The 129,175-nt window shown below is 36.1% G+C and overlaps 1 protein-coding gene across 4 annotated transcripts; it reads right to left on the reverse strand.

Annotated features, from left to right (window-relative positions):
• Positions 1–42,496: 42,496 nt before the first annotated feature.
• On the reverse strand, positions 42,497–112,880 carry CENPC (centromere protein C). 4 transcript variants are annotated; one of them, XM_043973122.1, is made up of 18 exons: positions 112,571–112,880; positions 105,751–105,797; positions 98,505–98,575; positions 97,677–97,774; positions 94,739–94,853; positions 93,642–93,798; positions 93,000–93,203; positions 85,249–86,078; positions 79,400–79,600; positions 75,729–76,032; positions 71,665–71,766; positions 67,484–67,563; positions 55,224–55,328; positions 54,822–54,929; positions 52,329–52,424; positions 49,200–49,354; positions 43,974–44,064; positions 42,497–42,711 (listed from the first exon to the last, which is right to left on the reverse strand). In XM_043973122.1, the coding sequence occupies exons 1-18, from the start codon at positions 112,613–112,615 to the stop codon at positions 42,626–42,628; spliced, it is 2,895 nt and encodes a 964-aa protein (XP_043829057.1). In that variant the 5' UTR covers positions 112,616–112,880; the 3' UTR covers positions 42,497–42,625. The 4 variants fall into 4 exon arrangements, with proteins under 4 accessions (XP_043829057.1, XP_043829055.1, XP_043829056.1 ...); XM_043973120.1 differs by having other exon boundaries at positions 93,642–93,906; XM_043973121.1 differs by lacking the exon at positions 55,224–55,328 and having other exon boundaries at positions 93,642–93,906.
• Between the last annotated feature and the right edge of the window lie 16,295 nt (positions 112,881–129,175).

The following is a 129,175-nucleotide window of genomic DNA, read 5'->3' on the forward strand; positions in this document are numbered from 1 at the left end:
ATTTTTAATAACTATATTTTCAAGAATACTGAAAAGACTTGTATCATTTTACTTATTCTTGGAAATCTTTAATATCTGACAATACAACACAGGAGGATTCTTAAATCTATGTTTGCATTTATTCTGTTGTTTTGGTCCATGTACATAAAGAAAATATGGCCCTTTATAGATATGTAGTTGGAAGAGAGGAATATTTTAATAGGGAAATACTATTTTAGTTTATTATCAATAATTTATTGAGTGATTGATTGAAAATAGTGTTTAATTTCTGGACCCACTGAGTGGATTTCATAGATCCCCAGAATTCCTTAGAACACTCTTTAAAAATGACTGGGATAGAGGGATTTGATCTTCATGCAAAAAGTCAAGTCACCAAGCATTTAGAATGTATTATTGTAATCATTGCATTTGTACCTTGGAACTTGATAAAAATACTCAGTTGATGTAATTGACTATAAATAAGTAGCCATGTTGAAAAGAATATAAAGATACAGGGGATAATTAAAGGGGGAAAGCCCCTGAAGAAATGGGAAGAATTTAGATAAAAAGCATAGATAAAAGGCTCGGTCTAGGAAATGAAAAGGAACAATTCTTCCTCTGATGCAGGAAGTAGAGGAAAGATTGAAGGAAGATTTTTAGCAGATTTGAAATTTAGAGGTAGGAAGAAGAAAAAGTTCCCAAAAGATAGCCTCAATTTTCCTCAGTAAAGCATATGGTAATATCCTCTTCTATGAAGTGGTTGAAGGTGGCTTAAGAAGAGGAGAAAAGGTTGAAAAAGATGTACACAATGTAATAGGAAGCCATTTGGGGAGAGAAAAAAGAATGGTGTGAGCAAGGAGGTCCCAGGTGATATTAAATATCATAAATATGTAGTGGATACAATAAGAACAATTTTATGATTTCCTTCACAATTGTTCAGCAACTGATGAGTAGAGATGGATAAGGCAGATGAGAGAGAATCCAGGGTTGAACATGTAGAAAGGGATGAGCAATGACAGGAAAATGAGCCAAGGGATTCAAGGGATGAAGAATAAGAAGAGTTGACCTGATTGATGATAACATAAACATTTTGAAAGGAGGAAAGTGAGACAGAGTGGGGGTGGCTGACTGGGAAACTAGAGTTGGGGTGAGGTGAGTAGAGATGTTGATTGAGAGCTGAAACATAGGGAAATATGAAAGGACAGTGTAAGGTTGCTATCTGTATGGGGCTAAAATTCTAGCTAGACTATCTAAAAATCTAATGAGTGGTTGCCATAAATTATAAGCTTTAGCAAGTGTTTAGACTTTTAAGTATTTATTAAGGAGCATAAGAATTTGGTGAGGAGAGAGAAAGAAGCCAAGATGCCTTCATCTATCTATCTAAGGGAGCCAGCATCTCTGCTCCACTCCACACAAGGTCACGGAGAAAAAGAGCCCTCCCTCCTTCCTCCTCCCAGAAGTCTCTTGTCCCACAGGACAAGACACAGCTCCAAGCTAATTGGCTGGTAGCTCTGATCGACAAGTCCCACACGTGGTTCTATAGATGTAACTTCCGGATGCTAAAGTCACATGGTCTCTAAATCACATGCTTTCTCCTCATGGCAGAGCTTCCCTACAGTATCTCTCCAGCAGGGGTGTCATTCCAATTCTCACAACAGGAAGTTATAATTAGATAGGGAAATTTCAGAGTTTCACATCATGGAAGTTGAACATTTGGGTGCAATGATGAGAAATGAGGCTAAAGCCATCCTTGTAGATGGCTAAAGTAGAAGTGAAGATGCAAAGCATGAGAGTTATGGAGGTTGAATTGAGAGACCAAAATGTTTCTTAGGAAATGTCAGCATGTATATTTGTAGCTCCTAATTGTAAAACCTGGGATTGGGCAGGAGAGACAATCTATGAGCCAGGTACTGAACTCTTTGAGAAAGAGAGGACAATGACCTAGGAGTCAATAGATAACTGCTATAGGTCCTGAATCAATTGATAAATTTAGAGAGTGAACCTCTAAGGAGGAGAGATTGAGGAACAGGCAGTTCATGGGAGAGGGTCTAGAAGGAGCATAGAGGAGCAATTGGAGGTTTACTCCTCCTAGCTCAGTGTACCTGAGGACACCAAGTAAAGAAAGCCAACCCAAGAAGGGATGACCTCTCAAGAAGGCAGGTTCTTCTGAGGAAATCTAATTTCCATGACAGCAAGGAAATGGAAAGAATTTAAGAGAGAGAAGTCTAATACGAAGAAACATTTGTTAATGCTAGAACTGGGCTCCAGAGGGTAAAATGAGAATGGAAAGCAGAGCAGGATAAGGAGATGGAAAGCATAGGATGGAGGTGAATAGGGTTAAGACAATAAGCAAAGAGAATTTAAGGTAGTTTTTTACTCCAAATCACACGTATTCAGAGAGGAAAGAATTAGCTAGCCATAGGGAAGTAGATAGTTATACCCCAGTAAGCTGCTCTGTTAGCTCACTTTTATAGTATATGTACAAAGCTACTTCCCCTAATGTCAGCCAGCCAATCAGCAGCAATTTTTTTATTCCTATTGGGGAAGCACCAATGGACTTGCCTAACCATAGGGAAATGCCCCCTCAGATGTCTTCAAACAAAGGCCCACAACACATATCATCAATTTGATTGGAGAACTGATAAAAATAGAGATTCACCTGAACAATTCTTCTTACAAATACTATGTAAATAATTGCACATGTGTAACCTATATTGGTTTGCTTACCACCTCAGGGAGAGGGGAAGGGAGTGAGGGAAGGAGGAATAGAATTTAGAACTCAAAACTTCAAATAAAAAATGTTTTATTATTGTTATTGTTATTATTATTTTTAAATAAAAAATAAATATTAGGTAAATTTGAATCATTGTCCAAAAATGAGCCAGCTAATCTATTTCAGCCAATCAGCAAGCATTTTATAATAATTTATTATTTTTTATTTTTCAAGTAACTTTTTTTAAAGCTATCCTTCCCTCTACCCTTCACGGGGCATTTTTTTTTAAAAAGTAAAACCTGAAAAGCAAATCCTTTAATACATATCTACAAAGTCCTGCAAAACAATTTCCATTTTATCCAGTTCTGAAAAGGAATGTCTCTTACTGTATTCTTTCTACATTTTAAGTTTATTATCTTTCTGTCAAGGATTAGCATGTTTCATCCTCATGATTTTGGATTTGTGGTTTTTCATTACATTATCAGAGTTCTAAAGTTTTTCAAAGGTGTTTTTGTCTATAATGTTATTATTCAAGAAACTATCCTAATTCTGCTCACTTCATTCTGCTTCATTTTATAAAGATACCCCCAATTTCCTCTGAACCTGACCATTTCATCTTTTCTTGTGTTACAATAATATTCCATTACAGTTATATGCTGTAATTTGTTTAGCCATTCCCTAATAGGACGACCCTAAGTTTCTATTTTTGTCTACTACAGAAGAGTTGCAATAAATACTTTTGTACATATAGATTTATTTGATTTCTTTGTGATAAAGTCCTAGTAGAAGATAGCTAGGTCAAAGAGTATGTACAATTTGGTAAGATCCTGGTAATATTGGAGCCAATTCACTGCTTCACACATTTACCTATTTTGTCATCTTTGCCAGTCTGATAGGTGGGAGATAGAATCTTAAAGTTGCTTTAGCTTTAGCTTAATTTAATCTAATTATTAGTGATTTAGACATTTTTCATATGATTGTTAATAGCTTGTATTTCTTCCCTTGAAAGCTGCCTGTTCATATCCTTTGACCATTTATTTATGGGGGAATGGCTTTTAGTCTTATAAATTTTAATTAGTGCCTTACAGATCATGAGAATACATGGACATGAGTCACATAGATTGTATTGTAGCTACATGCCAATCCATGCAATTGGATGATATAGCCGTCTCAATAACACAGGTCACTGAAATATGAGAGTGTAAGTGGAAGCTAGAAAGTGAAAGTTTTTTTTTAAAATGCTTGCAAACTATGTTGGTCCATGAGAACAATAATGTCAAAAATTGAGTCAATGATATCATGTCTTCATTAGAATGAAGACAAAATAGTCAGAAATGTAGAATACAGATAATATTAGTATCCAGCTACACTGGTCTACCTACTTGTTTTTCTTCAAACACAGCTCTTCCATCTGTGCCTTGGAATTGGCTGTGCCCCATGCCTAGACTGCTCTCCCTCCCCAATTAGCCACATAGCTTCCCTGGTTTCCTTCTGTCAAGGTGGAGTAGTTCTTGGATATTCTCAATTAAAGAATTAAACTGGCACACACACTCCAATCAGAGATAGCATAAGGTTTTATTTGTGGCCAGGAAGAGAAGCCTAAGACCTCTTCCTCCCTGAGCCAGAGGAAAGACAATGCCTTTATAGAGGTAGATAGGGGAGACATGAAAATGTAAAATTACAGTTTGAGGGGAGCTGGGGATACTTAAAACAGTTGTGTTTACATTCCTGAGCTCCTGTGTCATTGATACCTCCTAGTTCTGATCACACAATATACATACCTAGCCTCCTGTTATTGATTGATATTGTCTACTTTCCTTGTACCCTTGAGTACCCTTGAGGCAAAGTTAGCAAGTCTTTGATTTGTTCTTTTTTTTTTTTTTGGGTGAGGCAGTTGGGGTTAAGTGACAAGTGACTTGCCTAGGGTCACATAGCTAGTAAGTGTTAAGTGTCTGAGGCCAGATTTGAACCCAGGACCTCCTGACTCCAGGGCCAGGGCTCTATCCACTGCACCATCTAGCTGCCCCTTCTTTGGTTTGTTCTTCATAGAAAGAATATGTCAGCAAGTTGCCCATTTTGTTCTTCACAGTAAGAAGCTTCTGACTGACCCTAGGCATACTACACTTCAAGACCCAGCTCAAATCCCACCTGCCCCCACCCTTTCCCTCTGAGTTTATCTTCCATTTTGCTGTATATATCTCATATTTAAATAATTATTTATGGGCTGTCTCTCACATTAGAATGGGAGCCCCTTGAGCACAGAGACAATGTTTTTACTCTTCTTTGTATCCCTAATGCTTAGCACAGTGCCTGGCACATTATAAGCATTAAATAAATGTTTGTTGACTGACTGCATTGTCAGAGAGGAACAACATGAAGGAAGTGGACTAAAAGACAGAACACCTAGGTTCTAAACGCAACTTTTCCCCTAGTGACAGGAACTTAGACCAGCCAATTTACCTCTGTGAGCTTCAGTTTGTTCATCTTTAAAATGAGGATACAATCCCTGGCCAGTTTACTTCACAGATTATTTTGACAGTCAGATAAAATAATTAGTGTGCCACCACTTTGTACCTCAAAGTTTTGCGCAATTTTAAGATTACAATTGTTTTGAAGTTAAAAGACATTTATCCTTTCTGATGCTTGAGATTATGTGATTAGGATGAGAGGATGGATGAGAAACTGTGGGGACCAATTTTTAATTGCAGAGTGCTAGCTAAGTGGCTCGCCGCAATATTGGGGCAAGGAAGGAGACTGGCAGCCTCCCTCAAAACAGAACAAGATTTATTTTAACAAGAACGAACTTAAAAAAAAAAAAACACAAACAGGATCAGTAGGATCAAGGGAAAGGAAATAAAATGGGGAAAGGGAAATTATAATACCTGAAAAAATACCACTGCCCAGGAATCAGCTGAAAATACACAGCAGAATGCCTGCCGCTTTCCAGTTTCTACCTAGAATGCCCAATTCTCCTCCTCCAAACCTAGTAATACCCCACACAGCCCCAGCCAATGGGATGGCCACTCTGACAGTCACATATTGCCCTCACTAGGCTTCTAATCATTATAATTTTGCCAGGCCCATGTAGGCGTGGGCGAGTGGTGATGACGTGAGATGCCAGAGCCCTGGCAATGGCTACAACCAGTGGGTGGAGCACCGTGCGGTTTGCGGAGCCCCAGGCCATTGTGCTCAGAGGCATAAAAACCTCAAATAACAATTAATTCTTTACAATATTAAGAGAGAGAGGCAGCACCTTACACATTTATACTGAATAGACCCAAAGAAATGACCTGGCTAGGGACCTATAGAAGTCTATACTGGTCAGAGAAAAACTGATTAGTATCTAACAATACTCTGGGAGGCTCTAGGAGGGACAGGTGGTTAAAAATCCAGGATTGCCTTGTGTAATGGAAATCGTGGTCATAGAATATCAGAGCTGGAAGAGATCACACTCACATGGTCAACTTTCTCGAATATTAATGTCTATATGTTGTTATACATGTACATTATGTGTAGTACATATCCACATTTATATTATGGCCTGCGTGAAGAAAGTGAAGCTTATTTTCTTTGTTTTTCCATTACCCCCATCAATTCCTAGTCTCTTCCATTTTGCAGTCTCTCCTGTCAGGTACATCTTTCTGCCCTTGATTACTCTCTGCCTCCACACTTAAGTGGTTCTGCCTTACTCAACACAATATAAGCTCCCTGACCCCATTCCTCACCAAAATGTATTGGTCTTTTTTCTCTCTCTACCCCGCCCACCCTCCCTGATAAATGAATTCTCAATGAAGTGCTTAATGTGCAAACCCTCCCAGATAATTTATTTGCATATTTCTGGGTATATGCCTTAACCCAAAGGCATATACCTTGGCAATTGATTTGAATTTTAATGGATATATGCCTCAACTCAAATTCTGGGAAGTTGAAAGCACCCTAACCTGGGAGTCAGACGACTTAGGGTTCCAGTTAATCCTGGACACAGGATTTGTGACACAAATCACAAATCTGTGAGTGTCATTTTCTTCAACTACAAAAGAAGGGATTTGGGTTCGTTAATCCCTAAGGCTGATTACATCCCTTAAAATCCATGAATTTTAGGCAACACAGTGGGCCTGTAAAGAACATATGTTTTGACAGCACAGGCCTTTCAAGCCCTGGGATCATACCATGTCATAGATGTTCACTATAATACAGAAAGCTAACCTCTGCTGCTTCTTTTTGCTCATCCTAAATTAAAGACTTCAGATTTTCAGAGCTTCAGAAAATACCAAGATTTAATTTAAAGTGAATTAGAATCAATTTTGTGTTGAAAATTTATCTCCCTTGAAATCACTAGGAGCACCATGAGATGCCCCTAAACCATGGGATGCGAATGACTATGTTAACAGCCAGTCCTTTCCCTCTCATTGCTGCTGGAAGAAAGTCGAAAAGCCAGGAAGACCCCAAATCCTTCCTCCCAAGGTCATTTCTACTGATCAGATCACTCAGTTTCTCTTGCATCTGATTCACTCATGACAACTGAGTTATAATTCTTAAGTGAACAATAAGCTAGATGTCGTTTTGTGCCTTTATCTTTTAAAAAGTTAAGATTCTCCTTCAGTTACATTTCCTTTTGGTGTTTAAATAATTGAAGGACTCAGAGCTCCACCTACTGGTTGAAGTATGTGAGTGTTCAACAAGTTCTCAGAAAACCATTGAGAGGGTGTGCACAACCAAAATAAAATATACCCCTTGAAGGGGGCACACTCAAGATAATTGAGAGAAAAACAGCAAATAACAAATAAAAGGCTGGTGCTTTTTCCTAGGTAAAATTCCTAGTTGATACTTCTAGGAAGATCTCAAAGCTTTCTTTGCTTAAAGGTGAGGAAATCAGACACAGTTAGAAAGAGGAATATTGTATGAGAATAAGAATAACTTACTTTTCTCTGTGACTTTAAGGTTTCCAAAATAATTTCCTTATAATGACTTCCTGTGAGGTAGGTAATGATAATGATATTGATTCCATTTTACAGATTAAGAAACCGTTTCAGCAAGGCTAAGTAATTTGTCCAACAAAAGTGAGTGGAAAAAAATTTTTTTAATTTTTTTAAAAAAGTAAGTGAGTTGTCTTTTTTTTAATGTCTATTACTATTTCTACTGTGGCCTTGTACCACGCTGCTCACCATGAAATAAATGCAAGATAAAGTCAGATAACATAATCCATTCAATGATAACAATATATGAACATACATATTATATCTCCCAGATTCAAATAAAGTTGTGTGGATTTTTAATATCAACTAATATCCCAACCTTGTTCTCTGCCATGACAAAGAGATACTAAGAGGAAGTTTAGCACAGTGGACAAAGCATGGGACATGGAGTCAAGAGACCTGAGTTTGAATCCTGCCTCACCCGTGTTACTTTGAGCAAGTCACCAACATATCTGGGTTTCAGTTTCCTAATTTATAAAATGGGAGGGTTGGCCTTAATGATCTTTGTGATCCCTTGCAGTTCTAAATCAATGATCCTATGACCTTAGTTTCAGGACCAGCAAGAACCTATACAAGAGAGTTGTATGGCATAGCAAGTGTCTTCACCACTCTAAACTTTGGTTTTCCCATCAGCAACATGGTAATACCATTAGTTCCCCTGCCTTCCTTACAGGATTATTTTTTAAATGGTATAATATGTATTTTTGATAATATTTAAAGTTCTTTGTATAACAGTGAAAAGGTTGGTTTGTTTGTTTTTAAGACATGCAACTGCAGAGAAATGCAACTATTTTTACTCAAAGTATAAAAAGCAGGAGCAGCTAGGTGGCACAGTGGATAGAGCACCAACCCTGGATTTGGGAGGACCTGAGTTCAAATCTGACCTCAGACATTTGACACTTACCAGCTGTGTGACCCTGGGCAAGTCACTTAACCCCAATTGCCTCACCAAAAAAAAAAGTATAAAAAGCAGAAGTTATCCCAACTAGCCATAGGAAGATATTCTATTGCCTTCTGTATTAAGATCTTTCCTCTACTTTTCTACCTTGAAATCATGAAATTTTATCATAACTTGATTTTTCAATATATTTTCCTACCACTAAAAGGAAGGGAAGGGAAGGGGAAGGGAGGGGAGGGGAGGGAAGTGAAGAGGATGGATTTGAGAGAATCAAGAAAACAAAAACTAATTGGGTATGGGGTGGGGCTAAGGGAGAATGAAGAGTCAAAAATCGCTGATATGGTGAATGTAGAAGACTGTAAAGATGAAGGAACCATCAAAAGAAATAAAGAAGGGAGAAAAAAGAATAGGTTGAGGGGGGGGGAAATATAATGCTTATTTTGGATATGTTGAACTTGACTGTGGAACATTCAGGTGGAACTGTCCAGCAAGGCAGTTGGTGATTGAGCTCATAATTTCTAAGTAAATTATCTAGAGATACTTTTTCTCCTGTCACCAGGACAATTGTAATTAGTCTCTCTGCCTCTGTCTCCAGTCTACTGTCCACACAGTGATTTTCCTGGAGCACAAGTCTGAGCACCTTATTCCCCTCCTCCAATTTCAGCAGCCCCATATTATCTCTAGGTTCTGTTTGACATTTAAAACCCCATACAGGGGGTGGCTAGGTGGCACAGTGGATTAAGCACTGGCCCTGGATTCAGGAGTACCTGAGTTCAAATCCGGCCTCAGACACTTGACACTTACTAGCTGTGTGACCCTGGGCAAGTCATTTAACCCCCATTGCCCTGCAAAAACAAACAAACAAACCTATACAACTTGACCTCAGCCTCCCTTTCTCATTTTATTTCACAATACTCACTCCACAAACTCTGTGGTCCAGTTAAATTGCCCTTCTATACATTCTTCACTTTCCATCAATATTCCATCTCTCATCTCCATGCCTTTGCAATGGTTGCCCAATATCCCTGGAATGTTTTCCTTCCTCATTCCTGTATATTAGAATCCCTTTGATCAAATTCCTTTTTCTACATGAAGACTTTCCTGATCTCTTCCCCTTGCTACTAGTATTTATTTTCCAAAAATCATCTTGTATTTATTTTTCAGAGGTAGGTAGGTAGGTAGGTAGGTAGGTGGATGGGTGGGTGGGTGGATGGATGTCTAGCTAGATAGATAGATAGATAGATAGATAGATAGATAGATAGATAGATAGATAGATAGATAGATAGATAGATAGATAGATGTGACTATTCTCCTCCCTCCCCCTGTCCCCATCATAGGATGTAAGTTAGTTTTGGGAAAGGACTATTTCACTTATCTTTAGCACCTAGCACTGTGCCTAGCCCATAGTAGGCCCTTAATAAATATTTGCTGCTTGATTTAGTTTAGTTTCTTTTTTGAAAGTATTCATTTATTTTCATTTTCTTATCTTACTGGTAGGATTTCTTGGACTATATTGAATAGTGATGGTGAATATGGGCTTTCTTTATCCTTGTCCTTAGTTTCAGATAAATGCCTTTTATCATGACAATAAAAATCCTTCTATACTTATGTGCTAGAGTATTTTTACATAAGAGTGAAAGGTTTATTTTATATATTAGTATAATCACATAGTTATGATTGATAAGATGTTATTCTAATGATTTTCCTAATATTGAGCCTTGTATCAATATTAATTTATCATAATGAGATATATCTATCCATCTAGATAAAGTATGCTTTTTTTTGGAGATAGAAACTAGTCCTGTGATTTCAGTAGCATAGGGTTAACCCAGAAAAAGAAACTCCCTCCAACAATACAGGTTGATATCTTTTCACAATTTAGAGTCATTAGAGTTGCCTAGAACACTGAGGGGTTGTGACTTATCCTGAGGTGCATACCCAGTCTGACAAAAGTAGACTTTGTACTCAGGTCTTCCTGGGTCCATGGCAAGCTCTCTCTCCACTATTTAATATTTTATTAATATATTTTATTTTATATTTTGCCCAAATATCCATTAGTGATCCTAATCTAAAATTCTTTGTCTCTCTCCTGTTTTTCCCAGGATTTTGCAATAGGACCATATTTGATGCCTAGAAAGAGTTGTAGAATCACAGAATCTTAATTACCAGACTAGCCCAACTTATACCTAAAAAGAAACATCCAACAGATTCCATTTAGGGTAGCTTTGTTTTTACCTGAAATCAAGCCTAAAAATTCTTCTTTGCACATAATTCTGCACTCTGGGGCCAAGAAGAACAGATATCATCGCTCTTCCATACAAAAACCTATGTAGCAAATACTTGAGCATAGCTATGATGCCCCACTAAATCACCTCTTCTCCAGACTAAACAGTTATTTCAACATATCTCCTATACTTCATGATCTCAAAGCCTTTCACCATACTGGTTGCTTTTCTCTGTATGGTACCCAGTTTATCATTACCTAGGTAGTTTTCCTAATGTCGAATCACCCTTGTATCCCTGGTATAAAGCCAATTTGGTCATAATTAGTCAACATGTATTTATAAAGTGCGCCACTGTGTGCCAGGTACTGTGCTGAATGCTGAATACTAGAAGTTTTTTTGGATACATTACTATAATTTTATTGTTGTTGTTGTCATTTGGCTAGGATTTTGTTTAACGTTTTTGCATCAGTATTTGTTTAGTGAACTATTGATCTATAGTTAATTGTATTGGTTTTGTCCTTTCCTTATTTGATAAGGACTACATTTATTTCATAAAAGTAATTAGGATTTCTTTATTGGTTTTGGAGATAACACCTCCTTTTGTCCAGTATGATAATGAGGAAGACTTTCTCCTTGCCAATCATTCTATGTGTGCCTTCCATTCCAGCCCTTACAACTTTCTTCAGGATCTTACAAATTGAGTTATTCCTGTCATCATTACCATCTTCTTATCTACTGCCTTCAAATATACCAAAGTTTCCTCCATCATTAAAAAGAAAAAAAACTTCACAAGACTATTTTCCCTTCAAGCCAGCATCCTAGATATCCTCTGTTTCTCAGTCAACTTCCCTTTAAAAAACATCTACACCCAGGGAGCAGCTAGGAGGTGCAGTGGATAAAGCACCGGCCCTGGATTCAGGAAGACCTGAGTTCAAATCCAGCCTCAGACACTTAACATGTGTCACCCTAGTCAAGTCACTTAACCCCCATTTCCCTGCAAAAAAAAAAATGTCTACACCCATTCCCTTCACTTTCCTTTAATTTCTTCTTCAACCCTTTGCAATTCAGCTTCTGACCTCATTCAACTAAAACAGTTTTCTACAAAGTTGTTACCAGTGATCTCTTAATTGTCAACTCTGATGGTCTTTTTGCAGTCTTAATCCTTCTTAACCTATCTACTGCATTTGATAATTAATAGCTTTCTCTTCTTAGATAACTTCTCCTCTCCAGGTCTTTATCACACTACTTTCTCCTGGTTTTCCTATCTGACTTGCCATTCACCAATCTCCTTTTTCTCCTAATCTTCCATGTTATTCCCCCTAAATGGGGATGTCTCCCAAGACTATGTCTTGGGTCCTTTCTACTCTCTATATTTTCTTTCTTGGTGACCTCATTGGCTTCCACAAATTTATTGTCTCTGTGCCAATGACTCACAGATCTAAATGTCCAATTCCAGGCTCTCCAATGAACTTCATTTAAGTATCACCAACTACTAACCGAACATTTCAAATAGGATGTCCAGGAGATATCTCAAATTCAATATATCCAAAACAAAACTAGTTGTCACTTACCAAAAACCAGTCTTCTTTCAAATTTCCCTATTTCTTTTGAAGGTACCACCATTATTATAGTCTTCCATGGTCATAATCTCAATGTTCTTAACTTCTTAATCTCCTTGGCCCCCTATAAACAATCACTTGCCAAATCTTGCTGTTTTTTTCCTCTGCAACATCTCACTGTTGACCCTTCTTCTCTCCTCAAATAGCTCAGGCCCTCATGACCTCAGTTATATTATTTCAATAGCCCCCTAATTGCTCTCTTTACCCTAATCCACCCTCCACAATGCTTCCCAAGAGATTTTGCTTCAGCACATATCTGACCATGTTACTCCCCTACACAACAAACTCCATTGCTTCTAGAACCAAATATAAAACCATCTTTTTAACTTTTGAAGCCTTTCATAATCTGACCACAACCTACTTTCCCAACATTATCATACAAGACTTCTCCCACCTTCTGCAACCCAGCTAAATTGGCTTTTTAACAAAATACATTCCATCTCTCATCATCATGTTTTTAATATTGCTTGATGTTTCCCCCATTCTAGAATCCACTCTGTTTTTGCCTTAGCCTCAAGGAATCCCAATGCTCCTTCAAGATCAATTCAATTACCACATAATACATAAAACCTTTCCTGATCCCCCTTAACTACTAGTACCCTCCCTTCTAAGCTACTTTGTATTTAACTTTTGTATTTATATCCTGTATATCTCTTTCTCCATATATGTATGTATGCACATATATGTATATATACATTCATACATTCATAAATACATACACATATACATATATGACAAGGAGATTAAAAAGTATGTGTATGCATATGTATATACATATTTGTTATCTCCTTATGAAAATGTAAATTCCTCATAAATGGCAATTGTTTCATTCATGGTCATTGACCCAGTACTTTAAATAGTGCCCCCCCTTAATTAATGTTTGTTGATTAAGTAATTTTTAAATGTTTTTGTAGAATTGAACTTTAAATATGTCTTGATCAGCATTTTTCCTCCCTTTGGTGGAACAAGCTGTTCGGGCTTATTCAACTTCATTTTCTGAGATTCAATTAAGATCTCTATTTCCTGTTTTAATTTGAGTATTTTATATTGCTCTAAGTAATCCCCATTTAAGTTCTCAGTTTTGCTAGCATGTAATTATGTGTAATAGATTCTGATCATTCTTTTTATTTCTCCTCTGATGTGTTTTCATTGTTCTTTTTTTTTGTAATTTCATTTTCTTACCTCTGTGAGATTAAAATTGGATATTAGATCATAAATCTCCCCTACTTAACATTTCCCTTAATTTATCTCCCAGACTAGTAAATGGAAGAAGCTTCTGGTTTTCTAGATAGAGCCTTTATTGTATGGTAGTCACAAGGTGATGTTGATTAGAAGGATAAGAAAGTAGAAATACAATACAAATTGTCTTAAGTCTAGGCTTAGTCTATATTCTGTATAAAACTCACCAAAACCCAAGGCCACTTTTGGGGAGAGAGACCGAGTCAAGCATGTGCTGTTAAACCGAGAGCCGGGCCGAGTCAAACTCCAGTCCGCGTCTGTCTGTGCAGCGCAGCCAGGAAACCAGCGGAGCAGGAAAAAGCTCCCACTTCCATTCTCTCCTTGCCTTTTAAGCTCGCACCCGGAAGTCAGAAGTCGAGTGCTCAGCAGGCAATGCTGTTGGTCTCCTCCCCAAAAGGGTGGTCCTAAAAAAACCCAACAACTGGCGTCTCTCCATTATCTAACCAACTGTTAAAACTTTTTACCACATTCCCCCCTTTTGTTCCTCAAGAAACAAAATATTTCCTTGACGGAACAGTAAAAAGAATATAATAACTATTGCTAACTAATAATATGTGAACAACAGTGTAGAAAAGGAAGAGAGGAAAGTTTTGTCCAGAGGGGCGATTTTTTTTTTCCTCATGAACTGACACTTTGACATTAGTCTTGCAAAGGGAGAGCCTCTGCAGAGAGTACATGTTACAGATAGTGTATATTATAACAGAAAGGAGATAGTAAAAAACTAACAAAACATATAAAGTCTCTGAGTTCTCTTGTCTTCTTGAAGTGGTAAGATGTCATCAGGAGGAAACTGGATTCTGGTCTGGAAAACTGGATTCTGGACTCTGCTCTGGATTCTGGTCTGGAAAAACTGGATTCTGGACTCCGGTCTGGAAAGCTGGATTCTCTTCTTTAACTGTTTGAATTGCTGTATTTTTACTAAACCTTAGCATAGCATTGTCAATGATCAAATTAATAAATTCCATTACATTCCCTCCTTTATATCCTTAGACTTCTAATAGAGGGTTGAGGTAGTTATGCAATCTGTAACACTTTTTACCACTATGTGTCTGGATCAAAGTCAAATTTAGTATGTGTTCATGACACCTGAAAATGTTATGGAAAGGTTATCATACCATTTTTCATTAGACTAGCTAAAGGATTTTGATTTTGTCTTTTCAAAGAACAAGCCTTTAGTTTTACCATTAATATAGTCTTTGTGTTCCATTTTATCTATTTCTCTCCTAATTTTTAAGACTTCATTTTTCTTTGCTTATTTATATTTAATGATTTGCTTTTTGTCTTAATTATACACTCCTCTTTTAAAAACCATGTGCTGATTTTTTTTTCTATTTTTTTTTATGTTTTCAGAGACATTTAATTTTTCCCCCTGAGATTTCCATTAGTTCTGGTCAATAAATTTTGGTATGTTTCTTCTTCATTGTCATATTCTTTCAACAATTCAAATGAAAAGAGGAAGGAAGGAAGGAAGGAAGGAAGGAAGGAAGGAAGGAAGGAAGGAAGGAAGGAAGGAAGGAAGGAAGGAAGGAAGGAAGGAAGGAAGGAAGGAAGGAAGGAAGGAAGGAAGGAAGGAAGGAAGGAAGGAAGGAAGGAAGGAAGGAAGGAAGGAAGAAACGTGAGGAAGATCACTCCTCCAATAACTTCTGGAACTCAGCGTTGGTGATGTGTCAAAGGTTCATTTATTGTCATCCTTGCAAAATGGGCCACCCAGTGTCCAACTGATGGGTGACCACAAAATGCAGGCTCACAGGCTTTTTTATCTTCTAGTACCTAACACGACCAGATCTTCCCCTTTTTCACCATTATTTCGATTACTCAAGGGTTACAATCTATGTGCAAAAACTAGCTAATCAGAATGCAGTATTTCTTAGCCAATGGGAGATGTGATACAGGGACAATTCTTCAATTCCTCCCTTATATGGACACAGCTCAGGAGCAGACCAGGGTTTCCCTGAATCATGTGATTTAGTTGGGGTGGGGGTGCAGAAAGAGAAGCAGACTTTTTTCTTCAAACAAGTCTGGATTGAGAGAAGACCAATCCCCATTTCCTCACAATCCCTCCTCTTTATTTTTGACTATTGGGCTCCTCTCATTCCATTTATTGAATATCTTCTCTGCCCCTTGGTCTAAATCTGTGAATATTATCATTTGAGGGTTTGCCTCTACTTTCCCAAATGGAGTAACCTTTGTGAGGGAAGTCTCTATTAGCCTCTGAATTAACCCTCAAAGGAGGGAATGATACAGCATAAAACCCCTGCCACTATAATGAGAATGGTGAGGATTAAGGCAGCGAAACCTTTCCATTTCCCAAACCAGGATTCTATCCATCTCATCCAGGTGGTGTCAACCCCTGAATTTTTGACATCTTATCAAGGGCCATCCTGTTTTCCCAAGCCATTTTGCTAGTTATAGCCAGTTGTTCAGAAATACTCTGTACAGCATCCCTTCAACACTGGTTTTGTTCCTTTGAAAATTCTATAACAACCCCCAGGTATAACACAAGGAACAATTCTCAATGACTACCAAGACTAGAACATCAATCATGGTTAACAGCATTAGCTAATATCAAGTCTCTTGGTAATTTCAGTAACATACTCCCAGTGTCCAGTCAGTTAGCAATTTAATCTTCAATCTCAGATGTCCCATATAACTCTCTGGTCTCTGGAACTACTTTTCTTGGGGCAGTATGGAAAATGTCTTTTCTACAGGGCACTTCTCCAGTAGATTTACTTCTCAGGTTTGCATGTAGAGACTCCTCAGATGTTCCTATTAAAGTCTCAATGCAATACAGATCTCAATACAAATTTGTAGTCTCTCAAATTCTACTCCCCCAGTAACTATTCCATTCAATAAAAACTACCTCAAACCTTATGGTTCTGATCTTGCTAACAATAAAAGGACTATCAAAATCAAGGTCCCATAGTTTACCTGAACCTTAAAGAATTTATAACATGAGTTCCCCTCCCCCATATTGTTTACAGCTTTATCCAAATCTATCTTTAACAAACATTATTAACAACTGGCCAATTATCTTGATACCTGCAGACTATAACTTAAATGTTTCAAAATACCACAGAAAGCAGATTTCTTAAATCTTTCCAAATTACATATATGTCAATTTGGCCTTATTTCTTCAAAAAATTCTTACTCAATTAAGATCTAACCTTCACATAAAACTTAGGTTACTGAATACCTTTATAAGAAAATGATCACAAATCAACTTACATAAGAGTTACCAAGTTAACTTCAATTATAAGAAAAGATGTAGGATGACACTTAAGCAATTAACTTCAAAATAGTTCATGTAAAATAACATGGTCTGAATGTGTGCTCTTCTATCAGGATTGTTATGGTAAATTAGGAAAACTTGGCATTAAGAGATCTACTAGTCAGTTTACTTTTCTGTAATAAAGTTTACCTCCCAGGGTTGTGAGGATCACATGATTGTAAAGTGCTTAGCATAGGACGAGTGTTATATAAATGATTTTCTGTGTAAAGTATAGAGCAAAATGTTATGGGAAAATTGGTATAGGGGTTCTTAGAAATTCCTCTTTGAAGAATTGCACTCAGAGCAGCTAGGTGGTGCAGTGGATAAAGCACTGGTCTTGGATTCAGGAGGACCTGAGTTCAAATCCAGCCTCAGACACCTGAAACCTAACTAGCTGTGTGACCCTGGGCAAGTCACTTAACCCTCATTGCCCTGCTCCCCCCCCCCAAAAAAAAAGAATTGCACTCTCTTGCACACAAATACAACTGGAGTGAAATAATGGTTTAGTTGGGGGAGGACCAACCCCCAAGGGTGGTGGCTGAGGGAGATTGGGTGAGGGGCAGCTCAGGATCTCTCTCTCCAGCCATTTCTTTCCCTGGCACCGTGGGGGCTGCAGACACACCTGGTTTTGTCTCCCCAAGGGGTGGATTAGAAATTGATGGGTTTTGTTTCAAGTTTTAAAAATTCCTAATGCTTTAAGGTATTATATTTCTACATTTTCTTATAGTGTATAAATTGGTAAAGTGGTATGTAAATGAACCTTTAACAAAAGAAACTATAGAAATTGCTCCTGAGTTAAGTATAGATGCTAATTAGCTCTAAATAGAAACTACTTAATGTAAGTGGACCCTTTTACATAATAACATAAAGTCAAGGGAGTAAAATGGGGAACCATTGGGAGGGGATAGTTTGCTTGGGGGGAGATGGGGGAGGTCCATAAGTCCATCAGGAGTTCGGAATTGACAAAGATTGGTTAGCCCCAGTCAATTCATTTGCCTGGGAAGGGGAAGTGGGTGGGAATTGGTCAGTTCTCAGTAAATTTGTAATTATCAAAGGTTTGGCGAATATTCCTTTTTAACATCAGGACAAATTTTAAGCTGTTTCTTAGAAAAAAATAAATATATGTGTGAGTGTATATATATGTGTATATATCTATCTATAGCTATATCTATATATAGATATGTGTTTGTGTTCAATTGTTCAATTAACACTTGTGTGATTTAAAAGGCTGCTATTTTATTTGTAAACTAATTTGTTGCAAAGACAATTTGATATTGATAACAATTATGTCCAAAACTACTGTAATTTGTGAGATTTTATTAATGGATGGAAAAAGCTTTTCTGAGACCCTAAATATCTGAATATTTGAGTTTCATTCTTAGATTTTGTGTGTCCTTGTAACTCTCATGGCATAAGAGTAGACAAAGTGGAAGTTTGTTATTGCAGTATTGAATCAATTGGTTATTAAATCAATACTAGAGTATTTAAATTACTGCACTAAGTCATGAAAAAGATTTTGCTGTTTTAAACTGAATTTACCGGTATTAAGCAATAGTTAAATTAGTGATTGAATTTGATATGTATAAGATATACTAGTGATCATTGGTAACTTATGAATTGTCTTATATCACCTTAATAGGAAATAGGAGTCTACCTATGATAATTATTCATATTTTTAGAGACTTTGGATGTATCAGATTTGACTTAAATTTCTAAGGTCAGATTTTTTTTCTGTTATTTGCTAATTTTCCCTCCTATTTCTTGAATTTTATCTCTGTGGTGAGGCTTTGCTTCCAGTTTGTAGGGTACACTTTCCCAAGCTTTGAGGTTTTTGTGAAGCTGGTTTTTTTGTTTTGTTTTGTTTTTTTGTTTTGATTTTTTTAGTGAGGCAATTGGGGTTAAGTGACTTGCCCAGGGTCACACATCTAGTAAGTGTTAAGTGTCTGAGGCCGGATTTGAACTCAGGTACTCCTGACTCCAGGGCCGGTGCTCTATCCACTGCACCACCTAGCCGCCCCTGAAGCTGTTTTTAGAGAGAATTCTAGGGACTTGTAAGTTTTTAGTTTTTCCAAATAATATGATCTAAGGAGAAGTGTGTTTACTATTCTCCTAACCTGTGCTCTGGTCTGTGAATGACCATAGACACTTTTCTACTCTGGAACTAAGACCAGCTCCTCTGCAGCTACAAGCTCTGGTGTTCCAGTGCTTCTCCTCTCCCTTTGACTGAGACCAAGGACTGTAACCTGGATCCTAGTATGGGCAATGCAAGTCCTTACTGGGACTCCTGTAATCCCCTTCTGAACAGTTGTTCAACTCTCTTACTGTCAGGGGGCTGAGAGCTCCTGAAGTTACTGCTGCCAATTCTGATTCAATTACTTCCAAGGCCTACTTCTGGTTTGCTGGTCTTAGTCTGCACTGGCAAGGCCTGCACTGAACTGTGCTCTACTCTCACCTCAGTGTGACAGACCTTCCTTGTCTGGGGCTGGAAAATTGTTTAACGCTGTCCTTTTGTCGGTTCTGCTGCTCCAGAATTTGTTTTGAGGTATTATTTAAAGGTATTTGGAAAAGAATTTAGAAGACCTCAGGTGAATCCCCTGCCTTTTCTGCTCCATCTTGCCATATACTTTTTTTTTGTTTTTATTTTGTTTTTTGTTGTTTGTTTGTTTGGGGGGCAATGAGGGTTAAGTGACTTGCCAAGGGTCACACAGTTAGTAAGTGTCAAGTGGCTGAGGCCAGATTTGAACTCAGGTCCTCCTGAATCCAGGGCTGGTACTTTATCCACTGTGCCACCTAGATGCCCCCACCATACACTTTCAAAATGTTTAATTGATGCTCTTTAGAACAAATTCACATAATTTTATTAACTCACCTTCCCCCAAGTACAATGACTTTGGCAAGAGTTGAGGTAGATTTCTTCTGGCTCAGTTTCTCCAAAGTGTCATATAGGTCCCACCTAGCTGACTTCTCTAACTTTGAGCCTGACTTAAGATACCTTGCTGTATGCAGAGCTTCTGCCTAGAATGAACATTGATTTTGGGAAAGTATTATTCCCTGAGAGCATTGCCTCCTCCCTTTTATGGCAAATTCCTATGATCATGTCACTTGATTAACATGAACACAATATTGTCTTTTCATCCCTAGGTTAATACTGTAATATCTGGGTGAGATGCAGGTATAAGATTCAAGCTATTTGGCTTAGAAACTCTAGTACCTTTCAGATTCTAAACAACTAGAATGTATAAACATTTAGCCTTGTCATCTGCCTGTTGTTAGTTATGCGTTTTAAAACTGAATCAGAAACATCTCAAGTTTGTTTCAAGAAAAGTGTACAGGGGGTGGAGCCAAGAAGGCAGAGGAGAGGCTGTGACTCCCACAAGCTCCAGATAAACCTATTCACTCATGCCCAAATAATGCGGTAAAAAAACAAAACCCAGAACAGCCTACTGCACATAAGAACAGAGTGAGACTATTTCGCTGCAAAAGAGGGCAATTCTGACCACCTACTGATCAGGCTGAACAGCAGAGCATGCAGTTCAGACCCAGCCAGGGACACTGCTTCCAGTACATGTCAGAGTCTTCAGCACCAGCAGCTTCTGAGGCTCCAATCACAGACTGGTGAGGGGGTTAGGTGGTAGGCCGGGGTGAAGTGGAGGCAGTATCTACTGGAGTTGGGACAAAGCGCCCTGGGTCTGAACCAGTGGGCTGAATCAAGTGGTGGTGGACCAGTGGGGGAGGGGCAAAAGCACACCAAGCTTCCGAACATAGAGAATCAGAGTTCAATCAGACTTCTGTTTCCGGGTCAAAGAGAAAGTGGCCGTGATTACTCACAGGCCAGGCAGGCTGAAAAGAAGCCCAATCACCCCTTGGGCTGCATTGTAACACAAACAATGTGTCCTGGAAGCAGCACTACATTTTAAGAAGGAGCTAAAGCCAAGAGATAATAAGCCAGGATGAGTAGGCAGAGAAAGCAGAAGACCATTGAAAACTTCTTTGGGGGAAAGATAGACCACAATACAATCTGAGAAGAAGATAATAACAGGGTCAAAGCTCCAACATCCAAAGCTTCCAAGAAAAATATGAACTGGTGTCAGGCCATGGAAGCTTTCAAAAGGGACTTTGAAGTGAAAGTGGGACAGATAGAATGAAGATATAGAGAAAGAGACGAAGGAATGGAAAGAGAAATGAGAGCAATGCAGGAGAGCCATGAGAAAAAAGTCAACAGTTTGATATGCCAAATGGAAAAGGAGATTAAAAAACTGTCTGCTGAAAATAATTGCCTAAGAATTAGGATTGAACAAATGGAAGCTAGTGACCTTATGAGAAATCAAGACACAGTAAAGCAAATCCAATTGAATGAAAAAATAAAGGGCAATGTGAAATATCTTCTTGGAAAAACAGCTGACCTGGAAAATAAATCTAGGAGAGATCATTTGAAAATCATTGGACTACCTGAAAACCATGACCAAAACAAGATCTTAGACACAATCCTCCAAGAGATTATGAGGGGAAATTGCCCTGATATTCTAGAAGCAGAAGCTAAAATAGAAATTGAAAGAATCGACCAATCACCTCCTGAAAAAGAGATCCCAAAAGGAAAACTTCCAGGAATATTATAGCCAAATTCCAGAACTCCCAGGTCAAGCAGAAACTAATGCAACCAGCTAGGAAAAAGGAATTCAAATACTATGGAGCTCTAATAAGGATAAAGAAAGATCTAGCAGCTTCTACATTAAAGGACTGGAGGGTATGGAATATGATATTCCAGAGGGCAAAGGAACTGGGACTACAGCCAAAAATCACATACCCAGCAAAACTAAGCATAATCTTTCAGAGGCAAAAATGGAATTTCAATGAGAAAGAGGGCTTTCAGGCATTTGTGATGAAAAGACCTGAAATGAATAGAAAATTTGACTTTCCAATACAAGACCCTAGAGAAGCATAAAATGCTTGCATCCAGTAAATCAGTGTCATTTTTCCAACAGCATGTGTTCACATCATGTCTCTGTCACATTTTGATAATTCTTACAATATTTCTAACTTTTATTATTATTATATCTATTATGGTGATCTGTAATCAGTGATATTTGATGTGACTATTGTAATTATTTTGGGGTACCACAAACCTTGCCCATATAAGACAATGAACTTAATTCATAAATGTCATGTGTTCTGGTTGTTCTACTAACCTGCCATTCCCTATTTCTCTCCTTCTCATTGAGTCTCCCTATTCCCTGAGAAACAATAATATTGAAATTAGGCCAATTAATAACCCTGAAACAGCCTTTAAATGTTCAAGTGAAAGGAATCAATGGGTCAGACTTAATTCTTGTCCCATTTTAAGAAATTGCCACAGTCACCCCAACTTTCAGCAACCACTACCCTGATCAGTCAGTAGCCATCAGCATTGAGGCAAGACCCTCTACAGGAAAAAGATTTCAACTCACTGAAGGCTCAGGTGATGGTTAGCACTTTTTAAGCAACAAAATATTTTTAAATTATGTACAATTTTTAAAAACATAATACTATTGCAAAATTAATAGACTGTAGTATTGTCTAAACATCACTTTTATATGCACTGCAAAACCAAAAATTCTTGTGACTCACTTTATTGAGATATTTCCTTTATTGCAGTAGTATGGAACTGAGCCTTCTTCCCTCTCTTCCCTTCCCCTCCATATGCTTTTTTCTTGTTTCCTTCATATGAACAATCTCTTCCCAGTTCACCTCTTCCCTTCCCCCTCCCCCCTCCCCCAGTATCTCCAAGGTATGCCTGTATAAAAAGTAATGCTTTGCATTCTTATGTGTATTGTTTTTATGTATATATACACACATGCATATTATACACATACATACAGACACATATACATGGTTCCAGGCATTTTCTCTGGTTCTTTCCAGTGGCTAGACAGCTAACCCTTCTCTGCTCCAACTACTGCCTTTTCTGGCTTCCTTGGTTGTTCTGGTTGTTTGTCCTTCATTTTCTTTTTTTTCTCTTTTGTTTAGATTTTTATTTTCCAAAATATACGTAAAGACAAATTTTGACATTTTTAAAAATTTTTTTGTTCCAGCTTCTCTTCCTCCCTCCCTTCCCACCCCCCACCCCCAAGAACTCAGGTAATTCAATATAAGTTATAGATAAATAGTCATGGAAAACATCCCCATATTAGCTAGGTTGTGAGAGAAAACAGTTTTAAAAAACCCTTCAGATTAAGGAATTGTCAAAGAAGAAAAAAAATGTGTTTCAATCTGTTTTCAGATACCATCAGTTCTTTCTCGGTAGATGGATTGCAATTTTCATAAGTCCATCACAGTTATATTGGATCATAGCCTTGCTGAAAATGACCACATGCTTCCCAGCAGATCATCTTATACAATTGCTGTTATTTTGTATATAGTACATTTCACTCTGCTTCAGTTCATGTAGGTCTTTCCAGGATTTTCTGATAACATCCTGTTCATTATAATTTTTATATAGTACCTTAAATTTTACAAAGAATTTTCTTCACAATAGCCCAGCAAGGTAGGTACCATGCATTTTGCCATTACTATCAATCATCATGACTTTTTCCCTTCATTCTATTCCCTTCTCATGATATTTACTCTATTTTCTATCTTCTTTTACCCTATTCCTCCTCAAAAGTGTTTTACTTCTGACTGTCCCCTCTCCCACTCTGCCTTCCCTTCTTTCACCCTTCCTTCCTTATCCTCTTCCCCTCCTACTTTCCTGTAGGGTTAAATAGATTACTCCTCCCAACTGGGTGTGAATGTTATTCCCTCCATGAGCCCACTCTGATGAGATTAAGGTCTTTGAGTTAATACTGTGTTCTAAATTTTTCTTCCTCCTTCCCTCCTCAACCCTCCCTATGAAGTCAAACAATTCAATATGTCATACTTGTGCGGTAATGCAGAACATCTTCACCTTCCTCGAAAGTGTTTTACTTTTTACTGCTCTCTCCCAGAATCTGCCCTTCCCTCTTTCCCTTCTTCTCCCCCCTCCCCTTATCTCCCTACCCTCCCACTTGCCCTCAAGGCAAAAATATATTACTATACCCACTTGAGTATGTACGTTATTCCCTCTTTGAGGCAATTTTGATGATAGTAAGGTTCACTCAATCCCCCACTCCTTCCCTCTCTTCCCTTCCCCTCCATATGCTTTTTTCTTGTTTCCTTCATGTGAACAATCTCTTCCCAGTTCACCTCTTCCCTTCCCCCTCCCCCCTCCCCCAGTCTATTCCTCCTACCCTTCAACCCTATTTTAAAGATGTCATCATGGGTTAGCTAGGTGGCACAGTGGACAAAACACCAGCCCTGGACCCAGGAGGCCCCCAGCCCAAATCTTACCCCAAACATGACACCCCACCCTGTTTTCCCCACAAAAAACAAGGATAAACAAAAAATAAATGCTTTACATATATCCCTTCATATTCAGTTCAGACCTGTGTCCTCTGTGAATTCCTTACTGAGATAGTTCCTATGAGTTCTAAGTATTATCTTCCCATGTAGGAATGTAGACAGTTTAATCTTTTAATATCCCTCATGATTTCTTTTTCCTATTTACCTTTTTATGCTTCTCTAGGGTCTTGTATTTGAAAGTCAAATTTTCCCTTCAGTTCAGGTCTTTTCATCACAAATGCCTGAAAGTCCTCTTTCTCATTGAAATTCCATTTTTGCCTCTGAAAGATTACGATTAGTTTTGCTGTGAACATGATTCTTGGCTGTAGTCCCAGTTCCTTTGCCCTCTGGAATATTATATTCCATGCCCTCCAGTTATTTAATGTAGATTCTGCTAGATCTTGTTTTATCCTTATTGAAGCTCCACAGTATTTGAATTCCTTTTTCCTAGCTGCTTCCATTGGTTTCTGCTTGACCTGGGAGTTCTGGAATTTGGCTATAATATTCCTGGAGGTTTTCCTTTTGGGATCTCTTTCAGGAAGTAATTGGTGGATTCTTTCAATTTCTACTTTGCCTTCTGTTTCTAGAATATCAGGGCAATTTTCCCTGACAATCCCTTGGAAGATGATGTCTAAACTCTTATTTTGGTCATGGCTTTCAGGTAGACCAAAAATTTTCAAATGATCTCTCCTGGATCTATTTTCCAGGTCAGCTGTTTTTCCAAGGAGATATTTCACATTGCCCTCTATTTTTTCATTCAATTGGATTTGCTTTACTGTGTCTTGTTTTCTCATAAAGTTACTAGCTTCCATTTGTGCATAGAATTCATTTACTGCCCCTACATTTCACCTAGCTTTCTTCTTGTTGGGAATATGCTCAGGATCATATGGCTTCCCAGTGTTCCACATAGTCTACTCACTCTGACAGTGATTAGGGCTCTTTGAGTATTCAGAAAGATGAAATGACATTGAAGAAACACCCACTACACATATGTGTATTGAAAAAATTAGCAATCCAGCTACAGAAAATGTCAAAGAAAAATATAATTTGGTCTCAGGTTGAAAAAGAATTTCTGGGAGAGCTTAAAAATAATTTTAAAAAGCAAATTAGAGAAGAAAAATGGGGGAAAATGAGAGTAATCTAGGAGAATCATGAAAAAAGAGTGAAGCTCCACCATGGCAAAAGAAAAATAAAAATGTACCGAGGGGGAGCAGCTAGGTGGCACAGCGTATAGAGCACCAGCCCTGCAGTCAGGAGAACCCAAGTTCAAATCTGGCCTCAGACACTTAACAATTACTAGCTGTGTGACCTTGGGCAAGTCACTTAACCCCCAATTGCCTCACCAAAAAAAAAATGTACTGAGGAAAATAACTCCCTAAAAAAATAGAATTAATTAGCCAAATGGACAAGGAAGTACAAAAAGTCACTGAAGAAAATAATTCCTTAAAAATTAGAATTGAACAAGTGGAAACTAACAACTTTATGAGACATCAAGATATGATAAAACAAAATAAAAAATTAAATAATAATAAGAAAATGTGAAATTTCTCATTGAAAAAAAACTGATCTAGAAAATAGATCCAGGAGAGATAATATAAGAATTATTGGATGACCTGAAAGCCATTATTCAAAAAAAAAAAAAGCCTAGACAATATCATTCAAGAAATTATCAAAGAAAACAGCCCTGATACATTAGAACCAGCAGGCAAAATAGAAATGAAAAGAATCCACTGATCACCACCTGAAAGAGATCCCAAAATGAAAACTCCCAGGAACATCAAAGCCAAATTCCAGAGCTCACAAATCAAGGACAAAGTATAGCAAGCAGCCAAAAAGAAATAATTAAAATACTGTGGAGCTACAGTCAGGATTACACAGAATTTAGCAGTTTCCACATTAAAGGATCAGAGGGTTTGGAATACTATATACTAGAAGGCAAAGGAGTTAGCTTTACAACCAAGAATCACCTACCCAGCAAACCTGAATATAATCTTTCAGGGGGGAAATGGGCATTTAACAAAATAGAGGATTTTTAAGCATTTCTGATTAAAAGACAAGAGATGAATAAAATATTTGACCTCCAAATACAAAACTCAAGGGAAACATAAAAAGGTAAAAAAGAAACAAGAAAAAAATGTAAGAAATTAAATAAAATTAAACTGTTTATATTTTTATATGAAAAAATAGTATTTGTAACTCTTAACAACATTATTACTTATAATAAAGAGCAATTATGGCAATAAATACTTAAATAACTCAATCTTAGAAAAAGAAATTGAAGAAGCCATCAATGAACTTCCTAAGAAAAAAATCCTCAGGACCAGATGGATTTACAAGTGATTCTATCAAACATTTAAAGAACAATTCATTCTAATACTATATAAACTATTTTGGGAAATGGATGAAGGAGTCCTACCAAATTCCTTTTATGAGACAAATATGGAGCTGATACCTAAACCAGGAAGAGCCAAAACAGAAAGAAAACTATAGACCAATTTTTCTTTTTTTTTTTTTTTTTTTGTGAGGTAATTGGGATTAAGTGACTTGCCAAGGGTCACACAGCTAGTAAGTGTTAAGTGTCCGAGGCCGGATTTGAACTCAGGTACTCCTGACTTCAGGGCCGGTGCTCTATCCACTACGCCACCCAGCTGCCCCTAGACCAATTTTTCTAATGAATATTGATGCAAAACTTTTAAATAAAATACTAGCATAGAGATTATAGGACTACATGACAAGGATCATACACTATGATCAGGTGTATTTATACCAGGAATGCAGGGCTGATTCAATATTAGGAATACTATAAGTATAACTGACCATATCAGAACCAACAGAAATCATATGATTATCTCAATAGATGCAGAAAAAAGCCTTTGACAAAATACAGTAGCCATTTCTATTTAAAAACAAAACAAAACACCAGAGAGCATAGGAATAAATAGAGCTTACCATAAAATGATAAGTAACATTTATCTAAAGCTATCAGCAAGCATTATTTATATTGTGGATAAGTTAGAAGCCTTCCCGATATAATCAGATGTGAGGCAAGGATGTCCATTATCAGCTCTATTATTTTAAAATGTAATAGAAATGCTAGCTATAGCAATAAGAGGAGAAAAAGAAATTAAAGAAATTAGAATAGGCAATAGGAAACAAAACTATCACTTTTTGCAGACCATATAATATACTTGGACAATCCTAAAGAATTAACTAAAAAACTACTTGAAACAATTAACAAGGTTAGCAAAGTTGCAGGATACAAAATAAACCCATGTAAATCATCAGTATTTTTATATATTACCAACAAAGTTCAGCAACAACAGATAGAAAGAGAAATTCCATTTAAAACAACTGTAGATAGTATAAAATACTTGGGAGTCTACCTGCCAAGACAAGTCCAGGAACTATATGAACATAACTATAAAACACTTCTCACACAAATAAAGTCAATCTAAGCAATTAGAAAAATATTAATTGTTCATAGGTAGTCTGAGCCAATATACTAAAAATTATAATCCTACTTAAATTAATCTATTATTTTAATGCCACGCTAATCAAACTATCAAATATTATTTTATAGATCTAGAAAAATAGTAACAAAATTCATCTGGAGGAAAAGCTAAAGGATATCAAAGGAATCAATGATAAAAGTGAAAGAAGATGGTCTAGCTGTACCAGATCTTAAACTATATTATAAAGTAGTAATTACAAAACGATCTGGGGGCAGCTACGTGGCACGGTGGTTAGAGCATCGGCCCTGGATTCAGGAGGACCTGAGTTCAAATTCAGCCTCAGACACTTAAAACTTACTAGCTGTGTGACCTTGGGCAAGTCACTTAACCTCAATTGCTCCACCAAAAAAATTAAAAAATAAAAAAATAAATCTGGTACTGGCTAAGAAATGGAGTAGTATATCAGTGGAATAGAATAGTTATAGTAAGTAACTATAGTAATCTAATATATGAAAAACCCAAAGATCCAAGCTTTTGAAACAAAAACTCATTATTTGACAAAAACTGCTGGGAAAATGGGAAAACAGTATGGCAGAAACTAGGTATAGACCAACATCTCACACCATATACCAAAATAAGGTCAAAATAGGTACATGATTTACACATACCATAAGCAAATTAAGAAAGCATGGAATAGTTTGTCTTTCAGATTTATGGAGAGGGGAAGAATGTGGGACCAAATAAGATAGAGTATTATAAAATGTAAAATAGATATTTTTGATTATATAAAATTAAAAAGCTTTTACACAAATAAAACCAACAAAACAAAAATTATAAGGAAAGCAGAAATCTGGGAAACAATTTTTATAGCCAGTGTTTCTGATAAAGGCCTCATTTCTCAAAAAGAATCAAATTTATAATAATACAAGTAATTCCCCAATTGATAAATGGTCAAAATATATGAACAGGTAGTTTTCAGACAAAGAAATCAAAGCTATCTATAGTCATATGAAAAAATGCTCTAAATTATTACTGATCAGAAAAATGAAAATTAAAACAACTCTGAGGTACCACCTCACACCTATCAGAGTGTCTAACATGACAAAAAAGGAAAATGCTGGATGTTGATGGGGATGTGGGAAAACTGGGAACACTAATCCACTGTTGGTGGAGTTGTGAACAGATCCATCCATTTTGGAGGGCAATTTGGAACAATGCCCAAAGGGATATAAAACAGTGCATACCTTTTGTTCCAGCAATACCACTGCTAGGTTTATATCCCAAAGACATGCCCAAAAAAAGAGAAAAAAACATATTTGTACAAGAAATATTTATAATTGCAGCTCTTTTGTGGTGGCTAAGAATTGGACATCAAAGGGATTGCCATCAATTGGGGAATGGCTAAACAAGCTGTAGTATACAATTATGATGGAATATTATTGAGCTATAAGAAGCGACAAGCAGGATGATTTCAGAAAGGCCTAGAAAAACTTATATGAAATAATGTATAGTGAAGTGAGCAAAACCAGGAGAACATTGTACACAGTAACATCAATATTGCTAGATGAAGAATTGTGAATGACTTAACTATTCTCAGCAATACAATGAATGATCCAAGACAATCCCAAAGGACTAGTGATAAGCATACTATCCACCTCTAGAGAAAGAAATGATATTGATTGAATAGACTGAAGCATGCTATTTTTCACTTTCTTTTTTTAACTTTTGTTTGTCTTGTACAAAATGACTAATATGGAAATGTTACACAATTGCATATGTATAACCTATATCTGATTGCTAATTGCTTTAGGGAGTGGGAAGGGGAGGGAGTGATAGAATTTGGAACTAAAAACATAAAATAAGTGTTTATTTTTAAAAATAATTCCATTTTGCCTTTCTACTCCTTTGCATTGAGATATTAACCTCTTAAAAGGCACACACCATTCTTTTTTGTGTGTGTGTGAGGCAATTGGGGTTAAGTGACTTGCCCAGGGTCACACAGCTAATACGTGTTAAGTATCTGAGGCAGGATTCGAACTCAGGTATTCCTGACTCCAGGGCCAGTGCTTTATCCACTGCGCCACCTAGCTGCCCACACACCATTCTTTATCTGGGATTTGTAATATGTTGACTCAGATTTGTTTTCAGATTATCTAGTATAGAGAAGAGCCCTTGGGGCATGGAATATGAGGCTAAAAGATTTTAATGAGAATGCTCCTGGACCCTTTACGCTCAAGAGGAAAAATTGGATCACTGAACACCTGATGACCATAAGGGGAAGGGGAAAGTTAAAAAAACTAAAACTAAAACAAAAACACTCTTTGCCCTTAATAAGAGAAAGCACTAAACAATTTCCAATTTTTATCTTTAAATTATACATTTTTAAACTCTCCCATACCAGACATACACAAAAATTACCTCCTCCTTTAAACATTTTAATTTTCTCAATTGTGAATCTAGAATAGAAACTTTCAAATTGTCAAAAGTTACACATCTAACCAATAGTTTAAATTTGGCTGCTACTGATAAAACTCTGTTAATTCAAAATAATTCACCATCACAAGGATTTAGACTACTCACAATCTTTAATATCTAATTCTCAAGGTGACTTTTAGGAGATCAGTTTTCCTGAGAGGTAACAGAATGAGTTTTTTTCAGCAGGTGTCTCTATTTTATCAATCTTAAGATTCCTGCTCATCAACTCATATCCACAACCATTAACGGAGAAAGAGACCTTTCTGAGCAGATGCTGCCTACTCTGGCATAGGAACTTTCCTTTTTTTCAGCATTTGTTTCCTTACCTTTTGGTCAGATATATTCATGAAATTCATGATCCCACTGGAGGAGCCCATTATTATGCTCATTATTCAGAAAGGGAAGGCATTATTAGACAGTTATTTAGTACTTTGTAAGTTTCTTGGTTAGATAAAAAGAAAGAGAATATATTAGACCTTAGTCACCCTAGCCTCACGTCCTTTTACAGAAAGCATCCAAACACAATTGAATGTAGGTTAGCATTATAAGCCTTGCCCATGCAATGAAGTCTAGATTTTCTTACAACTTTAAGTCTTTGATCTTATGAGATCTGTTCAGCTGATGAAAAGACAGAATTGTTTCCCCTGGGAGTTATTCAATCAATAGTTGCTGTGTGAAATACACGATACTAAGCAATTCTCATAGTACCATTTCTAAGCTTATTGTAATGTGCTGTCATTAAGTACAGATGACAGAAACAAACAATATTTCAACAAAAATAATTTTCAAAGAATCTTATCTTATGTGCTAAATTGCCTCTTCCTGGCTACTAAATTCTTCAGTGTCTTGAAAAAGTCTTGTTCACATGGGTAAGCACTTGGTTTCTAGAAAGAATTTTCATCCTTTTGGCTCATCAGGCAATGTTAATATCAGGGCTGTATGAATAGTGGCAGAAAAACAAACATCTGAAAATAGTTTATCAAATTGTTTGCATTTTCCAACTCAGTTATATTCTCCTTCTGGCACAAATAAAAATTTTTTTAATTATGCTTTCTCTAATTACCTACAAGAGAATTAACTGAGTCTGTATAACCATGTTGTGAAAGCTGATCAAGCTGTGAGAAAGCTTATTTAAACTAACAATGCTTGTGTGCAAATCCAGGGAGGTCACCAAAGAAAAGAAACCCTCAAGGAATTAATAAACAAAAAAACTAGAAATCAATTATGTAAAGTGAATTCTTCATGTATTAGGAGGGATTCTGACAATGACTTCCAGGTTTGGTTTTTTTATCTTTATTCTCCCCAGCCAAAAGGTACCATATTTTCCCCTTATTTTAATGGAATCATTTTTTTGTGTGTTAGTTAATAAAGTATCTGTCATTCCTGAAAAACCTTTCCAGTTTTAGTTCTACAGTACAGAGTTTTTCCCTCCCTAGAAAACATGCTTGCTATTCAGGTAGCTGCCATCAAGTTAATGAAGGTGACCCAAACAGCTAGGCTTCCCAAGGTTTGGTTAACTGAGAAATAAAATGCTACTGCCCACTCAATTATACTTTCCTAATTTTCAAGTTATTAAAGACAATGAAAAAAATTTAGTAAGTACCTACCACGTACAAGGCACTGTTAGCTACTAGAAGACTTATAAAGAATTATGAGGCTTTTCAAAACCCTCCCTGAGTAGATTCCTGGACCTCAAGGGGCTTACAACCTAGTCAAGAAGACAACAAATACATGAGCATTAACAACTAAACATTAAGAGTACTATACTATATTTACATAATTTCAAAGCAAAATAGAAATTTAAGTGCCAAGGTTCTCTGCCTCTGTAGCATTATAACCCTGGAAAATCCCTCTACCTCCACACCCCTGTCATCTGGTTGTCGATCCTGCACATTCCTTCACTCTGCTTACCCCTTCACTGGAGCTGTGATACTTTCTCAACTTCTCCATGTCCATGGGCACCTCTATTCCTCACATACACACACACACACACACACACACACACACACTTGTTTGCTCCCTTTTATGTGTCTTCTTCAGTATAATCTAAGTTGCTTGAGAACAGAGGCTTTTATTTATATTTGTATTCCCACTCCTGAGTACAGTACCTAGCACATAGTGAACACTTAATGTTTGTTCATTTGACTTGAAAGAGTTGAAAAAATGGATAATTTCAATTATTTTATTTTTTATTTTTTGTGGGGCAAAGAGGGTTAAGTGACTTGCCCAGGGTCACACAGCTAGTAAGTGTCAAGTGTCTGAGGCTGAATTTGAACTCAGGTTCTCCTAAATCCAGGGCCAGTGCTTTATCCACCAGGCCACCTAGCTGCCCCTAATTTCAATTATTTTAAATGAAAATTTTCTTGTATAAATAAAACCAATGTAGCCAAGAATAGAAGGAATGCAGAAAATTGAGGGGAAACTTCAATAGACAATCTCTCAGAAAGGATGTGATTGTGTTGGAATATTGCTATGGTGTGGAAAATGATGAGCTGGTTTAGAACATGAAAAGACTTGGACCTAATGAAGGAAGATGTTATCCACCTTCAGAGAAAGAGATGACAAGTGGAAACATGCATACTATGGTCTTACACATGTGTATGTGTGTATATATTGTTTGTTCATTCTTGAAGAGGACCATGACAGATGTCACGACTTAGAATGAATTAAGTGAGGGAGGGCTGTGCAAAGTCACCAGCCTCACTCTCTCCTCCAGAGCAATCTGGGTTCAGTGGCAAGATATATTATCAGGACAAGTGGAAAGGGCCCCAGATGTTTAAGGCAACTGGGGTTACAAAACTAGTAAATATCTTAGGTCAGATTTGAGCTCAGGTCCTCCCAACTTTAGGGCCAGAGCTCTATCTGTACCACCTAGCCGTCTTTATGCGTCTATATGTATATATTTATAGATATGTAGATAGACAGATGATAGATATAGATAGATGATAGATAGATGGATAGATAGATACATAGATAGATATAGATAGATAGATAGATAGATAGATAGATAGATAGATAGATAGATAGATAGATAGATAGATAGATAGATATCCACGTTTAATTGTAGCCTTCTTTAAGGTTGTGGGACAGGGGGGAAAACAAAGTAAAACATGCACAACAGAGCACAAAAGAAAACCAACAAGCAAAGCTGGGTAGCTTTGAAAACAATGTGTAATATATATAGGTTTTCATGAAATGGAAATTGGTTTTTATTGAATCCTCTGCTATATTCTGCTATGTACATGGCAATGTTTTTTTTTTCTTTTCCTTTTTTTGCATTAAAGTTTAAAATGAATTTTTAAAAATAGATTTCAAAAAAAAGAGTCAAAAAACTGAGCAACCTGCCAATCTACAAAATAGTCTCAGAGAAACTGAAGTCTATTGACCATAGGACATACTCTTTGGTAAAAAGATAACTGAGTCAGCCAAATAGGCTCTAAAAATGAGCAATCACAAACATGAGATGGATTGTTAGAACTAGACAACAGCTTACATGAAGACTCACAGAATGATTTAGATGAATAAATTTCATTAGTTTTCTCCTAAGTCAAAGAAATCATAAAAGACCACACCAGCCCAGGGGAAATCTCTGCAAAAATAGGGTGAAGTGTCAGAAACCCTTTCCTGCACCTGTCCAGGGGAATCAAGAGAGATTCAGATTTGGGATTTAATGCTCAAGTTGGGATACAAGGTGTGCGGAGAGGAAAAAGAGGGGGGGGGAGTTGTTCACAAGTAACTTTGGAAAAAGTAATTATTGAAGCCACAGTTTCAGATCAAAGTAGCATATGTATATCGAATTGCTTTCTCAATGGGGAGGGTGGGTGAGAGGAGAAGGAAGAAAGGGAGAGCATTTGGAACTCAAAGTTTTAAAAATGAATGTTAAAAATTGTTTTTACATTTAATTGGGAAAAAATAAAATACTAAATAAATTCAGATCAAAATAGACCTAATAGTAAGCCTAACTTGGCACTGAATTATTGGCTTATGGCTCTGGTTGTCTAGGGAAAAGACTGGCTCTAAAGCCCAGGTTAATAGAAAGAGAAGAGCTCTCGAGGAGCAAAAAGGAAAAAAAAAAAAAGCAAAGTTTGGAAGGAGGTAGCTATGATTAGATCCCTACAGGAACTTTAAAAGAGCCTTGTCAATTAGTACAATGAAAATAAAAGATGAATAGGGCACCAGTCTCTGCCCTCAAGAAACTTTTGTAATAGATAAATTACTGCATAAAGGTCCTAGGGTACCAAAAAGGGGACATACCTTAGATATGAGAATGAGAAAATATAGAAAATATCACCAACTAAAACTGAAGGCAAATAGAAAAATAAATAGGAGAAATCAGTAATTCATTCATTGAACACACCTGTGTAAAGAAGGAAATCCATTTAAAAAATGACTGAGACATGGTGCTATAAAGTCTAAGGTGCTTCTTTCATTTAAGAAAAGGATCTAAAACACCTTTCCAAATAGCTATTTAAAAGTTTAAATGTAAGTAATTTAACTATAATCTTAAACTATAACCTCAGAATCATAGACTTAAAAGCTAGAAGGGACCTTAGAAGTCATCTGATCCAAGCCCTTCACTATAAAATTAGATCCCAGAGAGTAAGTTCACTTGCTCAGGGTTATACAGGTAAAAGTGACAGGGGCAGGATTTGATCCCAAGGTCCTGATTCAAATTCAGTGTTCTTTGCACTGCACTATTTCTTGAAGATTGTTAATATTTATTACATATCACTGTTGGTGGCTCATAAATAACATTTTAAAGAAGTGAAGAAGGGGGCATCTAGGTGGATAGAGCAACGGCCCTGGAGTCAGGAGTACCTGAGTTCAAATCTGACCTCAGACACTTAACACTTACTAGCTGTGTGACCCTGGGCAAGTCACTTAACCCCAACTGCCTCACTAAAAAAAAAAAAGTGAAGAATAAGAATTTTCTAAGTTTATCCAACTAAGAAAGAGACATCATCTGTATGAGTTGAAACTCTGAACTCTCTCAGGGGAAAAGATCACGTTTTATACTTTTTTAAAAACCTCAAACCTCCTTAATATTTATTAAAATTATACTTTTAAACTTCATATTTCTGTAATATTTATTAAAACATCCCAAAAAGAGAATAAGAGCTAAAGAGTAAAAGGAGTTACAAAAGCTCAGATTATAGAGCCTCAATCATAGTAATGAGGGCACTATCATTTGAGGAAAGTGAGGTGTGGGAAATTCAATAAAGTCAACATCAGTCATCAATCCATTTCAGTGCCCTTTCATACACATCTGACAGTACAGACAAAAATCTTTAGCTTATTTGTTCAACAGTTTCATGTTGGTTTTTCTATCCCTAAGGAGAGGCTGATAACTTGCTCATAAACTCGAGTCTCATTTTTAGTTATTGTTATTGATACCTGGGATTTTCCTAGTAATGGTTAAGACTGTTGGGTAACAATTTATTCCAGTTATCTGAAGTGCTGAGGGATCCCTCATAAATACTTCAGTCGAGCTCCAAAAAAGAACTGAATAGAAACAGCTGTGAGCTCCTGTATCCAGTGCACAGAGCAGTGCAAACTCAGAGCAGGAGACAGACTTGGACCACTGAGAAAGGCAGGACTACACCAACACTCAGCAACACTTAAGGAACCCTCCTGAGCCACACCAAGGGACGAGGTCAGGGAAGTACTTAGCCAGACACCCAAGGAAGCACCTCCCTAGATTCCAGTTCAGACAGGCCCAAAAAGTACTGTGTCCAGCAGCCTCACAAAAAAAGGCATAACCTCAGACATGGCCAAAGCATCACCCAAGAATAACATAACTGCCAAATCAAGTATAATCCTACAGGAGAAAAAATGGATCTTTAATGAAATAAAGGCATTTGAAAGCATTCCTGATATAATTTTTAAAAAGAAGAAAAAGGTCACAGTTGGGGCTAGGAACCTTGAAATTGTAACGATTGGAATAACGCCACCTGCTGGATACTTACTGTAGAGGAGTTCTGCCCATGAAGCGAAGGTCTTTGAGGGCAAGACCAGGCATCAGGAAGTGACGCGGACGAGTGGGAGGAGGAAGGAAGAGACTGGCGCTCGGTCTCACTCTCTTTCCTGAGGACGCTGGCGGAGAAGGGAGCTAGAAATGTGCTCTCCCTTTAATAGATAGGAATCTAGGCCTTTCTCTCTCTCTTTACCAAACTCTTATTCTCCTTAATAAATGCTTAAAAGTCTAACTCTTGCTAAAGCTTATAATTTATTGGCGACCACTCATTAGATATTTTAGACAGACTAGCTAGAATTTTACCCCTTAACAAAATGCAAATGCAGAAGTTGAGAGAAATATAGAATAACTAACATATTTGATCAATTGGAAAAGATTATAAGATGAGGACATATTTACATTCTAATGGGGGAGAAAAAAAACAAGTGTCACCCCCAAATCCTAATGGCTTCAAGAGTCAAAGTTGTGGAAATTTATTTTGATTTGGGGACCCTACCTTTAGGCTGAGATTAGAAAGCCTTAGGCCCTCAGGGTCTCTCCCCCTCCTCCTCAGCTTCAGCTGAGCAAAAAAGCCCCGTGGGCTATACAAGACGCCAGGTCAGACAGCTGGGGGAAAAAAAAGGCCCCCAGCTCCCTCCGACCTGAGCGGAGCTATCTGAAGGATCCCAGATGGCCTGTGCTGAGGCATGTGAAGGGGGAGAGCACACCCCCCCACACCAGCTGCAGTTCTGGCTGGCGGATTAGCTTGGTCTGTGGGAGCGCAGGAAGCCCCGAGATTTGAGTGGAGAGAAGAAAAGGTGTATATATAGACCTGGGAGTTAGACTAGAGGGGGACGGACTAGATAAAGGAAGAAGACTCGAGGACGGACTAGATAGAGGGACTAGAGGGGGGAATAGAGGGGGGACTAGAGGGGAGCGCGGACAAGGACGGAGCAGAAGACAGACTGACCGGGAGGCAGCGGAGAGCACAGAAGCAGGTCAGCACAGGGTACAGGTTGGAGAAAGTGAAGATTAAGAGGAGTTAGAAGAAAATAGCTGACCAGGGAAAGTGTATCGTGCCCTGAGGCCGGAGGCAGCTAAAGCCCTTATTGTATTCAAGAAGTTCAAAGCGCAGCAGGTGGGAAAGAGACCGCAGGAAAGCAGTCAGGTTGTACACTTTATTTCCCTGTATTCCTAATTTGAAATAGTATCTCATAAATAAACTCTGCTTTGATTATTTAGTTAAGAGCCTTCTTAATCTTTAGTCTTATCAGTTTGGTAGCAGTGTGGTGGAACTTTATAAACGGCCCACATTAAATTAACGAAGTCAGATAGCCAGTTAGTCAACAGTCCCCAGTTTAGTCCTCCAGTCAGCTTCAGCCCCCAAATCAGGCCCGATCAATTTAAAAATATTTACACAAAGTCAAAAAAGAAAGGCAGAGGGCATTGTCTTGTTTTGATGCTCTAAAAAAGAAATGAGGAAAACAGAAATATAATGGGAAGAAAAGGAAGAGGAGGGACTCACTATTTCAAAAAAGTAAGGGTAGCAATCATCTCACAAGGCAATAGTAAAAACAGACTTGATTAAAAGTAAACATAATAATGGGTTAGCTAGGTGGCACAATGGATAAAGCACCAGCCATGGATTCAGGAGAACCTGAGTTCAAATACAGCCTCAGACACTTGACACTTACTAGCTGTGTGACCCTGGGCAAGTCATTTAACCGTCATTGTCCCACCCAAAAAAATATATATTTTTTTAAATTTAAAAAATAAAAGTAGGGGCAGCTAGGTGGCACAGTGGATAGAGCACCGGCCCTGGAGTCAGGAGTACCTGAGTTCAAATCCGGCCTCAGACACTTAACACTTATTAGCTGTGTGACTCTGGGCAAGTCACTTAACCCCAATTGTCTCACTAAAAAAAAAAGTAAACATAATAAAATTTGGGGGGTACAAATTTTAGTCCTTAGGGAAAAATTTTCTAAATGCTCTCTTCAATAAGAGAGGGATAGGCATGAGATTTAAAAAACTGAAAAAGCACTTGATCAAAAAAGCCTAATCAGTCAACAACAAAATGGATATTCTGAAAATCAAGAGATTAACAAGTGAAAGCATAACTTTACAACTATAAAATGCTCTTTACAAGAAATAAAGACAATCCTAAATAATTGGAGAAATATGGATTTTTCATGGATAGGCCTTGACAATATAATAAATATGACAATAATAAATTCACCTAATTATTAAGTGTAATACCAAACTAACAAACCATTACTTCATTGAACCAGTAAAAAATAATGAAATTATGCCTCCAAGAAATGATGAAAAGGATGGTTTAAAGAAACTGGGGGGGGGGGGCAGCTAGGTAGCACAGTGGATAGAAAACCGGTCCTGAAGTCAGGAGTACCTGAGTTCAAATCCGGCCTCAGACACTTAACACTTACTAGCTGTGTGACCCTGGGCAAGTCACTTAACCCCAATTGCCTCACTAAAATTAAAAAAAAAAAAGGAACTGGGGAAGATTTATAAGAACCCATATAGAAATAATTGAGCATGTAAGAAATTGTTATTTGGGGTTTTCATAACCCTATCTTTTCTGTACTATGGTTAGACTAAAAAAGGTAAGCTTGGGTGTGTACTTTGGGAGATAATAGAACAAGAGGAACTCTGACCACAGGGAACATTTATTGAAACTAAGCTCCCACATGAGCCTGGCCAGATTATAATAGGGACAGCTCATGTGAGTGTGCTGTGCCAATAGGAGACTCAGTATGGCTAAGAACTGCCCCTCCTCTTCGGGGGGGGGGGGGGGGGGGTAGCAGTCAGTTAGATTCAGTTGGATACAGTTAAAGAGGCAGTTAAGAGAGGGTTCTGAGGGAAACAGGGAAGGAAGGAAGGCAATTAGAGGAGCTGCTGGTGTTTGATCTTCAGACAAAAACAGAAGAGGCTACACAGCTAATTCTCCTTAGAGCTACTAATTTTGGGTGTGATGAGTTTGTTGTTTTTTGAGGTACTAGCTGGGCTGAAGGCAGGTTCTGGTGCTTGGGGCCTTTTTACCCCAGAGATTTATACATTGTTTCTAGTTCTATTAATCTCACTTGTATATTAAACTTGCTACCATTAATAAACCTGAGTTTTGTGTTTTTGAAAGAGGCTGTTTCTTTTCTTACCCCAATATTAAGGCAAGCTGCCCAATTAACACTTCCCATACTAAATTTGGCCCTTACAAGTGGAAGCAGGAGAACAATTACCACAGCAACATTGTAAAGAAAAATAATTCTGAAATACTTAAAACTGATCAAAGCAATGACCAACTAGTTTCAGAGGACAGATAGGAAGAGAACTGATGGGTCTGATGTAAGGGCTAATATGACAATTTGTTTTGCTTGACTATACATTTTTACAAGGGATTTGTTTTTCCTATTCTTTTTCTCCATAATTGGGGGTGGGAGGAAGATAGACACTGAGCTTATCAGTAGCTTCCCCCCAAAAGGGAAAAAGGTTAATTTTTTTTTTAAGTGAGGCAATTGGGGTTAAGTGGCTTGCCTGGGGTCACACAGCCAGCAAGTGTCAAGTGTCTGAGGCCGGATCTGAACTCAGGCACCCCTGACTCCAAGGCCGGCGCTCCATCCACTGCACCACCCAGCTGCCCCGAAAAAGGTTAATTGAAGCATCCATAAATGCACAAAAAAGATTAAAAGGCCAAAATCACATGGCAAGCAAGACACTTTGAAAATGATATTTTTAATTTATGCTTGTATATGTATATATAAAACAAATTGTACAGAATAAATTTAGTTTCAGGTCCAATATTTTTTTTCTGTTTGATATATGGCAATGCTCATTTTATGTGATGTTTAGCTTAAAAAAAAATAAAAAGGTATATATTTTTTTCTACTTTCACAGACTTAGAATATATCTTCTCTACCATACATACAGCCACCATCCTATTTCAGTTCCCCTCCATCTCTTGCGTATATTATTGCTGTAGCCCCTATTTGGTCTCCCTACCTCCTCCTCCTACTCTAATCCATTCTCCATTCAATTGCCAAAGTAGTTTTCCTAAAGTATATGCTTGAAGTCATACTGAGTAAACTCCAGTGGCTCCCTATTACCTTGCAGATTGAATATAAACTCTTTTGTTTGGCATTTAAAGCTCCCTACCTTTCCATTTTCATTATACTTTACTCCTTTCCACACATTGGCTTTCCTTTCATATACCACTACCATCTTTTGCCTCCCTGCTTTCACATTACTTGTTTCACATACCTGTAATACTTTCCCTAGGCAGTTTAGGTGTCGAAGTAGAATAGAACACTGAATCTGGAGTAAGATCTAAGTTCAAATCCAGCCTCAGACACCTACTAGCTATGTGACCCTAAGTAAGTTACTTAATGTGTCTGACTCAGTTTCCCCAGCTTTAAAATTGGGTTAATAATAATGCTGCCAACTTCACAGGGTTGTTATATGGATCAAATATGGTATTTGTAAAGTGCTTAGCACAAGGTCAATACATAATAAGTACTTAATAAATACTTGTTTCCTCTCCCTTCTTTCCTCTCAACTTACTTTTAGAATCTTTGACTTTCTTTGAAATTCAATTCAAGCACCAGTTCCTCCAGAAATACTTTCCTAGCTCTCCCCACTAGTGCTATCCCCTGTAAATTAACTTTCACTAATCTCCTAAGTATTGACATATATGTATATATTTATATATGCATGTTTTCTCACCCATTACAATGTAAACTTCTTGAGGACAAAGACAATTTTTCTTTCTAACTCTAGCCCAGCAAATTCCTGACACATAGTACTTAATAAATGCTTAATGATTAATTATTCCTTATACATGACATTCCATGTCTTTCTTTCTTTGCACAAGCTGTCCTCCATGCCTGGAACGTACTCCCTCCTCATTTATTCCTCTTAGAATCTTATTTCATTCAAGACTTAGTTTAATCACCATCCTTTTCATAAAGTTTTTCCCTAAACATCCAAGTTGCTAGCACCTGCCCTTGCCAAAATACTTTGTATGATCAGTGTATACATATAGTTGAACAAATTGCCTCCCCAGACTTTAAGTAAGCTCTTTGAAGAGACTATTCAATTTTTGCTTTTGTTTCCCTAGGACCTGAAATATACTAGGCAATTAATAAATAGATGATCATAGATTTCTAGATTTATTCCATGCTACATCCCTTGTATCTGTACATTTCAATGATATTAGACTATGAAATAATTTTAAAATATGTACTCCTTCAGGGCAGGAACTGTTTTTAACCTTTCTTTACATTCCCAGAGCTTTGCAAAGTTTCTACTATGTAATAAGCATTTGATAAAAGCCTTCTCATCGATCGAATAAACAAGACTTTTTTTCATACTGGAATGTATTTGTTCAACTGTACCTCAAATAATGCTTGACTTCCTTCAATAGTCAGCTCACCTTGTTGAAGAAGACTTCTCTAATCTTCCCCTTCCAGTTATTAGGAATCTCTTCCTCCTCAATTTTATTCATTTGTGCATGTATTATATCTTCCCCAAGAGAATCTAAGTTCTGTTAAGAGAAGGGCTATTTCATCTTTATTTTTTATTACCATTGTCTAGCACAATGCTTTGCACATAATAACACTTAGTATTTATTGAATTTAAGTGGAACTAAATGGTCTTAACAAATTCTGAAACAAGCAAAAAAAAAAACCCTACCATTTCAATCTTCAATTAAAGAAAATTTTTTCATGATGTAGACTTGATAAAAAAAATCTAGCTAAAAACACCACTATTAGCTTTAGAATACTATTCAGATTAAAAACATAGCTCTTACATTTCAAAGTCATTGGCAAAAACATATCATCTTAAAAATGACACACATGACAGTTTGTGAGCAGCATTTTAAACCATATTCATTATTAATGATGCAAAGGCACTCTATAACTGAGAAGCTATTGAGACCATGATACCTAGCACAATCTTGTTAGGGGCTAAAATATAAGTTGGAACACAGACAACCAAGGCAAATGTAGCATTGCTTCAAATACTGGGGAGAGGATACAAAAATGAGTTGGATAGTTGCTTTGCCCCCTTTCCCAAAAAAGTTGTTTTTTCCAAAATAGTACACATTTCAATTGCCTATTATTAGATTATTTAACCAATAACAATTTAAAGGGGAAAAATGCATAATTAGATCAACTATTTTCCTTCTGACAAAAACAAATGTCCTTCATTTTACTAATAAAGTAACAATTTCATTGTCCTGTCCATGTTACTAAGACCATGCCATGTATATTATGAGAAAAAAACAAGACACATGAGAGAAGTTCGAAAATATTTATATATTATGTACATGAAATAGAATGTTTATAATTCCAAACACAAAACCAAAAATGGCTCTCAGGAAAATAGTCTCTTTATACAAGAATGGTATGTATACACATATATGTTTTTACTTTTCTGGTCTTTCACTTTTTATCTGAGTGAAAAGAAGGATGCTTCTCTCGTTCAGGAGATTTCTTATGTTGTAAAAATTACCTAGAAGTAAAATAAGGAAAAATATGGTAAAATTATGAAATTTCCTTCATATTAAATTGAATCAAGACATCTCACTTTGACCAACCTTATGTATTCTTAAAATATATATGCCAATAAGTAGCTTTAACCTGCTTAATTCCAATAAACAGGATCTCAATTTCTATTTTTTTTCTTAAAGTAGATCATAGGATCATTGATTTAGAAATGGAGGGGGACTTAGCAGCTTATTAGGTCAAAGCCTCTCATTTTTAGTAGAAACCTGGGGCAGACAGAAGTTAAGTGACCTGATAGAGCCACATAGCCAGTAAATATTTATTTGTTTATTGGATTGATTGATTGATTGCAGGCAATGGGGGTTAAGTGACTTGCCCAGGTTCACACAGCTAGTAAGTGTCAAGTGTCTGAGGCCGGATTTGAACTCAGGTACTCCTGAATCCAGGGCTGGTGCTTTAACCACTGCACCATCTAGCTGCCCCACTAGTAAATATCTGAAGCAAAATTTGAAACTATATCTTCCTGACTACAAGTCCAATGCCCTATCCATTGAACCACATTTACCTTTCAAAAGCAAAAACTCATAGCACCTAATATTCTATGATAGTCTTCCATACAAATAATAGGCCTGACCCTGATTAGATTCTAAGATCAGCCAAAATGGAGAGTACTCAGGTTGGTATGGCCTTACACAAGGAAAGCCCCTTTGAAATCAAAGTCTTAATCCAACAGTCCTAAAACAGCAAAGATCACATTGGACTGACAAATACTTTTTGGATTGTTCATACAAGTAGGTAATCCCAAATTAACTTGGATAATGGAAAATAACAGAAATCAGGTTCACACAGAGTGCATTATATGATAGCAGAGCAGGAGCTAAGAACTAGAATAGGGTAATTTACACATTAGGAAATAAAATATTTTTAATAGTATGCGTACTTATATAAAATTATACATATATATATATACATACATATAATATACCTTTGAAGTAGAGTAATAATAAGGTAAAAATGAAGCATAAAAAAACAAGTAAGCATGACCATATCAGTGCTTCATAAATTACTGAGGTATTATATTTTTCCTTCTATTTGAGGATTCCGTATTCTTTTACCATGCTCAATGTTCATTAACAACCATCATTTTTCTCCATGTAGCTTACCTATATACTATTCTGTATGGCTTTTAACTCCACTATGTTCTTATCTAAAGTCTAAAAGTGATGGCAAATGTTACAATTCCTTTGCAATCAATTCTTTAAATCTTACCTGAAGGAACATAGAAAATGTCTCCAGTAGTTAAGTTGTAAGATGTCTCATGTAAAGTACATATAAGATCACCACTGACAACAAAGAATACCTGTAAAACAGAAAATCAAGTCTTTTAATTAGATTTTTAAAATATTGTTCTTATAGTAAACAGTTTTCTTCATAAATTTGAGCTCTCAGTGATTTGCTCGTCAATTGTTCTTTTTCAGGACACCATTTTATCATAATGTTAATTTTATGCCCTTCTGTTCAGTCACAATAAGAACACTAATAACACAGAATTATTACATTTAAGAAAGTGCTAAGATCCTGACATTGCACCACCACCAAATGAATCAAAACATTATTCAAAACAGATTCTATATAAAGGCATACAGAACTCCACAAAAAAACCTAGAAAAATTTGGTGTTTGGCTAGCATTTTGTTAATTTGAAAAACAGGCCCTCTCTTACCTAGGGAACCGAAAGCTACAGAAAAACATCATCAAAATAGATAGGTTTAAAATCTTAAACTAAAGGCATCAAATGCGTTTATATACTAGAACAATTATATAAATGATTCTGAAAGCATCAGAATGTTGGCTAGGGTGTCTTTATTTTTTATATTTCATCTGAAAAGGAATTTGCCTCTACAGACTAAATGTTACACAGAATTCACTTAAGGAAAAAGCAGGTATTTTTATTGCCTTTCATGTTCGAAAAATGAGAAATCTAATACTTCTATATTTAAGTTTGTAGCCATTATCATGGTAGATTCAGGTAAGTTGAAATGTCATTTTTGGTTGCCCTACATAATTATTAGACTGAAATGCTGGGGCAGCTAGGTGGCACAGTGGATAGAGCACCGGCTCTGGATTCAGGAGGACCTGAGTTCAAATCTGGCCTCAAACACTTAACACTTACTAGCTGTGTGACCCTGGGCAAGTCACTTAACCCCAACTGCCTCACTAAAAAAAAAAAAACTGAAATGCTGCTAATTTTACAGAGAAAGTAGCTTTATAGTTAATAATGACACTGATATAGATTTAATACTTTTAAAAGACTGTTTTCAAATAATCCACACACAAACTTCAAAATTCCTTTGAAAATAAAAACAAATAATTACAATATTTCAAAGTTATAAGGAAACTCAGACTACCCTACTCTAACCCCGAGGAAAAATCAGGAGTCAGAGTCCCTTAGGCAGTTGGATGTTGGACATCACATCCCTCTGTCAACTCCGGCAGCACCAATGGCAAACTGTATTGGCTCTGCCTCTCCTTTAGATCCACCAATGTCGCGGAGAGGGAAAACCTGCTGCATGGGCAACAGCTTGTTTTCCAATTGATCCACCCTGGCCAGCACCCTGGAGAGAACACTCCAGCTACTCCTCATGGGGTAGATACAACATGGGATGTGGCAGTCATCGGTTATAAGTCACTCAGGAGCTGAGTCTCCTGTATCAGACTGCACAGCTACACTGTGGCCTGTGGCTCTTCAAGGCACTGATCCATGGTTGTCCACGACTGATGGAAGCCTACTACTACTACTACTACCACCCTACTCCAAATTCAATATTAATCCACTCTACAATCAGTCATCCTACCTTTGCTTAATGATATCTATTGAAAGGCTATCAAACTACCTCTCAATGCAGCCCATTACAATTTTGCAATATCTCTAATGGTCTGGAAGTTTTTCCTTAAAATTAAGCATAGGTCTGCATCTCTACAATTTCCATGTACCCATTACTCCTAGCTGTGCTCTTTAGGGCTAGTTAGAAAAACCCCATCAAATATTTGAGTACAACTGTTAATCCTTCTAAATCTTTTTTCCAAACTAAACCTCTCTAATTCTTTCAAGTAATCCTCCAATAAATGACATGATCTCTGGGCCTTTTATCATTTGACACTCACCAGTGGGTCAATGATTTTTCCAAAATGAGGTTCCCAGAACTGAACACAATACTAAACATGTGGTTTTGATAGTACAATAGAACTATCACTTCCCTACTTCCTATCCTCCCCTAAATTAGACTAGTCACATTAGCTTTTTTGACTGCTGTGTAATATTAGGTCTGCAGTATACTAGATGTTTTTCATACAGGTTGATGTGTAGCACAAGTTCTCCACCCCCTACTTGTGAAGTTAACTCCTTTAAACCCAGTATAGGGATTTATATTTATCACTATAAATGTCATATTCTTTAAAATGGCCCAAAGTAATAATCTTTCTGGATCCTCATTATCATACCTGCTAGTTTTAGATCTAATTTTGTGTTACACACAAATTTTATAAGGGTACCATCTTTGTCCATAGCCAAATAACTAATAATGTTAAACAGGCATAAGAATAAGTTTAGGCTTCTGAGGCACTCTACTAAAGATCTCACTACAAAACAATATTGAACTATTAATGATCACTCTCTGGGTCAACCAGTTCCAAATCCACTGAATTCTACTTTGTCCAGACCATATCACTCAAGAGAAGGCCATGAAGGACTTTGATTTTTTTTTCACTTTACCTCCATTTACAAATATATCCCATTTTACTACTCTCCTTCCCAGAGAGGTGCTCCTCTTATCAAAGAAAAAGAGAGGAAAGAAGCAGCTTAACAATACTAACCTAACCACATCTGCCAAATTTATGAAATAACAATATATTTAATGTACCACATCCATAATTCTCAAGTTCTGCAAAGAAAGGAGAAGCATTTTTTCATCTATCCTTTGGGCTAAGCTTGGTAACTGTAGTGAGCATCAAATGTCATTTGTGGGGGAGGTCTTTCAATTTGTATTATTGGAGTCATTGTATATATATCATTTTCCTAGTTCTGCTCACTTCACTGTCTTCCAATAATTCTCAATATTTTTTATATTCATCTTTTCTTATAGCCCAATGATATTCTAGTACATTCATGTACTACAGTTTGTTCAACCATTCCCCAATTGACCACTCTGTTTCTTGTTCTTTTCTACTACAAAAAAGTGCTACTATGCATATTTTGTTGCAAATCTTATATATATATATATATGACTTCTTTGGGGTATATACCTAGCAATGGGAATGCTGGGTCATAAACCATGACTTATTCCTGTTGAAGTCATACTGACTCAATATTACATTTTAGAATTTTGTAGGAACTGAAGGCAAACAGTGATTTATGGCTTGCAAATTTTATTCTCTATTTTCCCATCAAGATTCCAGACCTCCCTGAAATCTATAGCCATTTATCCCTTAGGGATTAACAAACACCAGGTTAAGAATTCCTGTTCTTGAGGAATTTGGGTAAGAACTAGACAAGAAGTCCATAGAATAAGACTGTGATTTAAAATGATGGAGGGAATACCTTATGTATAAGATAATATATTTGAAGAATCAGAAGCTAAAAACACCAAGGATATAAAGGATATAGAGGACAAATTTGGAGGGTTAATAAAGGAAAGGTACAAAATGAAAGCTTGAACTTTTTTTTTTTTTTTAGTGAGGCATTTGGGGTTGTGACTTGCCCAAGGTCACACGGCTAGTAAGTGTTAAGTGTCTGAGGCCAGATTTGAACTCAGGTACTCCTGACTCCAGGGCCAGCACTCTATCCACTGCACCACCTAGCTGCCCCCAAACATTTTTTTAACAAAAGATGAGAGGAATCATATCATGTCATTTGGAGGAAGTGGGGAAAGGTCAGCCAGCATATGGATAATGTAAATTAGCCTACCTAGATCAATTTATTAAGTTAAGCTAAAGAAATAGTATAGGATGTACAAAGTACAGCAGAGTTGAATGACAATTTATAAGTAGTCAAATGCCATAGACTTCCTTTTCTCTAATCTCACCTTTTCCCTAAGTTTTCTTAAATCTCCATGATTTTCAGAGTATAACTGAGCAATTCCCTTGTTTAATGAAAGAAATCTAAATTCCTCTTAATAGTTCACTTTCTTTACTCATTTATCTGAACTGTCCATTGTAGTCACACCAGTTTTCTGAACTATCATATTTATGTATTTATTGTCCAACTTTCATTTCTAAGAACTAGGATGATCTGTCTTATGTAGACATTATACCAACTTTCTTTAATTTTGACTCTCCCTCCTTTATTTCATAAGGCAACACTGTGCAAGTCTTCTACTATCCTCCCTTTGAAAACCAGGTTATATTCTAAACTGGTGTTGACACGTGGCTCCATTTAGAAAGATTAAGTGTCTCTAGGTAGCCTCTGGGCTCTTTAGGCCTTCCTCATGGTTGGGACTGCTATATACCTGTTTAACTTCTTAAGAAATGGTGATAGTCGATGTTGATGTCTTTATCTCCTATTTTCAGCATCCATAACTTTTTGTATGTCAGGTTACCCTTTTGTAATAGGATGCTACAGCTTTATGTTTTTATACTTCCTTCTAAATTAGTGTTGATTTTTACCTTTGTTCCAACAAGTCAATGATAAGACTAGCCACTAACAGATGATTAAGAAATGACTACTTTATCGGTCATAAGTGAATTCCTATTTGTTAAGAAATAATCAACTAAACATATTAAAAATATTTGTTGGGTGGTGGCTAAGAATTGGAAATTAAAGGAATGCCCATCAATTGGGGAATGGCTAAACAAGATGTGGTATAAGATGGTGATGGAATACCATTATACTATAAGAAATGACAAGCAATATGATTTCAGAAAGGCCTGGAAAGACTTCTATGAACTGATGTATAATAGTGAAGTGAGCAGGACTAAGAGAACATTGTGCACAGAGACAGCAATATTGTTTGATGAAGAACTGTGAATGATTTAACTATTCTCAACAATACAATGATCTAAGACCATCCCAAAGGATTACTGATGAGACATACTATACACATCCAAAGAAAGAACTGATATTGATTAAACACAGACTTAAGCATTCTATTTTTCACTTACTTTCTTTTATTCAAGTTTTCTTGTACAAAATGACTAACATGGTAGCGTTTTACATAATCATACATGTATAACCCATATCTGATTGCTTACTGCCTCAGGGAGGGGGGAAGGGGAAGGAGGGGAAAAATTGGAACTCAAAACTATAAATAAAAATGTTTATCATTTAAAAAAATATTTGTTGGTAGGGTGGATTGATTGTAAACACAAAACCTCAATACATTATAGTTGGTCTTCCATTTTATTAAGGTTTATAAATAGCTATTTAGGTATTTTATTAAGCTCATTAAAATTGGATTCAACCTATAATATAAAGAAATACAAGAAGAAACTGGATACTCACCACTGTATCTGAACAGACATATTGTTTTCCCTTTTCTTTAAAGGGCTCCAAGATCAATGTGCCAGTGGCAAACAATGAAGTATTCAAAATTTTAAACATTTTCAATGTGTCATCCTGAACACAAAATTCATGTGTACCTTTAAGCTTTACAAGGTCTAAGGGGAAAGAAAGATATAACACATGAATTACATAAAGTATACTAGAGAAGTAGGATGATGTAGTGGAAACAATATTCCATCTGAAGTCAAAGGATCTGGGTTCCAATCTCAGTTCCACTTACTAACTTCTTGTGCAACCTTACAAAAGACACTTCACTCCAAAGCTGTTTCCTCTTTTATAAAATGAAGAGGATGGTGATGACTTACTGGCCATGTGACACTTTGTAAAAGTCAACTCAGGGGCAGCTAGATGGCGCAGTGGATAGAGCACCGGCCCTGGATTCAGGGGAACCTGAGTTCAAATCCAACCTCAGACAGTTAACACTTACTAGCTGTGTGACCATGGGCAAGTCGCTTAACCCCAATTGCCTCACTAAAAAAAAAAAAAAAGTCAACTCAATAAAGTACTTATTTTCATTAACTGTCATCTCCCACTTTTTCCCTTCACGGTCACTCAAATTTCAGTTTCTAAATGTTGAAATATTTTTGAGGCTCAAGATATTGACCAAAAAATGTTCAAGTAGGTATAGAATTATTCTATCTCTTGATTTCATCTAAAGTTCCTAGGGTTCAGTGATTTCTCTTTTATCCATAGACACTTCTAGATACATAACTTAGATTAAGATGAATAAAACCATGGAGTAAACTTACTAAAGCCAGGTTCATGGTTTCATGAATATGCAGATTCTTTTCAGCAGGGCAGATGAAAACACATCTATGCCTTATTATGTCTCAAGCACATTTTCCCTTAAGTCCTCTATAGAGGACTTACTCAACATGTAGAGTCTTTGCTCTAAATTTTAGTATCTGAGGGACACAAGCAAAGCATTTATGTTGTCTGTTTTTCATTTATTCTTAATGATTACTTCACCTCTTTTCCAATCATGTATATGGGTCACTTTCTGCAGGATCACTGGTATTAAACCACACTCCATTCTTACACATCTTACACATCTCTTTATTATTCCCTTTTAAGTCATCCATAATTTTTATTCTTTAGAAATTGAGCAAGTGATGTTGAAAGATCTTATCTTACTCATGGGAGATGAATATTAGAAAAGAACTGTAATGCTTTACCAAAGCAAATGCATTTTTTCATAATCACCAATTAAAAGAATGAGGATTTGTATTCTCTACCTTTCATTAAATTTGTGACTGAGAAAATGGTCTTCTGTGAAGAAATGTCTAATAAAGTATACCCATTCCTTTTTTATTCTTTCAATCCCTTCAATCTTTTTTTTTTTTTTTTGGTGAGGCAATTGGGGTTAAGTGACTTGCCCAGGGTCACACAGCTAGTAAGTGTTAAGTGTCTGAGGCCAGATTTGAACTCAGGTCCTCCTGACTCCAGGGCTGGTGCTCTATCTATCCACTGCGCCACCCAGCTGCCCCCTGGTCTAGTATTTGAACGTCCCCCACTTCAATCTTTACTTGATCATCCTTGATCTACCTTTTAACTGTGGCTATAACCCATGGTATTGTCCTGTAGCCCCTTCTCTTCCCTTTTTCTCTGAATCATCTCATGGTATAGTAAAATATCACAGATCTAGATCTGAAGATTATATATTTGGAACTAAAAAGAACTCTAATGACTACTTAATCCAAAATCCTCATTTTACAGATGAAACACTAAAGCCAAAAAAGGTTAAGTGACTTGCTTATATTCTTTAGCCTCATTCTTTACATCTGAGCTCTAGACACCCATCATCAGCTGTCTATTGGCTATTTCCCCTTGTATAAGAGGTTAAAGCAGCATTACCCAAAAGAAAGAGAACTAGTTCTGTTTTAAGAGAACCTGGGTTCACACCCTAACTCTGCTACCTAATATATGTATATATTAATATATGTATGAGCTTATTTGAGTCTCAGGTATCTTATCTATAAAAGGGATGGACTAGAAGAACTCTAGGGTTCATTCAAAGTCTTAATCCATGATCCTCCACCTCTAGGGCATCTCGAATTCAATATGTCTAAAACATCTCATCATATTTCCTCCAAATGCAACTCTTTTATACTACCCTTCTTATTTTTATCAAGAGCACCATCCTTCTACTCATGCAAATTCACAACTAAGGGGTCATCTTCAACTTTTAAATCTCCCTCACTCCTCATATCTAATCAGGTATCAATTTCTGCTGATTCTACTTTTATGTCATCCCTATCTGTTGTCTCCTCTCCACTCACCACTCTAGTTAAAGATCTTTAACACCTTTCACATGGACTAATGCAATAGCTTCGTGTTTTGGTCTCCTTGCCTCAAATCTCTCTGTTCCCCAATCCATTCTCCACAGTTTCCAAAGTGATGTACCTAAAACACAGGTCTATGTCACTCACCTGTTAAAAAAGCTCCAGCAGCAAATACAAACTCCTCTGTCATTCAAAGTCCTTCACAATTTGATGCTGGCCAATATACTACTTATTATTTACTTTCATTCACTCTATTTTACAGCCAAATGGGTCTACTTACTGTTCTTCATACACAACATTCCATCTTCCATCTCCATGTGTGAAATGTAGTCCCCCGCTCATCTCTGCTACTCAAAATCCATACTTCCCTTCTAAGCTCTCCCACATGCCTGAGATGGTCTTTCTCCTTACCTCTACCTTTTAGCTTCCTTCAAGAATAAGCTCAAATCTGGGGGCAGCTAGGTGGCACAGTGGATAAAGCTCAATTCCTACCTTCTGCAAAAGGCTTTTTGCAATTACCCCTACTGCTTTACCTCTAAGATTACCTTCTATACATATTTACATGTAAATACTTATTTACATAGTATCTCATTAGAATATGAGTTTCTTGAGTGCAGGACCAGCATTTTTTGCCTTTCTTTGTACTCCCAGGAAATAGACAGTGCCTGACACATAGAATGTAATTAATAAATACTTGTTGGATGACTGATGAATGACTGAATAATGAAAAATGTCATACCAGTAAAATAAATCAGAAGTTAGTCTTGATGTCTATTCAACACCTTACCCCTGAAAATCATTTGTTCTTTTCCTGGGTCAAATACACAAGTTGGTTTTAAAGGATCTCCAAGAGATACATTCAGAGCAGCAATTGCTTTCTTTTCTGAAAAACATCACAAAAATATATAGAAAATACTTAAAACTGGCAAGTTAATGATGTAGTCACATATAATTTCAAATTGTACAAAATCTTTTTATGAAAGACTATACTAACTATAAGAAGACCTCAAAGCAAAAGTAACCTTCTCAAAGTGTACAGTCTGAAGAAAAATTGTTTACATCCTCTTCTCAAGTATAGTGCATTAGAAAGATTATTGGACTGAACTAGAACTCGGAGACTTTCTATCTGGCTAACTAAATGTTGGGTAATTCACTTAACTTCTCTAGGCCTTAATTTACTTAGCTGTAAAATGAAAGGATGGGATATAGTAGTCCCATAAATAACCTCTAGCTCTAAAATTCTATTTTTATTTATAATACCAAAAGTGAGAGTATTTTTGCTAAGAATCAGATAAAAAGAGTGAACTAAAATGAAGAGTAACACCATTTGAACTTCTGAAACTATCTTTAAATTTTTAAAAAATATTACAACTAGGGGCAGCTAGGTGGCACAGTGGATAAAGCACCGGCCCTGCAGTCAGGAGGACCTGAGTTCAAATATAATAATATAATAATTTATATATATATATGTGTGTGTGTGTGTGTGTATATGCATATACATACATATGTATATATATATATATATATATAACAACTAGATTATTTTAATTCTTTGCTAATAAGAATCAACAAATATAAGTGAAAATCAAAAAACAAAAATCGAACATAACTCACTTATCTGACAACATCAACTATTAGAAGAAAATTGATGAAAATGAGAGGCTAAGAAAAATAAACACTAAAAAGTAAAAATACATGTTACAAAGACCCTTGCACTGAAGCTCAACTTCATAGGAAAAACCCCTTAAGTCAACTTATATTTACTTTAGACACCATTCTAATAAGATTGTTTATCTGGCTTCCCAGCTCCTATTAGATGAGATGCTGTATATTAAAGAGGAAGGAAAGTGAAAGTGGGTTACTGCTGGAAGCAGGAATACTGGCAGGTACAAGAAGTATAATCTAACAAACTCATAATAAGAAAGAAAATAGGAAAAGTTCCAAACTAGAGCCATTTAGCGCCTTAATAGCTCCTATCAACACACACAGTATAAGGACTGAAGTTTATAATAATGAACCTGCACTGGGGCAGCTAGGTGGCACAGTGGATAAAGCACTGGCCCTGGATTCAGGAGTACCTGAGTTCAAATCCAGCCTCGGACACTTGACACTTACTAGCTGTGTGACCCTGGGCAAGTCACTTAACCCGCATCGCCCCCGCAAAAAAACAAACAAAAAAATAATGAACCTGCATTATAAAAAACTATTGAAATAATGTTTAATGTACCTCTTAAGGCAAGGACACATATAATATATTTTTGAAAGTTTTAACCAAAAGGTGCTAAAACAAAAATTTTTATACTTACAGGGTTTAAATTATGTAGAAATTAGTCTAAATGGAATAAGTTACTCCTTGGCAACAAATGACATAATAGGATTGGAGATGGAAGGGACTGTAGAAGTCTCCAGTACAAGCCCTTCATTTTACAGTTGAAGCCACCAAGGCTTGAAGAAAATTCAAAGTTGCAAAATTCTTTGGGTTCATAGGTTCATCAACTTAAGAGTTGAAATGTTTTGTCTATCTACCTACCTATCTAGTCCAGGTACTCTCAAATTTTGTGTCATTGACGCCTTCTGGCACTCTAGTGAAGCCTAATGGACCACTTCTCAAAATAATGGTTTTTTAAGTGTTTAAAAGATTCCAAAGAAAAACAACTATAACATATAATTATCAAAATAGTCTAAAAAACAAGTTCGTGACCTCCAGGTTACAAACCCCTGATCTCAAGCAATTTAAGGATAAAGAAACTAAGGCTGAAAGAAGTCAAGTGATTTGGTCAGGGTCAAGGTATTAAGTGGCAGTTTTAGGAAGCAAACCCATGTCCTCTGACTCCAAAGCCAGCATTCTTCATATTTTGTGATGCTTATTTCCTCCTCATTCATTCCCACCTGCTCTTTTTCAAGTTGAGAAAAGCCAAAAAAATAATAATGGCAGGAAGTGGCAGAGCTGAGATTCAAACCCAAATGTTCTGCCTCCAAACTTAGCAACCTTTCTATTGTACAAGTCTTTCAAGAAGGAAAAGGAAAAGAGGGAGAGGAGGGAAGGGAATAAGCATTTATATTTTGCCTACAAGGTGCCAGGCACTCTAAGAGTTTTAGGCACTATGCTAATTACTCCTACAAGGTTAAAGGGTACATTTCAAAATACTCAAAAGAATTTGTCAATATTTTAAATATTAAAACTCAAATATTAAATTAATTTTAATATCAAATTTATATTAGTATTAAATATTAACGTTAAACAAAAAGATACAAAAAATTCAAGTAATTAAGGTCATACTTTGTTCATCCTCACAAGAATCTGTATTAACATTTTCCCTTTTTCTGTTAGACTTCCCTCTGGGTGAAACACTGTCATTAGATATTGTCCCATTGACCACAGATCCACCTAAAATAAACAAAGAAGTTTAATCATTAGTTTCAACCTCAGTCCTCACTATATAAAATATATAAAATAGGACTAAATTATTTTCATTGATTGTCTAAAGTCACCAGAAGGTCAGAAGGAAAAGAGAAAAGGAGACACAAAGTGTTTTAATAACTTCCTTTTCTATTGTTAAAAATTTCTCATGTCTTCTTTTCTGAGGTTCAATAGAATATATAGAAATTAAAAAAACACAAAAGATCATAAGAATCCTCTCAAAATGGAATAAAATAAATTCCAATCAAAGTTAAGCATTACCTAATAACCTGCCTTCACAGTCTACTCGTTCTCCTCTCCAGTATTCCAAAGGTTTCATTTTAATTCTTGAAGTACGACGAACACATGGCATTTTGTCAAGAAGGCCTATTTATAAATGTTGAACAAATATAGGAGGAAGTTACATATTTTGGACGAGATGGAGCCAGTTATTCCACGTAGGTCTCCAAATTTCTCATTGGAAATTAATTTATTCATTGTTAAGATGATCAACTTTGAAAGATTTGAGAACTTTGATACAATGACCAACCATGATTCCAGAGAACTAATGATGAAACATGCTACTTACTACCTAACAAAGCATAATGGACTTAAGGTACAGAATGAGTGATATATGTTTAGGACATGGCCAATGAGAGAATTCGGTTTTCTTTATGCATATTTGTTATAAAGGTGTTTTTTCTTCTTTTTTTCTCCAATTTTTGGGAGGGAAAGGGATGGGGAGAAAAATTTATTTCTATTGATTGGAATAAATTTAATTTAAAAAAAAATATTTAAAATGCAAGGAAAAGAACAGAAGGGAAGCCAAGAACAATCACAACCAAGTAACTTTGAAAGCAACAAGTTCAATTTAACATATGCTTAAAAAGGAAAGTGTGCCCTCCATAATAGAGATCTGGAGTTTCCTGTATAATCCTCTTTTCCTGCTATGTATATGGAAATGCTCATTCTATTTTGTGTTTGAATATAAAAAAGAGAAAAAAAATTATTCTTATAGTTCTTTAGTTTTAGTAGGCAGCTTCCTAAATATTTTATACATTCTGTAGTTATCTTGCAAGAAATTTCTCTATTTCTTCTTGCTATTAGAGATATGACAATTAAAAGTATGAGAGACATGGTATCTGGATAATTTAATCATTTTATTAATATGGCTGGCGGGTTATTAATAAAACGTGGTCTATGGCTGTGTCTCTCAGACCAAAAACCCCTAATGGCAGTGGAGTCTCAGTTTATATACCTTTCCAACTGTGGGAGGTCCATTACACATCAATCAAATCTAATTGGTTAACATCATTTGGAGATGGGTTAAATTAAAATGAATTGGGGGGGGGCAGCTAGGTGGCGCAGTGGATAGAGCACAGGCCCTGGAGTCAGGAGTACCTGAGTTCAAATCCGGCCTCAGACACTTAACACTCACTAGCTGTGTGACCCTGGGCAAGTCACTTAACCCCAATTGCCTCACTAAAAAAAAAAAAAAACCAAATCTGACCTCAGACACTTGACACTTACTGGTGACCCTGGGCAAATCACTTAAACACAATTGCCTCACCAAAAAAAAAAATTAATTTGGGGGATGTGACTGAAATAAAGATGACATCAGAGAGGAATGTAGAGACCCAAGCTGACACAATGATTCCCACCTGGAACAGGTTCATGAAAGCCTAACACTCATCAGTAAAGTCCTTCAGCTAATCTAGACAAAACAATCTGTCTCCACCTAAGACTCCTTTTGTTAACCTGTTTGCAATGGGTTTGACCCAGATAAGATTTGACAAAATCTCTCCAGAAGGTCTTGTCTTTGGTTGGAATGAAGAGAGGACTAAAAAGGGGAAATCTCTGGGTTCCCCAAGATGTTGATTATTAATATTTTTCCTAGATGCAAGAGGAGTAATATATAGAAAGGCTAATAATTTATATAGATTTTACACCCTGCTATTTTCCTTTAATCAATTCTTTCTATTTTAGTGACTCTCAAGGGTTATATCTATTTCAGATCTGCAAAAATAAGAATCTTGTTTCCTCTTTGTGCTTATTCCCTCAATTTCTTTTTCTTGTTTTATTTTTCTAACTACCATTTGCAACACAATGTTAAATAAAAATATGGACATCCTTGCTTTACCCTTCAACTTACTGGAAAAGTCTTTAGTTTTATCTCCTTTCTATAAAATGCTAGTTCTTGAGATTCAATACTACTTACTATTTCTCAGAAATAGGTATTATATTTTGTTAGAAGCTATTCATGGGGGCAGCTAGGTGGCACAGTAGATAAAGCACTAGCCCTGGATTCAGGGCGACCTGAGTTCAAATCCAACCTCAGACATTTAACCCTCATTGCCCCCCCCCAAAAAAGCTATTCATTACATCTATAAAGATCATCATGTGATTGTGACTATTTTTGCTATTAATATCAAAGAAAAGAGGATGATCCTGACACTTTAAATAATGTACAGGAAAGAAGTTAGGAGGAAAGTACAAACAAGCAGAACAGCTTTGAAAATAACAGGTTGACTGGAGGGTCTTGCATGAGCTGATGATGAGTGAGATGAGCAGAACCAGATGAACACTATACACAGTATCATCAACATTGAGTGTTGATCTACTGTGATGGACTATATTCTTCTCACCAATGCAATGGCACAGAAGAGTTCCAGGGAACTCGTGATGGAAGAGGATCTCCAAATCCAAGAAAAAAAAAAAACTGCGGAGTATAGATGCTGAATGAACCATACTATTTCTTTTGTTTTTGATGCTGTTGTTTTTTTTTTTCTAGTTTGAGGTTTTTCATCATTTCTCTGATTTTTTTCTCTTATAACATGACTAATGCAGAAATAGGATTAATGTTATTAAGTGTATATACATATAACCTATATCAGATTACCTGCTGTCTAGGGGAGTGGAAGGGAGGGGAGGGAGGGAGAAAAATCTGAAATTGTAAAGCTTGTATAAACAAAAGTTGAGAACTATCTTTATATGTAATGGAAAAAAATAAAATACTTTATTAATTTAAAAAAAAAAAAAGAAAATAGCAGGTTGCGCCTGTTATATACTTGAAGGAAAAAGAAACCTTTATTGTAAAAAAGATTCCCAGTTTCATATATAATCTTTTTCTATTATGGAAATTTTCTTTATGTATTTTTTCAGAATAAAAATTTAAATTAAAAATATTGGCGGGGGGGGGGGGAGGACATCTAGGTGGCACAGTAGATAAAGTACCGGCCCTGGATTCAGGAGGACCTGAGTTCAAATCCAGCCTCAGACACTTGACACTTACTAGCTGTGTGACCCTGGGCAAGTCATTTAACCCTCACTGCCCTGCAAAAAAAAATTAATTTTTGCTTTAAAATAATAGACCTAGAGGGGCGGCTAGGTGGCGCAGTGGATAAAGCACCAGCCCTGGAGTCAAGAGTACCTGAGTTCAAATCTGGCCTCAGACACTTGACACTTACTAGCTGTGTGACCCTGGGCAAGTCACTTGACCCCCATTGCTCCACAAAAAACAAAAAACAAAAAAAATAACAGACCTAGAGTCAGGGATCATAAATTAAGGGAAGGAATCTTAAAGCTGGAGTCAGGAAGCCATAGGTTCAAATCAGACCTTTTAACACTTCCTAGCTGTGTGAGCTTACTCTAGTCATAAACTTTGCATCTCAATTTCCATATTTGTAAAACAGGGATGATAAGAATACCTGTATTAACCAGTCGACAGGATTATTGTGAAGCTTAAATAAGATAATATTCAAAAGTACTCTACAATCAAGATTACAAGGGAAGTAAAAAACTGGGAAAGGATTTTTGAAACAAATATCTCTGATAAAGGCCTCATTTCTCAAATGTATAGAGAATGGAGTCAAATTTATAAGAATACAAGTCATTCCCCAATTGATAAATGATCAAAGGATATGAACAGGCAGTTTTCAGATAAAGAAATCAAAGTTATCTATAATCATATGAAAAAAATGCTCTAGATCACTATTGATCAAAGAAATGCAAATTAAAACAAGTCTGAGGTATCAATCACCATGCCTATCAGAGTGGCAAATATAACAAAAATGGAAAATATTGGATGTTGGAGGAGATGTGGGAAAACTGGGTCACTAACTCACTGTTGGTGGAGTTGTAAAAAGATCCAACCATTCTGGAGAGCAATTTGGAACTATGCCTAAAGGACTATAGAACTGTGCATATCCTTTGATCCAGCAATACCACTGCTAGGTTTATATCCCAAAGACATCCCCAAAAAGAAAAAAATACCTATTTGGGTTTTTTTGTTTGTTTTTCGGTTTTTTTGTTTTGTTTTGTTTTTGTGGGACAATGAGGGTTAAGTGACTTGCCCAGGGTCACACAGCTAGTAAGTGTCAAATTTGTGAAGCCAAATTTGAACTCAGGTCCACCTGAATCCAGGGCCAGAACTTTATCCACTGTGCCACCTAACTGCCCCCCAAAAAGACCTATTTTTACAAAAATATTTACAAAAAAAACTCTTTTTGTGGTGGCTAAGAATTGGAAATCAAAGGGATGTCCATTAGTTTGGGAATGGCTAAACAAACTGTGGTATATGATGGTGATGGAATAGTATTGTGCTAAAAGAAATGACAAGCAGGATGATTTCAGAAAGGCCTGGAAAGACATGTATGAAATAAATGATATATAGTGAAGTGAGCAGAGCCAAGAGAACATTGTACACAGAGACAGCAATATTGTTTGATGAAGAACTGTGAATGACTTGACTGTTTTCAATAATACAATGATCCAAGCCTAACCCAAAGGACTATTGATACTATCCACCTCCAAAAAAATAACTAATATCAATGGAACAGACTGAAGCATGCTATTTTTCACTTTCTTTTAATCAGGTTTTCTTGGACAAAATGACAAATATGGTAATGTCTTACATAATCATAAAAAAGTACTCTAAAATCTATAAAGAACTTTACAAATATTATGGATTCATTTAGTGATATATCAGTGAGATTATTTTGTATCCCATTGTTACTCATTTGTTTTGAATTTTTCATTTTATTTCTAGAGTTAAGGCACAAAAATGTCTATAGAAATAATTTTGACTCTTCTTCACCTATGATTATTCTCTTAATTTTATTATCTTATTGTGATGCTAATATAAATAAATACAACGAATACCCTTGCTTCACAACATTATTTCTTAAAACATATTTCATTACATTCATATACCATAAACTGTCAACCCATTGCCTTACTAATAGGTACCCCCTTAATTTCTACTTCTTTAATAAAGCAAAAATGTCATTTTTGCATGTATGGGTCCTTTTCATCTCTCTCTTATCACTTTGGGAAATGAGCTTAGCAGTTAGTGTCACTACATTAATGGTAATATACAGTTTAATGGCTTTGGGGGCATAGTTCCAAATTGCTTTCCAAGACAGTTAAATTCAAAGCTCCAGTAGCAGTTCATTAGAGTTCTTGCCTGAACATCTACATCCTTAACTCCCAACAACAATTGTCATTAACCTTCTTTGTCACCATTGCCAATATTTTAGGTGTGAATAAAACACTCACAATTGTTTTAATTTTGATTTTTCTTTTAAGTTATTTGTAATATTTTTCTCCATAGTTTCGGATTAACTTGGATTTCTTCCCTTGAAAGATGTATGTTCCAATCCTTGATTGTATCTACTGAGGAAAGTCTCTTGTTCTTATACATTTGCATGAATTTCCTATCCATCTCAGACATCAGATCTATATTAGAAATATTTGCCACAAATAGTTTCCCAAATTAATATTTTTCAAATTACTTCACTGATTTTGTTTGGGTAAAGACTTTTCAAGTTTATATTTAAAACAATTCATTTTTTATCCCTTCTAGAACATTTACCCTGTTCATAGCTATAAATTATCCTCTAATTTGTTTATGACATTCCCTTTTTACATTTAGGATATGTATCTACTTTGGGGCTATTTTATATGGTATAATATATTGGTTTAAATTTAATTTCCCCTCCACTGTTTTTCCATTTTTCCTGCAGTATTTGTCCAACGTTAATGAATCTTTGCCCTGATGGTTAGTACCCTAGGGTTTAATAACATTATGCTACTGTGTTTAATTGCTTCTATTCCATTAACCAACTTTCCTAGTTTTAACCAGTATCAACTTATTTTGATGATTACTAGGAAACCAACTCATTAACTGTGTTCTACTTGGTCAAGAACAGATGTTCTGAGTCAGTCTAGTGGGTGTGAAATCACAAAGGAAAATTACTGCTATTATAAAATGAAACCATTTGTCTCAAATAATCTGCACCCACTATATCAGGTTCACATTTGTCTCATAGGAATTTAGGATGTCATTTTTGCCACCTGCCTACTTTTGTATACAATTTGTTAAATTGAAATTAATTTTTCTTTGAACACCTGATAGAATTAACTTGTAAATACTAGTTTGTTTTTTCCTTTGTCAGTTCATTTATAACTTCAATTTCTTTTTCTGAGATTTTGTTATTTCAATCCTATATTCATTGTTCTGATAATATGGGCATTTTATATTTTTTAGAATATTCATGCATTTAAGTCATTTTTTTTTTTTGGTGAGGCAATTGGGGTTAAGTGACTTGCCCAGTGTCACACAGCTAGTAAGTGTCAAATGTCTGAGGCCAGATTTGAACTCAGGTCCTCCTGAATCCAAGGCCAGTACTTTATCCACTGCACCACCTAGCTGTCCCTAAGTCATATTTTAATAGCATTTAACTAGTCTCTAAAACTAGCTTCTAATGATTTCCTTTATTCCTTTTTCATTCGTTATGAGGTGTCTTCTTTTTTTTAATTAGCAGTTGATTTCCCTCTTTTGGGGGTGATAAAGTTATCTGTTTTATTAGGCCTTTTAAGAAATCATAGTTTTATTTATCAAATGAACTTTTTTTGTCTTCAATTTTTTCCTCTTCCTTTAGAAAAATTGCAATTTTTGCATTTAGCTATTTTTAAATTGGTATTGCTATTCTAGTGGTTATTCCCTTTTCTTATTATTGTTCTTTTTTTCTGGTGAGGATGAAAGTGTTTAAAAATATGAAATTTTGCCTAAGAGCCTCTTTGGCTACATAAAACCCAAAAATTTTCTTGGTTTTAAACTATTTTCTTTTGCCTTTTGAAATTTACTATGCCAAGATTTTCTCTCCTATTAAGTAGTTGCAACATACCCTTGTGTGATCAGATTGGTTTATTGGTACTTGAACTCTTTATGGATGCCCAGAGTATTTTTTTTCTTTAACTTGCATGCTCCCAATTTTGATTAAGACATTCCTAGATGTTTTCAATTTCGGGTTTCTTCCAGGATTTGATCAGTGAACTTTCTATTTTCAATTGTTATATGGTTCTAAATAATTCTGGGAAGTTTTCTTTTATGATTTCTTTAAATGTGATACCTAGGCTTTTTGTTTGGTCACGGTTTCATTTTTAATTCATCTTTCCTTAACTTATTTTTCCAGATCAGATGTATGTATATCTTTCATTTTTCAGTTTCCCTCCCCCTTCCCCAATTTTTTAATGTCTATTCTATTCTATTTTTCACAGACTCCACAACTTGCATTATTTCCTACTTTTTATTCTAAGATATATATTCTCCTTCCAATACTTTCTCAGGAATTCTAATTTCACTTGTTTTACTTTTTAGTCTATTATTTAATTTCTTCTAATTACTTCACTTCCCCAATTTTTTAATGTCTATTCTATTCTATTTTTCACAGACTCCACAACTTGCATTATTTCCTACTTTTTATTCTAAGATATATATTCTCCTTCCAATACTTTCTCAGGAATTCTAATTTCACTTGTTTTACTTTTTAGTCTATTATTTAATTTCTTCTAATTACTTCTACAGTTGTAACCAAACCATTCTTTGTTCTGAGGCTCTAGTAGTACTTGCTACAGTTTCTCTCTTCTCCTGGTTTTGTCTCAAAGACACAAAATATTTCTTCGCTGTGTTTGGAATTTTCTTCTGCTTACTCATATATTATTATATTACCATTAACAATTAATTGCCATTAAGAAAGTGTTGGTCTTTATTATTTCACATTATTACTATATGATTATAAGAATTAACATTTATACAGCACTTATTATGTCAGACACTATGCTAAGTGTTTTCCAACTATTATCTTATTTGATCCTCACAACAATCCTGAAAGGTAGGTGCTATTATTAATCTCCATTTTATAGAGAGGAAACTGAGGCAAACAGAGGTTAAATGACTTGCCCAAGGTCATACAGCCAGTGTCTAAGACTAGATTTGAAATCTGGTCTCACTGACTCCAGACCTAGTGCTCTATCTACTGTGCCACTTAACTGCTCCTACTAAAACTAAGATAAGGCCTTTGCATTAAGTCCATACTTTTCTCCCTCCTACAAGGAAAGTCCTTGTTTGGTTCTGCTCCCTGTATAGTCTAGATGCCATTGGTGCTATAATTAAGAGATCGAGAGATTATAACAAGGCTCCTCCACCATCTCCCAGAAGTTCCAACATCTGTATTTTTAGAACCCAACATGGCTTTTGCCCTTGGCCCTTGTGGCTCCTCCTCTCTGTAGCAATCTGAATCTGGAAACACCTTTTGGTTGTGGCCTAATAGGCCTCAGCTAGATCTAGCAGACTTGCCTCCTGCAAGACCTCTCTTGTCCTGACTGTGTACTATACTGGTCCTAGCCCCTGTAGTAAATATAGCAAAGGCTTCCTGGGCACTACAACCCAAGCACAAGTTTTAAGCCTTTGGTAGGCTGCCAATGTATGAACTGTCAGATGCTGACTCAAATGAGTCCTGGATCTCTCACCACAGCTCCGAATCCTGCCGATAGGAAAATGACTGACATGACTTCTATGATGACGAGGTCTTTGGCTTCTATCACCATTGACAGAAATAGGAGAATGTGGACCTCCATATTTTTTATCAGATGTGGCTTAGAGAAAATTCCCATATTAAGATGATCAATAAGAAATATGGAAAATAATGCTGGACTATTCAGAGGCTTCCACCAGTACTCTGGTATTTACGTGCATTTTAAGAAGATTGAAGTATGATAAACATACAGTAAGCTAAAAAAAATGTCAAACCTCACTTTTGGACCAAGAATATGGTTCACCTAATTCAAGCCTCTGAAACAGGACTGTCCTTTAAAGATAATATGACTAAGTCTTATGTGAACAAATACTATTATTCACAGAATGTTGAGCAAGAGATCACTAACTGATGGAACCTGCCAGTTGGTGCTTTGGAGAAGGCTGTAGCTACCAGTGTCATGTTGCTTAAATTGGCCCAGACTATGCCTTGCTACAGATATAATCACCTACACAGTTGATCCTTCTAGCTTAAAAGAAAATGTAAAAAAAGAAAAATATTCATATAGACATTAAAATCCTACAAACACTGATGATTCCTTGCTGGAAGGAACATCAAAAATGTTACTATAGTATTAATGATCTTGCTAAAGCTTTGAAAACAGGCTTCAACAAAGCCTTATCTGGACCCACCTGATAATAAAACCATTACCACACCAATATGTTGGCGGCCTGGGAGAGAACATTATTAATGAGACAGATCTCAAATCATTTTTGCCAATTTGGTGAAATTCAAGCAATAAAAGTTGTACAGTGGCAGCAGTGTGCTTTTATCCATTTTGCCACAAAGTAAGAGTTGGCTCCTAAGAAGTCCTCCAACAAACTAATTAGAAATGGAATAGGCTTAATGTGAAGTGGGAAAAGATCCTAAGCAGATCAAAGAAAAGGAAAGAAGAAACCACCAACTCTGGAATTAAGCTGGTACCTGTCCCTAGTCTTTCTAGAATAGTAGTTCTTCCGCTAGCAGGAAAAAAAAAAAAAGAAAAGGCTCTGTCAATTATTTTAATCTCCTCCCAGTTATCCTACAACAGAATGTTGCCCTCTCTCTCAAAGCACAATTCCCCACAGCTAATATTTGTTATGAAGTCTCCATCTCCCATTATAGAATATTACTCTTTCCCCATGAGAGCATAAGGATGAAAGTGCAATAGCACTTATAAGACTTCAACCTTTATTATAAAAGAGTAATCATCAATACAACTTGATTTGCCTGAAAAGCAGATCAATGGAAGTGACTAGAAACATTCAAAGAACAATAAGAAACAAAAGAACAAAATGAAACAAAAAATATAAATTGCTTAGAAAAAAAATCCCCTATTTTATGAAAATTGCTTGGAAAACTGGAAAGTAGTCTGGCAGAAATTAGGCTTAGACCAATTATCTTATGCCATACTCCATGATTCATTCTAAATGGATATTTGAACTTATTATAAAAGATTTTACAATAATAAATTGAAAAAGAATATCATATACTTCTCAGAACTATGGGTATAAGATGTATTCCTGATCACACAAGGAATAGAGGAAATTACAAAAGACAAAATAGATAACTTGATTACATGAAAGAGAAGTTTCTGCACAAACATAATTATTGCACCAAGGTTAGGAAGGGAAGCAGTTGAATGGGAAAAAATATTTTTATCAAACTTTTCTGATAAGTAGACACATGTATAAGCACACACATGTATATTATATATAAACATGCCTGTATATGTGTCAGTTAATGTAGCATACACATGTATGTACATATGTATGTGTTTTATCTTTTGATTTATAATTACTATAAAACCTAAGTGGAAATTGCTTGGATGAAAAATAATTCAAATTATCAACTGAAACTTTGCCCCTTTAGACCTTTAGATACAACATGCTATAGTCAGTGGATAGAGCATTGCACTTGGAGACAAAAAGACCTGGCTTCCAGTTTCAGGTTCAAACATTGCCTCAGATACTTTCTTACTGTGCAACCTTTGGTAACTCTCTTGGACAATGTCATCTATAAAATGAGGGGGTTGGACTATATATCCTCTAAAGTCCTTTCCAGATCTAAATCACAGTAGGAATACTTGTGTATTAGTAAATTGTCTCCAACAAATTTTGGCTAAAACAGAATACAGAGGTTTTTCTTCCACAATTGTAAAACAACATTTGACTCAGTACAATATAAAGCAATCTTAAGAGATTGTCTGCAACAAAGGGCCTTTTGTACATATGTTAAGATCATCCAAGCTCCCTTCATAGACGCAATCAAAGACATAGCTTTGTTCAATAATAATCAAATGATTAACAGGCACAAAACATGAAAGAGGTGCCCAACTTCACCTAGCTAATAACTGTCCAGGATAGGATTTGAAACAGGGTCTTTCTGACTCTGAGTCCAGTACCCTGTACCTTATGTACTATTACACACACACACACACACACACACACACACACACACCTTTTTTTTTTTAAATGTATTTATTTAACTGAACATATCCCAATTACATTTTATTCTTTTTCAGGTCACACTCAAAAGACTGCCTGCAGCCTACGGGTGTAATATTTGACACTTCTGGCCTAGACAACCTCCAAAGACCCCTATGAGCTTATGATTTGTATAACTGGACCACATATGCTCATTACAAGGGCAATGATCTAATTCTGAGAGTTATGGTATGGAGTATGGGTTGTAGGCTAATGACTAGTGATAGAGATACGAAAAAAGAGCATGAATACAAAAATTTTTAAACATCAAATCAAGTCAATAAGCATTTATTGAGTGCCTACCACATTCAAGGTACTGTATTATCTGCTAGGGATACAACTGATCTTAAGGAGCTCACAGAAAAATGCATCACACACACAAATGTAAAAAGGGACATAAATAGAACCATACTCTTACTAGCTTGTCACATTTCATTTAGAGATAAACATCTATATATAAATATATCATACTTCTTTTAAAAAATAAAACAAGCTAATGCAAGTATAGGTTCTTATGTGATCTTGTTCTTTCCACATAGAATTGTTCCTGTTAGTTCAACTTAAAATTTAAGGGTGATTTAACGTGAGTGAATTGCAGTGAAAAAGAAAGCAAGTATACAGGTACAAGGGAGAGATAATGAGGCTCTGAACTAAGGAAATAGTGATATTAGAAAGGAATCAATAGGTTTAATAGATTGATATAGGAAGTAGAATGGTAAGGGATTATAATGTGATTAGAAATGAGAGTCTGGGGGAAATGAGAAAAGTACAGTTTAGTAAGATTCAAAAGTAAGAATATTAATTCCATTAACAGAAACTAGAAAGCATAGAAATATAGGTTTGGAGTAGAGATGATGAGTTTTGTTGTATTACTAAGAGGTGTATTACTGGAGGTATTACTAAGCACTTGAGAATGCAGAGTCAGGAACTCATGAGGTTTTAGAGGGAGGTGGGCAACAGGTACCAAAGATAGCTGAAGGTCTATATTTGTTAGTCATTGTTATAGAGCAGATAGATGAAGCCATGCCATGAGAAGGATAAGCTCACCAAAGGTTAATAGTATAAGGAAGAAACAGGCCTAGCATGGGACCTTGATCATATAACAGGTATTATATAAAATACTTTATCACTATTAAATATTTCTTTGTCATAAGACCCTCTAAATTTAAGAAAATAAAAGAGTAAACTATTATTGACTTACTTGTACCACATTCCTGTTCATCTCCAAGGATTTTGTTGTTTGTAGATATTAAAACATTATTCCTTAACCTGGCTGGTCCACTTTAGAAAGGAAAAGAAAAAGAATTCTCAAAATCCAAACTGTTTCAAATAATGAAAGTTACCCCACTCTCCAATAACTATTATAATTTTTCTTATAAAATAAAAATAAATAGTAATAAGAACATGCCAAGAGAGTAATCCTTGCTGAAAAAAACATTATTATTTCCATAACTGGAATTAAATGCATTTGTAACAACAAACTCAATGCACTAACAATAAGAGAAATTGGATTAGAAAAAATATTCATTTCAAAAAATCTCTCGATTAAAGTCTTATAAACAAGAAATATAGAGACTTGTTACAAATATATAATGCCAAGAAATAAGCAGTTCAAAGTTATAAACAGTTTAAGAATATGAAGTATAAATTCTCTACAACCTTATGTAAAATTCTCCCTATTAATAAGAGAAATGCAAATCAAAATAACTATGAGGTTTCACTTCAAACTGATCAACCCAGCAAACTTGAAAAAAGACATAAATGGTATATGTTGAAGAAACTATAGGAAGAGAGGAAAATAGAGAAATATTTGGAAATGACAATCATTTTTTTTAAAACATGAATTAAAATTTCATAACTGGGGGCAGCTAGGTGGCACAGTGGATAAAGCACTGGCCTTGGAGTCAGGAGGACCTTAGTTCAAATCCAGCCTCAGACACTTGACACTTAACTAGCTATGTGACCTTGGGCAAGTCACTTAACCCCAATTGCCTCACCTTAAAAAAAAAAAAAGATAGATGAAAAAATTTCATAACTGGCCATCATACCAGATAAATAGCAAACTTTATAACTTTTTTTTTTTTGGCAAAGCAATGAGGGTTAAGTGACTTGCCCAGTGTCACACAGCTAGTAAGTGTCAAGTAATTGAGGCCAGATTTGAACGCAGGTCCTCCTGAATCCAAGAACGGTGTTTTATCCACTGCTCCACCTAGCTGCCCCCCTACTTTATAACTTTTAAGCTTAACGGCGTTTTATTCATCTTTATATCTTTCCTTCCACCTACTAGTCTACATTGCACATGCCTACTCAAATGCCTCAAAACACAGTGGAGGTTACACAGAGTTGTCAAGGGTTTTGTCAATTGGGAATGGGCTCTAGTAGTATGTTCTACCACGATGAAAAGCAAAGTCTTCCCAGTGCTTAAAACTCTTTACAAGGGACACCCTAGCTAAGTAAACCTTCTTCACCACTACACACTGACCACATGAGGAGGCCTGAAAGTAGACAATCTGGCAACACATCAGAAGCATTCTTCATAAAGGCAAAAGAGAAGGAAACAGCCAGACTTTCACAAATCTTATTCCATAATGGATCATAACTTTACATTTGCACAATTTGCTAACTGTGAAATTAAATAAAAGTTCCAACTGTGTTTATTGTTTAGAAAAAGGCATGTGATTTAGCAGAACAAAATGTCACTTTTAAAGGCTTTTCCCCAGCAACATGTCTCCCATGAATATGACGAGATCACATGAGATTCTTTGAAACATGTAAGAACAGAGATAACTTTGGTACAATGACCCTCAAATCATTTATATTAAGTGAGGAAATAAAAGGAGGAGGTTTTATGCTCACCAAATATAATTAATACTATTTGGGAGGATGTTCAATGTATAGTCCAAATAGAAGAGACCCTGTAGAATAAGTTCCTCTATGTATTGCTATTTATGAATTACACTGTTGTTAACACCAGCCCCAAAATGCTGCAAAGCCTCCTAAAGTGGATGCACAGTCACTCAAGAGTTTAGCCACACACAAACACTCATGGAAATAAAGAATATCTACTATACAGATTAAGTTAAGAAGATATATGGTCAAATCGCATTTTACACATTTTAGAAAACCCTGCAGAACAGCAAAGATCTGCACCCAGAATTGGTGAGGAAAAAGACAGCTGATTATATTGCCACTCTAAATCACGTGGTGCTTTTAAGGACCTTGAAACATGGGCTCTTTCCAAAATCAATCTTCTGTTTATGGAATAACATAATCTCTTAACAAAGTGCAGGTCAATCAAAAGAGCAATGGAGCAATAAATGGTAGGCATCAAATAAACTGCCAAATTTTGCCAAAGAAGAATTGAATGGAAGAAACAATATGAAGAATATCATCAGGAATATGTATGACCTTAAAAGGAGAAAGTCAATCACATAAGAAGAATGAGGGAAAAACAATACAAAGTCTGAGTGTTCCCTTGGTAACAAAATATCAAAAGATATAGAATAAAGCTTCCATATAGTACGGTGGACGTTCTTTTTTTTTTTTTTTTTGTAGGCAATGGGGGTTAAGTGACTTGCCCAGGGTCACACAGCTAGTAAGTGTCAAGTGTCTGAGGCCAGATTTGAACTCAGGTACTCCTGAATCCAGGGCCGGCACTTTAACCACTGCGCCATCTAGCTGCCCCTGGGCGTTCTTTTAAGGACATGGACAAGAGATGCATAGGATTAGAAGATATAGCTAGGTTGTAGACATTCCTGAATGATAGGAGCACCCAAATCACTGAGATTACAGATCCATGAAAGTATCCAGTTATGATAAAAATGAATCAATTCTGAAATTACTAGTATGAAAAATTAGAATTGACACAAGTCCATTTCTTTTTTTTTGTGAGGCAATTGGGGTTAAGTGACTTGCCCAGGGTCACACAGCTAGTAAGTGTCAAGTGTCTGAAGCCAGATTTGAACTCAGGTCCTCCTGAATTCAGGGCCAGTGCTTTATCCACTGCGCCACCTAGCTGCCCCTTAAGTCCATTTCTAATACATGATCTATATCATTTTTAGATGAAATATAAGTTTTAACTAAAACAAAATGGCACTGCTTTAAAGCATTTCATGAATACATAATTCAATGACAACATAAAAATTAAAAATGTATCATATCTTTTTAAAAAAAGTTTAACTTTTTCAGTGTTTAAAAAACATACATACGATAAAGCTCAAAATCTAAATCCCAACTTCTAAATTTAAAGAGCTAGTCACAAGTAGTCCCTATGGTCAATTCCTACCTTTTTTTCTTTCAATGGGGGTACACCCAGCCCCCCCTCCCCGCCCCATGCCAATTTGCAGCCAACGTACCTCCTTCTGCTCAACATTTAGTTAATCTCCAGTATCTTTTGCTGATGGAGCAAAACTTATGATAAGCTTGGTCAGTCCCTTTAAAGCATTTAAAAATGAAACCATAATGACAAAAAAGGAAAATAATAAATGTTGGAGAAGATGTAGAAAAATTGGAACACTAATGATGCATTGTTGGGGGAGTTGTGAATGAAACCATTCTGGAGAGCAATTTGGAACTATGCCTACAGGGCTATGGGGCTATGCATACCCTTTGACCCAGTAAGTCTGTATCCTGAAGAGATCATAAAAAAGGGAAAAGGACCCACATGTACAAAAATATTTATAGCTACTCTTTTTGTGGTGGCAAAGAATTGGAAATTGAGGGGATGCCCATCAACTGGGGAATAGCTGAACAAGTTGTGGTATATGAATGTAATGAAATACTATCATGCTGTAAGAAATGATGAGCAGGCAGATTTCAGAAAAACCTAGAAAGATTTAAATGGACTGATACTGAGTGAAGTGAGCAGAACCAGGAGAATACTGCACACAGCAATATGTGCAAATGATCAACTATGATAGACTTATAGTTCTTCTCAGCAATACAGTGATCTAAGACAATTCCAAAAGTTTCATGATGGAAAATGCTCTCCACATCCTGCAAAAAGAACTGTGGAATCTGAATGCAAACTGAACCATACTATTTCTACTTTTTTTTTTCTTTTTTGAGGTTTTTCCCTTTTTTCTGATTCTTTTTTCACAATATGACTTATGCAGAATTATACTTAATGTGATTGTACATATATAACCTATAACTGTCTTGGAGAGGGGGAAGGGAAGGGAGAGACAGAGAAAAACTTGGAACTCAAAATCTTATAAAAATAAATGTTGAAAACTATCTTTACCAGTAACTAGAAAAAAAATAAAATACTATTAAGATTGGAGAAAAAAAAAGAAACCATAATTTTAATTTACTAAATCAGAGAAAAGAAGATACTATTAGACATCAAAGGAAAGGTTATTTTAATTATCTAGTCATCAATACCTTTCTTCCATGGTTGAGGTTTTAGAATCTGATGTTAGCACTGTTGGTGTCAGATTAACATTTTGAACATCACTGATACATTCCTTAGGGGATTCTGCAGTACTGTGGAAATAAAAATATTAAACTGCTCATAAATATAAAACCAAACAAATACACTATGTACAATAAATGACATTTTATCATCTTATGCATTTCTTTCCTCCCTGGCAACTAGTGTTCAGCATACTCTATGATGGGTTTTAAAGATCAGAGTTCAGTAATGAAGGAGCCTTGATTCCAGGATCTTCAAAGGAGTTTCATCTTCAAAGGAGTAGGAATATTTAGAGAACTGATTTTAAACCAGGATCTTGTAAGAAATGAACGCTGGGACCTTAAAACTAACCTATACAGGTAGTTTTATTCTTCTTGGATAATTCTTTATTAGGAATGCTTCAGGCCCATTATGTTTATTACCCATTAAAGTGAAGTGACATTTTTTTTTAACAGGGAAACTAAATTCACTTCAGTTTAACAAATATTAAATATTAAATGCCTACAATAAGCAAAGCACTGTGCTAAGGAATGGAGCACAAAAATGAAAAAACAACACAGCTTATAGTCTAACAGGATATATACAATATGTACAAGGAAGGAAGGAAGGAAGGAAGGAAGGAAGGAAGGAAGGAAGGAAGGAAGGAAGGAAGGAAGGAAGGAAGGAAGGAAGGAAGGAAGGAAGGAAGGAAGGAAGGAAGGAAGGAAGGAAGGAAGGAAGGAAGGAAGGAAGGAAGGAAGGAAGGAAGGAAGGAAGGAAGGAAGGAAGGAAGGAAGGAAGGAAGAAAGAAAGAAAGAAAGAAAGAAAGAAAGAAAGAAAGAAAGAAAGAAAGAAAGAAAGAAAGAAAGAAAGAAAGAAAGGAAGAAAGGAAGAAAGGAAGAAAGGAAGAAAGAAAGAAAGAAAGAAAGAAAGAAAGAAAGAAAGAAAGAAAGAAAGAAAGAAAGAAAGAAAGAAAGAAAGAAAGGAGGAAGGAAATAAAGTACTAGTACTTACTGTTTCTACTTCAATAGGTTAAGGTCCATGGTCATTATACAAACTTGCATTACATACCCTTTCCTAGCTTGCCTATCAGAAATATGTTCAACTTGATCACTAAAGTGCTGTGTTTTGAGAGAATAAACTTTTCCAACAACCTGTTCTTTTTGAATATGATAAAAGGGAGGCAGCTAGGTGGCACCGTGGATAAAGCACTGGTCCTGGATTCAGGAGGACCTGAGTTCAAATCCAGCCTCAGACACTTGACACTAGCTGTGTGACCCTGGGCAAGTCACTTAACCCTTATTGCCCCGCAAAAATAAAAAATTAATTTAAAAAAAATTGAATATGATAAAAGGTAATTTACCAACTACAACTTTTGAGATTTAAATATATCTAAGAAAAAGACTGGGTAAAAGTCATTTCAAAAATACTTTTTATTAAAACAACTAACTGTATATTTTGAATAATATATTGATTCTCAAGGTTATACGTAAGAGAAATTATAATAATACTGTCTTTAAAACTATATTCAGGGGGCAGCTAGGTGGTGCAGTGGATAGAGCACCGGCCCTGGAGTCAGGAGTACCTGAGTTCAAATCTGGCCTCAGACACTTAACATTTACTAGCTGTGTGACCCTGGGCAAGTCACTCAACCCCAATTGCCTCACTAAAAACAAAAAACAAAAACAAAAACAAAAAAACTATATTCAGGGGCAGCTAGGTGGAACAGTAGATAGAGCATCGGCCCTGGATTCAGGAGTACCTGAGTTCAAATCCAGCCTCAGACACTTGACACTTACTAGCTGTGTGACCCTAGGCAAGTCACTTAACCCCAACTGCCTCACCAAAAAAACAAACAAACAAAAACAAAACAAAACCCTATATACAATAGCTGTGTGACCCTGGGCAAGTCACTTAACCCTCATTGCCCTGCCCAAAAAAAAACGAACAAACCCTAAATTTAAATCAATCACCTAGCTTTCTGGAAAATTAGATAAAGTGAGTCCCAATAAGTCAGAAATCCTATGATGGATTCATCATCCTATGAATCCAATGATTCTAGTTTCTGCTCCACCACTAACTAGTTGAAAGACCAGGAACAAGGTCACCTTCCTTCTCTGAGCCTGTCTCCCATCTACAAAAACTTTGATTCTTTAAATTATCAAAGAAAAGACTAATTTCAGTTCATCACCAACAAAAGGTGAAGACTCAGATACATACCTATGTAATTTAACTTCTCTTTCTGGCCTAACTAAAAAGTGTGGCAAATTATACTTTTAGAAAAAAAATTTTATAAATAATTTAAATAGAACTTTTAGAAGACTAGAAAGGCTCTCTATGGCCAGAGGAGAGGCTGTGCCTACAAGGAAAAACTTAGCTAAGTAATAACCTAATTTAGGAATTTAGAGACTCAATACCAGATTGGCCACAGAAGAAATGACATATGTACACACACACACACACACATGAATATTCACATGCAAATATATACATATATGCACATGCAAATATATATATACATTTTCTACTACTAAAAGTATTGCTGTATTATATATATATATATGTATATTATTTGTCAATATTTATTGAATGTTTGCTATGTGACATTGTTCTACCAGAGTGCAGTTTATATTTTGATTTTATACATATATGTACACACACACATATAAAACACCTTTCTGTCTTTGACTTTTGACTGTTCTACCACAAAAAGTACTTCTTTAATTTGATTTTATTTAAACACACATATACACACACTATTTTTTTCAGCAAGTATTACTATAATGTATTTTTTGGTGCATTCCTTTAATATGTTTAAAAGCAATATTGTGAGAAATGACTAAATCTTAAGTAAAATCCATCTTTAGTCTGAACTCTAACATGGGTAAAAAACAAAAGGCATCAATATTTTTTTTAAATAAAATAGTTATGAATTTGGGTTGAAGGCCAATACATAGAATACACATAATGAACATCTTTTAATGAAAATTGTCCTTGCAAGAAAACAGAAGAAAATGTTCCATAGATATCCATAACTAAGCTACTAATGTTATTCATGGTCTGATAATTTCATAACTGTGTCATATTAAGTGGAAGGAGACCATGATAAAGAGTCAAAACTTGACAGATTCTAAAGCTAATTAAGCCAGTAACATGCTACATGAGCATAGACAAGTCATTCATCTAGGCTTCAATGTTTGACTCTATTTCCAAGGTCAGATATAATTTCTAAATAACTCGTAAGCCAAATAATTAATTGCCCCAGTAGTCAGAGACCTTGGTACAAATCCCACCCTTGACATTAACTACTTAAGGACCTTGGACATCTCATTTAACTGCCAGAGGTCTCATTTTCTTCATCTGTAAAATAAAGGTGCTTGACTAGATGAACTCTTGAGGGCCCTTCCAGCTCTGAAATCTAGATCTATGAAATCTATGACCTTATACAGAAAAAAAATTGAATCTAAATGATATTTAAAAGAGTAATTCAGGGGGCAGCTAGGTGGCGCAATAGATAAAGTGCTGACCCTGGATTCAGGAGGACCCGAGTTCAAATCCGGACTCAGACACTTGACACTTACTAGCTGTGTGACCATGGGCAAGTCACTTAACCCTCACTGCCCTGCAAAAATAAACAAATAGATATATAGATAAATAAATAAAATAATGAAAAAGAATGTTAAAAAAGAGTAATTAATTTCTTATATATTACATATATATATTACAGGATTACAATCAATAACATAGGCATCAGGATATCTAGGTCCTATTGCAGTTTTGCCCTAACTTGCCAAAAGCCAAGTTCTTTAATCCATCTTGACCTTGGTTGTGAATCATAATACCTGTCCTACCTATCACACAGTATTGCCATAACATCAAATGAAATACCTGATGTGAACATGTTTAAAAATGCTAAGAAGAAAATACCTGTGAGCTCTGAAGATCCATTAAGGTTATACCAAATAAGTAACATGTACTTTTTGCTGAACGAGGGAAAATGTTGAAATTGCATCAGACCAATTATAAGAAATATTGTATAAATAATGAATATTACCTAGAATAGGCAACGTTTTTCTTTCTTGGAGTTTCTTTTAATGAACCTTCTTGTTCATCCAATTTGGGAACTGTGTGGACCATATCACAATTTTCATCACTTGAATATGATAATTTCTTTCTTTTTTGTTTGTTTGGAATAGATGCTTCTTTTGGCTTGGCACAAATAGATGATTTCTGTTGTTTGAGTGGAATAGTTGCTTTCCCCAAAGTCTTGGTAGGTATTTTTTTTGTTTCTTTAGATGTTTTGGATTTTTTTTTATGGTTTACTGGTAACTCTAAAGTAGGACTGTAAGACATATTACCTAAAAATTGAATGATAATCTGAAATTAACAAGCTGCTGTCAACATTAACTAAAATGTTTTACATTTATGTAGCACTTTACAGTATCTGTAGTGCTCTACATTGCAAATCAGTTCTTAAGGTAAGAATGGTTTAGAGAAAAGAGCAATGGATGTTTCTGAAGCCACTGGTGCAAATTCTCAGTTGTGCTTCTAGTTATATGCAGTTGAGCAGTTCACTATCAATAAACCTTAATTTCATCATTACCTTTTATAGGAAATGTTATTACTTGCCTCACATGACAGTTATATGGATCAAATGACCTAATGAATGTGAAAATCACTCTGAAAATAGTAAAGTATTATTCAAATATAACATTCAATTCAAATTATTTCTTAAATGCCTACTAGATGCAGAGAATTCTGATAAGCTAAGCAAGCTCTCATTGTTAGATCTACTATTATTCATGCAATAAAAGAGCCTCAAAAATTATGAAAAAATTTGCTCTTCAATTTTTATATGATTAAGAATCTTTAAAGCTGCCAAAGTCTAAAGCAGAAAAAAAAGGAAAAAAAATACTCAAACGTCAGTACTATTACATTGCAATTTCAGTATACTGAGTTCTTCAAGGTCCCCATTTACTAGAACATTTGTTCATCCAACTGCCTTAGGGAAAATTTTTAGGAAACTTAGTATATGAAAATGAACCTACCAAGGAATCAAGTAGAGTTCTAGCCACAATAATAAAAAATAAGAATCCCCATCTCTACTAGTCATATTACTCAGTTTCAAAGTAGATAGTCACAAATGACAACTTGCTGCTAATTCTAAATCAAATGTTAGATTCAAACTATGAAGGCTACCTTACCTTCCCTAGATAACATGTACATATGGCCACTATAGAGAGTGAAGTCAAGTGGGCTTGTGAAGTCAAGTATTACTAACAACAGGGGCGAATGAAAGTGATAGAATTCCAGCAGAATGGTTTAAAATCCTAAAAGCTGATGCTATTAAAGTGTTGCAACTCAATATGCCCACAACTGGATTAGAAAAGGTCAGTTTACATCCCAATCCTAAAAAGGGGCAGTGCCAAAGAATGTTATACTATTGAAAAATTGCACTCATTTCATATGCCAGCTTTGTTATGATGAAAATTCTGCAAGCTATATATATTTCATCAATATGTAAACTGAGAATTACCAAAAGTGCAGCCAGGTTTCAAAAAGACAGAGGAACAAAAGACCAAATTGCCAACATTCATTGGGTTATGGAGAAAGCAAGAGGGGTCCAGAAAAACATCAACTTCTGCTTCATTGAGTTACTAAAGCCTTTGACTGCAGATTACAACAAAATGTGGCATGTCTTCAAAAAGATAGGAATACCAGATTATCTTACTGGTCTCCTGAGGAACCTGTATGTGGCTCAAGAAGTAACAGTTAGAAACAAAAACAGAACAACAGACTGATTCAAGATTGGAAAAAAATAAAATAAGGTTGTATGTTGTCAACTTATATATTGAAGTTATATGAAGAGTACATCATGCTAAATGTCAGGCTGGATAATTCAAAAGCCAGAAGGTTTCTAGGAGAAATATTCACAATGTTAGATATACAAACAATATCATTCTGGTGGCAGAAAGTGAAGAATTAAAAAGCCTCTTGATGGGGGTAAAAGAGTTTGAGTGCAAAAGATGGCATGAAGCTTAATATTAAAAATAATAAGATTATGGTATCTGTCCATCACTTCCTGGCAAAAAGAGGGAGAAAAAATGGAAGCATTCTCAGATTTTCTATTCTTGGTTTCAGAGATTACTGCAGACAGTGACCACAGTCATGAAATTAAAAGACATATGCTCCTTGGAAGGAAAGCTATGACAAATCTGGTCAGAATACTAAAAAGCAGACACATCACCTTTCTGACAGAGGTCCACATAGTCAAAGCTATGGTTTTTCCAGTAGTAAAATATGACTCTAAGTGTTGGTCTCTAAAGAAAGCTGAAAGCCATAGAATTGACACTTTCAAATTATGGTGCTGGGGAAGGCTTCTGACAGTCCCTTGGACTGCAAGGAGATCAAATCAGTCAATATTAACTCTGACTATTCATTAGAATGACAAAAACTGGATGAATCTTAAGCTTAAATGCTTTGGCCACATAATAAGACAGGACTCATTGGGAAAAACTGATGCTAGGAAAAATTAAAGGCAAAAGAAGAAGGGGACGGCAGAAGATGAGATGGATACTGTCATGGAAGCATGAGTTTGGACAGACTTTGGGAGGTAATAAAGGACAGAAAGGTGTGAAATTGAAAACTGATACCCCACTTTATTTTGTATTACTTATTAACTGAAAATTATTTCTAACCACTAGAATCAATAATTCCAGATCAGATTTAGATTCAATTGTACAGGCCTTAGTAGTAGAGTTTATAAGAGTTTAATTTGGGGCGGCTAGGTGGCACAGTGGATAAAGCACCGGCCCTGGATTCAGGACTCCCTGAGTTCAAATCCGGCCTCAGACACTTAACACTTACTAGCTGTGTGACCCTGGGCAAGTCACTTAACCCCAATTGCCTCACTAAAAAAAAAAAAAAAAAAAGAAAAGAGTTTAATTTCCCTACTCCTGTGGGCTACAGGCTGGACTCAATCTATCTCACCTCAGAAGGGAGGAGGGGAGAAAAGAGAAGATGAATTGACCTAATCATAAAATTTTTTGCCTAGTATTGGACTGCTATGGTATAAAGGGTACCTGATATAGGACTGTCCAGAGAATATTAGTCAATTTTGTGTTTTCCCCATTGTCACTATCAGATAGCTCCAGCTAACTAAAGAGTATATTTGGAGGAAAAAGAGAAGGCAGTAAGGTAAGTAGTTAGAAGATTGTAAGGTAAGTAGTTAGGAGACTGTGATGGGGAGTGGGAGGGGCAGGGAAAAAACTAGGTTATAAAGGATTTTGAATGCCAAAGGATTTTACATTTGGTCCTAGAGGTCATATGGAATGACTATAGTCTTCTACTATAAGGACAAGAACTGGGGAGAGGAAAACAGTGAGTCAAGTAGTAACTTACTGGAAAAAAAAAAAAAAGAAGAGGAAGAATGATTTTGTGGCCAGTAGACAAGTCACTGTGACTTGTTTAGAGTGAAAACTGGTGATATAATTTCAGAGAAGCTGCTAAGTAATGTTGAAAGGGATAGTATAGGAGTAGCAATTAGGAACAAGAAGTATTATGTCTCCCCATATCAGGGAGTATGAAATACAATACAGTGAGATGGCCAGGGATTCAGGGTCATATGCAGGAAACCAACTCTGAAGGAGTACAAGTAGATGAAAGGAACATAAAAGGAAGAAAGCCAAAACAGAAGATACTGTATTATGAAATGAGAATACTTACTCTGTTCTGTTGTAACTACCCACCAATTAGATGGACGCTTAGAAATTCGTTGACTTCTAGTAACAGTGAACTCTTTAGATTTGTTTTGTTTTGGTATAATTTCTCTCTTCTTAGATATTTGTTGGTTTTTCGATGTTGTTTTATTTAAATGTCCTTTTTTCTGAATTTGTTGAGAAGCATCATTGTTTTTTTTTCCTTTTCCTGAAATTAAGAAGCATGAAAAAAATAATTCCTATTTTTTTGAACAAGAGATTTTTCAGAAAGTCATTGGAAAAAGACATGACAACTCAAGACACACAAGTTGAAAAACTTTTTGAAATTCAATCCTTAAGTTTTGATTTTATCTCTATAAAAGATAATTAAATTCTCTATAAAATTCCCACTTACCAAAATTTAACAGCAAATTTTAATATTTTATGTTTACAAAAAAAATATTGATAACCAACATTTACTTCCAAGCCATAAATATTCTTAGGAACAAATAAGAAATATGAGGGGTTTTTTTCTTTTATTATACTTTAAATAATTAGAGAATCTTTTTTCTTTTTAAAGAGTAGAGTTTTGTTCAACTTTACTCTCAGTAGGTGAGATTTGAAGTGACTTTTCCAATTTGCATTTATGTTTATATGTATAGCATTTTGCACATAAGCACTTATTAAATGTGTTTTCATTCATTCCATAGAGACTCACTTGTAAACTAAGAAAAGAGAAATTAGAGAAGAAACAGAGAAGAAAAGGAAAACAACAACTGGCATCAGTGGACAATAGTTATAAAAAGTCTTAAACCAACTAATCAAAAAAACCCCAACAACAACAATCTACCACTCGTGCAAAGGAGAATTAAGAAAATACTAGAGGACGTTAAGGGAAGTGATGTACATAAATCCACTCAGTAAAAAAAAGTTTTCTGTTGTACCGCTTTAGCTCATAAAAACCAAAGATAAGAGAAAGCAGTAAAGATCATTCTATCTTAAAGTTCACCTATAACCTAGGCAGACAAAAGGAAGAACTTCACCACCAAAACTTTTTTTTAAGTATTTAATGAGGGGCAGCTAGGTGGTGCAGTGGACAAAGCACCAGCCCTGGATTCAGGAGGACCTGATTTCAAATTTGGCTTCACACTCTTGATACTTACTAGCTGTATGACCCTGGGAAAGTCACTTAACCCTCACTGCCCCCCACAAAAAAATTTTAAACACAAAAACAAAACAAAACCAAAAAAAAAGTATTTAATGAGCACTTAATGTGTGGCTAACATTATATAAGCTAGGCCAATAAGGATATGAGAAAGCTTGTTAAAACAAGCCCCTGCTCATAAGAATCTTACAATCAAGTTAAGATGACACATGAAATAAGTAAGAAGGGGCAGCTAGGTGGTGCAGTGGATAGGGCACCAGCCCTGGATTCAGGAGGACCTGAGTTCAAATCTGGCCTCAGACACTTAACGCTTACTAGCTGTGTGACCCTGGGCAAATCACTTAACCCCAATTGCCAAGAAAGAAAAGAAAAGAAAAGAAAAGAAAAGAAAAGAAAAGAAAAGAAAAGAAAAGAAAAGAAAAGAAAAGAAAAGAAAAGAAAAGAAAAGAAAAGAAAAGAAAAGAAAAGAAAAGAAAAGAAAAGAAAAGAAAAGAAAAGAAAAGAAAAGAAAAGAAAAGAAAAGAAAAGAAAGAAGATTCACATATCAAAATTATGCATTGATAAGACAAAGCATGAAGAAGTATAGTAAACATAGTATATTCTTAAAATGTTTGCTGAATTAGACTGAATGCTATAAATACAAAAGAAGTTAAGAGTTAGGAGAAATCAATATATAACAGTCACCATGAAAAGATAAATAACACAGTCATCACCTTGATGGAAGAGTTGGAATTTGTCTAAAAGGCAAATGTAAAGCTAGAATGAAGCCTGGATTTAGGGGATTAGAGAGTCATTAGCATAGAAGTGATAACTAATTCCATGAGATAGGGCAATGCGTCCAAAGGACTGAATATATAGAAAGAGCACAAAAAGAATGTGTTTTATTTGCTAGATAAATCATGCAGTTTGAGGTAGCAAAAGAACAAAAGGAACAAGGAAGTTGTAATCAGAGGTAGGTAGACAAAAAACTAAAATGTCTGATACTGAGGAACTATTTGACTAGGTTTCCAAAGAAATAGAAACCAGTATTTCATCATGTTAACAAAATATTGGAATGAACTACAGAGAAAGTGTCTTAATTTATAGAAAAAAGTAAATAAAAGAAAAAATAACCACCTGCTTTGGGTTCATCTACCTGAAAGCAGTGAAGTTGGGAGGGAGAAGATTCTGTAAGACTTTATGATCTCAAGAGCTCTTCTGACTCCTTTAGTCTTTCTGGAATTCTTTGTTATGAAGCTGTAGAACTTCATAAAATTTTTAATACAAAACAAAAAGTTAATTCAAACTGTCCAGAAAAATCATAAAAAATACTTCCCTTAATGATACTAAAACTACGCTGAAAGTATGTCTTTCACACAATCATCTTGAGGTAGGTAGCCACAACAGATAATTGATATGGGTCTTGCAGCAAGAAGAGCAAGTAAAAATCCACAAAGAGACAAAGTAGAATCTCAGAAATGAAGACTTTTTATAGAATAATTATTGAAGAAAAAAAAACAAAAACAAAACAGAGTTCTAAAGCAAAGGTAAGTTATTTATGATAGGGCTGTCACTGAGCAGTAAGCGGATCCCTTAAAGATGTTACAATACTACTCCCTAGTAGGGACTACTTCATTTTTTCTATTTCCTTTTCTCATCTTTCTCCCTAATCCCTTGCTTTTTCTATTCCCCAATAACCTTTATTCATTGCTTTTTCTTCTTCCTTGTTCATTAGATTAGTTTGTGGAACCCACAGATTGCTTTAGCACATTGAAGCTACATATAACCATTAAAGAATAAAAAAAAGAATAAAAAGTATGACTAAAATAAACCAAGAAAAATATTAACCAAATGTGCAGAAGTGTGTTTAAAAACATGAAAAGTAGAATGCCTAGAAAATGGAAATACTGGATTTCAAGTGAAAAGATGTTGATTCAATATCAGATTCTATTACTTGGTCATACTTAATGTATCACCATTAGATTGTGAGTTCCTTGAGAGCAGGGACTGTGTTTTACCTCTTTTTATATCCCCAGTACTTAGTGCAGTGACTGGCACACAGTGGGTGCTTAATAAATGTTTTCTATGAAAAAAATGGTGTCTCCACAGAATGGTGTCTGGATAGTAATCTAGAAAGGAATGTTACCTATGATGCAAAAGAAAATTAAAGATGTTACTTCAGGGTGATGATATCTGTAAAGCATTTATGTTTTGTTCTTTGTGGGGCAGACAAGGTGGGGTGTCTTATGTCTGGGGCTGGATTTGGGCTTGGAGCCTCCTGGGTCCAGGGCTAGTGCTTTGTCCACTGTGCCACCTAACTAATCCATGATGACATCATTAAAATAGGGTTGAGGTGTAGGAGGAATAAACTGGGGGAGGGAGAAGGGGAGAGATGGTCTGGAGCAAGGTAGTTCACATGAAGGAAACCAAAAAAAAAAAGCTTATGGAGGAGAGTAGAAGAGAGGGAAGGAGTTGGGGAGTGAGTGAACCTTAATATCATCAGAATTGGCTCAAAGAAGGACTAACATACATACTCAAGTAGGTATAGTAATATATTTTTGCCCTGAGGGAGTGGAGGGAGAAAAGGGGAGGGGGGAAGAAGGGAAGGATGAAAGGGCAGATTGGGGGAGAGAGCAGTAAAAAGCAAAACACTTTCAAGGAAGATGAAGATGTTCTGCATTACTGCACAAGTATGACATTGAATTGCTTGATCTCATAGGGAGGGTTGAGGAGGGAGGGAAGGAGGGAGGAAGAAAAATTTAGAACACAGAATTAGCTCAGGGACCTTGATCTCATTGGAGTGGGCTCATGGAGGGAATAGCTTTCATACCCAACTGGGAGGAGTAATCTATTTAACCCTGCAGGAAAGTAGGAGGGGAAGAGGATAAGGAAGGAATGGTGAAAAAAAAGGAGTGCAGAGCGAGGGAGAGGATTGTCAGAAGTAAAACACTTTTGATGAGGAATAGGTAAAAAGAAGATAGAGTAAATGTCATGGGAAGGGAGTGGGATGGAGGGAAATCGTTATGATGATTGATTATAATGGCAAAACATATGGTACCTACTTTGCTGGGCTTTTATAAAGAAAACTCTGTCAAGCTTAAGGTACTATATACAGGTTATAATGAACAGGATACTATCAGAAAAACCTGGAAAGGCCTACATGAACTGAAGCAGAGTGAAATGTACTGTATACAAAATAACAGCAATAGTGGGAGATAATCTGCTGGGAAGCATGTGGTTATTTTCAGCAATGCAATGATCCAATATAACCGTGAAGGACTTATGAAGATTGCAGCCCATCTGCAGAGAAAGAACTGATAGTATCTGAAAACAGATGGAAACACATTTAAAAAAAAACTTTTTTTTCTTTTCCTCTTTGACAATTCCTTAATCTGAAGTTTGGGGTTTTTTGACTGTTTTTTCCCACAACTAGCTAATAGGGGAATTTTTCCATGACTACTCATGTATAACTTATTTTGAATTGCTTGAGTTCTTGTGGGTGGGGGGGGTAGGAATGGAGGAGGAAAGAGAAGTTGGAACACAAAGTTTTTTTTTAAAATTGATGTTAAAATTTTGTTTTTACATAAATTTTGGAAAATAAAATTCTATACAATAATTTTTTTAAAGAGCAAAATAAAAAAAAAGATGTTACTTCAGGGTCCAATTACATTTACAGATGGCTTAAGGACAAGGTGCAAGGATCAGATCTAACATAGAGATGAATAAAAAGAACAGAGTAGACAAAAGAAACATTTACATAGCCAGAAATTTGAAGGAGGGTTGAACCTAAATTGAAACAACAACTAAGGATCACAACTGTTTGTTGCATTAGGACCCTAACAAGAACATGATAAATGTTAATCAAATGGTGCTGACATATATAAAAGTAAGGATGATAGACAAGGAAAGACATGGCAAATTACTGAACCAATGAACAATTCAAATTACTAGACTAGGACTAGAAGAAACAAAAGACAAACGAGAATCTTGGTGCCAATGAGTATGGAGGGGCAAAGAGAATTTTCTGGTCACCTGAAAGATTACAAGATCATTATATCACAAATTGCCATCTAGCTCAACTTGGTGATTTTATGGATGAGAAAACTGAGGTGAAGATGTCAAGTGATTTGCCCAATATCACAAAACAAGTGACAGAGGCAAAATAATTGTGATTCTGTCAGTGCCAAATCAAACAAAAAGTAACAGGAAATATCTACTATTTGCAAAGCATTGAGCTAGATAGTAGGAAAATAATAGCAAAAAAAGAAACACTCCCTGCTCTGAAGATGTTTGCATACTATAGGTGAAAAAAATACTTATACAAATACACATAAAATAACTATATGATGGAGAGGAGGACACTAAAATTAGCAGCTGGGGGACATAGAAAAGCCTTCATGGGGGCAGCTAGGTGGCGCAGTGGATAGAGCACTAGCCCCGGATTCAGGAGGATCTGAGTTCAAATCCAGCCTCAGACACCTGACACTTACTAGCTGTGTGACCCTGGGCAAGTCACTTAACCCCAATTGCCTCACACACAAAAAAAAGCCTTCATGTACAAGAATAATAACAATAGCTAGGCTTTGAAAATAACTAGGGGGGGGAGCTAGGTGGTGCATTGGATAGAGCACCGGCCCTGTGATATTGGGCAGTTCTCCAATTCAGTTCCCATTGGTCAAAATGTAACTATATTTTCATCTTTGTATTTTTCCCTACCCTATAAAAACACTTACCAGAAGCAGACAGTGTTTTCTCTGCAGAGTGACAAGATTCTGCACTTTCTTTCTGTTGTTCCAAACTTCTGTCAGACTCCCTTTGTAGCTTGTCTTGATTAGTTTGTGACAAATTAAATCTTTTCTTCTTGCTCTGCTCCATGCCATGTTTCCTGAGCTTTCTTCTTTCTGTAGTTTGCAATTTCTCCACTGAGTTAGTTTTGGATTTAGTAATCCTCAAGGCACTATCTACTTCGGCAACATTTTGATTGCTGTGAAAACTATCTTGGTTTTCTTCAGCAAAATTAACTAGAACTTCATCAGATTGTCTATTATCTGTTTGGGTCTCATATTTTTCACTCTGCGGTTGCACAACAGCCCTTTTATTTTCCAAAAATTGTTCTGATTCCTCAGAATATATTCTATGTTTTGTGGATTTAGAAGCATTTCCCATTACTCCAGATAAATTGTCTAATTTTTTTCTTTTAGGGGACTGTGATTTCTCTACTGCTCGAACTTTATGTTTTATGGATTTTGAGGACTTCTCTCCACTAATAACATCTGAAATTCCATTCTCTGTATCACCCTGTTTATCACTTGCTGAGTTGCATTTTTCTCCTTGCTGTTGCTCTATCCTTGACTTTTTTCTTTCTGATTCCTGAGAGTTCTCCTGAGGGGTTGTCGTGTTCTGTTTCACAGACTTGCTGTTCTTGTTAGGTATTAAAACCCAATCTTGAGAGACAGAGCAATCTAATTCATCAATTATAAATTCATCATTTGAGGATTCTAAGTCATTTGGAAGAGGAGAAGGAGAATGGATCTGTGGTGATGATACATGCCTAAGGACAGAACTAAAAGGGAATACTGTGTCATATTAAAAAACTTTAAAGACAAAATAAAAAAACACCCCACTAAACTGTATGAGAAAGATAATATATTCAAAACAATTTGCCCATCCTTTAGGACCACAACAAAAGTCACCTCTCACATGATGCTTTTCTGATCCTCCCCATCACCACAATCTCCCTAGTCAAAAATATACTTCTCTTCTTCAGGTCTCAGAAAGCATTTTTAACATCCCTTACACACTTATATGCTATTCTGAATTATAATTAGTAATAACAAGTGAGGGGGTAATCTGTAAAAGCTTGTAAAGGAGGTGGCACTTAAGTTGAGCTCTGAAGAGAAGTAGGAATTCCAAGAGGGAAGGGTGAAGAGGGAAAACATTCCAGACAAAGGACAACCTATACAAAGGCATAGAGGTGGGGAATTCAAGTTTCTCCCATTTCTTCAATGTCAAAACCCCACATTCACTTTCATCTCCTTTCCTTCTGTAGAACAAGATAGCCTTTCTCCTTGCCAAGGTCAACCTCTCTTAATGATTATTTGTTCCCACCCTCTCCTATCCTGAGCAAAATGCAACCTCAATCATCCCCACTTCTCTCTAATCTTCAGACCTTCCATGGAGATCTACTAGCACTCTTCCCTACTACATTAATACATATACAAGTCTCCTCCTCCTTAAAAAAAAAAATCATACATCTTGCCATCATATCAAGCTATCATACTTTCTCTTTATTTCTTCAGCCAAACTACTTCTTTAAAAAGCCTTTGACTAGGGGCAGCTAGGTGGTGCAGTGGATAAAGCACGGCCCTGGATTCAGGAGTACCTGAGTTCAAATCCAGCCTCAGACACTTGACACTTACTAACTGTGTGACCCTGGGCAAGTCACTTAACCCCCATTGCCCCGCAAAAATCAAACAAAAAAACAAAAACAAAAACAAAAATATTTAGGGGCAGCTAAGTGGTGCAGTGGATAGAGCACCGGCCCTGGAGTCAGGAGTACCTGAGTTCAAATCTGGCCTCAGACACCTAACACTTACTAGCTGTGTGACCCTGGGCAAGTCACTTAACCCCAATTGCCTCACTTAAAAAAAACAAAAACAAACAAAAAAAAAGCCTTCGACTTCTCTCCCTCACTTCTCAACACTTTGCAACTGGACTTCTGACATCATCACTTCACTGAAATTGCTCTCTCCAAGGTAATATGATCTTTTAATTGCTAAATTTAATGGTCTTTTCTCTATCTCTATCCAACTTGACCTTTATGCAGAATGACACTGCTGACCAAGCTCCCTACCTAGATACTCTCACCTCTCTCTCTTAGTTTTTGTCCCACTAATCTCTACTGGCTCTTCTAGCTTTGTGCCTGTCCCTTCCCCCTTGCAGGTCATCCAAATCATACCTTGTAAATGTGGGCATTCCCCAAGGTTTTGTCCTAGGACTTCTCTTTTCCCTCTCCACTCTCTCAATTACCTCATAAGCTCTCATATTTAACTCTCATCTCCATGCCTAAGAATCAAAGATTGCTATATCTAACCCCAGTCTCTCTGAGCTGTAATCCTGCAGCACGAGTTGTCTACTGTACATTTCGAAGTGGATGCATCAGAAGCAATTCAGACAACATTTAATTGTAAAACTGCATTATCTTTTTGCCCCAAACCCACCCCTCTTCTGTCAAAGGCACCACCATCATCATCATGCCAATTACTAAGGTTCATAACCTAGGCCTTTTCCTGGACTTTCCACTTTCCCTCACCCCACATATTCAATTAGTTGTCAAATAATGTTGCTTTTACCTCCACAACATCTCTCACATACAATTCTCCCCCGCCCTTCTCTCATTCAAAAAAGTCATCCTAGTTCAGACTCTCATCACCTCTTACAAAGAATGGTTTAACTAGTTTCCCTGCCTTGTCTCTCTTCACTTAACTATCTGACACCTCACTGACAAAGTGATTTTCCACAAACATAAATCTAACCATATTACCCCAACTCAAATAACTATAAGTGCTGCCATTTAAAGCAACGGTTTTTAACCTGTGGTCCGTGAACTTATTTTAAAGATATTTTGACAATTGTTTTTCAATAACTGTTTTCTTTTATAATTTGATTTTAGTTTATTCAGTTAAAAATTTTATTCACAGAAGGGCTCCATATGCTTCACTACACTGCCAAAGTGGTCCATAACATAAAAAAGGTTAAGATCCGCTGGTCCAAAGGATCAAAGTATAAACTCCTTTTGGCTTTTAAAGTTCTTTACAAGCAGACTTGAACCTATCTTTGCAACCTTACTAGACTTTACTCCCCCCTTACATGCTTAAGTTCAATCAAACTGGCCTTTTCTCTCTGCTCCCCACATATAACAGTCCATCTCTCAGTCAAGTGTCTTTGCATTGTCTTTCCCCAATATCTGGAATGTACTGCATCATCAGTTCTACTTCTCTTATCATAAGCTTCTGCACGAAGCCTTTCTTGATGTCCCTCAGTCACTAGAGCCCTCTTCCAAACTACCTTGCACTTAATTACTTGATGTTTATTTGCATATATTCTTTTTATATTTTATATTTATTTATGAATACATATGTAGATATAGATATAAACCTGTTGTGAAAGCTCCTTGCCAGCTGAGTTTTATTCTCTGTACCCCTAAGTAACTAGCACAGTCCTGGCACACAGAAGGTTAAAAAATGCTTACTGATTAAAAGCACAGAATATGGGAATTATTCTAGGGAATAAAGATATACTCCAAAAGATCTAGCTTTCTGAATGTAAAATTAAGCAAAAAATACTTCATTTATTAAATATCTATTGTGAAAGTGAATAAATTGTTCTTATCCAGCAATCTCACTACTTGGCACATACTCCAAAAAGGTCAAAGGCAGAAACAAAAGGTTTATTCTTTTTGTGGTTGCAAAGAAATAAGGTGGGTTCACATCGGCTGAGGAATAGTTAAAAAACAGTGCCATATAAATATAATATGCTGTTAAACGTAAAAGGATTTATATGAACTGATATAAAGTGCAATAAGTAGTACCATCTAGTAACATCACTACTAGGTACTAATTTATTTATTTATTTAGGCACTACTTCTGCCTAAATAAATAAAAGCCAGAAGGAAGGATCCACAGATGTAAAAATGTGCATAGTAGGAATTTTTTATTAGCAAAGAGTTGGAAACAAAGTACGTGCGGTGTTTTTATTAGCAAAGAAACAGAAATAAATTGTGTGACTATCAATTAGAGAAGGGCTAAAAAATTCCAGGATATGGATGTAATATTACTGTACCATAAGAAATAATGAAAAGAGCAGATTCAGAGAAACTTGAGAAAATGAAGACTTACATAAACTAATGCAGAGTGAAGTCAAAAGAAATGAGAATAATTTATACTACAACATTGAAAAAGAAAATAATTTTGAAAAACATGTGTTTTTCAAATCTGATCAATACAATGACCATTCATGATGTCAGAAGTCGTCCTTCTCTTGGCAGAAAAACGAAGAACTATTATTTGTTAGAAGTGAGGATTTTTACTTTGGGAGGAGTGAGAATTGTGAAAGAGGTAGTAATACAGATGCAAAAAGAAAGACAATGAACATTTAAAATAGGCATTATGAGGGGACAGCGAGGTGGCACAGTGGATAAAGCACCGGCCCTGGATTCAGGAGGACCTGAGTTCAAATCTGGCCTCAGACACTTGACACTTACTAGCTGTGTGACCCTAGGCAAGTCACTTAACCTTCATTGCCCTACCAAAAAAAAAGCATATGAAACATTTAAAATATGAAAATAGAGGAAGTTAGCAAGAGAAAAGCGCAAGAGCAAAGCAAAACCAATTCTGTATTAAATTTAGTATATATGGTTAAAAAAAAGAAACAAACTGTACATAGTTGAGATTCACTATTCATATACAATCTTCTTTCTATGTTCTTTGCATATGTTTATGTTTGCTAATGTTTGTCAGGTTGAAAATTTTAAAAAATAGAAGCAAAAGAACAAAATGCAAAATGATTACAATGTAAATTTTAAAAATTGCTAAAAGATAGTTGAATCCTATGTAATGAAAAACCATTAAACACCCCAGAGAATGCCCTCTCAGCAGAAAGGCAGATGATTAGTCATTAGAGAAATGCAAATGAAAGCAACTCTGAAGTTCCACCATATAACCAACAGATTAGCAAAGCTGTCAAAAAAGAAAATGACAAATGTTGGAGGCTATGAGAAAAATAGGCACATTAATGTACCATTGATGGAGATGGAAATTGGCCCCGTCATTCTGGAAAGCAATTTAGATATATGCCCCCAAATTTCTTTAACTGAATAAATTCTTTGAGCCAGTGATCCACTACCAAACCTGTGCCCCAAAAGATCAATGAAGTAATGATGATGATGATGATGATAACTAGGGTTTTACACAGCAATTTGCACAGTACCTCATTTAAGCGTCATAACAAGCCTGTGAGTTGGGTGCTGTTATTAACTCCATTTTATGGATGAAGAAACTGATTCTGAAAAGATTAAGTGACTTTCCCAGGATCACACAGCTAATAAGTATCTGAGGTATGATTTAAACTTTGAACTCAGGTTTTCCTGACTCTAAATCCAGCACTCTATCCATTATGTCATATAGTAAGAGGAAAATGACTCAAACAAAATATTTAGAGCAATTTTTTGTAGTGGTAAAGAAATAGAAATTATGATAGTCTCATCAATTGGGGAATGGCAGGACAAATTATGGTTTATGAATGTAATGTAACACTACTGTGCCACAAGAAATGAAGAAAGGGAAGGTTTCAGAGAAAATTGGGAGGACTTACATGAACTGACACAGAGTAAAGTAAGCACAACAATTTATGTATCAACAACACTGTAAAACAAACACCCTTTCTTTAAAGACTCAATTGCTGTGTAAAATCAAGAACTTTAGATTAATGTAATAACCAACCACAATTCCAAAGAATAAATGATGAAAAATGTTACATACCTCCTAACAAAAAAGCAATGGACTCAAGTTGTAGAATGAGATATATATTTTTGGACTGGCCAGTGCAGAAATTTTTTTGGCTTTACAATGAATATAGATTACATAAGTTTTTGTTTCTTTTTCCTGTTCTTCCACAAGGGCAAGGAGGAAGAGAAAGTAAACCATTAAGTAAACAAAACCAAAAAAAATTCATTTTAAAAATAAAAAGAGCAAAGGGCTTTCATGAGAAAGGCCAGGAAGAATTGGAATCCATAAAGCAGTCTTACTCAAAGTGACCAGTAGAGCCAGTAACTAGTCTGGGTGTCATCCTAAGTTTAGAGGCTGAGACACATAGCACTCTGTCCTCAGATGTCATAGAGGATCCTGAAGACTCAACAGGAACTAAAAACTACCAGGATTCAGTGAAGATATTATCCTGAGAGTAAAGGTCAGCTCCACTACCCAGATGACTCAAGCTGAAATCAAGCAGAGCCTATCATCCTATACAAAAGCAAAATGAAACAAAGCCAGAGAAGAGCCTGGCCCTGATTCAATGCCCCAATACAAGACAAGGAACAAAGAAATAAAGAGACAACACTATGAGCAAAAGTTAAGTCAGGAAATTCACACAGCAAAATAGTTTAACTAGAAAAGATTTAGTGTTATGGTATAGAGAAAAAAAAATTGGACAGGTAGCATCAGGTAAAGTTATAAGGAGTCTCGGTTTTAAATTGAAGGTTAAATGCTATAGTAGAGGCAACTGAAAACCAGAGGGTTTTTCCTACAGAAAAGTATCATGATGAAATTGAAAGATTAGCTGCTAAGAGGGGAATTTCATGCCTGTGATAGGAAAATGCACTTGGTTTTATCTGCAAATCTCACCTTCAGTCCAACGAGTAGTCTGAAAGATATGTTTCCTCCATCTCTACTTTTAAGAGATTTTTAAAAGATATCCTCATTTCTGCCTTTATGATACCCTACCAATCCTCAGGGTCCAACTCAAATGCCACCACTTCCATGAAACCTTCAATGATCTTTCCCCTCCTAAACTAGAAATTCCCCTTCACCTGACTGTGGAAATTCTCTTACGTTATTTTCTGTTTTTGATGGTATTAATTTTTTTTTAATTTATGGAATAAAACAGGCATTCCCAAAACACAGTATAATTTTTTTTAATTGCACATGAAACTGAAAATTTATTATGTACAATTTGCTATTCCTTTAAAATGTGAATTTCTCCTCCCCTTCCCCATTTCCCCCAACCCCTAAACCCTAGACATGGTTACCATTAAACACAAATATGTATATATTTAAAAGCATTCTATACATACTTCTATTTATCAGTTCTTTCTCTTAAAGCACATAGTGTCTTCCTTCATACGTTCTTTGTAGTTAATTTGGATATTTATAATAGTCAAAATAACTTATTCACTCAAAGTTGTTCTTAAAACAATATTGCTGGGGCAGCTAGGTGACGCAGTGGATAGAGCACTGGACCTGAATTCAGGAGGACCTCAGTTCAAATCTGGTCTCAGACACTTGATACTTACTAGCTGTGTGACCCTGGGCAAGTCACTTAACCCCAACTGCCTCACCAAAAAAACCAAAAGACAAAAAAAAAATATTGCTATTACTGTAAACAATGTTCTCTTGGTTCTACATATTTATAAAAACATCTTATTATCCCTAAAAGACTGCAAGTTAATTGAAGGGTGATAAATTATCTAATATCTTACATAGTTAATATTTCTTTAATAAATGAATTTTCCTGACTTCTGAGGAAAGAGGAATCATGTTTCCATAGCAAAATGTACATTGAATTTTTATACTGAATTAATGTTTCCCTGAAAAAAACTGAATTATATGCCAGACAACTTTAGAAGGAAATAGTAAATTTCAGGTACTTTTTATAGAATTTTAAAAAATATATATTTACTTTTCATCTCAAATAACAGTTGTTAACCCACCTGTTTCTACAGTTCCTTGTTGCTGCTTCTAAAAGTAATGTCGAAAAACTCCTTTTAGTTTTTTGTTGAATTTGTTTTGGATCTTGTGTTATTTGCTCAGAAGATTCTGATTGTTTCCTCTTTTGTTGTCCTCCCGAAACTGGAGCATCTTTTTCTACTTTCTTTAAAGGAGACCAAACTGCTGCTATATGTTGACAATTTAAGCTATAGATCACAAAAAATAAAACATCTATGTGCATATGTGTATAACTTGTGAAATGTATGTGTATTTGAATATTCAAAAGCAAAGATCAGAATTTTAGGTAATATCACAAATTTCATTCCAGAATCTCTCTGAATACTTAGATTATTCTCCCTACAACAACACTGTAATCCAATTACTAAAAGGTATACTAAATTTAAAAATTTTTTTAAATTTCATGCTTTTATATAACACTTGCAGCCAAAATGCCAGAGTTCTTTTCTTTTGTACCACAACTTTAAGCTAGTTACTTTCATTCAAAGTTCTCATTCTTTCTTCCTACTGCAGAGCTTTAACTGAGATGCTATTATAAAAATATTTTTTTCCTCAAAATCTGTTATCATAAAAGACAAAATGTGAAAATGAAAATGCCATTATTTGAGAAGTATAAAAAAGCTTACCTCTTTTTAGTTTTAAGACTTGATTTGGGAAGCAAAGGTTCTTGGATGACTGAATTTCCAAACATGCAGCTCTGTCTATCTTGTGTAGTAGAAGGAGTAGCTTGTTGAGGTAATGGTAATATCTCTGTTTCCTTGGCCAAAAGACCAGGTGATCCAACTGTTAAGTAAAATTCTTCCACAACTTCATTAGGAATTTTTTTAAATTCTTCAGCTCCACTTGAAGCATATATTAAATTTGGTGTATTCTTCAAACCAATTAAATCACCTAGTGACAATTTTTGAGGAATCTCAGGGGACAGGGCTAAGAAATAATTATCAGCTAAGAAAAAAATTTTCATATTATTATAAAAATAACATTAAACTCACTAACCCAGAAATAATTTTCAAGACTAACACCTTGTTGAGTCTTGAAAACTTTAAACATGTCTGTTTTAAAGCAATTTCTTTGCATATCTGATTTTCTAACCAATAAAAAAAAATGAAGAACTCTTTTAGTTTGTTATGTAAACTCTGAATTTATATACTTAATTCCCATCAATTATGTCTCGTAGAAATTATTATTAAATCAATATGGATGTGGGATGGTAAAGAATCTGACCATAAAGTATTCAAGATTCTTTAAGACATGGATTAGCAACTTTTCAGAGTTAGAATACTAGCATTTTATTTTCTTATTTCTTAGGAAAAATAACTACCCATAAGTTACCTCCCTATCTCCCTTTCTTCCTCTAAAACTTAAAAAAATCAAAGTCAAAGTCTACTGAACCCACCTCAGCAGAGGGCTCCAAGGGGAATGATCCTTTAAACTTTTTGCTCTGGGAATAAAAGGTTAGGAAGGGGAAAAAAAAGCAGGACAGGTTCCCAACAATTCTTTTAGGGCACTCAAAAACATTAACACTTTTGCAGGTTAACAGTAATCCAAGAGCAAAAATGGAACAAGTAAAAGAAGAGATAACAAGAGATAATAGGTTTCAACAGAGGAGGTGGAATCTAAAGTAAATTTTGACTTCAAAATTTTGCCTAGGACCACTCCTGAATTCAGTCCCTGCTTCAAATAATACTTACCACCCCTCCCCATCCGTGTAATTATTACCAACCTGAACTGTTATTTGCCTGATTTTGTAATATAATAGATTGCTGGGAAAAAGCTGGGGTATTAGCTTTCTTTTTCACTGAAGAAATCCTATCAGACTTTGAAGGTGACATCTGGCACTGAGTAGGAATAGAAAAAAATGAAGAAAATTTCAATCTATTGCAAAATATTTTAAATCTAAACTAAATGTGCAATTCTGACCAAACATATTTCCTAATGTTACCCATTCCTAAAAGCCAACTGCTATTTCTATATCAGAAGTTCTTAACTGTTTTTGTGTGTTATGGACCCATTTCAGTCTGGTGAATCTATGACATCTTCTCAGAATGTTTTTAAATCCACAAAATAAATTTTCATAAGATTAGGGAGAAAACAAATTATATTGAAATAGTTACTAATTGTTTTTTAAAGTTCATGGACTCCACATTAAGAACCCATTTAAGATTTTATTTTAAATATTAATTTTTATCCTGAGAAGTTAATCTATTCAATATATACATATTAAAGTTAAAACACATCAAAAGCACTCTATTAATACTGATGAAGAGGGGCAGCTAGGTGACGCAGTGGATAGAGCACCAGCCCTGGAATAAGGAGGACCTGAGTTCAAATCTGACCTCAGACACTTGACACTTACTAATTGTATGACCCTGGGCAAGTTACTTAACCCCAATTGCCTCACAAAAAAAGAAAAAAGTACTGATGAAGAAAAAGAACTATATGTAGACAATGCAGATGGAAGCATACTATTTTAACTTTTTTGTTGTTGTTTTCTTTCTTATGTTTCTTTCTCTTTTGTTCTGATTCTTCTTTAACAACATGACTAATATGGGAATTTGAACATGATTGTACATGTATAACCTATATCAGATTACTTAGGGAGAGGGGAGGAAAGGAAAAAAATTTTGAACTCAAAATCTTATAAAACTGAATGTTGAAAACTATCCCTACATGTACCTGGGGGGAAATACTATTAAATTGTTTTTAAAAACCTAAAACTGTAAAAAAAAAAAACCTACTGAAAAAAGGAAGAATAGATGAAGTAATACTTTATTATATACATTAAAATTTTTTATATGTCAATCAATTGAAAAGTTCTATATATCTGACATCTATACATAACATTTGGATGAATCTCTGATCTCATCAATGTGACATAACTTGCACAAAAATAAGACTGATTATTATCCATGCCTTCTCATTCTTTGACTCTTATAGAGGGTTCACTCAAAAAGGTAGAAGCCTTAATTTTATTGTTTTTACTCTGTATTTAATAAATACCAAAAGGAAAAAAAAAAATCAGTTTAATTCTGTTTATAATAGGGGGAGAAAATGATCATTTATGTATCTCCAAATCTCTTTAGTACAGCTTGTTTCTAAAAAATATTTTTTCAATGAGCATTTATTTCTAATCCTATCACACTGTCTCCACCTCCAAGAAAAAAAAAAGAAAAAACCCTGTAACTAGTATACATCATCAAAACAAATTCCCATAATTTATTTCTCATTCTGCATCATCTCCACTCTGTTAGGAAGTAGGTATCAAGCTTCATCATTAGTCTTCTGGAAACATGGTTGATCACTGAATTGATAAGAACTATTAAATTTTCCAAAGTTGTTTATCTTTTCAATGTTGTTATTCTATAAATTATTCTCCTTGTTCTGCATACTTTATTTTGCATCAGTTGATATGTCTTCCTAGGTATATTTGATGTCATTTCTTATGGCACAATAGTATTCCATTACGTTCATATATTATAATTTGTTCAGCCATTCCATTTAGTTTCCAGTTCTTTGTCACTACAAAAAAGCTGTTACAGATGTTTCGTACATATGGATCCCTTTCTTTTTAGTAGGGGCATACCTGGATCAAAGGATATACACAGTTTATTTACTTTTAAGGCATAGTTCCAACTGCCTTCCAGAATCTCTGGAACAATTCATAGCTCCACCAATAGTGTGCCTTGATGTGCATTTCTATATAACAACAAAATTTAATAGGCGACAGTACAATGGGAAATCATTCAAACTAACTACAAAATGCATAATATATTCAAGTCAGTCAATCAAAGCACAGAAAATAGTTGTGTAGATTCATTTACAAAGTGCTCCCTAAAGAAATAAGAACCAAATCATTAGAGGAATATTCAGTGCTCATGGAAGATACCTGTCAAGTGAGGAATGGCAAAACAAATTGTGGTACACGAATGGAATGAAATATAACCATGCTGTAAGAAAAGTAGCAGACAAGAACAACGTATACATGATACAAAACAACATGACTACAACTATGTAAAAACAAAGAACCACAAAAAGAAAATTTTAAATACTGCAAAATTACAACTAATAAGCATGTCCCCAGAGAAGAGATGTGAGAAGGCGCCTTCCCCCAACTCTTTTGCAGAGGTAGGAGGTCTACAATCATGGAACATTTGCATATAATGCCAGATGGTTTTTTTTCCTTTTTAATTTTTAAAAAATTCTTATTTATATGAAACAGCTTTTCAGGAGAGGGTGTAAAAAAGATTCAGGCAAATTAAAGCAATGTAAAAAAAAAGATATCAATAATATTTTTTTAAATGGAAACTAATTCTGATGATTTATTAAGCTGATTTTTAAATAGCACAGTCACAAGATCAGAAATTAGTTGGCTTGAGAGCAGTCTATGACTTTCCAATATCACTAACATCTCACCCTTACTCCAGAAAAGATATCTGTTCCAACTGTGAGCTCTCCAGTGTTTCATATAATTTCCAGATATATAATGTATAACTAAAACATGTAGAATCCTTTTACTCCTTTACCTCATAAAGTATACAGAATTTTATCATGAAAGTCAATGGAAAAGTCACACTGATTTTGCAAAAATAAGCCTTATAATTGTGCTAGAGCATAAATTCTATTCCTTAAAATTAAGACTCACCACTATGTTTTTAACTTACCTCTTTCTTTGATAATAAATAGGAATCATTTCTTAATCTGCAAGGAGTCGAACAGAGAGTTGGACTTCCAGGATTTGTGCTAAAGCCAGTGTCAGAACCTAAAAAAAGAGTCTAAAATTTAGAATTTAAAATTCCATGTAAATGATTAAAATGCAAAGGCCTTTTTGATATACTTCATGTGATTTTAACACCAAAAAGGGCATCTCTGTATGAGCTAAGTGTAAAGCAAATCCAAGTACTTAAATACTTTTGAAGGTTGTGCATACAACTAGACAGTATGAATCCAATCTGAACATATGTGCACATATATAAAAAGCATTAAAAGAATGTAAAGTTTTTTGAGTTTCCAGACATATTATGATCTGTAGTACCTCTCTAAACGAAAAAAAAAAAGAATCATTTATGTTGCAATGCTTTCCCGTGATATTGACTGTGGTGAGAGGATTAAGAAAGGTAGCAGAGGAGATGGTCAGTGATAGAAGGAAGGTCTCTTCTTTTTTAAGCTTTAGAAATAGACCTTCTGCTTCTATTTTTCCCCAGTACCTTTATTGTATCATCTTAATGCTTAATCTTCAAAAACATTTAAATACTGTGAGAAAGTTCTTAAAGGAGAAATCCAAGTATAAATATTATCCCAATTCACAGGGTACTATGTAAAAAGTACAAACATCAACCACCAAAATGAATGATCCATTTCAGATTATACTCTTAAAATTGAAGAAAACATATTTTACAAATATGTTCATTTACACATTTCATTTTTAATATTAAAATAAATCTTCATTTGTTCCAACCATTTCCATATAAAAATTAAAAATACAGGCTTACTTTTTTCTTCAAAACAGTCTTGTATGTTTTCCAGTATATTCTGGCCTTGCCATAGATCCGTATCAGGAACTCTATAGCAAAAGAAAAAAGATAAAATGAGAGGGCAAAAAAACCATCAAAAAAAATCTATTGTCATTAAATGCTTGAGACACTTAAATTGTCATTTATATCCTAGATTCCACTACTCTACTTTAAAATTCTTAAATAAATTCAATTAGGAAGACACTGGCATCCTTACTTGAATACTTGAAAATAGTACATCAAGACCTAAAGTTCAGTATCTGAAGTACTAAATCCAGAAATAAGTATTATATTATTTTAGTGAAAGACCATATGAACAAATATATCATTTTTTCCTAATAGTAATTTTTTTTTCAACAATTACATGTAAGGATAGTTTTCAACATTCATTTTTGTAAGATTTTGAATTTCAAATTTTTCTCCCTCTCTTCCTTCCCCTCCCGCCTCCCCAAGACAGGTTATACATTACAATCATGTTAAACATATTTCCACATTAATCATGTTGTAAAAGAATCAGAAAAAAAGGGAAAAAATACAAGGAAAAAATAAAACAACAAAAAAAGATGAAATAGTTTGCTTTGATCTGAATTCAGAGTCCATAGTTCTTTTTCTGGATGTGGAGAGCATGTTCCATTACGAGTTTTTTGGAATTGTCTTGAAATACTGTATTGCTGAGAAGAGCTAAATCTATCACAGTTGATCATCACAAAATGTTGCTGTGTACAATGTTCTCCTGGTTCTGCTCACTTCGCTCAGCATTAATCCATTTAAATCTTTCCAGGTTTTTCTGAAATATGCCTGCTCATCATTTCTTATATAGCACAATTGTATTCCATTACATTTATATATCACAACTTGTTCAGCCAATCCTCAGTTGATGGGCATCCACTCAGTTTCCAATTCTTTGCCACCACAAAGAGAGCTGCTATAAATATTTTTGTACATGTGAGTCTTTTCCCCTTTTTTATGATCCCTTTGGGATACAGCACTCACAGTGGTATTACTGGATCAAAGGGTATGCACACTTTTATAGCCCTTTAGGCATAGTTCCAAAATGATTTTCAAAGTGGTTGGATCAGTTCACAACTCCACCAACAATGAATTAGTGCTCCAATTTTCCCACATCTTCTCCAACATTTATCATTTTCTTTTTTTTGTCATATTAGCCAATTGGATAGGTGTGAGGTGGTACCTCAGAATTGTTTAAATTTGCATTTCTCTAACCAGTAGTGATCTTTTTTCATATGGCTCTAGATAACTTTAATTTCTTCATTTGAAAATTGCCTATTCATAACCTTTGACCATTTCTCAATTGGGGAATGACTTGTACTCATAAATTTGACTCAGTCTTCTGTATATTTGAGAAATGAGGCCTTTATCAGAGAAACTTATTGTAAAAATTGTTTCCTAGCTTTCTGCTTTTCTTCTAATCGTGGTTGCATTGGTTTTGTTTGCACAATAATTTTTTCATTTAATGGAATCAAAATTATCCATTTTGCATTTCATAATGTTCTCTATCTCATTTGGTCATAAATTCTTTCCCTCTCCATAGACGTGACAGGCAAATTACTCTTTCCTCCCTAATTTGCCTATGGTATTACCCTTTATATCTAAATCATGTACCCATTTTGCCCTTATTTTGGTATAAGATGTTAAATGTTGGTCTATGCCTAGTTTCTGCCATACTATTTTCCAGTCTTCCCAGCAGTTTTTGTCAAATACTAAGTTCTTATCCCAGAAGCTGGAGTCTTTGGGTTTACCAAACAATAGATTACTATAGTCATTTACTACTGTCTTATGTGCCTAACTTACTCCACTGATCTAGCATTCTATTTCTTATCCAGTACCAAATAGTTTTGATGATTACCACTTTATTATATAGTTTAAGATCTAGTACAGCTAAGCTACTTTCCTTTGCATTTTTTTCATTAATTCCCTTCATATTCTTGACCTGTAGTTCTTCCAGATGAATTTTGTCATTATTTTTTCTAGCTCTATAAAAATTTTTTTAGAAGCTTGACTGGTAAGGTACTGAATAAGTAAATTAATTAATTTAGGTAGAATTGTCATTTTTATTATATTAGCCCAGCATACCCATGAGCAATTGTTATTTTTCCAATTTTTTTAGATCTAACTTTATTTATGTGAAAAGTCTTTTGTAATTGTGTTCACGCAGTTCCTTGGTTTCTCTTGGAAGGTGGACTAGCAAATATTTTATATTGTCTACAATTATTTTAAATGGAATTTTGCTTTGTATCTCTCGTTGCTGGGCTTTGTTGGTCATATATAGAAATGCTGATCATTTATGTGAGTTTATTTTATATCCTGCAACTCTGCTAAAGTTGTTGTTTCAAGTAGTTCATTCTTTAGGATTGTCTAAGCATACCATCATATCATCTACAAAAAGTGATAGTTTTGTTTCCTCATTGTCTATTTTAATTACTCCAACTTACTTTTCTTCTCTTATTGCTAAAGCTAACATTTCTAATGCAACATTAAATAATAGTTGTGATAATGGACGTCCTTGTTCTACCTCTAATCTTACCGAGAATGCTTTTAACTTGTCCCCATTACATACACTACTTGCTGATGATTTTAGATAGATGCTACTTATTTTAAGGAATTTTTTGATCATTCTTATGCTCTCTAGTTTTTTTAATAGAAATAGGTGCTGTATTTTGTCAAAAGCTTTCTCTGCATCTATTAAGACAATTATGACTTTGGTTGATGTAGTCAATTATGCTGATAGTTTTCCTAAGTTTGAACAAGCCCTACATTCCTGGTATAAATTCCACCTGGTCATAGTATATTATCCTGGTGATAAATTGCTATAATTAACTAATATTTTATTTAAAATTTTTGCATTAATATTCATTAGAGAAATTGCTCTATATTTTTTTCTGTTTTGGTTCTGATTTAAGTATCAGAATCATACTTGTCTCATAAAAGGAATTTGGCAGGACTCCATCCATTTTTCCAAATAATTTATATAATATCAGAATCAATTCTTCTTTAAATGTTTGGCAGAATTCATTTGTAAATCCATCTGATCCTGCAGATGTTTTTCTTAGGGAATTCATTGATGACTTGTTTAATTTTTTTCTAAAATGGACTTAAGGATTTTATTTCCTCTTCTGTTAATCTGGTCAATTTATATTTTTGTAAATACTCATCCATTTCATTTAGATTGTCAAATTTATTGGTTATATAGTTGAGCAAAATAGCTCCTAATTATTTCCTCTTGGTTGGTGATGAATTTAGCCTTTTCATTTTTGATACTGGTAATTTGGTTTTCTTTTCTTTTAATCAAATTAACCAAAGGTTTATCTTTTTTGTTTGTTTTTTTTTTTTTTTCATAAAACCAGCTCTTAGTTTTATTAATTCAATAGTTTTCCTACTTTCAATTTCATTCATCTCTCCTTTGATTTTCAGAATTTCTATTTTGGTATTCAATTGGGAATTTTTAATCTGTTCTTTTTCTAACATTTTTGGTTGTATGCCCCATTCATTAAGCTCTCCTTTATTTTATTCATATATGCATTTAGATATAAAATTTCCCCTAAGAACTGCTTTAGCTGAATCCCATAAGTTTTGGTATGTTGTCTCATAATTGTCATTCTCTCTTTGATGAAATTGTTTGCTTGATCCATTCATTCTTTAGGATGAGATTGTTTAGTTTCCAATTAATTTTTAGTCTATCTTTGCATGGCCCTTTATTACATGTAATTTTTATTGCATCATGATCAGAAAGAATGCACTTATTATCTCTGCCTTTCTGTAATTAACTGTGAAGGGTTTTTTTGTGCAGGTGCCATATACCACTAAGAAAAAGGTGTATTCTTTTCTATACCCATTCAGTTTTCCTCCTTAACTTCTTTCTTGTTGTGGTTAGATTTATCTAGTTCTAAGAGGGGGAGTTTATTTCTTCCTGTAACTCACTTAACTTCTCCTCTAAGACTTTGGATGATATACTACTTAGTGCATATGTTTAGTTTTGATATTACTTCATTGTCTATGGTACCTTTTAGCAAGATGTAGTTTCCTTCCTTATGTCTTTTAATTAGGTCAATTTTTGCTTTTGACTTGTCTGAGAAAAAAGATTGCTACCCTGGGGCAGCTAGATGGCACAGTGGATAAAGCACCGGCCCTGGATTCAGGAGTACCTGAGTTCAAATCCAGCCTCAGACACTTAACACTTTTTAGCTGTGTGACCCTGGGCAAATTACTTAGCCCCAATTGCCTCACCAAAAAATAAATAAATGAATGAATGAATGAATGAATATAAATAAATAGCGATTGCTACCCCTCCTTTTTTTACCTCAACTGAAGCATAATATATCCTGCCCCAACCTTTTATCTTTGCTCCATGTATATCTCTCTGCTTCAAATGTGTTTCTTGTCAACAACATATTGTAGGATTCTGGTTTTTAATCCATTCTACTATCCACTTCCATTTTATGAGTTTATCACATTTACAGTTATGATTATTGTATATTTCTCTCCATCCTATTTTTCCCCTTGTTTATACTTTTCTTTCTTTTCACCCCGTCTCTCCTCACCAGCTTTTGCTTTTGACCACAGCCTCCCTCAATCTGCCTTCCATTTTATAAGCCTCCCCCCTCCCATTTCTTTCCCATTTCCCCTCCTGCTTTTCTATAGGCTTAATTAAATTTCTATACTCAACTGAGGGTATATGTTATTCTCTTTGAGCCAAATCCAATGAGAGTAAGGTTCAAACAATGTTCATCCCCTCCTTTTCCTCATCTGTAATAAGTCTTTTGGACCTCTTCATGTGATATAATTTACCCCATTCTGCTTCCCTTTTACTCTTCTCCCAGTACAATCCTTTTTTTTTTTTCCACCCCTTAAGTTTTTTGGTTTTGTGTTTTTTTTTTAAACATATCATCACATCAAAATCAACTTATATCCACACTCTATGTACACTCCATCTATCTACCCTAATAAAGATACAGTTCTCTGGAGTTAAAATGATCATTTTTCCCATTTTTTTCCTGTTTTATTTTTTTATGCTTCTCTTGAGTCTTGTATTTCAAGACTGAATTTTCTGTTCAGTTTTGGTCTTTTCACCAGGCAAGTTTTAAAGTCTCCTATCTCACTGAATGTTCATCTTTTCCCCTAAAAGATTATGCTCGGGGGCAGCTAGGTGGCGCAGTGGATAAAGCACTGGCCTTGGATTCAGGAGGACCTGAGTTCAAATCCAGTCTCAGACACTTGACACTTAACTAGCTGTGTGACCTTGGGCAAGTCACTTAACCCTCATTGTCCTGCAAAAACAAAAAACAAACAAAAAAAAAAGATTATGCTCAATTTTGCTGGACAGTTGATCCTTGGTTACAATCCAAGTTCCTTTGCCTTCCAGAATATCGAATTCCAAGCCCTACAATATTTTAATGTTGAAGCTGCCAGGTCTTGTGTAATCCTGCCTCTGACTCCTAAATATTTATTTTTTTCTTTCTGGATGTTTGCAGTATTCTCTCCTTCACATTAATAGTTCTGGAATTTGGCTACAATATTCCTTGGAGTTTTCATTTTGGGGTCTCTTTCAGGAGGTGGTCAGTAGATTCTTTCAATGACTATTTTACCCTCTGGTTTTCTAGGATACCAGCACAGTTCTCCTTGATAATTTCCTGAAATATGCTGTCCAGGATCTTTTTTTGATGCTATTTTCCAGATCAATTGTTTTTCTAATGAGTTATTTTACATTTTCTTCCATTTTTACATTCTTTTGATTCCGTTTGACTGATTCTTGATTGTTTCATAGTCATTAGCTTCCATCTGCCCAATTTAATTTTTAAGGAATTATTTTCTTTAGTCAGCTTTTGCACCTTCTTTTCCATTTGTTCAATTGTATTTTTTAAGGAATTGTTTTCCTCAATTGTTGTCCTTTTTCCAAGCTATTGATTCTCTCTGACATAATTCTCATTTCTTTCCCCAAATTTTCTTCTACCTCTCTTATTTGATTTATACAATCCTTTTTGAGCTCTTCAAAGAGGGCTTTTTGGTCTTGAGACCAATTCCTCTTCCCCTTTAAGGCTTCTAATGTAGGCATTTTGAAAGTGTTATCTCCTTCTCAGTTTGTGTTTTGGTCTTACCTGTCACCATAGTAGCTTTCTATCGTGAAGAGTTCTTTTGTTTCTTTCTCCTATTTCAACGTATTTCACACCTTTCAAAGTTGAACTCTGCTCCTAGGGTACAGGAACATTCTCCCAAACTTTTTTTGCTGGGGACCAAGGGCCTAATCACTGGCTTTCTGCTCTAGGGTCTCAGGGGCTCGCCTATACTGGGTGTGGCCTGGCCTAGGTGCACCCCACCCTGGCAGTTTGCCTTCTGCCTTGAGCCTGGAGACCTCACAATTGAGCTGCTATTCCACTAGCATGATGAGCTAGAACTGAGAGGTTTCAGCTGCTGATCTGTGCTATGGCTAAGAGCCTCCAGCTGGCTTCCCCAGAAACCTTCTGTGCTGTTGTGAGCTCCCCTTTTACTCAAGTGAGACAGACCTTTCCTGAAGTCCTTCTAAGTTATTTTAAGTTGGAAGACTGTTTCACTCCATCTTTCTATAGGTTCAGTAGCTCCAGAATCTATTTAAAGGATTGATTTAATGTTGCTTCCTAGGGAAATTGGGGGAGAACTCAGACAACCCCTGGCTTCTCTCTGCCAAACATATCATTAAAGAAAAATGATGATACTAATTACTAAAACTTTTATTTAATTAACTAAAATAGTCCTAAAATTACCAGACTTATAACTGGAAGAATCTTTATGTATTTGACAGGAAGTAACAGTGTTTAATAGGATCAGAGAGCTAAAAAGGGCTTCAGATATCATCTAGTACAACCCTTTATATTATAAATAAGGAAACCTCTGAGGCCCAAAGAAGTTGTGGCTGAGTCAAGGTTACATTGGCTATATTTGAACTTATGTTTGTTAACTAGAGATAATACTTGTTCCACTGTACAAATAAATACTTATTGAGTAGAAAAGTATTTAGAGGATAATATTCCCTTCTATTGGTGTAAATAACTGAGACCTGACTCTACTGTAAATTAAAAACATTTTTCCAGTCATCACTAAAATATTAAAATTTTAAGCAAATTTATATTTCAAAATGCCTACAATATATTCCTTCCTTCAGTAAAATAGATGAGTTTATTCATTAAAGATTGATATGAAAATAAAGTTTATAAAAGCTTTTGTAAAACATCACCTAGAAGTACAGCAAAATCTTGTTCTGTAGCTAATTTTCAGGTGATCCTGAAAAGAAAAAAAAATAAATTATTTAACTAAATTTAATATCTGAATTGTTTTAAAAATACAGCTGAATTATAATTATTTAACTTGACCACATATGACAAGTTAACATGACTTTTCCTCATCTCCAGCCTTATTTTTGTTGAAAGTACTAAAAACCTTCTCAGTTTATATATAACCTAATATATAACCTGGGAATCATACTAAAGCAGAGACTCAATCTACTATTTGTGAACTTTTTAAAATATTTTTATAACAATTTCAATATAACTAGTTTCTTTTCCCATCCTATGTATTTAATTTTATTCATTTAAAAACATTAATCTCAGAAGAGGATCTTAGTTTCATAACACTGCCAAAGGGGTACATAACACAAAAAAAGGTTAAGAATTCCTATCCTAAAGATTCTTACCTCAACTCCCACACTCAAAAGTAGTCATAACTTGCCAAGTTCACCTCCACCTCAAACACCAGTTCCCTTCTTTTTCCACTCATTATAACCACTTTTCTAGTTCAGACACTACTCTAGTTCAAGATCTCATTATCTCTCCTCAGGGCTATTTTAACTGATCTTCCAATTGGTCTTCTTAATTGGTCTCTCTCCCTCCAATCTCTCCTCTCCAAATTTCCATATAGCTGCCAACATAATCTTACTCAGGAAGATAGAAAGATAGAAAGAAAGATAGAAAGATAGAAAGAAAGAAAGAAAGAAAGAAAGAAAGAAAGAAAGAAAGAAAGAAAGAAAGAAAGAAAGAAAGAAAGAAAGAAAGAAAGAAAGAAAGAAAGAAAGAAAGAAAGAAAGAAAGAAAGAAAGAAAGAAAGAAAGAAAGAAAGAAAGAAAGAAAGATATCTCTTTTCTCTGTTCAAAAACTATCAGCAACTCCAACCTGAAGTTGTGGTCTTATTTCACAATAAGCCTCCTTATACATGCTATCTTCTAGCTAAATGGGGCTACTAGATTTTCCAATACTAAAAAAAAAATTAGTCCTTCTTCATACATTCATCTCCCTCTTAAGACCACTGGCTATCCCTAGTATCCATCTAGTCAATGTCTTTTGTTAATCACTGATCATGCAAAAGGTCTTCAAAAGAGAATGATTTCAATATCATAGGATTAAGAGAGGCCCTAGAGGGGGGCAGCTAGGTGGCGCAGTGGATAGAGCACCAGCCTTGTATTCAGGAGTACCTGAGTTCAAATCCGGCCTCAGACATTTAACACTTACTAGCTGTGTGACCCTGGGCAAGTCACTTAACCCCAATTGCCTCACTTAAAAAAAAAAAGAGAGAGGTCCTAGAATCTAAGATCCAGATGATGAAACTCTAGAATATTTATGTAATAATGACTCTCTTTATGAATCTGCTATGAAAATTAAGTGGAAAAATAAAGTAACTGCTACTATGCCATTATCATTCTGTCAGAGAAATTATGCCTAATTGTTTTCCAATACTCACTGTTTTGTAAAACTCACTTTGGGGGGGGGGGGCAGCTAGGTGGTGCAGTGGATAGAGCACTGGCCCTGGATTCAGGAGGACCTGAGTTCAAATCCGGCTCAGACACTTGACACTTACTAGCTGTGTGACCCTGGGCAAGTCACTTAACCCCCACTGCCCCACAAAAAACAAAAAAACTCACTTTGGAGTTGGAAAACCTTAGTTCACAGAATCTGAGAATGAGAAAAGACTTTAACTGGCACTTAATGTAACCAACATCTGAATGGAATCCTCCACTTTAGCATAACTGACAAGTGGTCATCCAGAGTCTCCTTCAAAAGATTTTAAATGAAAAGGAACCCACTACCTTCTGCAGCAGACAATTCCATTTTGGGATAGTTCCAATTGTTAAAAAGTTTTTGTTTATAACAAGCCTAAATTTGCCCCTTTGCTCCTAGCCCTGCCATCTTTAGCCAAACAAAGTAAGTCTGATTCATGTACTGGAAGACAGCTATTATGCTGTCTGAAGAGTCTTCTTTTCTTCAGGCTAAACATTCCTAGTTGTTTCAACTGAAGTTCATATGACATGGACTCAAAGCCTCATTATGCTGGTTGCAATTCTCTAGATTATCTATTTTTATCAGAGTCCTTACTAAATTGTGGCACCCAAATCTGAACATAAGTTTACATTTTAGTGGGTGAATATGGCAGGAACAAAGATAACAGGAGGTTCTTATTATCAGAGAATTCATTACCTGAATCCCCTTCTTTCTACCTTTCCCCCTAACCCCTGCAAGTCACAATCTTGAAGATTTGCCTGGAGTACTGAGAAATTAAATGACCTGCTCAGTCAGATGCATAACATGAACATAGGTATTTCTGACTCCAAGGCCAGCTCTCTATCACTACCTAAAAACAATGTCAAAAAGTTTCCTATGGAAGCAAAAGTCTCAAAACACAAAGCTAAAGAACTGACCACTTCAAAAAATAGACTCTTCAAACATTCATCTCCTTCTTAGGACCAGTGGCAGGGGCAGCTAGGTGGCACAGTGTATAGAGCATCGGCCCTGGAGTCAGGAGGACCTGAGTTCAAATCCAACCTCAGACACTTGACACTTATACTAGCTGTGTGACCCTGGGCAAGTCACTTAACCCCAATTGCCTCACCAAAAAAAAAAAAAAAAAAAGACCAGTGACTGCCCCCCTAGCATCCATCTAGTCAATGTCTTTGTCAATCACTGGTGGTCCAAAGGGTTTTCAAGAGAATGATTTCAATATCGAAGGATTAAGAGAGGTCCTAAAATCTAAGAGCCAGAAGATGAAGCTCTAGAATAATTATGTAACAGTGACCTTCTTTATGAATATATTATGAAAGTGGGAGGTGGAGGGAATTAAAATAAGAATGTTAAGTAAGATCCAACTATGCTATCAAGATTTCTCCGAAAAATTTATGCCTAAAAACCCCACTAAATTAATTCTTTATTCATTCTAAGAATTAGACTATAGTTTTATGATTGTAAAAAATTATTAAACATAAAACAAAAGAAACACTCAGAATTTTCAGGTTTTTAAAGATAAAATTCCAGTGGAACTTTTTTCATATTATTTACAAAGAAATGTTTTTCTCCGCTTTAAGTGGATTAATTTTAAGTGGATTTTTTTCCTATACCAATTTCCTTAGACAATGAAGTCTTGCAAAAGATTATTTGAAGAAGAAAGCACTCACATTTAAGAGATCAGGAAATACTTCTGGTAGAAAGTAATACATGAGTTGAGCCTTAAAGCCAGAGATTCTAAGAGGCAAAGGTGAAGAAGTGAATTCCAGACGCAGGAGTTTGCCTTTACAAAGACAGGGAAGCAATGGATGGCCCGCAAGAATTCAGGGAACAGTACCTAGGTCAATTTTGACTGGAACATACTATACATGAAGAGAAATAAAATGATATGAGTCTGAAAAAGTAATCTGTAATCAGACTGTGAAAGGAAAAATTACAGTGGTAATTCAGTTGGGAGATTAAGAAGCCCTTAATTAGATGCTAATCCACTGTTGGTGGAGTTGTGAAAAACTCTAACCATTCTGGAGAGCAATTTGGAACTATGCCCAAGGGGCAATAGAACTGTGAATACTCTTTCTTTCTTTCTTTCTTTTTTTGGTGTGCATACCCTTTGATTCAGAAATACCACTGCTAGGTTTATATCCCAAAGATATCCCCAAAAAGAAAAAAGGACCAATTTGTACAAAAATATTTATAGCAGCTCTTTTTGTGGTGGCTAAGAACTGGAAATCAAAAGAATGTCCATCAACTGGGGAATGGCTAAACAAATTATGGTATATGATAGTGATGGAATATTACTGTACTATAATGACAAGCAGGATGGTTTCATAAAGGCCTAGAAAAACATGTATGAAATAAATGATGTATAGTGAAATGAGCAGAACCAAAAGAACATTGTGCACAGAGACAGCTATATTGTTTGAGGAAGAACTGTGAATGACCTGACTATTCTCAATGATGCAAGACAATCCCAAAGGACTATTGATGAAACATACAATCCATCTCCAAAGAAAGAACTGATATTAATGGAACAGACTGAAGCATGCTATTTTTCACTTTCTTTTATTTTTTTCTTTTTAAGCAAGTTTTCTTGCACAAAATGACAAATGTGGTAATGTTTTACATAATCATAAATGTATAACCCATATCTGATTGCTTGTCACCTCAGGGAGGGGGGAAGGGAAGAAAGGGAAAGAAAGATAAAAATTGGAACCCAAAACCATAAATAAAAATTTTATTCAATTTTTTAAAATCCCTCAGCAAGGACAGTGTCTTTATGTGGAAGAAAGAGAACTACAGATGAACAAATAGAAATGTGATAGAATGGAAAAGTCCTGATTGAGGATAAGGAAATGAGTCTAAGATAAACCTTGGGTGACTAGAAGTATCCTCAACAAAAATAGAGTTTAGAGAAAGAATAGGTATAGAGGGAAAGATAATTAGCTCTATTATGTACCCATTGAGTCCAAAATTCCTATGGGACAGCCAATTGGAATTGTCTAACAAAGCTGTAAAAGCAGGCCTAGAGCTCAAGAGAGAAACTTACCCCTTGTCTGCATTTCTTAACACAAGGTATATAGATCTGGGAATCATCTGCATAGATATAACTGAATCTGTGGGAACTGATTAGATAGATCTTCAGGAGAGTCAGTAGAGATGAGGGATGAAGACAGAGCTAGGGGATATCACAAATGGGGGTAGGACATGGTTGATGATACAACAAAGAAAACTGAGAACGGTTAGACAGATGGGAGGACCAGGAAAACACAGTGTCATGAAAACTTGTGGGAATATCCAAGAGTAAGAGATGTAAATAATGTCAAACACTACAAGACCAAAAAAAGCTCACCCCTCTTCCAAACTTTCCCATTTTTATTAAGGGTACCTTATGGCACATAGGTGGCATGATGGAATGAGGACTGAACTTTGAGACAGAAATATCTGAGTTCAAATCCTACCTCAGACACTTACCAGCTATGACCTTAGGAAAATCACATATACAGGAGAGAATATTTGTTGACCGATTGACCTAGGAATAGCTGCAAATAGTATCTGCATAGAGTAATAAAGGAGGATGTTATGAAGTTCAAATGAATTTGAACTTGCTGAAGAGAGCAGAAGAGGGGAATATCTAGGGAAGGGCAGAGAAAAGCAAGGAGATGCCTAAATATTGGTGGCGACAGAAAAGTAGTCAAGGATTCGGCAAGGTTTCCTTTATAGCAAGAAGGTGAAAGAAGTGTAAAAGAAAGAAAGTTACAGAGGATGTGGTGCCTGAAAGAGAAAGTGCTGGGCATTAGATCTAGCTTTGGTCCCATTTGATATTGTCACTTAAACCTCTCTGAGCCTCCTGGAGGGCAGGGACTGTTTTTGTCTTTCTTTGTATCCCCCTGGCCTAGCACACAGTAAGGGGTTGGGGAGGTGCATGCATGAATAAACGCTTTATTTATATTGACTTGACCACCCCTTCTGATTCCTGTGATACACTGCAGTTAGCTTTTTAGTCAAAAATGCTTTTCACCTGCTACCATTCCCTGCTTTTTCCACTTAAACCTTGATTCTTCAAGAGCCTATGTTGTTTTGCCTCTTCCAGATCTCTGCTTTATTATTAACATACTCTTTTCTTTATCTGTGATCAGGAGATCATAGATTTAGAGCTGAAAGAGACTTTAGATGTCATTCAGTAGAACCTCCTCATTTTATAGATAAAGAAACTGAGGCTCAGAGAGTTTTAAATAGGAAGTAGTTAACTGAGACTTCCTATTTATCCTCTATAGAGCTTGGGTATCCAAAGCTGTTCGCACACAGTCTCGAAAGTGAGCTCCTTGAGCACTTAGCACAGTGCATGGCACATAGTAGCGCTTAATAAATGCTTGCAAAATTGTAGACAAGGCTGGAACAAAAAAAAATTAACAATTTCACCTAAAGTAATCAAAAAACGAACATGGCAGGTAAAAGTCCCAAATAAAACTCCAAACTACTGATAGACTTTAACAAAATAATTTTAAGTGCTCAGTCCCCTTCCAACTTCTTTGTATACTATGTGCTTAGCACAGTGCACGGCCACGAGGAGGCGCTTTATAAAAGCTTCTTGACTGACTGATTGACCTAAAGGAGGGAGACAACATACAAACAAGTATGTAAGGACCCTCTAGAGATACACAGGATAAACGGGAGGCCAGCTCGGAAAGTTCACTAGCCATAAGAGGGGGAAGTGAAAGGCCATTCAACAGACACTTCCAGCCTCAAAGATGCCGGGGACGGCAGAAAGCAGCTCAGTTACTGTCTCACCCGAGCACCATGCCAGCAGCCGGGAAGGGTTGGTAACTTTCCCGCTGTACGTCAGGCGGGCGATGTTCTCCACCGACGCCTACCCTAATACTTGGCTGGCCTGAGAAAGGATACCCCCCGGCGCTGGCATCCCCGGGGCCTTTCCACCTTTCTCGGGGATGGCAGGCTCCGAGGCTGGCATCCCGAGCTGTCACCGGCAGACACCTGGTCCTGGCATCCCTGCGGGCCCGCCCACACCAGCCCTCCCGGGGCTAAACTCGAGCCCCCCGAGGCTCGAACTCTCGCCCTCTCCCCCAACGCCTCTTCAGCCGAGGACTCCCACGCCACGGTCAGAGGGGAGTAAACTGAGGCTGAGGGAAGCTCAGGCATCTGTGCCAGGTCCCGGCCAGCCTCGGGGGCTCGGCCCGCCCCCTTCCCCGCCCCCTTCCCGCCTAGACCAAAGCCACCGCGGCCAAGAGCCGTTACTTAGTTTCAAACGACCGACCACAAGCACCGACTTACCAGGTCAGAGGAAGCCATGGCCACACCACAGCTCCCCGGCCTCATCGGCCCAAGTCTGTGGTGGGGAAGGGGGCGACGCCGGTGGAAGGAATGGTGCTGGCGCGCCCAAGCCCGGTCTCACGAGGGTGGGGGGAGACGTCTCGGGAAGCCCTTAATGGACTGGAGAGTGAAAGCGGGGGCGCGCCGCAGACACTCGGGGACAGAGTCTCCGGGTTCCCATGCACTCTCAGAACCGTCCCCTCTACCCGCCAAGCTCGCGGCAAGGAGAGAGCCGAGGGGAGGGGAAAAAAAAATTTGAAAACCGGATGCACATGCGCAGAAGCAGACTCGAGCTCGACCTCCTGTATTCCGGAAGAAACTTAGGTTTGCTAGAAGACTCCTCCTCCTTCCCGCCTCCTCCCAAACGAAAGCGGAGAGTCCAGCCCTCACCGCGCCCACCCGGCTGGGCCGGGGCTGGGATTGGAACGAGTAACAGCCTGCCTAGCTGGGATTGGCTGATTTGCTGCAGTCAGACCCGCCCCTCCCACCAGTGACCGTTGGGTTTTTTTGTTGCTTCCCGGAGCCGGGAAAACCAGTGAAGTAGGGGGTGGTGTGTTGGTGGATGGTTGAGTGACTGAATAAGTGAGTGAGTGAATGAAGTCAGAAAAGGGTTTTTAAGAGCGGGCATTGTGCGTATTAGCGGTGAGAAGTTGTGTGCGTGAGAAAGTTTTTGTCTGTATTAGCGGAGAGGAAGTTTTATGAAGGGCTGTGTGCGGATAAGTGCGCGTATTAGAGGGGAGGGATTTTGTGTGTTGACGCTGGAGAAAGTGTTATCGGAAATGGATTTGTGACGAATGAGAAAGTGCGCATGTGTTAGCGGAGAGTGGTTGTGTAAGGGTTGGTGCGTAGGTATATTCTTAGTTGCCTCTTTCATATATGTGGTGTGTATGTATAAATCTATATTATAAAAGATATATAAACAATATATATAATATGTGAATATATAAAATCACATTTGTGTAATAGAAATGCTATGCTCACTGAAAATCCTACCATGAAACAAAACAATCCCTCAAGGGGGATTCTTCCTTCTCCTGGGTCAGAGATATAGCTTGTACAGTGGATAAATAGAATTGAATGAATACAAGGAGTTTTGAGGAAGGAGGCTGAACCTTAGGTATCATCCTGGACTCCTTACTCTCACTCCCCACCCTACCTCCATAGCCAATCAGTTTCGGAAGTCTGTCGATTTCACTTTTGCAATATCTCTCAAATACTTCCCCTTCTCTCTTCTGACTGGCACCCCTCTAGTGCAGGTCCTCGTCACCTCACACCTGGATTACGTAATACCAGGACTGCTTAAACGTTTTACACTCGTGGATATAGGTATATAAAATAGGTATACAAATCAAAAGGTTATGGAACCTATTTTATATACCTATATGCGACCCCAGCTGCATAGGTATATAAAATAGGTATACATACCCTTTTGATTTAAATACCTATTTTATATACCTGGGATCGCATAAAAATTCCTTGGGGGGTGGGGGGTGGAAGGGGTCGCGAGTGGAAAAAGTTTAAGAAGCCCTGCAATAGGGGCAACTAGGTGGCGCAGTGGATAGAGCACCGGCCCTGGAATCAGGAGTACCTCAGTTCAAATGCGGCCTCAGACACTTAACACTTACTAGCTGTGTGACCCTGGGCAAGTCACTTTACCCCAAATTGCCCCCCCCCCAAAAAAAAAGAAGCCCTGCAATAGACTACTGGTTCGTTTGCCCCCCTCACGTCATGACCCCACTCCAATCTATCCACTAAAGTGATTTTCTTTAAAGACCAGGTCCGACCATGTCACCCCTTCCCCCCACCCCATACATACGCTCAAACTGGTGATTCCCTGTTACCTAGAGGATTAAATGCATCTTCCGTTTGATGCTCAAAGCCCTTTCTAACCTGTGCCCCACCTTTCCAGTCTTCTTATACTATACCCCAACACCCACATGCCCAGCAATCCAATGATACTGGCCTCCTTCCTTGCTTGCTGTTCCTCCAAAAAGACACTGGGACCTCCCTACTCTATCCATTTCCCCACACTGCTTCTGTTAAATAAGTATGGAAAGGTACTTTGGAGCTAGATTTTAAAGGGTGCTAAATGCCAGATTGAGGAGTTTTAACTGTCCTCAAGCAGGGGGTTCTTAATGTCCCTATCTCACCCAAGTTGAAAGTACAACAGCTCCCCACAGGCTGATTTCCAGAGAAGCTTGACCTGCTTTGTTTTTTATTGGGGGGGGTGGGGGTGAGGCAAAGAGGGTTAAGTGACTTGCCCGAGGTCACACAGGTAGTGTCCAGTGTCTGAGGTCATATTTGAACTGAGGTCCTCCTGAATCCAGGACTGGTGCTTTATCCACTGCGCCACCTAGCTGCCCCGACCTGCTTTGTTTTTGACCTGGGCCAGTTTGCTGCTCCTTAGCCAGCACGGTCTCCCCATACTTCCACTCCTTCCCCTATCCCTGCTCCTGGGGCTCATCATATTGGCACCTCAATCAGCTTTAGGCATACTGAAGCTCAAAACATATGAACCCCAGAACTATACTAGCCTTAGACTCCCCAGTATCAGGATTATACACATGAACCACCAAACAACTCATTTCTAAGTGTGTTCCTATTACTCTTGTAAGCTCTCTCTTGTAATGTACATTTTTTAAAATGGAAAAAAAAAAACTTCAAAAACATATGACAGGGAGTTTTTTTTTTAAAGATAGATGTAAGGGGCAGCTAGGTGGCGCAGTGGATAGAGCACTGGCCCTGGATTCAGGAGGACCTGAGTTCAAATTTGGCCTCAGACACTTGACACTTACTAGCTGTGTGACCCTGGGCAAGTCACTAAACCCCAATTGCCTCGCTAAAAAAAAAAAAGATAGATATAGATTACAGGGAATTCATTAACCTATATGAATTTTTAGAATATTTGCACAGAAGATGGAAGCAAAGACAGATAATGGAGGAAGAATACCACAGTTTGGAATAACCTTGTAAGAAGGTCAGGAGTGCTAACAGGCAGATTGATCTGAGGCTAGCAAGGAAACCTAAAGTCAACAAAAATGGGAAAGAAAAAAAGAAAGGCGTGAAGAGATCAGATTGTTCCTTGGGAATAAATATGAGATTTTGTAGTTCTGAGATTTGTTTTTTATTCCCACCACATTAAACACTAACTTTAGTACTCCTCAAAAACAGCTCTGATCAAAATGGTTCTCAATGGGAATAGAATACACAGAAAGCCAATTCTTCCGTAGTACTCTCTTGAATACTTGTAAAACAAAAAACCAAGCAAGCAAACAAACATACCTATGCCCTTTGGTTATTTATTTGATAGGCTGCTGTATATGGAGTGAACAATGAAATTGTTACCACTACATGTTGTTTATGTTTTTATCTTCTTCCAAAGATAAGTCTATCTACACCAGCTCCAAAGGTTTGCTAGTACTTATTTTCTCCAAACAAGGTGTAGAAAAAGGTTGTGGATGAAAGAACTGAATAATTTGGAAAGTTCTATGGGGTACTGGGGAGGTCCAAGCATTGTATTCATCTTCCTCCCCCAGCACCTGAATTACAGTGGGTTTTTTTTGTTTGTTTGGGGTTTTTTTGGTGAGGCAATTGGGGTTAAGTGACTTGCCCAGGGTCACACAGCTAGTAAGTGTCAAGTGTCTGAGGCTGAATTTGAACTCAGGTACTCCTGAATCCAGGGCTGGTGCTCTATCCACTGCGCCACCTAGCTGCCCCCTGAATTACAGTGTTACCAAAGTCCACAGGGTACAATTCTTAATGGCCTCTTAAATGTCATATATAGAGTCCATTCCACACAATTCTTAAATAATCCCAAAAATACAGTCTTCAAGGAATGTCAGGCCTAATACAACTAGTTGAGTTTGGAGATCACAACGTCCACAAATACAAAATTATGCAAATTCAACAAATTTTTTTTTTAGATTTATCACAGTTCTTAAAGACCTAGAGAACACTCACATATGTTTCTAATTACTGAATACAAAGGGACAGTTTTCTTCTTAATCTCAGTGGATCAGGGCTAACGATCTCCCCATCCCACTGAAAAGACTTGTAGACAGCCTGGCAGTCCCAGCATGTAAGGCCCCTGACATCAGGGGATATACTAGGGGTTCCCCTTCCTCTACACTGCCTTTCCCCTATTTCAACCATAGAATCAGAGAAGAGGTCATTTTGATCTATTCCAACTATGCCAAATATTCTTGGCCAGATCTAACTCAGGCCTATTCTATAATTCGGGATCAGGACTAGAATGAAATGAGCCACTCATAGACAATCGAACATTTAACAAAAATTAATTTGTTTAATAACATGGAAAGAATATTCAGCAAAGGTAAAGAATTAAATTAATTGGGCACAGTAGCATGTCCAGGTAGCAGGACATTTCAAGCCTGAAGAGCCTGACTCCTCATGCACTAAGCTTAAACAGTTAGGTGATCAAGAAGTTACATCAATAATTATAGTCTTTCCCTGGACCAATGAAGTCCCTAGGATAGTTTCATCATTGCCTTTCAAGGAAAAATACTAGCCTAGCTTGTGTGGGATAGCTATCGCTAATACTACATGTAAGGATGAGTTTAGAGTACTTTTTTGTGTTTGGTTGGCCATATGCAGATATGAAAAACTAGAAATATAGGAGAGACACCAGCAAAAGGTTGCTGGAGTTGCCCTAAGAGATCGAATCCAAAGAAAAGATTTACCTGAAAATATTAAAGGGCAGAACCTTTTACTCTGAGTTAAAGGCCTAAGAGGCAGAATGATACTGTGTCAAAATGCATATTCAAATACAGACTCATGCTACTTCCTACCTGTGTGACAATGGGAAAGTCATTTAGCCTCCCTGATCACTACTATATATTAAATACTTAATCTATTCCATGGATCCACCACTCTATTTCTTAGCCAGTACAAGATTGTTTTCAAAATTTCTGGTTTGTAATGTATTTTGAAATCTGATACTTCTAGGCTACCTTCTTTCATATTTCTTTTCAAAGATTCTCTTGATAGGGGGCAGCTAGGTGGCGTGGTGGATAAAGCACTGGCCCTGGTTTCAGGAGGATGTGAGTTCGAATCCAGCCTCAGACACTTGATACTAGCTGTGTGACCCTGGGCAAGTCACTTAACCCTCATTACCCCGCAAAAAAATAAAATAAAGATTCTGTTGATATTCATAACCTTTTGTTCTTCCAGATTAATTTTGCTATTATTTTTTTCTAGTTCTATTAAGTAATTCTTTGATAGTTTGGTATGGCACAAAATATGTAAATTAATTTAGCTAGAATTTCAACCTATCCATGAGCAATTAATATTTAAATCTGTCTTTATTGTTTGAAAAGTGTTTTGTAATTGTTTTCATATAATCTCTGGGATTGTCTTGGCAGCTAGGCTTTCAAGTATTTTATTGTAATATCTGCAGTTCTTTCTGCAGTTATTTTATTCTATTTTATTTTTTAAAATAAAAGTATTTTATTATTTTCCAGTTACATGTAGAAATAGTTTTCAACATTTGTTTTTATAAGATTTCCAATTTCAAATTTTTCTCCCTCCCTCGCCTCCCTCCACCCCTCCCCTAGACAACAGGTAATCTGATATAGGTTATATATATACAATAACATCAAACACATTTCTGCATTAGTCATGTTATAAGAGAAGAATCAGAGCAAAAAGGAAAGACCTCAAAAAAGAAAAACAACAGCACCCAAAACAAAAGAAATAGTATGATCCAATCAGCATCCATATTCCACAGTTCCTTTTTTTTTTTCTGGATATGGAAAGCCTTTTCCATCATGTGTCTTTTGGAACTTTCTTGTACCGTTGTATTGGTGAGAAGAATCTAGTCTATCACAGTTGATCAACACATAATGTTGATGATACTGTGTACAATGTTCTCCTGGTTCTGCTCATCTCACTCATCATTAGTTCATGCAAATCCTTCCAGGTTTCTCTGAACTCCTCCTGCTCATCATTTCTTATACCTGCAGTTATTTTAAATGAAATTTCTCCTATCTTTTCCTGCTACATTTTATTGGTATTATATAGATAATGCTGATGATTTGTGTGGTTTTTTTTTATATCCTACAGCTTTGCTAAGGGCAGGTAGGTGACACAGTAGAGAGAGTGCTGGGATTGAAGTCAGGAAGACTCATCTTCCTGAGTTCAAGTCTGGCCTCAAACACTTACTAGCTGTGTGACTCTGGGCAAGTCACTTAATCCTGTTTGCCCTAGGACCTCATCTGTAAAAATGAGCTAGAAAAGGAAATGGCAAGCCACTCCATTATTTTTTCCAAGAAAACCTCAAATGGGATCACAAAGAGTCAGACATGACTGAAATGACTGAACAATTTTGCTAAAGTTAATTGTTTCAACTAGTTTTTTAGTTGATTGTTTAGGGTTCTCTAAGTGTACTACTATATCATCTGCAAAGATTGATAGTTTTTGTTTCCTCATTGCCTATTTCTATTCCTCCAATTTCTTTTTTCTTATTGCTATAGCTAGCATTTCTGATAGGATATTTAACAATATTGTGACAATGGACATCCTTGCTTCACCCCTGAACTTATTGGGAAAACATCTAGCTTCTCACAATTACAGTTAATGCTTGTTCTTGGTTTTAGATAGATACTACTTATCATTTTAGGAAAGGCTCCATATATTCCTATACATTCTGGTGTTTTAAAAAGGAATAAGTATTGTATTTTATTAAAAACTTTTTCTAAATCTATTGATATGATCATATGATTTTTTGTTTTTCTTATTGATATAGTCAATTATGTTGATGGTTTTCCTCATATTGAGCTGGTACTGCATTCCTGGTATAAATCCAACCTGGTTATAGTGACTATATGATCTTTGTGATATATTACTGTAATTCCCTTGCTCTGGTATTTTACTTTAAATTTTTACATTAATATATTCATTAGGGAAATTTGACCTATAATTTTCTTTCTCTGTTTTGTTTTCCTTGGGTTAGGTATTAAAACCGTATTTGTGTTATAAAAAAATTTTGGTAGGGTTCCTTTTTTTTTGGTTTTGTTTTTTTAGTGAGGCAATTGGGGTTAAGTGACTTGCCCAGGGTCACACAGCTAGTAAGTGTTAAATGTCTGAGGCCGGATTTTAACTCGTGTCCTCCTGACTCCAGGGCCAGTGCTCTATCCACTGCGCCACCTAGCTGCCCCTGGTAGGGTTCCTTTTTACCAATTTTTCCAAATAGTCTTTCATGGTATTGAGCTTAATTTTTCCTTAAATGTTTCACATAATTCACTTGTAAGTTCATCTTTTCCTGATTATTTTTTCTTAGGGAACTCACAGATGGCATATTCATTTTTTTTCTAAGACCGTGTTATTTAAGTATTCTATTTCCTCTTTTGTTAATATGGGCAATTTACATTTTTGTAAATACTCATCCATTTCATTTAGATGGTCAATTTTACTGGTATAAAATTGGGCAAAATAATTCCCAATAATTGCTTTAATTTTTTCCTCATTGGTAGTGCATTTTTATTAGATAATTTGTTTTTTTTAATTAAATTATTTAGTGGTTTATATATTTCACTATTTCCCTCATGAAACTAGATCATTGGCTTCTTCATTAGTTCAATGTTTTGTTTTGTTTTTTAACTTTCATTGTTATTAATATCTCCTTTGATTTTCAGGCTTTCCATTTTAGTGTTTAGTTGTGGATTTTTAATTTATTCCTTTTTCTAGATATTTTTAAAAGTTACATTCTCAATGCATTTATCTGCTTTTTCACTCTTTTATTGATATACAAGTTTAGAGATATAAATTTTCCCGTAAGTACTTCTTTGGCTGCATCCCACAAATTTTGCTGTGTTGTTACATTGTTGTCATTCTCTTTAATGAAAACATTCATTGTTTCTGTGATTTGTTCTTTAGCCAGCTCTAGGATTAGATTGCTTAGTTTCCTATTAGCTTTTTTTTTTTTTTGGTGGGGAAACGGGGGTTAAGTGACTTGCCCAGGGTCACACAGCTAGTAAGTATCAAGTGTCTGAGGCCGGATTTGAACTCAGGTACTCCTGAATCCACGGCTGGTGCTCTATCCACTGTGCCACCTAGCTGCCCCCCTATTAGCTTTTAACCTCTGCTTCCATGGCCCAAACTTGAATAGAATTCTATCATATTATAGTCTGAAAGGGGTACATTAATTATTTCTGCTTTTTTGCTTTTGTTTGTGAGGGTTTTTTTTTCTCTAAAGCATAGTAACTTTTTGTGCAACTGCTGAAAAATATGGCTGAGAAATAGGTATACTTTCTATTCCCATTTGATTTTCTCCTAAAGTCCATCATATTTAACTTTTCTAAGATTCTATTCATCTCCTTAACTTCTTCTGAAAAGTTGAGGTACCCTACTAATGTAGTTTGACTATTTCCTGCTGTAACATATAACTTTTCTTTTAAGAATCTAGATGCTTGGGGCAGCTGGGTGGTGCAGTGCATAAAGCACCAGCCCTAGAGTCAGGAGGACCTGAATTCAAATCCAGCCTCAGACACTTGACACTTACTAGCTATGTGGCCCTGGGCAAGTCACTTAACCCCCATTGCCCTGCAAAAAAAAAAAAGAAAGAAAGAATCTAGATGCTTCACCATTTGATGGATTTTTGTTTAATATTGATTTCATTGTCTATGGTGCCTTTCAGTAAGATAAAGTTTCTCTGCTTATCTGTTTTAATTAGGTCAACTTTTGTGTTTGTATGTTCTGAGATGATGATTGCTACCACTGCCTCTTTTTTTTTTGCTTCAGCTGAAGCATAGTTGATTCTGCTCTACTCCTTATTCTAATTCTGTGTGTGTTTTTCTGTTTCATGTGTGTCTCTTTTAAACAATGTATTATTGGATTCTGGTTTCTGATCCCCTTCCATTTTATGAGTGAGTTCATCTTACTCACATTCACAGTTATGATCACTAACTATGAATTTCCTTCCACCCTAGTATCTACTGTTTTTGCTTCTCTCTATCTCTCTTTTAACCCTGTCCCTCCTCAAAAATCTTTTTTGCTTCTGACCACTGCCTCCTTTTATCTGTCTTCCCTTTTATCACCCTACCCCTTACTCTCAGTCCCCTCCCTCCCTACGTCCATATAGGGTAAGATAGTTTTCTATACTCAATTGAATGTGTCTATATAATCATCAGTCTTTGAACCAATTCAGATGAGATTGAGGTTCAAGTGTTAACCTTTGACACTATATTCTTCTCCACTGTAAAAGATCTTCTTTGTGGGTATCTTTCATGTGAGAAAAAATTTTCCCTTTTTCCCTTCTTCCAGTGTATCCTTTCTCACCTATCTTTTTTTTTTTGCAGCAATCATTCAAACATTATAGACTCAGTCCCATGCTCTCTGTCTATGTAGAGTTCCTTTAAGACCCCTAATAATGATAAAAATTTCAGAGAAACATGTATAATTTTTCCATAAAGTAATATCAACTGTTTAATTTTTAGTCCCTTATTATTTCTCTTTCATGTTTAGCTTTCTGTCCTTTTCTTGAGTCTTGTATTTGAAAGTCAAATTTTTATTCATCATTGGTCTTTTTTTGTAAAAAAACAAAATGCTTAAAAGTCCTCAATTTCATTAAATATCTATTTTCTCCTTAAGGGATTATACTCAGTTTTGCTGGGTAAATTATTATTGTTTGTTCTCCTAGGTTCTTTGCCTTCCAGAATATCATATTCCAAACTTTCTGCTCTTTTATGGTAGCTTCTAAATTTTGTCTTATCCCAAACTATGACTCCAAGCAGGCTCGAGGATCAACCTACATCAGGTGAGTTGCCAGGCCAGGAGGCCCCAATGAAGCAGGCAAGCCACCAGGTCCAGAATCCTTAGTGCAGTGGGCCAGTGGCCAGGCCCCTGATCCCCAGCACAAGAAGCTTGGGACAATGCCAATGTACTTCAACAATAGAGGTCATCTTTAAAAGTCATGAAATAGACTGAAAAATAAGCAACAAAGACCTGACCATAGAAAGCTACTATGGTTACAGGGAAGCCTGTGAGAAAATAATGGGGTTTTGGGACTCCCAGAGGCCCCCACTGAGAGAGCCTGGCCTGGCCTTTCTTAAGGCCAGCCCAGAGTCAGGAAGTTACCTCACTCTAAACCACACCCTGAAAGCCTTGTTCCCACCAGAGAATCTGTTCTCTAGGTTCTGACATCAGCACAACTGCACCGAACCACCCTCAAATCCAGTGAACCAGTAGATTTGAGTAATGCTAGCCAATTAGCTTTAAGCAGTGTATAAGAGCAGGCTCTGCCTCTTCCCTCAGAGATCTTAGACTTGCCGATAGCTCTTTTTGGCCCAAGAACTTGGTAAGAGCAGACACAACCCACTAAGGATACCCATTTTCTCTTTTCTCTTTCTCCCCCTAGATCCTAGTTAGGCTTTCCTATCTTTCAGAGCCATGTGCACCCTCTTTACTAATATTTAATATGCTTTAATAAAGGCTTAATGTCCTAAACTGGTACAGTAACCTCTAATTTCTAAGTAACAAATATATTATAATTCCCAGCTAAGTTCCCTAGTTCCCTAACACTTAGGACAATTACAGAGTGGCCACACAGTTTTACTTGCCAAAAGCCCAAATTACAAACTCAGAATGTTGAAGTACCAATATGCAAAGCCTCAAAGAAAAATACAAATTGGTCTTATGCTCAAAAAGAATTCCTGGGGACAGCTAGGTGGTGCAGTGGATAGAATACTGGCCCTGGATTCAGGAGGATCTGAGTTCAAATCCGGCCTCAGACACTTGACACTTACTAGCTGTGTGACCCTGGGCAAGTCACTTAACCCCAATTGCCTCACCAAAAAAAAAAAAAATTCCTGGAAGAGCTCAAAAAAAAAAAAGATTAAAAAAATCAAATAATAGAAGCAGAAGAAAAATTGGGAAAGGAAATGAGAATTATTCAAGAGAATCATGAAAAAAGAGTCAACAGCTTGGTAAAGGGAGAACAAAAAAAATGAGAAAAGATGTATGAAAATTAAGTGAAGAAAACAGCTCCTTAAAACATGGAATTGGCCAAATAGAAAAGGATGTACAAAAGCTAACATAAGAAAAACATTTCTTAAAAATTAGAATTGGGATTTGTAAACATCCAACCACAAGTGGCTCCTGTACCATCAAGAGCCAACTATGGGTTGTTCTGTCTCCCTGTTCCTTTCCCCATCCTGTCTCCCTTTGCCTTTGTCTCTGTCTCTTTCTGTCTATCCTCTCCCTCTCTAATTCTCCCCCTCCTCCTCCCTTTATCCCTCCCTTCCCCTGGCTTTTCCCTTCCCCCTTTCTTTCTCCCTCTCTCTCCCTTTTGGGTTCTTTCCCTCCCCCACCCTTTCTCATTTTCTTTCTCTCCCTTTCTCATCCTCTTACTACCCCTTCCTTTCTCCCGTCATTCTCTCCATCCCCCATCTCCCCTGCTCTCTCCCCCCTCTCCCAACCCTTTTCTCTTCTTTCTCCCTTTAATTCTTTCCCTCCTCCATATCCTTTTATCAATCTTGTGCCCACCTTTCCCCCCATCCCCCAAAGGCTGAAAAAATGATTTTCCTAAAGCCCAGGTCCGACCACATCATTCTTCTACTCTCTAATGGGCAGTGGTTCCCTTTCCCTTTAGGATCCAATGGAAAATTCTCTGGCCTTTAAAGGCTTCCACCAGATCCAGCCCCAACCTACCTGTCCAGGCTTATTACACTTTCCTCCCAGTTAGGTATTTGGTGGTCCAGTCAAATTGGACTGTACCAAATGTACAGGACTTCCTTGGATACAAGCCCACTTCACCTCTGCCTGGATTCCTTCAAGGCCAAGTACAGGAAGTACCTTCTACATTAACCCTTGCCCGATTCTGGATTCTGGAAGACCCAAGGAAGACTCAAGCACCTACTACTTGTGTCACACACACACACACACACACACACAAATAGAATTAAGAAAGTGGAAGCTAATAACTCAATGAGACATCAAGAATCAATCAAAGAAAATCAAAAGAATGAAAAATAGAAGAAAATGTGAACTCTCTTATTGGAAAAACAACTGGCCTAGAAAACAGAGCTAGAAGAGATCATTTAAGAATTATTAGACTACCTGAAAGCCATGATTTTAAAAAGAGCCTAAGCAACATCTTTTGAGAAATTATCAAGGAAAACTGACCTGATTTCCTTTCCTTTTTTTTTTTTGTTTGTTTTTACAGGGCAATAAGGGTTAAGTGACTTGCCCAAGCTCACACTGAGGCCAGATTTGAACTCAGGTCCTCCTGAATCCAGGGCCAGTGCTTTATCCACTGTACCACCTAGCTGCCCTTCTTCTTCTTCTTCTTCTCCTCCTCCTCCTCCTCCTCCTCCTCCTCCTTCTCCTTCTCCTCCTCCTCCTCCTCCTCCTCCTCCTCCTCCTCCTCCTCCTCCTCCTCCTCCTCCTCCTCCTCCTCCTCCTCCTCCTCCTCCTCCTCCTCCTCCTCCTCCTCCTCCTCCTCCTCCTCCTCCTCCTCCTCCTCCTCCTCCTCCTCCTCCTCCTCCTCCTCCTCCTTCTTCTTCTTCTTCTTCTTCTTCTTCTTCTTCTTCTTCTTCTTCTTCTTCTTCTTCTTCTTCTTCTTCTTCTTCTTCTTCTTGATACCATGAATGAATTACAAGAGGAAATAGACAGTAAAACTATATTAATGGGGGACCTCAACATTCCCCTCTCAGAACTAGATAAATCTAACAACAAAATACACACGAAAGGTGTTAAGGAGGTAGATACAATTTTAATACAGTTAGATAGATCTCTGGAGAAAACTGAATGAAGAAAGAAAGAAATATATCTTTTCTTCAGAGGTACATGGAACCTACACAAAAATTACCTATGTATAAGGCCATAAAAACCTCACAATCAAATACAGAAAGGCAGAAATATTAAATGCATCCTTTTCAGATCATGATAGAGTAAAAATTACATTTAACAAAAGCCCATGGAAAGACAGAATAAAAATTAATTGGAAACTCAATAATCTAATCTTAAAGAATTAGTGGGTCAAAGAACAAATCACAGAAACAATGATTTGATTTAAAAAGGCTGACAACAATGAGACAACATTTATGGGATGCAGCCAGAGCAGTCCTTAGGGGAAATTTGATATCTCTAAATGCTTATATCAATAAAACAGAGAAAGAACAGATCAATAAATTGGGCTGCAACTAAAAAGATAAAAACAGAAGAACAAATTAAAAAGCACCAATTAGATACCAAATTGGAAATCTTGAAAAGCAAAGGGAGATTAGAAAAATTGAAAGTAGAAAACCATTGAATTAATCAACAAAACTAGGAGTTGGTTTTATGAAGAAAAAAAAAAGACAAACCATTGGATGGTTTTATTTTTAAAAAGAAGAAAACCAAATTAGTATGATCAAAAATAAAAGAGTGAATTCATCACCAATAAAGAGGAAATTAAAGCAATAATTAGGAGCTATTTGTATGCCAATGAATCTGACAATCTAAGTGAAATGGATGAATATAAAAAATATATAAATCAGGGCATCTAGGTGGTACAGTGGATAAAGTACTGGCCCTGGATTCAGGAGAACCTGAGTTCAAATCCGGCCTCAGACACTTGACACTTACTAGCTATGTGACCTTGGGCAAGTCACTTAACCCTCATTGCCCTGCAAAAGAAAGAAAGAAAGTTTAAAAATACACACACACACACACACACACACACATATATATATATATATATATATATTGCCCTGATTAACAGAAGAGGAAATAGAATGCTTAAATAACCCAATCTTAGAAAAATAAATAGAACAAGCCATCAATGAACTCCCTAAGAAAAAAAATCCCCAGGGCCAAATCAAACATCTAAAGAACAATTAATTCTAATGCTATATAAACTCTTTGGGAAAATGGACAAAGAAGGATTCCTACTAAATAGCTTTCATGACATAAATACAGTGCTGATACTTAAACCAGGAGGAGCCAAACAGAAAATTATAGACCAATTTCCTTAATGAGTATTGATGCAAAATGTTACACAAACTATTAGCAAGGAGATTTCAGCAATGTATCACAAGGATCTTACACTTTCACCAGGTGGAATTTATAGCAGGAATACAGGACTAGTTCAAATAAGGAAAACTATCAGAAGATATTGACCATATCAATAACAAAAGCAACAGAAATCTTATGGTTATCTCAATAGATGTAGAAAAAGCCTTTGACAAAATATAGCACACATTCTTATTAAAAACACTAGGGATCGGGGCAGCTAGATGGCACAGTGGACAGAGCACCGGCCCTAGAGTCAGGAGTACCTGAGTTCAAATCTGGCCTCAGACACTTAACACTCACTAGTTGTGTGACCCTGGGCAAGTCACTTAACCCCAATTGCCTCACTAAAAAAAAACAAACAAAAAAAAACCCTAGGGAGCATAAGAATAAATGGAACTTGGGCAGCTAGATGGCACAGTGGATAGAGCACCAGCCCTGGATTCAGGAGGACATGAGTTCAAATCTGGCCTCAGACACTTAATTACTAGCTGTGTGACCCTGGGCAAGTCACTTAACCCCAATTGCCTCACCAAAAAAAAAAAAAAAAGAATAAATGGAACTTCCCTTTAATTGATAAATAGTATCTATCTAAAACCATAAGCAAGCATTATCTGTCTAGAAGCTTTCCCAAGAAGATCAGGGGTGAACCAAGGATGTCCATATCACCACTACTATTCAATATTGTACTAGAAATGTTAGCTATAGCAATAAGAGAAGAAAAAGAATTTGAAGGAATTAGAATAGGCAATGAGAAAACAAAACTATTACTCTTTGCAGATGATAGTATACTTAGAGAATCCAAAGTAATTAACTAAAAAACTAGGTGAAAAGGGCAACCAAACTATGACTACCATTTGATTCAGTAATACCACTAGTAGGTCTGTATCCCAAAGAGATAAAAGAACAGGGGGAGGGGAGGAGGACCTGTTTTTACCAAAATAATAATTACTATAGTAAGTTTTTTTGTAGTGGCAGAGAATTGGATTTAAAATAAATACTTAAATCATCAATATTTCTATATATTACCAACAAAGTCCAGCATCATGAGATAGGGAAATTCCATTTAAAATGACTGCAGACAATATATAATACTTAGGAGTCTACCATCCAAGACAAACCCAGGAATTACAAAACACTTACAGTTATAAAACGCTTTTTATATAAAGTCCTAAACTGGAAAAATATCAATTGTTCATGGGTAGGCTGAGCCTATAAAATAAAAATGACAATTCTGCCTAAATTAATTTACTTATTCAGTGCCATACCAATCAAACTACCAAAGAATTGTTATATAACTAGAAAAAATCATAACAAAATTTATCTGGAAGAACCAAAAGTCAAGAATATCAAGGAAATTAATGACAACAAATGTAAAGGAAATTAGTCTAGCTTAACCAGATCTCAAATTGTTTTATAAAGTGTTGAACATCAGAACTATATGGTATTGGCTAAGAAATAGAGTGGTGCATCAGTGGAATATATTAGCTATAGAATACTCAGTAGTAAATTACCAAAATAATCTAGTGTTTAATAAAGACAAAGACCCCAACATTTGTGACAAGAGCTCACTTTTGACAAAAACTGCTGAAAAAACTGACAGTATGACAAAAACTGAGTATAGACTAATATTTTACATGATATACCAAGAAGAGATCAGGATGGGTACATGATTTTGCCAAACAGGGTGATACCACAAGCAAATTAGGAGAGGAAGGAATAGTTAGGACCATGAGAGAGAGCAGGACTAGATGTAAAATGGACAGTTTTGATTATATTAAAAAGTTTTTTTGCACAAACGAAACCAATGTAACCAAGATTAGAAGAAAAGCAGAAAACTGTGGAACAATTTTAACAGCAAGTATATCTGATAAAGACCTCATTTCTCAAATATATAAGAATTAAGTCAAATTTATAAGAGTACAAGTCATTCACCAATTGATAAATGGTCCAAGGATATGAATAGGCAGTTTTCAGATGAAGAAATCAAAGTATCTATAGTCATATAAAAATGCTCTAAATTACTAGTGATTAGAAAAAAGCAAATTAAAGCAACTCTGAGGTACCACCTTACATCTATCAGATTGGCAGAGAAGGAAAATAATAAATGTGGGGGGGAGAGGACATGGGAAAATTAAAACATTAATGTACTGTTGATGAAGTTGTGAACTGATCCAACTTGGTCATAATGTATAATGTTTGTGATATATTTCTGTAGTTTAGGATTTTTACATCAATATTCATTAGTGAAATTGGTCTGTAATTTTGTTTGGTTTTGCTCTTCCTGGTTTAGGTATCAGCAACATAATTGTTTCATAAAAGGGGTCTGGTGTTACTTCTTTGCCTATTATTCTAAATAATTTATTAATATTGGAATTAGTTGATCTTTGGCAACCATTCTGGAGAACACTTTGGAATAATGCCAAACTGTGCATACCCTTTAATCCAGCAATACAACTAGTAGGTCTATATCCCAAAGAGATAAAAGGGGAGGGGGGAGGATCTATTTTTACAAAAATATTTATAGTAGCTCTTTTACTAGTGGCAAAGAATTAGAAA

Source organism: Dromiciops gliroides, chromosome 6, assembly GCF_019393635.1.
Source record: "Dromiciops gliroides isolate mDroGli1 chromosome 6, mDroGli1.pri, whole genome shotgun sequence".
In the NCBI taxonomy this organism is placed as follows: Eukaryota; Metazoa; Chordata; class Mammalia; order Microbiotheria; family Microbiotheriidae; genus Dromiciops; species Dromiciops gliroides.

What these genes read in the sequence shown, in the direction of transcription:
- CENPC (XM_043973120.1), bottom strand. Translation starts at nt 112,615, where the DNA reads ATGAGGCCGGGGAGCTGTGGTGTGGCCATGGCTTCCTCTGACCTG. An exon ending in AAAAACGTTGCCTATTCTAG is followed by an intron (nt 71,767 to 75,728) that starts GTAATATTCATT and finishes TTATTTCCACAG; the next exon opens with TACTGCAGAATCCCCTAAGG. An exon ending in ATGTCTGTTCAGATACAGTG is followed by an intron (nt 44,065 to 49,199) that starts GTGAGTATCCAG and finishes TCTGTTTTACAG; the next exon opens with GTATTCTTTGTTGTCAGTGG.